The sequence below is a fragment of the Pinus tabuliformis genome, chromosome 1_2 (genome assembly GCF_031772625.1).
Source record: "Pinus tabuliformis cultivar Carrire ecotype Pingquan chromosome 1_2, CPIR1, whole genome shotgun sequence".
Classification (NCBI taxonomy): domain Eukaryota; kingdom Viridiplantae; phylum Streptophyta; class Pinopsida; order Pinales; family Pinaceae; genus Pinus; species Pinus tabuliformis.
In genome coordinates, this window is record NC_142298.1 from 1,187,180,327 (window position 1) to 1,187,302,222 (window position 121,896).

At 39.3% G+C, this 121,896-nt stretch overlaps 1 protein-coding gene and 1 pseudogene across 1 annotated transcript; one reads left to right on the forward strand and one right to left on the reverse strand.

Annotated features, from left to right (window-relative positions):
* The first annotated feature begins 35,711 nt into the window (after nucleotides 1-35,711).
* On the forward strand, nucleotides 35,712-109,354 carry LOC149210472 (uncharacterized; annotated as a pseudogene).
* A 2,062-nt stretch (nucleotides 109,355-111,416) lies between these two features.
* Nucleotides 111,417-115,966, reverse strand: LOC149210473 (uncharacterized). Its single transcript, XM_089396727.1, has 6 exons — nucleotides 114,948-115,966; nucleotides 114,593-114,865; nucleotides 113,567-114,433; nucleotides 112,796-113,416; nucleotides 112,170-112,679; nucleotides 111,417-112,057 (listed from the first exon to the last, which is right to left on the reverse strand). Exons 1-6 carry the CDS (start codon nucleotides 115,878-115,880, stop codon nucleotides 111,446-111,448), a joined length of 3,816 nt encoding a protein of 1,271 aa, XP_089252853.1. The 5' UTR covers nucleotides 115,881-115,966; the 3' UTR covers nucleotides 111,417-111,445.
* Nucleotides 115,967-121,896: the final 5,930 nt, after the last annotated feature.

Below are 121,896 nucleotides of genomic sequence, written 5' to 3' on the forward strand. Positions count from 1 at the left end.
CCATGTACAACCTATCATAAACCAAGAAAAGGATAAAACCCATAATAAAAAACTACCCCCTCTCCCCCAAAAGAGAGTACATAAAAAAAAAAAAAGGAGAGAAATTAGGAGGTGAAGGAAGGAGGATTCAACTAGGCCCCCCAAGCAAAACTTCCTTCACTCCATGCATTAGTTGTAATTGAAGAAACCTTGGTGATGCCAAGGTATTTGTGAAAATATTTGCTACTTTCTCTTCAATAGGTACATTTTCTATGCTAAGAATGTTATCTTGGATAAGTTGGTGAATTAAGTGCATATGGATCTAAATATATTTGATTCTTTGATGCTCCACAATATTTATAGAAATATGTATTACACTCTTATTATCACACCACATAATAGTAGGTTTATCTTGTCAAATTCCAATCTCAATCAATAATTGTCACAACCAAAGAACTCCTTGACTAGTGAGAATTGTAGCTTGATACTCAACTTCCACCATAGATAATGCAATCACTGATTTTTTTGTAATACCAAGCAATGGAAGTAGAACCAAGACATAAAAAAAACTAAAGGTGGAATTCCAATCATTAACTGATCTAGCCCAGTTAGAATTTATGAAACCTGCAAGCTCAAGAGTATCAACAATATATTGAAAGCCAAAATTCGAAGTTCCCTAAATATATCTGAAAAATAAACTTTGTTGTTTTCTAGTGACCTTGATGAGGTTCCTGGGAGAATCGAGGAACCAACCCTACTACATAAGTAATGTCATATAGGGTGTGAGTCAAATCGAGCAAACTGCCAACCAGTTTTTGATACAATGTAGGATCCACCTATGGTGAGGTGCGACTAGTGGTAAGAGTAATATGTCACTGAAAGGGAGAAAACACAGGCTTCAAACTAGCCATGCTAAAGTGTTGAAGTAAATCAAGGGCATATTTTTTCTAGAAGATGGTGATCCCTTGTGAATGAACCTGTAGTTCAAAAATGTAATGTAGCAGACCAAGGTCTGTCATAGATTATTGTCCCATCAATGCTTCCTTAATATTCTGAATCATAGATGATGAAATCCTTGTGATGATCAAATCATCCACATGGAGAACTAAAATCATATCTCTGAGTGTAAACTATAGGATCATAATGATAAGAATTAAACCCTAAAGTAATTTAAAAACTATCCATCTTCTCATACCAATCTCTGGGAGCTTGTTTGATACCATACAAGGAATGTTGAAGCCTATAAAGATGTGAAGGATCCTGCAAAAAACCAAGAGGTTTCTCTATGTAAATATCTTCAAGTACATTTCCATGAAAAAGAGAACTTTTGATGTCCATCTAATAAACTTACAAGCCTTAGGAGGCAGCTAGAGAAAGCAAAAAATGTATAGAATCCATCTTGGCAACAAGGGAAAAATCCTTGGAATAATTAATTCCTTTAACCTATGAAAATCAATTGGCCACAAGGAGTGCCTTATGTTCGTAAACAAATCCATCTAAAACATATTTCATTCTAGAGACCCACTTACAATAGACTAACATGTTGAAAATGGCAACAAGAAATGCTAAAAATAGCATTTCTATAAATAGCATTTCAAGATATACTCCAACTCTGTTGGAAATAGCAAAAAATAGAAATGCTAAAACTAGCATTTCATGATAGATTCCAATTTTAGTTATTCCTTGAATTAAAATTGAGAATTAAAATTCGAATTTGGTCTCACTAGCTATTTGAAAAATAATTAATTAATTCACCTTGAGTTAAGTAGTTGGAGAAAATCAAACATGAAGTCTATGTGAAGACATGCAACAATTATCCCTTTGATTGAGGAAGTTATCCCTTAATTAAGGAGATAAGTATGAGTTGTATTTGAGTTGTAATTAGTTAGCTTAGTTAACTTAGTTAAGTCCACTTAAATTAGTTCCAAACAATTGGAGGAACTAATTGTGAGTTCAGTCAGTTAATGCATGCATGCATGCAACTAGTGTTCTCCAGATAACTGAATATTCTCTCATAAATAACTCATGCATGTTAGTTCAGAGAAAGACCCAGTTGAGATTAAAGATAGGGACATTGTACTATCAGTTGGAGGAATTTTCCTATATAGGAAACTCATCCATGCAGAAGGAATTATCTCCTTCAGGATTACACAGTTATTTCAGAGGTCAGAGCTGTGTGTGAGGTGAGAATCACACAGGTTGCAGCTGGAGGACCCAGGAGAAACTACGCAAGGAAATAGGAGGCTTGGTGGACTGAAGGAAAGCATATGTGTTGTCTATTTTGTCTATGAGCAGTAGTGAGGGATTACACTGAGAGCTAGATAGCTTGTGAGCTAAAGCTTTGTGTAATCCTGAGATATTTCCACTTGTATGATAATACATATATCAGGGTTTTTAGCTAAGGCTTTCCCCAGAGTATTCTTCTGTGTTTCATGTGTATGATTTCTTCTTCTTTGTTATATGTGTTCCGATTGATCTTGCTCAAATTGATTAAGCTTCCGCAAAGTTTGATAGTAGAAGTAGATCAAGTATTTTGCTTTAGTATATTGCATTATCAGGTGATCTACGGTGAAATTTTTACATAACATACCTTTAGAAGAGGAGAAATATCCCAAGTATGTTTCTTCATCAAAGAAGAATACTTTTCTATCCTGGTAGCTTCCCACTTAGGTATTCCAATAGCATCAAAAAATTGTTGTGGATCTTCTGAAATGGAATGAATCAAAAGAGAGATTCCTCTTGATTGTGATTGATTTGAGGAAAGATAATTCAAATCAATTGCCTCACAGCCATATCTATCATGTTACTTTCTATTATGAAGGCTCCTCCTCAAAGTTTGGTCTTGAACACATTGTTCCTGATTTGAAACTTAAATTTTGGATAGTAATAGTGGTTATTTTCTTCTCGCCGAGGACGTTTAGCAAACATTTCTTCATCTTGTAGATCTACGAAACCATGACAATGCTTAGAACCATTATCAACAATAGAAGTTGAGGAATAAGGATTAAACGATCCTAGATTACTGGTCTTATCAAAATGAAATCTCTTCAAAACAACACTCTTCCTTAGAGGAAGGGTCAAAGAGCCTATAGGTCTTCATGTCCTCATAATTTCTAACAAATATCAATTGTTGACTTTTCTTTTCCATGAATTTGCGCGTTTCATCTGGAATTAATGCCCAAGTGGGACTACAATTACGTAATATTCATATATATGCATCCAAAAAAAGTATTACATAATTTTTAGGGTTATAATAATGATTGGTAAAAAAATTATTTACTAACTTAAACATGATAAATTCTTGTAGTAATGTGTTTCTAGAAGAGAAAATTCTTGTATTCACTTCATACATATATATATATATATATATATATATATATATATATATATATATATATATATATATATATATATATATATATATATATATATATATATATATATATATATATATATATATATATATATATAGAGATATATGATTTATCAGTATGTAAATGTACATGCAAGGGTTAGCAAATAATGGAGTTTTTGCACTTTGGATAAATATTTTATCCACAACTAAAACTATAGAGCTCTGATGTAGAATATTGTTTTCATGGGATTTAGATAATTTTTTCCATGGAATTTAATTCCTCTCAATTTTGTTGAAATTTTTTCCTAGATTTATTTGTAGAATTTTAATAAGTTTTTCAAATTTATCACTAATGACCAATGAATTAGGGAAATTTTTTAGGTTTTATAGTAAAAACAAATTGGATTTCGCCAATGACTAATGAAATCAACACTTTCAAATATAGCATGGGGGTTTTGTTCCCACATAAGTTTAATTGTCACATGGTTTATAATATAATAATAAATTGATGTATATATGTATTTATAATATATGGAAGATTACTATAAATATATAAATATAATTTTTTTAAAGGTTAAATTTAAGAACCCAATATTATAATTAAGTGTGAAATAATTTAATTAAGGCCAACATATGACATGGTAGGTCCAAGTGGCCATGGTTCCAACCTAACACCAATCCTAGGATAACACATGGACCTCGGGTGTTTGCCACATGTTAGCTATAGAGTAAATATGACATGACACCAAGTATGAAATCTTCAAATGGCCATAACTTGGTGATCCAAGCTCGATTTTTGATAAAATTTATATTAGTAAATATATCTTGATGAGTTGAAGGTGATGGTGTAATAAAAAATGAGGTTTGTGATAAGTAAGAAAAATGAAAAATTTATAACCCCACCTCATGGAAACCCTTGAGGTCAGGTGTGGTGTGGGTGTTACAGTGTGGTATCAGAGTTAGTAATGGTATTGATGAAGGAAATTTTTAGTACCATAAACCCTCAATAAGGTACAAAATGGAATAGGCTTTTTACAATAAGAGGAAGGGGGAGGTCCATAATGATTAACATAAGGATTGGTACCATATAAAGTTGGAGGGGCACTAGCTATATTAAGCTGGTTTTAGAGATATGTTCAAGCCATTGACTATATGAGAGGTCCCTAGTTTTTTTTACTCAAAATATTGAGGATGAGTAGCAAGAAGTACAACTATGGATACATATAATAAATGGGAATACATTAGATCGAATTATTGTGCCTTAGAGATTGTTTCCTTTTCTGTCTGAAGCATAGTGGTAGCCACATCTTTGGGAATCAAAGAAAATAAATATTTTATAAAATAGTTTAGGAGTAGTTTATTGTGGACTTGGATTTTACACATACTGTGTTATCCTCACCAATAGTACGGATGTGGATTTTCAAAAATTTGAAAGGATCTCAAGTCCCAAGACATGACACACTAGGAGTTGGAAATACCTGAGGTAAGATTTGCAAGTCATGCGAATGTGGAATGGGTATTTGATGTCTCATCAAAGTACTATTTTATTGCTAATCTGGTCAAGATTAACTGAAAAAGTCTTAATCAAATAAAATATTTCATAATATTTTTTTATGAATAGCGTAAATGGAAAGACATGACATGGTTTCCAAGATATTCATCAAGTTTAAATTCAAATTTTGGAATATTTGAACTTAAGCCATGCTAAGAAACATTGTGTAACATGGGATCATTGGTCAAAATTTTCAAATTGGGTAGATTAAGGGATGCTAAAAACGACATATTGGCATTCTAGATGAAATTTAGCTATCGGTTGGGATTTGGCTGAGGGTTAGGAATTAGGATATTCCCAGTAATTGCATTTGATTGGGAACTCTATTGAGTAATCGTAATAGGACTAACTAATAAGCATTATCCATGTACAATTAATCCTAAAACATAAGCACTAAGAGGTGAGTGTGGGTAGATATGGAAAGTGACCTAGCAAGACCAGAAACAACTCCCAATAATGGTGGGAAACCTTGTAAGCATTGAGAATGGAAAGGTCCTAGTGGATCCCTGATCATGTTTGACTTGAGGTATATTTGTTAAGAGTCATGGGGACTACAAAATATGTTCATAAATATATACTACTCAAAGGAAATAATTACCTCAAACAAAGAAACATAATAGTGTATTATTTATAATTTGTCACTAATACCAAGGATTTGAAAACATGAGCATGATGGAAAAATACCTAGTGTCCTTACTCTAAAATTGTAAATGGAACTTCCAAAAGTTTCAATAGTGGGGAATCAATCCAATAATACAAATTAGTGAAGCTTGAAAGGAGGATTATAATGAGGGATATTGGGGCACATTTTAGAGTGGCTAATTACATTTCCCAACAACCATTAAAAATCACTTATAGGTGCAATCAAATCCCATGATCATCACCTTAGGTAGATTCCCTAAGATTTGGTCACTAGTCTGATTTTGTTAATGTGGGTAGAGAGATTATAAGTTGTCAACAATGTAATCCTATGCTAAGGACCTCAAAAGAGTTGGGTGACTCAAGCATATCGTGTAGGAACAACCAAATCTTAACCATTGATGTTTCACAATCATCCCTTTACTGTTAAACACATACATGGAGGAGGTAGAATATGAATGATAAACATTGAGTTGCATATATTATTGACAGGATATACATTTATAGTATATTGGAGTGGTTGTTGGATTCCATATTCCAAGGTCTCTTGGACTCCGGTGGCTGTTCACATTCCACAAAAACCCATAGAGGATTAGTTGTCCAACATTCCCCCCCTTAATCCGAAGGGGTATGTATGAGTCCAAGAAGAGAGTTGTAATACAAAATGTGCAAAAATGCATGCAAACACTAGACTGAATATGGTCTCTGAAATGTTGGTATAAAGGGGGTGGTTTAAGGATAACCACCAACACTGGAATGCTTAGTGTAGTTCCCAGAACTCTTCCAAATCTGGCATGAAGCTGAGGTCTTCTACTAGAGTAAGTACTCCTCGTGTTTTGAAGAGGGAAACTGTCAACCTTGAAAGGGAGGTCTCACCCTGCATAAAAAGGGAGAACCTCAACCAAAAAAGGGAGGTCTCAACCTGTGATGGTTTAAGGATGACCAACAACTCTGGAATGCTTAATGCAATTCCTGGAACTCTTCCAAAACTAGAAAGAAGATGAAGTCTTCTGCTAGAGGAAGTGTCCCCAATTCTTTGAAGGGAAGTCTTAACCCCACATAGATGGTTTAAGGCTAACCACCAACCAATGGCATGCTCAAGGGAATTTATGCCTGTAGCTAGAACTTTGAATCTGGTATGGCAGGTTGTGGCTCAGGCTCACTAAATGTGGCTTTGAAGCTTGTATATGACCATCATTTCCCCCCCGTGAGATACAAGGTGAGAAGATGGAAAAAACTCAACTATAAGATTTTTCAATACTCGAGAACAAATCTTGTTGTATGAGCGAAATATCTTCTTGGTTGTTGAAGCCCATTGCTAAGAAGCGATCCATCCAAGATGAATTTTTGTTCTTGTAGGAAGCTTGTTTCTGAAGCATATGTGTGAAGAATGAGTACGCTGATCACAATGCTTTCACAAATGAAGATAAAAATAATGATCTTTCATATCGCCAACTCAATCATAGTGTTGGCATTTAACAACTTTTGGTTGCAAATGTGGAGGAGCATAATCTGGAACAGGTGAAGGTGAACAATCATGAAGGATTCCAACACTCTGAAACTGGATGGGCTTTGAGTGATATGGAATGTGAAAGGAAACCTCCTTATCATATCCAAGACCTTTTATGTGGTTGTTATGGACAAGCTCTTCCCAAGGTCTGATGATTGGTTTCGAAAGCGTATGTTGAATTTCTACTTCTACATTCAACTCTGCTCTTGAGATGGGTACTGCATCTGAATCAATATTAATCTCATTGATATGATTAATTTTTGGCAACTGATGGGATTCTGTCTTAATTTTCTGACTAGAAACAAATTCAGAATGATGACTCCATTGTTGTAATTATGCTTGTTGTAGCTAAGATTCAAGCTACAAAAATTCAATGTTTCCTTTTGCATTTTGTAAAGAAGTTTGAATATAGGAGAGAGTGTCCCTAGTGATTTGGACCACTCATCAATACTAGAATAAATTAGAGTATTTAGCAACTCTAATGCATCATCAAGGTTAGCCATTTTCTCCAACCTTATAAATAATATCTTAAGCTAGAAATTGCACAAAACCCTCTCTTTTTTTTAAAGTAGCTGCAACTTACAACCTTTTTTTTGAAAGGCTTCTCTACACACTCTTCAATGAATCTTGATATGCTATGAAATTCAACTCATTATCTAGTGCAATCGAATAATATATATACCAATACAGTCTTCAAAGCATATGACAACACTAGCATATGACAATGAATGATTGTTCAACTATATGAATGAAACACCAACGCATAGGAATATGTGTCAATGCATAGGTCACAAACATTCGAACCTGCTTGCCATACTTTGGATGGATGTTTGAATATTTTTTTGTAAATGTTGTAGACAACACCCTACAAGCTTTGTCTCGACTATTCTCTTCCTATAGATATTACCAAAAGATCCCCCATAGTTCTTCCTTTCGCACGCTTTGTACAATATTTAATATAACATTTGGAACAATATAAAAGCACTTCGTAAACCAATGGGGCTCTAAAATCACTCCGTAAACCACTAAGGCTCTAAAATCGCTCTGTACACCATCGAGGCGGTTCATTCACAATCAACCCAAAGCTTAAGCTTCGTTAAATGTACAACCCTTCAAAGAACTTTCGAATATACCTATGATGGTGATCAAAGATTTTATACTTGGGCTGAGGCAGAAGTATCCTGTGCATGAATATGTTTTTTTTGTGCTTCTCGTAGTCAATTTAATCATTTTCATGCTCACAGATGCTCAAACGTCCCCAAATTTCAATGTTTTGGGAGTGATAATGGTCTCTGGAGCTCTAATAACTTGGAAATTTACAGGAGGCAATATTCAAAATGAATCCAACCACTTCACAGATAGAAATGTTGTTCTATTCAACGGCATTTGGGCTACCCCTTGATCTGAAATTGATCTAAGACAAACAATTAAGGTATTACAGACTCATGTTCATGGATGTGCCTATGTTATTTTATGCAACGGATCGATAAGATTGTGAAATACACAGGCAATGAAGTAGTTAAAGGAAACATAATAGGCAAACATATAAACACAACAAGTTTAATAAGGACTTTGCCCAATACTTCTGGGCTATGTCTCCTGGTCCAACCTTTAATGGTGGCCTCTCTATTATGTTTTCAAGCAGAGTTTTTACAATAGTGAGCTCAATTTGAGTCTCACAAAACAGATATAAATCAGCAAGACTGTACTTGGATCCCCCAAGTCTCTGGAGTACACAGACTCTCGTTACTAACCCTCGACCTCTACTGGTCACAGTAGTATGAGCCCAAACTGAGACTCATACATGACAAGCATCACAGAGGAGTGCGCTTGAACCTCTCAAGCCTTCTCTGGAGCACACAGACTCTCTAACTCCCTCTGTCTCTATCTTGACTCTGGCTCGATGCTACCTTTTCTTCTGCGGGTCAGCTCAAGTTCTCGTCTCTGCTTTCCACTCTTAGCTTCTCTACTTCTAACTTACTACTTGTTTCTCTCTCTGTCATTTTGTGGCTTTAAAGCCAATCTGCTTCCTCACTATTCGTTTCCGCTTCCCGGCTTTCTGGTTCCCCTGCCTCTGTCCATTTGAATCCCGCTATCCTACGTAATTCAGCCACTGTATAACATCTCACCGGGAGGTGGCCACTTTCATAACAGATGAGTGTTAGTTCTCTTGGACATATTCGAAATGACTGTTTATTCCGTTAACTCCAAGAATGCCCACGAAACACGACCTTCTGCCAACGCATCATCCACATCAGACTTCAAATCCTATACAACTCTGCCTATTAACCTCGTCAAATCTGGTCATCCATCGGAACACGTCTTCACCGTTGATCTGGAGCCTCCAAATCCTACGGTCATCGTCCATATCGGGCAGATAAGTAACATGATGTTTATCCATCCGATGTGAGCGGTTTTCTCTCTCTTCCACTGGACGCGTGGCAACCATTGTATGGCATCGGGCGGGACTCGGTTGAAACCGCTTACCGCTCGAAGCCCTTCTGATATCCTGCCGGTTTTTGTGGGACCCCACTTCTAACAGAATCGGAACGATATCCGTTGCATTTTATGATTTTTCGGGTCTGGGTGCTTGCGACCTTTCCTTCTTTGAGGTCTTTTCCCTACGATATGTGATATGCGATTAGCGACTTGCATATCAGAAACTACCCTCGTTTCTCGAAATGGCCTCTGGATTTGCTAATTTTGCGATAGCGCACATTACCATGGGCCGACAGTCTACGCGCTTAACTGACGGTCCTCATTGCTCCACGCTGATCACAAATTGCAACTGTTACGAGGATATCTCTGATAAGCTTGATCTTTATAAGATTTTGAAACTTTGGCATGATTTTTTAAAGAGTTCATGAAAACTTAGAGAGTGTTCTAGGATCCAATTTGGATCACAGCCTTCCCACTGAAAAAGCTTTTGGACCACCAAAAGTTGGTTTTTAAGCATCAATCAAGTGAGGATATAGATTCCTCGCTTGCCCAATTTCTATCCATCTTGCACTACTTGGTTTTGATCCTTTGAGTCCAACCCTGAGGTACTCAACATCCCCTTTGCACGTAGTTCTCACCTTCTTGTCCAGAATTGCATCTTCCTACAATTCATTGAGATATTCAGGCAACAGATCATCAATAGAAGGCAATTGACTCTGCTCTTCAGGATCTTCAATCAATGAAGGTTCAAACAGTCTCAAGATTTCTGCATTAACTACTGAATAGATGTGCATGTAAGCTGGCAAATCAAGGTGAAAAGCATTCTCACCGATTTTCTCAAGTATCTTGAAAGGTCCATACCTTATCGGCTTCAGCTTCTTACCTTCACCTTACATTCTGTCTTTGCTGATATATAGCCATACTTGATCACCAACTTGGAAACTATGCTCAATCTAATGCTTATCATGCCTTGCCTTGTACTTGGCTTGGCTCTTTTCCAGTTGTTCCTGTATTGCCTGGTAAATTTCTTGGATTTGTTCAATGAACTTGGTTGCCTTGTCCACATCACTGTGTCCATCAACTGCTATGTCTTTACCAAAGACGAAATCCAAGGGAGACCTTGGTGTAAAACCAAAACAGGTCTCAAAAGGAGATCTGTGTGTAGAAGAATGTTTAGCTCGGTTGTAAGCATGTTGCACATAACACAAATGTTCATCCCAAAGCTTGGGATGCTTGCTGCAATAACCTCTGAGAAACTGGATCACTATCCTGTTCACCACCTCTGTTTGGCGATCTGTTCTCAGATGAAAAGTTGTGCTCTTCTTCAGTCTAGTGTCCATCAACTCCCACAAACTTGACCAAAATTTCCAAACAAATTGGGAATCTCGATCAGATACAATGGAAGTGGGTAATCCAAAATGAACCCATACATGCTGAAAGAACAACTTTGTTGTTTGTTCAACTGTAATCTGTTTGTTTCAGGGTATTAAAATACACATTTTGTTGAACCTGTCCACAATAACATATAAATAGTCATGACCTTTTCTAGATTTACGCAGTCCCCCAACGAAATCCATGGAAACACTTTTCCAAGGATGAGAAGGAACTGGTAGTGGAGTGTACAAGCCTAGTTTTCTATTGTTGGGCTTGCTGGTAGCACACATGGTACACCCTCTTACATATCTAGAAACTATTTCATTCATTTTTGGCCAATAACAAAATCTTTGCAGTTGTGCAACTGTTTTACATACACCAAAGTGACCTGATATTAGAGAAGTGTGTGCTTCTCGAATTATCTTTACTCTTTCGGTTTGAGGAATGCATAACTTTCCAAAATAATACAAGAGTTGGTCTTTAACATGATAATCCAATTCTTCTACTTGTTTTCCATGACTTAAAGTTGCATATACATCTTTAAAATCTATATCTTGAGCATATTGTTCAATGTAGCTTTCATGCAATACTGAATTATGCTTAAGTATAGTAGATGCATTTATGATTGGTCTGGAAAGCATATCTGCAACTTTATTGTGTATGCCCTTTTTATATCTGATGACAAGATGAAACGGTTGTAGAAAACCCATCCACCTATAGTGTCTTGATTACTGCAACTTAGTTTGTGAGTGTAAATATTGAAGTGGTTGATGATCAATATGTATAACTGTCTCTTTGCCCATTAGATAATGTTTCCACTTTTTCACACTCTACACTAATGCATACAATTCTTTATCATATGTGGGATAATTAACTAATGCAGAATTAAATGTCTCAGAATGATAACATATGGGTTTACCGTGCTGCATCAACATTGCTCCCATGGCATAGTCACTGGCATCTGTTTCAATCTCAAAGGGTATTTGAAGATTGGGCAGTGCTAGTACTGGTGCTATACTAATCTTTTCTTTTAAGGTGTCGAAGGCTTTCTATTGTTTGCCTCGCCACTAAAACACCTTGTTCAATCCTGTTAAATCATGTAAGGGAGCTGCAATCAGGGAAAAGTTAGAAATAATTTTCCAATATTGTGCCACTCCTAGGAAGCTTCTGACTTCTTTAGCAGATTTGGGTTTAGGCCAGTTTACAATGACTACAACCTTAGAGGGATCTATCTTCAATTCACCACCCCCTACAATATGACCCAAATAATTCAAAGATGTTTTGCCAAATTCACATTTTGATAGCTTAACATAAAGATTTTCTCTTTTCAAAACATCTAGAGTCTGCTTTACATGCTTCAAATGTTCTTCCCATGTTTTACTAAATATAAGAATGTCATCTAGATATAAAATGACAAAATCATCAATAAAAGGCTATTGGCATTATGAGACAAGTGTTGTCCTTGATGGCAAATCACTCTGATGACAAGGATAGCAGCAAGGAATTGATGATCAGTCTACAAGTATGAAGAAAAATCTATACACGCAGGTTCGCTATATACCAAGTCGCGTGTACACGCTGGTTGGCTTCAGTAAAAGCGCGTGTATGTGGAAATCTTATTTTTGGTCCATGGCGGTTATTCCTTGGAAGTTGTGCCTATGACTTTTGGACCTTGGTGTCTCGGCGGACGTGTTGATCCCTAGTTTTGACGTTGATGGTATTGGATTTCTATGGTTTTGGCTCTTGGTATTGAACAAGGCCTAAGGCTATATAAGGAGAAGGAAATCATTAGGAAAAGTATCTGAAAAATTCTTGAATATCTGATGAAGTATTAGATCCGGTATGCAGGTTGTTGGTTGATGATATATTGCTTTATCTGAGCTAAGGAGATATCTCACCGGTTGATGGAGAGCAAGATCTAAGGAGAGATCGGGATCAAATGGTGAACTATCTTTATATGGTTGATTATGCATAATTATGGATCTGCATACTGACGCAATGTTATCTTCTGGGTATAAATGATGTCTGGTACAGCTGCAAGTTATGAAAAATTATTTTTAGATCTATATGCAGGTTGTCTTCGGTAAAACCGCGTGTATACGCAGGTTGCCTTCATTGAAGTAGCGTATATCTTTTGAAGCCTGATTTTTGGGTTGCAGCTGGATCTGACTGTTACTGCAGAGTTCTGTAGTCTGCTCTGTGTTCTGGTGACTGGGTGTTGACAGGGTTTCAGTGGTTCAAAGTTGATGATGCTAGTATTGGTTGTTTTGTGCTTCAATAATCTGTTATGAAAGTTGAATGAATTGTGGTCTTCAGATTGTAATGTTGTGCTTCAGGAATATCCAGTCTGAAAATGTATGAAAGGTGGTACCTGAAAGAAAGAAGATTGTAGGCCAGCACCTACGTACTAGTATCTTAGCTAGTACAAGAGCAAAGGGGGTTGGAGCTCCCTTCCAAGGAAGTTTGGAGAACGAGAGAAGGTTGTAGCCTTCTGTAGGTTGTAGCCTGCATACTGGTATAAGGTTGCACCAGTACAAAAGATTGTAAACTGAAGTTTCACATTAAAGAAAGATAGAGACGACTTGCAGCAGGTGGTTTTCACCCACATTGGGTTTCCACCTTATATCATGGTGTTCATGTGTGTGCTTTCTATGTGATGATCTGTTCTATTCTACTGCACCTGTTTTACTATCATGGTTAATAATGTTCTGATGCAATTACTAAAGATAAGCTACTAAATCATAAGTTTTACTGTTATACGCTGGTTGCTTTAGACAAAGTTGCGTGTACACGTTGTTTCACTTAACTGAAGTAGCATATATGTTTCTGAGCATAAAATGAAAAAGTTTTTCTGATAATACTGATTCACCCCCCCTCTCAGTATTATTCCAACAATTCGTATCAGAGCCAGGTTCTTCAGAGAAGCTTGATCGCTTGAAGGTAGATCATTCATCATGAGCAACTACGAGAGAGAAGCATCAATCAGGCCACCGGTTTTTGATGGGACAAACTTCAATTATTGGAAGGTAAGAGTTACTGCCTATCTTCAATCTCTTGGTACAGAAGTTTGGGACATCGTAGCAACAGGATACGCTTTTCCTTCAGCTACTCCTACAGATGCAGCAGAGAAAAAGAAGTATGAAACAAATGCGAAAGCAGTCAGTACCCTATTAGGATGTATATCCCAAACAGAATTCATCAAGGTAATGCACTACAAATCAGCAAAAGAGATATGGGACAAAATTGTCACGAGCTATGAAGGAGATGAACAGGTAAAACGTGCTAAACTTCAAACTCTCAGGATTCAGTATGAGACTCTCAAGATGTACAATGATGAAAGTGTGGCTAACTATTTTCTTTGGGTAGATGAGATTGTTAATTGTATGAAAAACTTGGGTGAAGAAATAAAAGAGGCTGTAGTGGTTGAAAAGGTTCTAAGATCATTGTCCCCTAAGTTTGAATCTAAAGTATCTGCAATAGAAGAAAAGGAAAATCTACGAATTCTTACTATGTCTCAGCTACATGGAATTCTAACTGCTTATGAAATGAGAAAGGGAGGTCCATCAGACAGAAGAGAAGCTGCTTTCAAGGCATGAGGCAAAGAAGATTATTATGAAGCAAGCCATGTCCCAGAAGAAGAGGAAGAAGAATCAAATTTTGTCAGAAATCTTCAAAGGGGTTCTGGAAGGTTCAGAGGTAAGTTACCTTTTAAGTGCTTTGCTTGTGGAAGAGTAGGTCATTATGCTGCAAAATGTCCTTATAAGGATAAAGGAAAGGAACCTGCTAGATGGAACAAGAAACAGAGTGCAAATAAGAAAAGCTACTACACTCATGAAGATAGTGATGGTCTATCGAACAGTGATGAAGATGAACGAGGTAAATATAAGTTGTTAATGGCATTTGAAGATGATGATTATATGGATGCTATAGATGTGGATAACCTTTATGATGAAATTACTAGACTCAAGAGATGTGTAGAAGAAAAGAATATGATCATTGATACTCTACAATTTCAAATTGATGAAAAGGAAAGACATCTTGAAAAATTAGAAGGTGAAATTGTTGGTCTTAGAAAAGAGATTGAGAAAACAAAAGCTATTAATCTCAAATTTGTTAAAGGATCTGAAACCTTGGATAAGATTATCAATGTGCAGCGATCTCCTCTGATCAAGACAGGTCTGGGATATAATAGAGAAACATCTCAAGCTTCTACCTCTAAAAGTTATCTTGATGCAGCAAGAAGAAATGAGCAAGAGCACAATGAAGACCATCAGGTAAAGCAGGGACGAATTGCAAACAGAAACTACCAGGGGCAATCCATTTTAAGGACAAACAGAAGCTACAATCAGCCACAGGTAAAACCTTCCCAATTTACTCCAACAATGAATGTGAATAGAAGCTACAATCGGGTGGATGATAGATCTAATTATCGCAGAAGTTTCTTTAATGGTCAATGCTTTTCTTGCCATAACTTCGGTCACAAAGCAGCTCAGTGTGTTGCCTACAAGACAATCATGACTAGAGAAGCTCAAAAGCAAGGGAGAATGACTGAAACCATGAAAAGGACTTATAACAACTTTTCGGTTCTTGAAAATGAAGTTGAATGCTCTATTTGTAATAAATTTGGTCATGAAGACTCTGAATGCAGGAGCAGGTTCCGGAAGACAACTCAGAAGGAACAAACCTCAAATGTCAGAACATGGAGAATAAAGGAACCGCAACCAGAAAGATGTGGGATAGCCTTTTATGCAGAAGGTCAAGAAAGTCTATGGTACATTGACAGCGGATGTTCGAAGCATATGACAGGGGACAAAGAAAAGCTTGAGTCATATACTGCATTAGAAAAGGGGAAGAAAGTCTCTTTTGGAAACGATATCTCTGCAGCCATAAAAGGAAAAGGTGTGGCTCCATTGAAAGAGAAGGTCAAGGAAGGAAATGTTTTATATGTTGATGGATTGAAGCATAACCTTCTGAGTGTTAGTCAGATGTGCGATCAAGGAACAGAGGTAATATTTAGATCAAATGGATGTTGTGTTCGTGATCTTGATACAGGTAAAACAGTGCTCAAGGGAAGAAGGACTCCAAATAATCTATATATCTTTGAGGAAAGACAACAATGCTACTTGAGCAAGGATGAGGAACATTGGCTATGGCATCGGAGGTTGGGACATCTAAGCTTCTCACAAATAAGGAAAGCATGCAAATATCAGGAAGTTCGTGGTCTTCCAGATATCAAAATTCCAGACAACACCATATGCAAATCTTGTCAATTTGGAAAGCAAACCAGAACTAACTTTCCAGAGAAGGAAGGATCAGCTAGCATGCCCCTTGAGCTAGTCCATACAAATGTATGTGGTCCATTCAGGAAGAGGACACCCCGAGGAGAAGAATATCTGATATTATTCATTGATGATTTCTCCATATTTGTTTGGTTAGGGCTTATGAAGCACAAAGATGAAGCATTCGAAAAATTCAAATCCTTCAAAGCCTTGGTTGAAAATGAATCAGGACACAAATTTAAGTACCTCAGATCTGACAGAGGTGGGGAGTTCACCTCAAATGAATTTTTTGATTTCTGTGATGAACATGGGATAAGAAGAGAATTCTCTACAGCTAGAACTCCTCAGCAAAATGGGGTTGTGGAAAGAATGAACAGAACTATCCAACAAATGGCTCGTGCTATGCTCGATGAATCAGGTACTCCCGCAACCTTCTGGGGTGAAGCTGCACATGATGTTGTTATTATTCTTAACAAAACAAATGTCCGAGTAAACAACACTCAAACACCTCATGAGCTCTGGAGTGGTAAGACTCCTTCGGTGAAGCACTTCAAAATCTTTGGGAGAAAATGTTATATTAAGAATACTGATGAGTAACTTGGAAAACTTGAACCAAGAGCAGATGAAGGTATTCTTCTTGGTTATTCTCCATATAGCAAAGCATACAAATGCTACAATAAAAGACTTGGGAGAATTGTGGGCAGCATTGATGTAGTGGTGGATGAGAAGGGATACATTCCTAGGCAAATTCATCGTGAAGACATTGAAGAAGATGAAGACTATCCTCAAAGGCAGAATGATGAAGAAGAAGAACCTCAAGAAGAGGAAGAACCTCAAGAAGAACCAGAGGAGCAGACAAGAATAGAAGAGAAGACTCCATCCAAATATGTTCAAAAGAATCATCCAGAATCTCAGATTGTGGGGCAGAAAGAAGCAGGAATACAAACAAGAAGAACACTTGCAGAAGCTTCAAGCTATTTAGCATTACTATCTTCCACTGAACCACAAAATGTGAAAGAAGCATGCAAAGATGAATTTTGGGTCAAAGCAATGGATGAAGAACTTGAGCAGATAGAAAAGAACAACACCTGGGAACTGGTCCCTAGACCAAAAGATAAGAATGTCATAGGGACAAAATGGGTCTTCAAAAATAAATTAAATGAAAATGGAGAAGTAATTAGAAACAAGGCTAGGCTTGTTTGTAAAGGGTATGCGCAGCAAGAAGGAATAGATTTTGAAGAGACCTTTGCTCCTGTAGCAAGACTTGAGGCCATCCGAATGTTCCTTGCTCTCTCAAGCTTTCAAAATTTCAAGGTATTTCAATGGACGTAAAATCATCCTTTCTGAATGGAGACTTGGAAGAAGAAGTATATATTGAGCAGCCAGATGGTTTCATTCTTGGGAATGATCCAAACCTTGTATGCAGATTGAAGAAGGCTCTCTATGGTCTCAAACAAGCTCCAAGGGCTTGGTACTATCGGTTGGACAAATATCTTCACCAACAAGGCTTTTCAAAAGGATCAGCAGATAGCAATCTCTATATAAAAGTTGAAAATAACAAATTGCTAATACTTGTTGTTTATGTAGATGATATTATCTTTGGTAGCAATGAAGAGACTATGAGTCAAGACTTTGCCTTGGTTATGCAGAAAGAGTTCGAAATGTCACTACTTGGAGAATTGACATACTTTCTTGGATTGCAAATCCAACAAAATGAAGGAGGCATCTTCTTGTCTCAAACCAAGTACCTCAAGCAGATCTTGAAGAAGTATGGCATGGAAGATTCAAAGCCTGTATGTACACCCATGGTTACAGGATGCAGCCTTAGTGCAAATGATGAATCAGCAGCAGTTCATCAACCAACTTACAGATCCATGATTGGGAGTTTGCTCTATTTGACAGGTACCCGACCAGACATCATGCATGCAGTCGGAATGGTTGGAAGATTTCAAGCAAATCCAAAGGAGACTCATCTTCAGGCAGTAAAGAGAATTTTTAAATATCTTCAAGGGACACAAAATTATGGCTTATGGTATCCTAGAGATACAGATCTCACACTTCATGCCTATACAGATGCAGATTGGGCCGGAAGCGTGGATGACAGGAAAAGCACAAGTGGTGGTGCATTCTTTATGGGCTTCAGATTAGTATCTTGGTTCAGCAAGAAACAGAGTTCGATTGCCTTATCTACAGCGGAAGCAGAATATGTGGCTGCGGCATCTTGTTGCACACAACTTCTTTGGATGATGCAGACCTTGCAGGATTTTCAAATCACTTGCACTTCACCAGTCTCTATCTTATGTGATAATACAAGTGCAATCAACATTTCAAAAAATCCAGTCATGCACTCAAAGACCAAGCACATACCAATCAAGTATCATTTTCTTCGGGAACAAGTGCTTGAGCAGAAGGTCAAGTTGGAGTATGTTCCTTCTAAGGAACAAGTTGCTGATATTCTCACAAAGCCACTGCCCAGGGAAACTTTTGAATATCTCAGACAAAAGCTGGGAGTAGTTGATGCTTCATCCTGCTGTTGAAGCTTGTCTGTTCTACAGAAAAATTGGTATACGCAAGTTACGTAAGGGATATCCGCGTATATACGCAGATCTATGCTGGGAAAGTCACGTGTATGGCGTACGCGTGTTGCAGAAAGAATATCCGCGTGCATACGCTGTTTTATGCAGGAGAAGTCGCGTATATGGAGTTCTGAACAACAAGGGTAGACTCTGGTTGCAGAAGGTCTGAGATGGGTATGCCAGAGGGCTTCAGGCACAGTTTCAGGTGGTGCAGCAGGCACAGGTTCAGGGGGAGCAACTTAAAGTTTCATAAAGCATTGTTGGCATTTAGATGCTTTTGGTTCTAGTACACAACTGTTGCTGGTTTCAGGAGAAGGAGCTCAGAATGATATCTTGGTTGCTGATCTAAAAGATGATTATCAGATGCTGCTTGTGACTTTCATAAGTCTTGGTCTAGATTTGTTGTCTCTATGTCATGTATTTTTGTGATATTTTTTTATGGTGTTAAGGTCATGTAACGGCCTATGTTGGTTTCCCCACTATGCGTGGGATGATTGATGTAAAATAATTGGTTGCTTCTGATGTATCCCCTCTTGGTTGGGAGTATGGATGTATGTATTGAGTCTTTTGGTGATAGGAAGGTCCCTTATGGTGTATAAGTCTTGGTTCTTTTGAAGAACATCTTTTGCAGATCTTGCCTACAGTCAGTGGGAGCATGTTTCAGCACTGCCAAGCAAAGATATCATCATGTACTCAGGGGGAGCACAGCCCTTTGCCCTTGATGACAAAGGGGGAGAGTGATTTGGTGTTATTGCCATCAAGTCCAAAGGGGGAGATTGTTGGCATTATGAGACAAGTGTTGTCCTTGATGGCAAATCACTCTGATGACAAGGATAACAGCAAGGAATTGATGATTAGTCTACAAGTATGAAGAAAAATCTATACACGCAGGTTCGCTATATACCAAGTCGCGTGTACACGCTGGTTGGCTTCAGTAAAAGCGCGTGTATGTGGAAATCTTATTTTTGGTCCATGGCGGTTATTCCTTGGAAGTTGTGCCTATGACTTTTGGACCTTGGTGTCTCGGAGGACGTGTTGATCCCTAGTTTTGACGTTGATGGTATTGGATTTCTATGGTTTTGGCTCTTGGTATTGAACAAGGCCTAAGGCTATATAAGGAGAAGGAAATCATTAGGCAAAGTATCTGAAAAAGTCTTGAATATCTGATGAAGTATTAGATCCGGTATGCAGGTTGTTGGTTGATGATATATTGCTTTATCTGAGCTAAGGAGAGATCTCACCGGTTGATGGAGAGCAAGATCTAAGGAGAGATCGGGATCAAATGGTGAACTATCTGTATATGGTTGATTATGCATAATTCTAGATCTGCATACTGACGCAATGTTATCTTCTGGGTATAAATGATGTCTGGTACAGCTGCAAGTTATGAAAAATTACTTTTAGATCTGTACGCAAGTTGTCTTCGGTAAAACCGCGTGTATACGCAGGTTGCCTTCATTGAAGTAGCGTATATCTTTTGAAGCCTGATTTTTGGGTTGCAGCTGGATCTAACTGTTACTGCAGAGTTCTGTAGTCTGCTCTGTGTTTTGGTGACTGGGTGTTGACAGGGTTTCAGTGGTTCAAAGTTGATGATGCTATTATTGGTTGTTTTGTGCTTCAATAATCTGTTATGAAGGTTGAATGAATTGTGGTCTTCAAATTGTAATGTTGTGCTTCAGGAATATCCAGTCTGAAAATGTATGAAAGGTGGTACCTGAAAGAAAGAAGATTGTAGGCCAGCACCTACGTACTAGTATCTTAGCTAGTACAAGAGCAAAGGGGGTTGGAGCTCCCTTCCAAGGAAGTTTGGAGAACGAGAGAAGGTTGTAGCCTTCTGCAGGTTGTAGCCTGCGTACTGGTATAAGGCTGCACCAGTACAAAAGATTGTAAACTGAAGTTTCACATTAAAGAAAGATAGAGACGACTTGCAGCAGGTGGTTTTCACCCACAATGGGTTTCCACCTTATATCATGGTGTTCATGTGTGTGCTTTCTGTGTGATGATCTGTTCTGTTCTACTGCACCTGTTTTACTATCATGGTTAATAATGTTCTGATGCAATTACTGAAGATAAGCTACTAAATCATAAGTTTTACTGTTATACGCTTGTTGCTTTAGACAAAGTTGCGTGTACACACTGTTTCACTTAACTGAAGTAGCGTATATGTTTCTGAGCATAAAATGAAAAAAAAATTCTGATAATACTGATTCACCCCCCCTCTCAGTATTATTCCAACAAAGGCCTGAGTACATCATTCATTACTCTCATGAAAGTAGCAAGAGCATTAGTTAAGCCAAAAGGCATGATTAACCACTCGTACAATCCCTGCTTTGTTTTGAAAGCAGTCTTCCATGCATCTTGCTCTGCAACTCTGACCTGATGGTAGCCACTATGCAAGTCCAACTTGGAAAAATAAACAGCTTCTTTTAATTGATCTAATAGATCATCTATGCAAGGAAGGGGATAACGATTTTTTATCTTTATCTTATTCAGTGCTTGGTAATCAATGCACATTCTCCATGAGCCATCTTTCTTTCTCACCAAGACAATTGGAGACCCACGTGGTGATGTGCTAGGTCTTATGAACCCTTTCTCGAGCAGCTCCTGTACCTGCTTCTTGATTTTTTCATTCTCTAAAGCGGACAACCTGTACATTCCAATGTTAAGCAATGGAGCATCTTGTTGCAAATCAATATCATGTACTATTTCCTTTTTTGGTGGTAGACCTTTAGGTTCTTGAAATAGTATATCATATTTTGAAACAACTTTTTCTAAATCACCTTGCTGTTTAGCATTACAGCCTTCAAATACATTGGTTTTATCAGGTTTCTTTTCCTTTACAACCATCAGTAAAATTGTTTGCATGAATTTACAATTATTTTCATCTACCCTGAGTTGATGAGAGTATAATTATTCTTGAGTTTATGAGCTCTTCCAATATATTTGATTCCATCTTTAACGAGTTGATACTTGTTTTCAACTCTATAGAAAATGGATTTCCTATCATACAAGTAAGGACTTCCTAAAACATTTCCACATATATCCAAGGGAAAAATATCTAACTCAACCTCATCTACAAATGCTGACCCAAAAGAAAACCTAAGTTTACATTGTCTAGTCACTTGTAGCTTTGCTTTATCACATAACCAACCCAATGGATATGGCTTCTTGTGAGGTGTGGTTAGTAATCCCAAATTCTTTACAATTGCTTCAGAAATTAAGTTTACTTGTGATCCACTATCAAACAAAGTATCAATATTTTGATGCTTGGAAATAACTCTAATATGAAAAAGCTCATGTCTTTTCCTCTCATTTTCTTCATTATCAGTAGATTGTGCAGAATTACTAGTAGATGCTTCAGAATTTTTACCTTTTATAATTATGGCTGTGATTGTTGTTTCATCTCCTGAGTCTGACCCCAAATCCTTCTGAATAGCTGTAGCAGTCTTCTTCTTTTTTCCATCGTACTTCTTGGTCCTTAGCTCCGGATGCAGAATCCAGCAGTGTTCATCATCATGCCCATCCTATGAGTGCATGAAGGCTTGTTCTTTTGTACAACATTTGTCTTCCTCTCTTTCCATTTCTGCTTTCTCTTTTCCTTGTTCTTGCTTGCAGTGGGTTTTGATGATCCCCCAACTTCTGGGTTCACATTCTTTCCTCTAGCCTCTAGATGTGTAGCCTAAATAGATACCTCATCTATGTTAGTAGGGTTAAACATGAGAATGGTGTGCTTTAAATAGCTGTGTAGACAACCTATATACTTCAGCAGAGTTTCAGGTGAGTCTAAAGAAATTCCTAGAATCAAAGATCTTTTTCTAAATTCTTGGGTGTAACTTTGTACACTTTTCCCTTTCAATTGGCAAAGAGTTTGCCAACTCATCATAGCTTGCTGCATGTAAGCTAGTGGATAGAATTGTTTTTTAATTGCATAAACAAATTCACTCGAGACAGAAAGAATTTTATCATGCTTCTTCATGTCAGCTTGTGTTCTGCCTTCCCACCATACCAAGGCAGTTCCTCCAAGGCGTAGGCTAGCCAATTGAATCTTACTTCTATCTAAATCAATGCTCTGCACCCTCCAATATACATCAATCTGTCTAATCCAATTATCCAGCTTCTCTGCATTCAACTCTCCATCATATATTGGCAAATCAAATTTAACATCTAATTTAATTAAAGATGCCTTCTTCCTTTTATTTTCAGGACTATCAGGAGGTGTGGGAAGTTTTTCTTCTTTCCCTTTGCCTTTAGAATGGTCATTTAGGAGAGATTCTTCTACTCCTTTGTCATGCTGGGAAGTTGAAGAATCTTCACTTCGACCTTTGTTAAATTCTCTATACATTTCCTCTACCATGGCTCTCATGGTCATGAAACTGTCCATGAACTAGGAGTCTGATTCCAAGGGACTTTCTTCTGCCATTTTCCTCTTAGGATAGACTCTTCCAATTTTTGGGTTAGCTTCAACCAACTCTCCTTCTCCTAATTTGAGCTTTGTCCTAGTTAGCATTCAACAAAAAGATCCAGCACAAGCTTGTCTAACCTTAGTAACCTAGATGCTCTGATACCACTTGATCTGAAATTGATCTAAGACAAACAATTAAGGTATTACAGACTCATGTGCATGGATGTGCCTATGTTATTTAATGCAACGGATCGATAATATTGCGAAATACACAGGCAATGAAGCAATTAAAGAAAACATAACAGGGAAACATATAAACACAACAAGTTTAATAAGGAGTTCACCCAATACTCCTGGGCTACGTCTCCTGGTCCAGCCTTCAGTGGTGGCCTCTCTATTATTGTTTCAAGCAGTGTTTTTACAATATTGAGCTCAATTTGAGTCTCACAAAAAAGATATAAATCAGCAAGACTATACTTGGATCCCCCAAGTCTCTGGAGTACACAGACTCTCCTTACTGACCCTCAACCTCTACTGGTCACAGTAGTATGAGCCCAAACTGAGACTCATACATGACAGGCATCACAGAGGAGTGCGCTTGAACCTCTCAAGCCTTCTCTGGAGCACATAGACTCTCTGACTCCCTCTGTCTCTGTCTTAACTCTGGCTCAATGCTGCCTTTGCTTCTGCAGGTCAGCTCAGCTTCTCGTCTCGGCTTTCCACTCTTAGCTTCTCTACTTCTAACTTACTTCTTGTTGCTCTCTCTGTCAGTTTGTGGCTTTAACGCCAATTTTCTTCCTGATTGTTCATTTCCACTTCCCGGCTTTCCGGTTCCCTTGCCTCTATCTGTCTGAATCCCTTTGTCCTACGTAATTCAGCCACTGTATAACGCCTCATAGGGAGGTGGCCACCTATTTCATAATGGATGAGTGTTAGTTCTCTTGGACATATTCGAAACGACCGTTTATTCCGTTAACTCCAAGAATGCCTGCGAAACATGACCTTCTGCCAACGCATCGTCCACATCGGACTTCAAATCCTATACAACTTTGCCTGTTAACCTCATCAAATCTGGCCATCCATCGGAATGCGTCTTCGTCGTTGATCTGGAGCCTCCAAATCCTATGGTCATCGTCCATATTGGGCGGATAAGTAACATGATGTTTATCCGTCCAATGTGAGTGATTTTCTCTCTCTTCCGCTGAACACATGGCAACCATTGTATGGCATCGAGCGGGACTTGGTTGAAACCGCTTACCGCTTAAAGCCCTTCCGATATCCTGCCGGCTTTTGTGGGACCCCACTTCTGACGGAATCAGGACGATATCCATTGCATTTTATGAATTTTTGAGTCCGTGTGCTTGCAGCCTATCCTTCTTTGAGGGGTTTCCCCTGCAATATGCGCTATGCGATTAGCGACTTGTCGCTAATTGCATATCAGAAACTACCCCCGTTTCTCGAAATGGCCTCTGGATTTGCTAATTTTGTGATAGCGCGCGTTACCATGGGTCGACGGTCTGCGCGCTTGACCGATGCTCCTTGTTGCTCCGCGCTGATCACAAACTGCAACTGTTACGAGGATATCTCCGATAAGCTTGATCTTTATAAGATTTTGAAACTTTGGCATGATTTTTTAAAGAGTTCATGAAAACTTAGAGAGTGTTCTAGGATCCAATTTGGATCACCCCTTTTGATCATACCCATGGGGCTAACAGGTGAGTTGTTCAGAGCATGGACCTCTTGCTCCCAACATCTCTACATTTATCTAGTGCTCATCTTTGAAGCGATGGCGAATTTCGTTGGTCAGCTATCACTGCTCCGTCTAATCGCAATTTTCGGTGCCACAACAACTTCCATGGTGACCAACAGCAAGACACGTTCTTAATTAATGAATCGATCAGAAGGACTTGGCTCAACACACAGGGATTCAACATATTTCACCAATGCACCAACAGACAACGATGTGGGTATGCAAACTAGAACGTTATGTGTATAAGTGATGCACAAACATCAGGGCCTTCGAGTGGACAGAGCATCAGAAAGCATATTGTTAGAATAGACAGAGCATCAAAAAGGAGTTATTAAGGAAGAGAATGCAGCTAAAACATATCTGATAGGATATTCATCAAATGCGAGTTACTAAGACAGAGAATGCAGCAAAAATATAGCTGATAGGATATTCATCAAATGCAAGACTCATAGTCGAACTTTCATGTAAATAGAAATCACAAAATCAGTGACTCAAAATGAAGCAGGGCAAGTGAACGCCCAGTCTGATACCATGTTAAACACATACATGGCAGAGGCAGAATATGAATGATAAACATTGAGTTGCATATATTATTGACATAATATACATTTATAGTACATTGGAGTGACCGTTGGATTCCATATTCCAAGGTCCCTTGGACTCCAGTGGTTGTTCACATTCCACACCAACCCATAAAGGATTAGGTGTCCAACATTTACCTTGGCCTTTTGGCACACTAATGATGGAATATTTAAGTCCCCTACAAGGGCAACTTCTATATTCCAAATGTAAAATGATAAAGGGGGTTTATTTGGATGTTTACCTTAAAAGCATAATAAAGCTCCTATGACTGGAATGGTGGTCCAATTTTGTTTGTCTTAGGGCGTGAGCGTGTGGTTAATGTGAGTGATCCCATAAGTTTGGATTGAAATTTTCAAACACCCTATGATCATTACAATCTCCCTAATTAAGCTATGTGAGAGAGAAACCAAGCACCAAAATGAAACTACAAGAAAGAAAAATAAGCCTAAACAACATGAATATGATGAACCCTTACTTCCTTAATAAAATTGCCTGATGATTGAATTACAACTTGAACTAAAACAATTGAATATTTAAGCTAACTTTACAACAACAACAAAAAATCACGATTTCCACGTTGTAAAGAAGTTCAATACTTGGGGTTTAAAAACTACCCCTTAAAGAACATTAGCCATGGTACATGTCAAGACTTAAGAGTCATTGTTATTGAAATAAATCCACTAGCTACTTCAATCCAAACTAAAAATCCATTTTGAAATGAAAAAAGAAACAAACATCCAATTAATGGAAAGAAAATGGACTTGGGAAAACTTATGAGAAAGGAGTGTAGGAATTTACAGGGTAAGTTCCTCAGACAGAACACCAAAGGACACTGCTCACAACCAGATCGCAGATCAATACACCAATATTTTTGACGTGGTTAAAACCCTCAAAGAGGGAAACAGTCCACGGCCTGAGCCAACGCGGCCACTTTAGGCAATTTGATGAGCCTCAATTTTGGTACAATCTGGGCTCATTTAGCCTACTTATTTTGCTCAAACCATTCATTTTTTATTGCTTGTGCATTCATTTCTTAGTTTATTCATGTTGTTTGTAGGAAGAAGGGTAGGCACTCTATCTACGTGACTAATGCATTATGATCTCAGGTTTTGGCATTAAAAGGGAGCAAAAGACCACGTAAAAGGGAGACAAGGAGACAGCATCGTAGCACTGCTGGTTTCTAGGAGGGGGTGTCCACCATCTTTGGGACCTTCCTCGTAATCTTCACCAAAGCTCCGAGCTCCAAACAATCTGCCCACCGATCCTAGAGGCAGCCAAACTGCTCTACAGGAACTGCAGTTATAACTGTCCTACGGGAACAGCAGTTACAGCTGTCCTACAGGACTAGCAGTTGAACTTCAGTTGGGCAGCCGAGTTCCTAAAATCAAGGACACTTGTTGGATCATCGTTTTTGTATAAGTATAGAAGCCTTAGCCTTGGATAGGTTGTTGAAACTCTCGTATTGCTATTGCAGTTTTGAGCACAGCTCAGTGTAGTTCTTTTTGTAAGCCAAGTGTGGCATGACATCAGATGTTTTGTTATGAATAAAGACAGTCAGACTTTGATCTCATTCTGAGTTTTCTAAGGGAGCTATAGCTCTCAGGTTAGGTCCCAACCTGAGAGAAATAGATCTCCTTGGTGTTGTAATGTTATTTACATTTCGTTCCAGCACTTTGAGTTTGTTTTACTTCCACATGCAATTCGAATTTACAGTTTGTTAATTTAGTCTTTTTTCATGAGTTTAGATAGGATTCGTTTATGGTGAATTTGGTTCCATTTTCTTAGAGTAGAGGAGGATAGATATAATCCATTGGAGCTCCAGCAAAAAGGTTATTAAGGCTCACTGCCATCTCTCCTAGGGATTGGGGTGAAGTCCATAATCAGCCACCAAAAAGAAACGCAGTCCTTTACTTCTTTGAACGCTGCAACACAGTCACGGTTATGGTAGATCTTTCCATGCACTTCATGCTTGAGTCATACGCTTTCACTTCACTTCCATGCACGAATTTCCTTCCATTTTACATTACTGTTCATTGGGTTGATTTCACAGGTACCTTAGGTTAATTCACTTTCGGTTGGTAACAGTCATAAGTCATTTGTTTTGTTTACACTGCTCCATATCACTCCATTACCTTCCTCTGCTTGTCAACCACATCTCAAGTCACTTTCTTGACCTCTGTTCCGCTCATTCAACTTCTAGCTCCTCCATTACTCACATAGCTCCATCTACTTAGCCTTTCGTTGATACCACTCTTCCATTCAACAAACCACTCCATGCACACGTTCTCCATCCAACTTTGCTGCTCCTGAGCCATCACCAGGTCCATCTCCATCTCACTCATCCTCCCATACCACTCCATCACTTCACCATCTCTCCAAACCTTCACGGTAGGTCATCCTGTAGAATTTCACTGCCTTCCTGTAGAAAACTCTGAGTTTCCTGTAGGATCCCCTGCAGACTTCCTGTAGGAGTTTACAAACTCGGTTGCTGAGCCTCCGAACGTGGTAGACTTCTAAGGACTGATGCTAGAGACCCTCTGGGACCTCCCCTAGCCATTCTAACCTTGTCCACGCTTTTCTTCCATTCGAATCGCTCCTGCACAGCCAAACCCTAATCAAGAGCACCATCACAATAAACCCAACCACTTAATGACAAAATACAAAAACATGTCTTTTCAATTGCAGATAGCTTAGATACATGTATTTCACTTCACTGCAAGTAATAGCATCATTGGTAGAGGTTTCATTCACATTTTTGCATTGTAAGGGTCAAGCTAGTTAAATTAGGGTTTACTAGGGTTTTCATGCTTTATTAGCTTTCAGTTTCTTTTCTGCAAGTAGATTAGCCTTCTTTGAGTTAGCTTTCGTCCATCACTCATAGAGCTTCTTCTGAGAACAAATAGAAGTTGGCTTGAGCCCTAGCGGACTTGTGCCAGCTGACCAAGTGACAGCTGCGACAAGAGCTAGTACTTGTGCATATAGCACCGTCGCTTCCAAGTTTGTACAAACTACCGGGTTGATAAAATGGGAGACAGGAAGCCCCAGGAGTTGTAGCATTATTGCTACAATACTGGAGCTCACCATCTTTTTGGCGCCGTTGCCGGGGAAGCGGCAGAGTATTGGTGATTGTTGCTATTCTTCTATTTTCTACTACAACCTTCTGCTAAGTAGTTTATTTCATTTCCATTATGCAATTTCATTTATGCAAAAGTAGATTAGCATTTCTTGCTTTCATAGATTAGCATTTCAATTCCACAATTTCATTTCTGCAAGCGTAGATTAGCATTTCAATTCCGCAATTTCATTTCTGCAAGCATAGATTAGCATTTCAATTTCGCAAGCGTAGCCTAGCATTTCATTCCTGCAATTTCATTTGAGCAAAATAGATTAGTCATTTCCTGCTTTCATTTCAATTCCGCATTTTCATTTTAGCAAGATAGTTAGTTGCAGTTCAATTTATTTCAATTTTGCAAGTAGAAGTAGAAAAAAAAGCAAAAATCAACCAAAAAGATTTCATTTCATGCTTTGTAGGAGTAGAGATAAGTTAGAAAAATGATTGCACAACACCCCCACTGCTTCACACAGCCAACGTTCTTCTTCGATGGCTGTGATGAAAGAACCCCTGGGTGGACATAAAGACATATCTGAAGAACCTCTAGGGGAGAAGAAGAAGAAACATTCCTCTGAAGCAAATGGCTACAAGCAGAAATGTTGGGAGCAGTCCCTTGTCCAAAGATGAATTTGCAAATCAGATCGAATATTTCAAGAGTGATATGAGGCAGTTTCTTGCCATGCAACTGGATACCTTGCGGATCCAAAAGAAGCAAGAAGAAGCCAAGAGGGCTTTGGCCATTTTTTGTCCTAGGTGCACTAGAAAGCATCCTAGGAACGAATGTCCAATGCACCCTCTAGAAGTGTGTTTTGTATGTGAAGAATACCATCCTACAGATCAGTGCCCTTCCTTGCCCAGAATCAAAGCTGCATATCAAAGAGCCAAGGGAGCCACTGAATCACTCTATTATATGAACCAAAGGAGGCCACATGGACCTAGATCTTACCAGCAGGAACTGCAAGGGATACCCGAGACCTATTATGACCCCTATCAAGCCACTTTCATGCCTTCTTGGGGTCCCCCTGCTCATCCTTCCTGGTCTACACCTCCTCCTTGGTCATATTATCCTTGTTCCTTCACAGATCCATATTATGCCCAACCAGTTTCTCATTCGTTTCACTCTTATGCTCAGCCACAGCCCCAGTGGAATGCACCTCAGTCGGGGTGGAGGCCCCAGTACAACACTCCTCCCGCCATTCTGCCTCCACCTCCAGTTCAACCACAACCGTTACCTCCTGTTCCTCCAAGGCAACCTCAAATACCTGCTCAACCAAACCCGAACCCCAACAACAGACAGGCTCAGCAGGTTTATACTGGGGAGACCTCATGCCCTACCTATGCTATGGAGATCCAGGAGATCAATCTTAGATCTGGAAAGACTCTCCCAGATCGCCAACCTCCTCCCCCGGAGGATGAGGAAGACCATCAGGAAAGTGAACCAAAGCCTATTCCACCCTTTCCTGAGAGATTAGCAACCACCACACAAGCCAACCCAGAAGAAGATGAGCTTTTGGGAGAGCTCAAGAAGTTGTGTGTGAAGATACCCCTTCTCCAAGCCATCAAGGATGTGCCAATCTATAACAAGCTGGTTAAGGAGAAGTGTTTCAAACACCCAGGCAGACGGAAGAAAGATGCTTCAACTATCAATGTCATAGGACAACTGTCTGACCTTATGCTAGGACAAGTCATCTGCCCAAAATACTTAGATCCTGGAAGTCCTGTAGTAGATGTCCACATCAATGGCACCATCATACCCCACACCTTGATTGATCTGGGGGCTGCCATTAATGTAATGACCAGGGATACCATGCTCAAGCTCAATCTTCAAGGTTCCTTGAGGAAGACCTCGACAGTGCTACAACTAGCAGATCGCTCCACCGTGACTCCCGAAGGGATTGTGGAGGATGTCTTGGTCTCTATTGACTCTTGGGAGTATCCTGCAGACTTCCTGGTTTTGCAACCAAAGGCAAAGCTTACTGGATATCCCCTCATTTTGGGAAGGCCTTGGTTAGCCACTGCAGATGCCTATATCAGTTGCCGTGCAGGAAATATGACCATCAAAAATGGTCCTATGTCCAAGAAACTAGTCCTATACCCTCCTGCCCAACCCTCTTTAGAGCATGACTTACCACTCTGGTTGGAGGAAGGAGAAGAAGACGAGGTGTACTCATCACCTATGTGTACCATAGATACCACTGGAAGAAACCCCCCTACCGAGGATGACTTGATCGAGAACTTGATCCAAAACCCACCTACCAGTGCTCTACCCTTAGAAAAATTGGTGGAGGATGCCCAAGCTAGCACCTTAGTGGATCTTTGTACAACCAACCCTGTCATTCCCAGAGTTAAGAATATGGAGTTCGGCCCTGAGAAAGCATTAAAAATCAGCTCCTCCCTATCTCCTTCTCAGGAAAAGGAGCTGTGCAACCTATTGGACAACCACTTAGATGCTTTTGCTTGGAGCTATAAGGAGATGAAAGGAGTCCATCCTTCGGTCTGTACTCATCACATCTATATCAAAGAGGACTGTAAACCGGTTAGGCAACCACAGAGGAGAATGAATCCTGCCCTCAAGGACATTGTCAAGGAAGAATTGCAAAAACTGTTGGATGCCGGATTCATCTACCCCATCTCAGATAGTGAATGGGTGTCCCCTCTAGTGTTGGTTCCCAAGAAGAATGGGAAGTGGAGAATTTGTGTAGATTACCGTGAGCTAAACAAAGCTACCAAGAAAGACCATTTCCCTCTACCTTTCATAGATCAAGTGTTGGATGGACTGGCCGGAAAGAAGTTCTTCTCTTTCCTGGATGGGTTTAGTGGGTACAATCAAATCCAAATCAGCCCGGAAGACCAAGATAAAACCACCTTCACTTGTCCTTGGGGTACCTTTGCCTACTGAGTTCTTCCCTTTGGGCTATGCAATGCTCCTGCTACTTTCCAGAGAGCTGTCTTAAGCATCTTCTCGAAGCTGGTCCATGATGCAGTGGAAATCTATATGGATGAATTTACTCCTTATGGGGCCAACTTCCAGGAAGCATTGTCCAATCTGGGAAAAGTCCTAACCAAATGCATTGAGATGAACCTGTCCCTCAGTCCTGAAAAATGTGAATTCCTGATGACTGAAGGGACCGTGCTAGGCCATACCATCTCTCGCCAAGGGTTACAGGTGGATCCTAACAAAATTGCTCTAATCAAGAAGGTCCCACCTCCACAAAAGGTAAGGGATGTCAGGAGTTTTTGGGATTAGCGGGGTACTACAGGAGATTCATTAAGGACTTCAGCAAGCTCGCCTCGCCATTGTTTGGCCTGTTGGAAAAAGATGTGGAGTTTAAGTGGACTGACGACTGTCAGAAGAGTTTGAATGAGTTAAAGGACAAGTTGGTGTCAGCACCAATCTTGAGAGGTCCAAACTGGGCCCTACCTTTCCACATCCACACTGATGCCTCGAACAAAGCCATAGGTGCAGCTTTAGGACAAGTTGAGCAAAAACTTCCATATGCCATTTACTTTGTTAGCAAGAACTTGACCAAAGCTGAACTAAACTACATTGTAACCGAGAAAGAGTTCTTAGTTGTAGTCCATGCACTAAACAAGTTCCGTCATTACATCACCGGATATCAAACATTTGTACATACTGACCATGCTGTAATTAGATATTTAATGAATAAACTAGATGTGAATGCTCATATTATTAGATGGTTACTTTTGTTGCAGCAGTTTGATTTAACCATTGTTGATAAACCAGGAAGAGAAAATGTTGTTTCTGATTTTTTATCTAGATTGGATTTGTCTGCAGATGAAGATGGGACGGTGGATGACCAGATGCCTAATGAGCATCTGTTTGCTATTTCAGTACTCTCTCCATGGTTTGCTGATATAGCAAACTATCTTGTTTCAGCTCAGTTCCCTCCGCATCTCTCTTCAAAAGAGAAGAGTAGAATCGTCAGAAAAAGTGCCTCATTCACTTGGATCAGGGGCAACCTGTTCAAGCTTGGCCCCGATCAGATCTTAAGGTGTTGTGTAAGGGAGGAGGAAGTCTTTGACATCCTCCTCACCTGTCATGATGGGCCTTGTGGGGGACACTTTGCAGCAAAGAGAACGGCCTTCAAGATCCTGCAGGCAGGTTACTATTGGCCTACACTTCATCAAGATGTCAGAAGATATATCAGCCAATGTGACCAATGCCAAAGAATGGGGAAACCGACTCAAAGGGATGAGATGCCTCTCCAACCTCAAGTGACTCTCGAGCCATTTGAGAAGTGGGGCATGGACTTTGTGGGTCCAATCAATCCCTCTTCTAGGCAAAGATCCTACATCATTGTGTGTACTGACTACTTGACAAAGTGGGCAGAGACTAAAGCAATCAAAGCAGCAACAGAAGAGAAGGTGGTCGAGTTCTTAAGAGAGAACATCTTCTACAAGTTTGGCTACCCAAGAGAGCTGGTGATTGATCAAGGGAGCCAGTTCACATCCAACTTGGTTGAAGACTTACTGGCTCATCATAAGATCAAGCATAGAACTTCCACCCCCTATCATCCTCAAGCAAATGGGCAGGTGGAAGTCACCAATAGAGCATTAGAGGGGATCTTGACCAAAGTGGTGAGCAGTAGCAGAAAGGACTGGGCAGATCGCCTGGTTGAGGCCACATGGGCTTACAACACCACTTGGAAGACCACCACCGGCTTCACACCTTATGAGCTGGTCTATGGGAAGAAAGCTTTGCTGTCCATTGAGTTTGAGTATAACACTTTGAGGATGGTAGCTCAGCTGGACCTAGATCTCAGCCATGCACAGCAAGAAAGGTTATTGCAGCTGAATGGACTATATGAGCACCGCATGTAGGCCCTCCTTCACTCAGAAGTGGTTCAACTTCAGAGGAAGGTGTGGCATGATCAAGATCTCCATGACAAGCAATTCCAGCCGGGAGATTGGGCGTTGTTGTATGACTCCAGATTCAAAGATTTCAAGGGAAAGTTGAGAACCAGATGGCTAGGACCATATGTGGTGGAACAGTGCCATGACAATGGATCTGTCCTCATTCGAACCATTGATGAGGAAGCCATTCCCATGCTTGTCAATGGGCACCGATTGAAGATCTACAGGAGACCTCTCTCAAGACAAGAGTTTATCAGCACTATGGAGAAATCTGTATTGGTCATAGAGAAGGGTTCTGCCTCTACTTTGGGCATACCCTGAAGAATCTAAAAAAAAAAAAAAAAAAAAAAGAAAAAGAAAAAGGAAATGAAAGAAAAAAAAGAAAAAAATAAAGATCCTTGGGTGAAAACCTCTCTGAGGCGCCCAAGGCAGGCAGTAGGGGTGAAAACCTCATTGAGGCGCTCCTATTGTCTTTCAAAAAAAAAAAAGGGGGAAAGTTTGAAAAAGATCCCTGAGTGAAAACCTCTCTGAGGCGCTCAGGGCAGGTAGCAAGGGTGAAAACCTCTTTGGGGCGCCCCTGCTATCTTTCCAAAAAAAAAAGGAAAAGGAAGGAAAAAACAACAAGCACAATAAAAAATTGCATGCAGATGTTCTATGGAGGAGAAGAAGCCTCTCCACTCCAAGCCAGGGGCCTTCATCATGCTATCAAAGGACCTCACCAACACCTCCTCCAAGAATACTAATGTTTTTTCAAGGTATGTGCAATTTTATTATGGTTTGAATCTTCTACAGGAAGATGCAGTTTTTCTACAGGAAGAGACAGTCTTTCTACAGGAAGACGCGGATCTTCTACAGGAAAGTGCAAAATTTCTACAGGAAGCTCTGTGTTCTACAGGAAACTTCCTGTAGAAGGTTGCGACGGCCAAAAATTTGTTTCAAATGGTGATCTAGCGGCTGAGGAATGGATTGGATGCATGCATGCCACTGTTGGCACCTCTGAACGTTGCTGATACCTTGCTCCACCATCCTCGTCGCCATGCAACCAAGATCCCTGCACCAGCAAACCAGATCCATGAGTTCTCGTGGAAAAGCCAGTTGTCAAAGAAAAATGAACACCGAGAGCTCATACCACCTCCATGTCGAGCATCAGAAGCTTTGGGAGCGTGATCAGCAGGTCATATCCATTGTCATGTAGCATGCACCCAAGGAGGTGAGACTGTTACAAGGCACCCCGCGGGAATCCTGTAGCAGTCAAACCTGCATGAGCGGATACCATTCATCGCCCAGCCATCTGCAAACAACACACGGGCGCATGCAACCAGAGGATCGACTCCATCACCAGCATCCTGTAACCACGAGCCTCCGGGACTGTGTAAGCCACATGCAGCAGGAAGATCCGTCGTCCAAAAACTGAAAATCGTGTGCAGCCGCGCGCAGGTAAGTGTTCTAATCCTTCCTTCCATCAAATCGCATGAGTATTACTTCGATTTGTTTGCATGGCGTAGAAATGAATGGTTGAGTGGCCGTAGGGCCAGTTGACTGGCCACGTCGGCTAGTGAAGGGATAGTCAGATGATGGGGTGGCAGCCACGACAAAGGAAACACGCAGCACGCACGTGAAGATTAGTCCCGTCAACCGAGAAACGAGTTTAACCGAAAAGGGCGGCGGCAGATCTGTGGGAATGAATGCGGCAGCAAGCGAATGTGCAGGCGGATGATGGGTGACGTCACCCAACGGTCCGGCGGGGACAGCTCACCCCCCGCGCCACGAGCTGCGCCGATTCAAAATCTAATCGGCTAGATTATGCGCGTATATCCATCAACCTCCACTTCAAAACTTGAGTAGCTCTTCTGATTACCTCTGCACATTGATACACCAAGCTTTCGACTACCTGAACGCCGGAGAAGCACCGCTCGACCGCTGGCCAACTACAGTTCTCCCCGAAGTCTGCGCACTGCTCCTACAGGAACAGTTTCTACAGGAACGCAGTCCTACAGGAAGCAGTCTCTACAGGAACGCGTTCTACAGGAAGGTGAAGTCTTCACGTAAGAAAAGGTGGTAGAAAAGAGGTAACCCTGAAACTCCTTCCGCAATTGGCTTTCAAAGGTGGCAAGGTCATTATTCACAGTCTGGTCATAAAAAAATTTTGGATTGCCGTGCCTATACTATCGCTTCTACAGGATAACAGTATAATTAGACTGTGGTTTGTGAATTCATTGCATGCTTTGTCTATAAGACCGAATTTCCTTTGTATCTACCACCTTTGGTCAAAACCACTGTGTTCATCATGCCTGGTGGGTTTATTCGACGGGAACCCACAGATTCCTCCAAGCTAAGAGAAAACCAAGATGTGGTAGAACTCTTCACAAGGGTTCAATGGATGCCGTTTTTTGATAAGTTGCAGGGTTACGATGATGAGGTAGCTGAGGAATTTCTGCAGGCTTTAAGGCCGAAATCTAAGACGCTGGATACCGTAACCTTCAGGGGTCTCAGCCTCAAAATTACCCCACAATACATCAGTCAGATCACTGCCGTCCCTATGGGTTTGTCGTGTGACAAGGAAGAATGAAAACAGAGCCAGCAAGCAAAGAATGAATTCTTTCCACCTGAGGAAGAATTCTCCGAGGATAAGAATGGAGTACGAAGGAACAGTCTGTTACCACCTTGGAACGAGGTCAGCCTCCAGATAATGAAATATATAACATGTGAGGGTCGCTATAGCATCGTCTACGGGTATCATTTTCGACTGCTTACCGAATTAAGGCACCGAAGTGAGCTTCCTGTAGAAAAGAAATTAAGCATTCCTTATTTCCTGTTGCAATCTTTGATGGAGTGTGCTACGAAGCTGAAGGATGGCGTCCCAGATCAGGTGGCACACCATGGGCTGATCAAATTGCTTGTAGAGGATGCACTGCACTCCTATAAAGTTCCCCTCTCCTGGGAATCATTTAGAAATCTAACACGAGATGGGGACATCAAAATGCTGGTCGAAGATAGTGGCTCCTCCAGCAGTGAAGACAAAGAGGCAGTGGCCAAAGAAAAGAGGAAACCAGGTCAAAAGACCCCTGCCACGGTGCAGAGGAAGGAACAAAAGAGGAAGCAAGAAGAAAAGGAGGACGAAGAAAAGGGTGGCACACCTGTTTTGTCAGCAAGAGAAAAAAGGATGAAGAGCAGAATGGACAAAGCTGAGGTAGTCCACGTCAGCCCAACTACCTCCATAGTACCTGCAACGAAGGCAAAGAGAAAAATTCAGGTAGGTAAGCAACCAAAAACGGAGACACCTGTACCTACAGGAAGACAGAAGCAGGCTTCTACAGGAAGCCCGAAAATCACTAAGGAGCAGACTTCTACAGGAAGTCTGGAAACAAAGACGCAGGCTTCTACAGGAAGCCCAAAAACTCAAGACAAGGCTTCTACAGGAAGCCCAAGAACTCAGGAGAAGGCTCCTACAGGAAGCCCAAAGCTGCTAAAGGAAAAGGCTCCTGCAGGAAGCTCAAAAATGTTGAAGGAAAAGGCTTCTACAGGAAGCCCGAAAAAGGTAAAACCCAAAGAAAAGAAGGCGGATATCCTGGCACGGGAGGCAGCAGCTGTGTTAGCTGGCCTCAGCACGCCACCTAAGCCAAAAGGCAAGAGGAAGAGGGAGACTCCTCTGTACTTTAAATCTCGAAAAAGTGTTAGGATAAAGACAGGCAGGCCACAGCCTCAATCCAGCAGCCCAATTGTCATTGAAGATGCACCTGCTTCTCCCAAGGAAAAATCACCTTCCAAGATCACAGTCACCTATGAGAAGGGCAGTCCAAAGAAGAACACATGGCAAGAAAAGTTAGAACAGACTCAGCTACAGGAAGCCGAGAATGTTCTACAGGATACTCTGGCCCGGCTACAGGAAACGGAAAAGAAGGAAAAAGAAGGGCCCTCATCACCAAAGGAGGATGAGGCAGAACCACCTGAAGAGATAGCAAGAGAACACATACCAGAACCTAGCCCTTCGCCCAATCTGAATTCCTATTACACCTTTTTGGAGGCAGGCAAACTCATACCGCAGAAATTTACTGTACCTCTATTTTTTGCATTAGAGGAGGAGAGAGTTCGTTCTCACACATGGATGCAGATTGCCAAATCAAAGGGAGTGGCAGACATAGGACCTTTACAGGAGCAACTTAAGGAGGTCAGGAACGAATTCACCATGGCCAAACATGTGGCTAGTTGCCAACATGCGCTTCTACAGGAAGAAAATCAGAGGTTGAGGTTGCAGCTGCAAGAACTAAGGGCAGGAGCATTGACATCCTCCAAGGATATCATGAAAGAATAACCAAGCAAAAAGGAGCTGACCACCAGTTTTGAAGAGCCAATACCACCTCTACAGGAAGAAGAACAACAGACAAAAATTGAAGTGCAAGCTCTAAAAGAACAACTGCAACAAAAGGAAACACAATTGGCCTGCATGGCCAGTTGGGCCATGGAAGCAATTCAGTGCAGATCGCCTGCAAAATCCTATGGGTTGTCCTTAAAAGAGCAGTGGCTACAGTTCCAGATAAACACCTTGGCACAGAGAGGTATTTCAATCCAAAACCCACATCAATTTTCTGAATTATGTAGTACTAGTTCAGCAGAAGACAAAGCCAAATTAGCAGAATTTTACCTCCACAACTTGGCTTTGCCTAATGAAGTCTCATGGGATCCCAATATCGCCTTGGGTGATATGCAATTGATGGCATTGGCCTCATGGCTAAACCATGAAGACCAAAGAGCAAATGAAGAAAAATCGGTCATGAACCGAGAAGTGAGTGAGCCATTGTTCATTAGGACAGAACTAGAGGACCCGGTGGCACTCATCTCAACCCATCAACAGTTGGCTACAGATCCCACAGCTTCCTTGAGATTGATGGACCAACAGGCCCAAGCCATAGCCCACTTTGAAGACATGGAAAGGTTGTTGGGGGAAAGTGCTGCCCATGCTTGTGCACGTAGATGGAATACCCTGGCCCACAGCTTGCAAATCCAAGAATACCATACACCCATCCGATTAAGGGAAGCTTTGGCCAGAGTTGACCTTTACAAAAGATCCATTCAAAGCCTCCAAGCCAACTGGATTGGCCTTAAACTCAGCCCACCACTACTGCTGGGATTGACTGAAGGCAATACCAAGGAAGATGATAGTCAACAATGGGAAGAAGTGAACAGGAAAGCAAGGTTTCACATCTACAGAGAGGATACTACCATAGAGCCTTGGGATGCAAGGGAAGCAGTGAAAGCAATGAAAGATGAGGACTTGGACTGAGTTGCTCAAGGATGAGCAAATGATTCAGCTGGGGGGTGATGATGAGCCCCAATTTTGGTACAATTTGGGCTCATTTAGCCTACTTATTTTGCTCAAACCATTCATTTTTTATTGCTTGTGCATTCATTTCTTAGTTTATTCATGTTGTTTGTAGGAAGAAGGGTAGGCACTCTATCTACGTGACTAATGCATTATGATCTCAGGTTTTGGCATTAAAAGGGAGCAAAAGACCACGTAAAAGGGAGACAAGGAGACAACAACGTAGCACTGCTGGTTTCTAGGAGAGGATGTCCACCATCTTTGGGACCTTCCTCGTAATTTTCACCAAAGCTCCGAGCTCCAAACAATCTCCCCACCGAGCCTAGAGGCAGCCAAACTGTTCTACAGGAACCGCAGTTATAACTGTCCTACAGGAACAGCAGTTACAGCTGTCCTACAGGATCAGCAGTTGAACTTCAGTTGGGCAGCCGAGTTCCTAAAATCAAGGACACTTGTTGGATCATCGTTTTTGTATAAGTATAGAGGCCTTAGCCTTGGATAGGTTGTTGAAACTCTCGTATTACTATTGTAATTTTGAGCACAGCTCGGTGTAGTTCTTTTTGTAAGCCAAGTTTGGCATGACATCAGATGTTTTGTTATGAATAAAGACAGTCAGACTTTGATCTCATTCTGAGTTTTCTAAGGGAGCTATAGCTCTCAGGTTAGGGCCCAACCTGAGAGCAATAGATCTCCTCGGTGTTGTAATGTTATTTACATTTCGTTCCAGCACTTTGAGTTTGTTTTACTTCCACATGCAATTCGAATTTACAGTTTGTTAATTTAGTCTTTTTCATGAGTTTAGATAGGATTCGTTTATGGTGAATTTGTTTCCAGTTGCTTAGAGTAGAGGAGGATAGATATAATCCATTGGAGCTCCAGCAAAAAGGTTATTAAGGCTCACTGCCATCTCTCCTAGGGATTGGGGTGAAGTCCATAATCAGCCACCAAAAAGAAACGCAGTCCTTTACTTCTTTGAACGCTGCAACACAGTCACGGTTATGGTAGATCTTTCCATGCACTTCATGCTTGAGTCATACGCTTTCACTTCACTTCCATGCACGAATTTCCTTCCATTTTACATTGCTGTTCATTGGGTTGATTTCACAAGTAGCTTAGGTTAATTCACTTTCGGTTGGTAACAGTCATAAGTCATTTGTTTCGTTTACACTGCTCCATATCACTCCATTACCTTCCTCTGCGTGTCAACCACATCTCAAGTTACTTTCTTGACCTCTGTTCCGCTCATTCAACTTCTAGCTCATCCATTACTCACATAGCTCCATTTATCTAGCCTTTCGTTGATACCACTCTTCCATTCAACAAACCACTCCATGCACACGTTCTCCATCCAACTTTGCTGCTCCTGAGCCATCACCAGGTCCATCTCCATCTCACTCATCCTCCCATACCACTCCATCACTTCACCATCACTCCAAACCTTCACGGTAGGTCATCCTGTAGAATTTCACAGCCTTCCTGTAGAATACTCTGAGTTTCCTGTAGGATCCCCTGCAGACTTCCTGTAGGAGTTTACAAACTCGGTTGCTGAGCCTCCGAACGTGGTAGACTTCTCAGGACTAATGCTAGGGACCCTCTGGGACCTCCCCTAGCCATTCAAACCCTGTCCACGCTTTTCTCCCATCCCAATCGCTCCTTCACAGCCAAACCCTAATCAAGAGCACCTTCACAATAAATCCAACCACATAATGACAAAATACAAAAACATGTCTTTTCAATTGCAGATAGCTTAGACACATGTATTTCACTTCACTGCAAGTAATAACATCATTGGTAGAGGTTTCATTCACATCTTTGCATTGTAAGGGAGAAATTAGGGTTTACTAGGTTTTCATGCTTCATTAGCTTTTAGTTTCTTTTCTGCAAGTAGATTAGACTTCTATGAGTTAGCTTTCGTCCATCAATCATAGAGCTTCTTCTAAGAACAAATAGAAGTTGGCTTGAGCCCTAGCGGACTTGTGCCAGCTGACCAAGTGACAGCTGCGACAAGAGCTAGTACTTGTGCATATAGCACCGTCGCTTCCAAGTTTGTACGAACTACCGGGTTGATAAAATGAGAGACAGGAAGCCCCAGGAGTTGTAGCATTATTGCTACAATACTGGAGCTCACCACAATTTATTAATAAAAGAATGAAAATTTACATAAGCTTCTCTCATAGACGGATTACCCTACAAATGACCCTCCATGCGCTTTAAATAGAAATCATGGACCAATCGGGTGTCAAGCCACGGATCAAGTGTTGGTAATACCGAGGAGAGAATGAACCGTCGGATCACTACATATCGTGACCGTCGGATTGTAAGTTACAAAATGTACAAGGTAAAGAAACACACTTTACCTAACTCTATACCTAACTCTATACTAGACCAAGTTGTACTTAACTATTTCCTATGTGTCGGAATATCCTAACATCCCCCCTTAAGAACAACTTGGGATAGGATTGAAGGATTTAAAAATATGACACAATAGGAGAAGGAAGGAGGCACTAGAGCCTATCCCCCCTTAGTGACAACTTCCTGAACTCCAACCATAAATTGAAGTTTAGTGAACTTCGCCTCTGTGAGAGCCTTTATAAAGATGTCTGCAACTTGATCATCTGCTGAAAAATATTGCACTTCAAGAACATGGTCATGGATGAGCTTTCTGATGAAGTGCATGTGCAGTTCAATGTGTTTTCTGCGCTGATGTTGGACTGGATCTTTGCATAGTTGAATGGTACTTTGATTATCACACCAAAGTGTAGTCGGATGCTGCTGCTAAAATCCAAACTCTGACAGGATCTGACGAAGCCACAAGGCTTCCTTACTAGCTTCTACGACACCACGATACTCTGCTTCTGCAGAAGAAAGAGAAATGGCACCTTGTTTCTTGCAGGCCCATGTAATAGGTCCTGAACCAAGAGTGAACACATAACCTGCAGTAGACTTCCGATCATCAGGGTCACCAGCCCAATCAGAATCAGTGAAACCAACCAATAGAGAAGATCCTTCGGCACTGTAATGAATCCCAAACTGAATTGTACCTCGAACATAACGAAGTATTCTTTTAGCTGCTTTCCAATGAATTTCACGTGGGTTTTGCATAAACCGAGCAACAAGGCCGACATAGACTGCAAAAACACCTAAATTCCAATTCAAATCCATGATTAAGAATGATAAAATATTGTTTTTGAATATTTCCGGCAAGAACTGTGTAGTGTGTTCGATTCATCCAACGTTTCAAATGGTTACTCCATCCATCATAGCTCTTTGGTCCCTGATGATGGATGTAGTAACCATATGAAACATTGAATGGATCGAAAACACTATACAGTTCTTGTCGGAAATATTCAACAACAATATGAATAACTATGGAAGCCTCAGATTGTTTAATGATATAATAATTATGTTGAGTGTGTTTCCTTTCGAGAATTATTAAAATGGATCATAAGCACGAAAGTTCAACTTATCCAATTTTTTTGTGGTTCTCAACTAGTCATAAGGTGGATGGGGAATTAATATAGGATACTCAACATAAATCTTCTTCATTTGGTTATTCATTTGAAGGAATTTTCAAGATTACTTAATCATATCTCATTTTAGTGTGTTTACAAGAAGTTGAATTACAAAGTTGAGTCACTATCTAAAGAGGAACTTCAAATGATACATAAAACTATATTATTTATGGATTTCGATGACCAACATCTATTTGATGTCAGTCCCTATAGGATATAGGTCTTTCATGTATATACTAGTTTTTAAGATGTATGTATAAAAAAATTTAAGCTATATCTTAATTTGGGACTATTACAATGAATCATTTTTTATTAGAAAATTATTGGAAATCTAGATGATAAAAAAGAGGAGAAGAAAAGTTACTGGATGTGTTTTGATCATGATCTTAAGAAGTTAGAGATTTTCTAATAATTAATTTTTGACATCAAAGTATCTTTATGAAAACTTATTATAACATGCCATGAGCAAATGAAGAAAACATTTTTCACTTTAAAATAGAACATTTAAGGCATAGGGATGAAGATGATGAAATGTCTTGGGCTTGCAACAAAATTAGACGTTGTTGATAACTTTTGGAAAACTGTGTATTCGATTCGTTGATGTTACCGACATTTTGGGTGAACACTTCACCCATATTCAGGGACAAGAATTTTGATAGAAGATGTGAAGAGAGTTGGACCTAGTTTCTTAGAGAAGACATGAATATTACCATTAAAGAAGGTTAGATTAAGATTTGCATGATCATAATTGTTAGGGAATGAATATAAGTGTTAGGAAAAGTGAGAATGATGAACCCAAACGATTAATATTAACTCAAAATGAATAATTTATTAAATTCTAAAAATTTTAAAATTGAATTTAAATGAAATTATGATAAATTATTGAATTAAAATTAAAATATTTACTCATAAAAAAAATTCAAATTGAATTCACATTTTAAAATAATAAATTATTGAATTAAAATTAAAATATTAATTATTAAAAAAATTAAAGTTTAAAGTTGAATTCAAATTAAATTATGATAAATTAATCCGTTGAAATTAAAATATTAATTAATATGAATAAGTCAAAAACTTTTAAAATGCAAATTAATAAATTTAAATTTAAATAAATTAGAGTTAAAACCTTTAGAGAATGAAAAGAAAGTCTAGATGGGGAAATTTAAAAAGCTCAAAGATCAAAACTATTAAGTTAGATAAGAAATCGATTTAAAAGAATAAGTCAAATTTATATTTTATAGAGATTAATATTAAAATTAAAAATTAAAAATAATATTTTTTGTTTTTAAAATATCTTTATTGTTATTCGAATCACAATTTATTTGATTATAGGATTAGATTATAAATAAGGAATAGTAATTTTTTAATAATTTTTAGTAGAATATAATAATATAACGATAATGAGAATGATATGGGTTAAGAATTTGATAATGAGCATGATATGGGTAAGAGAATTTGATTAAGAGGGAATATTGAATATAAACGGGAAATAATAAGAATGAGAAAGGTGAAGGATTAAATAAGGATTAAAGTTGATTAAATAATCATATTAAGATTGAAGGGAAGAAATAGGAAAATAGAGAAAGACGAAGAAAAGGGAGGGGAACGAGATTTAATAAGGGAAACTTTATGTTAGAGGAGCAAGGTTTAGAAGATAAGAAATGGATGTTGGACTTCCAAGAATATCTTAACTCGTATCGATCAAATTATGCACTATGAAAACACCCATGCCAAAATTAGATGTTTCTATATTGTCAAACATGGATATACAACCTTATAAACACTTGAGGTTTGAAAGATCTATTAGTAGTGGAAGAAATTAAGGAAGGTTAAAGAACCTCCAAAGTGCACTCTAATCCTTTGGATTTTTCTCATCCAAAAGGTTTTAAATTCTGATATACTTTAACAGAGAAATAAAGCAAGTCCAAGCATTTTCATCTGCTTTATAAGTAATGAAAAAACTTCCTTGCATTTATTTAAAGAATACCGTTAGGGTCTATGCATAAAGTTGTGTTACATTGTTTGGCAAGAGAGGGCATGTTTTGGGTGAAAAACAACAACTTGTTCGATCCATTTTAAGTGCTCGATCGAGCAATCTTTGAGCCTGTTGATGCCTCGAAAATCGCTGCAACAACATTGGGGATAACCACCCAGTCCGGACCTTAGTACAGCTCCTTTTCCGTTTGGAATAGTGGCTCCGACTGGGGATAATGGGACAAGTTTCCCAAAAGTAGATAAACGGGATGAATGGATGATTTATAAAACTAAGCTAGCGGTGGGCGAATAACTAAATCTATTGGCAAAAATAAAAGAACTGTGACCTATCCCGGGAATCTATTTAGCTTTGAAGTGTAGCATTTGATGGTCTGTGTCTAAAGACAGGCATATAGATGACCTCATCTAACAGAAACGGATGTTAATTCATTCAAGATTGCTGTGCATAAATAGTTAAGCAAAGCGATTAAAGTGATATTACTACACTCATCATTATATCATCGACACATGCATGATTGAAAGGGAAGCATATTATAAAACATCCAATAGTGGAAAGAATATAGAACTGTTGTTAAAACATATGCATGCAATCAATAATAGCAAGGATAATCAAATAACAATTCACATAACAGGAATGAATTCAGACATAGATAAAAATACCATATGAGCTACTTTGATACTCCCGATATCAATCGCTACTTGTAGTTCTTCCTTCAACACAGAAACATTTCCATACGAAGACAATAGTGCACAATCGCATAAAAAGCTTCTTTATTAAATTAAGAACAACTGGTCCAGTTTCATAAAAGAATATGACTGAAGCACAATAGTGCAACTTCAGCCTTTAAGTCAGGTACAAAACTTTACGACCCTTTCCAAAACAATGAAAGGGTCTATAAATACTTTAACTAATCTACCTATCTATAAAACAGAAATCCTACTTAATTGGTATCAATAAATTTTGATCCTATTTTCCTCATCGCTCTGGCAGTCGGCGACATGATTCATCAGGTAGGCTGCTTGCCTTTGAATCTGAGCTGACTTATCGCAAGCATTGGCTCTACTTCAGGCGGTTTGTTGAGGCACGAGCTGAGTTGGGCGGCATAGGTGCCATCCTGAATATCGGGAATAATATACCCGATTGCATCTGTTAGGCACTTAAGGGCGGCTCTCTGTGTGTGCGGCTTTACTAGGAAGAACCAATACGTGTCCCAGGTTAAACTGTTAATCCCAGCGATTAACCTCCCCTTTTCTTCCAAATTTGCATAACATGATAGCTCCAATGATTTCATTGTTGTCAACTTTCCTGGTGTGCATTGGGAAATCATGTTAAACAGATAGAGGGTGTTATTGACCAACTCGACTAAATTGTTAGAAGTTGATTTACATCTTGAAATCACCCTCTCTGCTTTCATCAATTGGGACTGCCATTCAATGAAGAGTATATCTTTGTGTGATTCTAAGATCCTAGGGAAATTGGTCGCTTGTCCTTGGTCAAAATCTTGCCATTCGATGAATGCAGTTAACATTTCTTCAGCTTGATCCAATTCTATCCTGGCCTTGTCTACTTGCTGACCTATAGATTCTGTTAATTCACACAGTGGCTCTGCCTCGGCTAATTGTTGACACAGAAGCTTAATTTGGGATATTAATGCATTATTTATTTGTAATGCTTCTGCTCTAAATTCGTCCACTTGTGGAATGCCCTTCGCTTTTTCGAGATGTGATGATAATTGAGCAATTCGCTCATCTTTTGCTTTCATCATTTGCTCGTTTGCTGCCTTTAATTGTGCCAATGCCTCTGATAATTCTTTCTGCATTTGGATTGCACTTTGGTCAATCCTTTGTTTTTCTGTCTGCAATTGTTGAGTCAGTTGACTGTTCGTTTGCTGTTGTGCCAACAATTGCTGCTCTGCCTGCTCTGCTTTCTGCTTTGCCTCACTTAACTGCGCCTGTAATGAGAAAATCTCCTGATCCTTTGTCTTCAGTAAAAGGCTTACCTCCGATGCTTTATCTATCGTTGCCGCCGAATAAGCACCTGCATAGTGTGACAATTTTGTTAGGTCATCGGAGGGGTCATGTTCCTCCCAAACTACGTTGCCGGTGATAGTTTGCTCTGGGAAAAGGGAAGGTTGATCAGTCCTTCTTCTTTTCCTTTGTCGCTTAACCACCGCTTTATGTCTTGGGCTGTAGAAGACATCCAGGGGAGGAATATCTTCTATCTGCAAAATAATTTGGTCGGAGGGGTCCTTTGGTATTACCTCTACCTCTTTAGAAATGGGTGGGCTGCTGGTTCCGCTCAGAACCTGTGGTGAAGTGATTTCCTGTGTATCAGCTCCCTTAGAAGTGTCTGTGTCCTTTGAGCATTCCAAACCACTGATAATGGAATCGAATTGCTCCCATTCCTTAATCAATTTAGGGTCAATATGAGTATCTATATTGACATCGATGGTGGTTTGCTTTTCCTTTTCATCTTGGAGCTCCTTTCGGACTTTTTCCTGTTCTCTCTTCCGCTGATCTTCTTGTTATTTCTTTAGCTTTTCCTCTTTTTCTCTTCTCTGCTTCTCCTCCTGTTCTTTCTTCTTATTTTCCTCCTGTGGTCTCTGTTGTTCTTTTGTTATAATTGGAGGTTCCTTAGACTGTTGTCGATCAGGCTCGCTTGATGATGTCGTCGGGGTTGTCGCTAGTAAATCTAGAGGCAGAGTTTGCAACCTCTGTTCTCTAAGTTTATTAAACTCAGTTAACCCCTCGTCATTATATTTCATTCTAGCGAATTCTTTAGCCTGACCTATTGATTCGGCTGCAACGAACAGGTCGTCAAACATGTTAGTGTCGGTCTTGAGCCCTCCATCAGTGATCAATAGCTGTTTGCATGTGCATTTGTAGTTGTCTCATCAGTGTCAGTCTTGCATCCCGCTAGGCATGCCATAACACTGAATGGAGGAGCCGGTCTTTGTTCCCTTCTTGGCTTTGCTGGATTAGGTCATACAACAATGTAATTGAGTCATGCTTGTTCTTATTTTTTGTCTTGAGATCCCATGGTCTTAGGTCTAGGGTTTTGAGTCAAAATCATTTCAAGGTAATGAGTCATGGTCAGCAAGTTCCCAGCAAGCCGGAAGGAGTTTTGTACATATGTTTCATTATCATTTTCTTCAGCTACAGTTCATTTTATGCCTTGGATTTAAAAACCCTGTTTTTAAGTCCAAGGCCATGTGGAATTGGAAAAAATAAATAAATTCTCAAAAATTTGTAAAAGTGCCAGCAATAACCCTGGTTCCTTCACTACAGTCCCTTAGGCGGTCAACCTGCAAAAAGAACAGAGTCAAACGCATCAAGAGATCTCATTTCAGGACAAAAAGACTCTAAACAGTGTTAAAAAGCAAAGCAAGTTGAAAACATTAGAAAGTGGGTTCTAAAGTTAAATTTTTTTTAAAGTGACCCTATAAAAGCTAATTTCCCTCTCAATTCACTCTTATTGTGCATTTGAAAGTCAAAAAATTTGTGTTAGAGGCAAAAGGAGGCAATTCGAGCAAGTTTCTGCAAGTTCCAAGGTTAGAAGTGGTGCGCGACCATTCTGGACAGGTGCACGACCACCTGGGTGCGCGTGACCAAACGGAGGCCAAAGCGCAGTGTTAAATAACACGGGCGCGACCAAACGAAGGGGCGCGACCATTCTGAGGGCGTGCGCGACCAAAAAGTCTGCCCGCCTTGAAACTCTCCCAAACGCTCAAATTCACTCAAATTTTTAAAGGTATGCCTATTCCACGTGTTGTGTGATGGTGTTGAGGTTACAAAAGAAGATTATGATGATGATTTTATGCCAAGAATCCATAGAAAATAGGTTAAATGACTTGATGTTTTTGCATGCTAATGTTAAGTAGTATGTTTGTTTTTCAAGGCAACTTTTTCCTAGTCCCTCCATTCATTTTCCCAAAGTTAAATTACATATGTTAACATGTCATTTTCATTAATCTCATTTGCAAGAAAAGCTCAAACCCTACCCGCAATCCTATGAAACCCTAACCCCTTCTAAACCATTTCAAAACCCTAGTTTCCCCCCATGTGTCATGTTCAAACCCTACACTAGTATATACAACAAATTTACATATGTAAATACACAGCAGAATGAAAAGAAACAATATAAAAAGAAAAAGAAAAAATGATAGCAAGGCATGCTTATGAATATCACACAAAAAACAGTGAAAAATGTAACTTGCATAGCCTTATAAAAACAAAAGAAAAATGACCTCTTGCTGTGTAAATGTCAAAGATTAGTAGCTGTATGGTGCTCATGACAAAAATTCATTAAATATACAGCTGCATAGTTATCAAAAGAGCAGTTTTGCTGTGCTAGGGTTTGCAAAGTGACATGGTATTTATCTCCCTATCCCTAAACTATGTTTTCCCTTACCTTTCCCCTCATAAAAACCTTGATTCAATTGCTCATTAATCCCCTAAAATCCCTATGCAATTGATACCCTTCCCTTTTGACAAAGTATGTAATTGAAGACCCTAATTCACATATGACAAAAGTATGAAAGCTGCCAGCATTGTAAAGGACTGCTGTTATGAAATATGGTTGGCAGCATTGTTGATGGGTTCCTACTCCCTAACCCTAATTCCCATATCCCTCCATCTCCCTAATTCCCTTGATACAGTCCCTTTCCCATTTCCTTTTCAAATTGTCATAAAAACCCTTCTCTTCCCCTTGTAATCAAAATAACAAAATCTTGTTTCCCATTTAGTATCAATGACCATTTCAAAAGCTATGAAAAAACAGAGTATGCTCTTAAAAGACATTCAAAGTCAAAATTTAAGGAGAACGGCCTGTTAATGGTTTATAAATGATGCTGCCCTATTCCCCTATGCCCATGACATCATTCCCTCCATGATGAAGATTTTCATTGTCCTTTCCCTTGGTGCTTAAAAAACACAAATTTTCCCTAATAAAGTATTAATTTGCAAATGACGAAAGATGGAATGACATGTTTAGCATTGTGTGATGATTTCCTTCAGAATTCCCTGCTTATATATATATATTTCCCTTTCCAATATGTAAATTCCCTCCCCTAACATGTCCCTCATGATGTTTCCCCTTGAAAACAGCATACTTCACAGCATTTTGCAGGCAGGGCAGCGGTCATCTTGACTTGTTTATTCCACCTTGCTCAATAACACCATGTCAACCACTGAGACTAATGAGCAAGGTGATGACCGGTCTTCTTCTACAGAGGTTGAGACACAGCAGAGGCCTCGTAAGGGTGGCAAAGGTGGTCATCATAGTGGTTACATGTTTGCAAGGCTAAAATGAAAATTCTCCAAAGGAAGCTGTCTGAGGCCCGGAAGAGGAAGAAAAGGACAAACCCACTCCGCATCTTGGCTGAGGCATCTCTCACTCATCATGGTACTGATCAGCCTTGATCTAGCATCAAAATGTGAAAATTTTGAGAATTTTGGAGCATTTTGGAAATTTTTGGTAAAATTACAGGTTTTGCCCGTGGAATGGTCTCACCCCGGGTGAGACCATTCTGGAGGATTGCTCGGAATTTTGAAAACTTGGCATTTTTGGAAAGGGCATGCAAAGAGAAAAATTACCAATACTTGGGAGAAGCCTGGTTTTGAGTTTTGAGCCTCCAAAAGCTCAAAATACATCAAAAAAATGACTTTCTGCCCACTTTTTGAGTTGCAGAAAGTGACCTTGGGAGAATTGATTTTTGAGGGGTCAAATCAACTCCAAATCCAGAAATTCCACTTGGGATGGAAAGTAGACAGATCAAGCTTTCCAATGAGCCATCTTGCACCTGATTTGGACCAGTGGAACCCACTCAAAAACAGCTGTGAAGGTGCGCGACCAAAACTTCAGGGGGCGCGACCAAAAGTTCCAGCTTTGCCAGAATTGACCTTTTTGGTCAAAAAACGTTGTTTTGACTATGGTTGACTATTTTTACTTGTAGATGAAGGATAAAAATAATATTTTCATGGCACTTTGGTAGATTTTATCTCTCTTTACCCTTCTAGAAGCTTCTTTGATGTAAAAAGTGAAAAATTAATGCATGGATAAGTTAGCTAAGTAATAGAGGCAAGTTGTTTGGCTGCCTATTTTCTAGTTCTTAGTTTAGAATTAGTTCAAACTGCTCCTAGGAAGCTGAGCTCGACCCCTAGAGGCGGGGAAAGGAGTTAGATGGTCTATATTATGCCTTCTCTTACTCATTTTTCAAGGTTGGAGGTTGGACTCTTGTGTAAGGAAGCTTCATTGTATATTGTGCATCTATTTCTGCAATTGAAGGCAAGGAAAGCCAGGGTTTTACAGACATCTTTGAGGATTCTTGTGGATTGATGTGTTGATGGTGTGCTCTCTACATGTTCTTGTAAGTTTGTTTATGTGTTTCACATCTCTCTTATGCTTCTAAATTGGACAGATGAAGTGGTAAAGTTTGAACTCATGTTTTGACATGCTCAGCTTTTCAGTTTGTTCAATATTAATGTTTTCTACTGTCTAGAGAGGATTCGAATTGTGTGTTTGCCCTCTTTAGCTCCTCCTCTATCATCTCTGATCATCCATCTCAGATTAAGGCATCAGCACTCATTCCTACCTCGCCCCTTAGATCCCCCTGTGAAAACTGTGCTCAATCCCCGCACCTTGAATTGCACTTCCACCAATTGCCACCAGAACCCCCACAAATCATCAAATCAAACCCCCTATCAATTTACTAGCCTAAAATCTTTATTCTTAATTGGTCAGCCTAATCCTATTGAAAGATCTATCAAATCTGACCTGAGAGAGCCTTCTCATACCTCGTAGGGCTAGCTACGAGGTGAAATGGTTTGATGTAGCCTTGAGAGTTTGTCTATTTCAGCCTAGGTGAATTCCAAGCGCTAACAAAACATATCTTCTTTATGCTCAAATTTTGTCAATTTGGCCTGTCCTAGTGTTCTATAGGCAACTTTCTTTGGATCAAATGGCCTATTTGGGAGAGTCGCCAGAGTTAATGATTTCATCTTCGTGGCTTCTTTTTCAGCATGTTTGAGATCATGTAGAGTATAAACACCACATCTTAAGGGAAATGAGGGCTAGCCCTGCTTCTTATTCTTCTTGAGAGTTTGTGTAACACTCTCAGCTGTAATCTGGTAAGCAATTTCTCTAGCCAACAGTTTATCTTGTATATACAAAGGGAGAACATGTGGTTCGGCTTGGCTACCGAAAACTCTAACATAAGTGAATCTTTTCTCTCCAAACCAACTCGCTACCGCTGTTAAATCAAACGAAGCCTGGTAGGAAATATTAGGAATAGGTTTATCAAAAATAGAATAATAAATAGGCACCATAAAGCCATTGCAGATTTGGTACAGATGTTGTTTGTAAGAAGACTTCCATAATTTCTGATGGTATATGTGGATCGCCGTGGGGTCTTGTGGCGTCCACCTCCAGCCGAGCACGGGAAATTCAGAATTGAAACACAAAGTATCTAAAATATATGCACTGTAATAGAATGGGGGAATTATCCTTTCAGTGATGACAGTCTGATTTCTAAAATCAAGAACAGCTTTGGCTAATTTATCTGAGAGAATAGTGGCCCAATCCATTATTTGATTGTTCACTGCAGCTTCCATTAAGGGAACCATTTCTATGGTGAAATTAGAGGAGTCATGCAATCCCCACAATCTACACATCATATTTCCAGCATAGCAATAAGGAGAAGCCAGGGAATCAACTAAGTACTTACCGGAAGACTCATGTTTGTGCTTCGCTGGATTTTGTCTCCAATACCGGATGGGTTCATATTCAACTTCGTTCTCGTTCGCAAATTTCTCTAGGAATGCCTTATTATATATCTTCTCTGGCTTAGGCAAATGGTACATTTGCCTCAAGTTCTCAGGTTTGAACGACCCGAAAATTCTCCCATCTCTGGTGCTGAAGGTTCTGTCCATAATTGGGATTTCTTCAATTGCCCAATGCACTACATCTGTGTATGGGAGGATTTGCTCCCTGGCAGCTATCCGGTGAAGGAAGGAGTCAGCCAAATCCTTGAGAGTACATTCAGATTTCCGAGTAGAATCAGCAGTAGCTTCCACTACTGTCACTGTAGGTTCTTCGATCTCAATCAAGTTATAGGTGCCCTGCCAAGTAGTCATGCCGAGACCTGCACATGTTGTATCCGAAATTAATCCTTTCTTCTTGTCAGTGAGAACTTGTCCTGCAGCTGGCGTAGAAGAAGCGCCTATGGTTTTCTTGGATTTCTTTCCCATTTTGCTTGAACTTTCTCCTTTGGACGAATTCTACACAGAGGCGAAAATATACGTAACACAGAGAAACAGCAATGAAAACTTGCAAGTGATGAGAAATATGACTGATGCGTAATAAGGAATTTAGCTTTTTAAAAATGGGCGTAGACACAATCCATGGGAGGATTTTAGGACTTACGATCACATTAAATGGCCGCTTAAAACCTGCCAATCTTAAATGCCTCATTATACCGTTAATCGGCCGAATGATTCATTTGAGCGTGTTGTGAGTGTTTTTGTCGGTGACTCGGTTGCGCGCAGACGAATCATTGTTTGGACGGATCAAGCCTTTAATATGAAATGGATCGTGATATCCCTTTATTAACGGCTTTTTTGAAATCTGTGCTTTATCGCATTCGGCGATTGGGGCAAACTAAAACTTTTTTCATTGGCATCATTTCAAACCTCCGATCGCCGATAGTGATATCGCATCGCGTTGGGGTATTGGGATTATATATAACATGGACAGTTTGCCGCCGATTTTCCGATTGCGATATCGCATCGCATCGGGGGTATTGCCATCATAAATGGGATATGAGTTATATCGCCGATTGCGCGTCGCATCGGGGCTAATGATATGGGGGTGCTTTAGAATTTTCATTGAGTATTGCCGATAGCCGATTGCGATATCGCATCGGCGGAAACCAATATGCCACTTATTTATGCTCCCTTGTGTCATTGTGATATGCGATCTTGCGATCGCTTTATCACAATGAAAAAAGGATTGTTTTATTTGATCAAATGGGTTTTTCAAAAGGTTTTTCATATAATGTATTCCATTGTTTTTCGGACCTTTTTTGAAAGATACAATGTTGATACCAATTAAACATTAAGGGACCCATTTCATATGAAAATTTTGTAAATAAAATGTTATGAAATGGGGGGATGTTGTGGAGCACAACAATTGGCGATTCGCTGGAAGAACCAGTTATCTCTGAGAAGTATAGAAATACTTAAACTTTTTCAAAAATAGAGTTCTAATCAAAGGGGAAAATTCTAATATAACTAGGTGTATATGCATTCTGAATAAAATGAAACTATTTTGTTAATTTCCTCTCTTTTCTTAAGACAATAGATACATTCTAAGTTTTAAAATAGGCCTTTATTGGTTTATAATTATAAAACAGAAAACTTTTCCAAATCAGCTTTTATAGTGAACTCGTCTATCATAGGTAGAGCCTCTGCTGCCAGCAAACGTTCATAGTTTTGACAGGGATACCTTTTAACCATGTTATTGTCCATTGTCCCATCCAATTAAGAGTGTGATTAACAGAATGAATTCATAACATGTTTTCATATTTTGTATTTCTTTCCTTTTTCTGTTATTGATAAGATAAAAAGCCATTGTCCTGGTTTGGTAGCCAGCTATTGACAATGCCATTCACTAGTAGTAATCTAACCGAACAAGCTGGCTCGTGATGAGACCCCTTGTCTTATAATTGCTAAGCCATTACCCTGTTATGGTATGCAGTATTGGTAATGTCGGTTAAATTTTTTCCTTATGATCCTGGTAAGCAGGCTTGTAATAAGACCTCTTATCTTTTATATCAAAATATTTTAGAATTACACTCTGAATAATCATAAGCTTGAGTGAATGGGATGGACAATTTTCTCCTTAAGAGTAAATGGATGACAGGGTAAGAGTTGAAGATGCTGAAGTTGGATTAGCTTCTATCTTGATATTGATAACCCTTTGTGAGACCAATTTGAAAACAGAGAATGATTTACAATACTTCTAAATTTTGAGAGGAGTTCGCAAAACTTTAAAGATGGTTTCAGAATACAATAATACCTAACTTCCTAGAAATTATCCCTTTTGGTTAAGAGTTCTATTATTTTAAAAGAAAATATCACACTACTTCTGTAGATCAAATTGTTTAAACACAACAAAGGTCAATGGAAGATACTTTACAACATTATTTTCCAAAGAAAATCCTACAAACTACAAAACTCTATCAAACTTAAAAGGAAAGGAGAAGAGGTTACCTTCTCAATTAAAGAATTTCTACAAGATAAGGCCATTAACAGGGAGAGAATCTCTCGAACCTGATAAATCTTGCAATATAAAGGTCGAATGGCCTATCTTTTCACAGATCTGGAATGGTCCAAGCCACATCTTCTGGAACTTGGTGTGTTTACCCTTGTCCTCATGGGCTTTGTCCCATTTCAGAACTAAATCGCCGACTTGGAATTGTTTTGAACCGGATGAGACTGAATCAAAAGTTGCTTTGATGATTTGCTGATGTTTGGCATGAGTAACCCTGGCTTTTTCTCTTTCCTCTTCTAATTTTAGAATTTGATCATGTCTAAGCTGAATGGAAGAGGATGGACTTTCTTCAATGAATTGTACTAGGGCTAGGGAAGGAAGAACAAGATTTGTGGGTAGTACTGCTTCTTTTCCATACACAAGGATAAATGGGGAAGATCCTATAGAAGCTTTCTGGGTTATCCTATCAGCCCATAATGCAAACATTAAAGATTTGTGCCAGTTTTTATGATTCTGTTCGATAGTTCGCTTAATGATTTCGATCAGATTTTTATTAGTTGATTCCACTAGTCCATTACCCTGGGGATAGTAATTAGCAGAATATTTCAATTTAAATCCTCTCTTAATAGCGAAATCAAACATAGCATTGCCTGAGAAATATGATGCATTGTCAAAAACAAGAGCATTTGGGACACCAAACCTGGTAATGATGAATTGATCTATGAATTCAATGATTGCTTCAGAATTTGTTGTCTTCAAAGGGACTGCCTCAACCCACTTAGTAAAATAATCGGTATCAGTAAGGATATACTTATTCTGTTTGGAAGACGGTGGAGTAATTTCCCCAATGATATCCAATCCCCATTGCTCAAATGGTTGTTCAATGTTGACTGGTTGCAGAGGGAAAGCTGGTTTACGTTGTCTTCCACTAGAAGTTTGACAATTGATGCATTTCCTTACATACTCATGGGCATCTCTAAACAGAGTTGGCCAATAGTATCCAACATGAATAATTTTGTGAGCTGTTGTGTCAGCTCCAAAATGCCCTCCTACTGGTCCATCATGTAACTCTTGCAAAACCTTTTGTGCTTCAGTTTTCTCAAGGCATCTTAATAAGATGGAATCATAATTCTGCTTAAAAAGCACATCATCAATAATTGTAAAATTCTTTGCTTTTAACCTAATGGCCCTTTTGTTTTTGTAAGACAGGTTAGGAGGTGCATAACCATTTTTCAAATAAAAGATTAAATCTGTATATTGAGACTCAGAATCAGTAACACTTATCTGATTGACTTCTTCAGTTTGATCTGTATCACTTGATTCTGGAATATTGGATGCCCCTTCCAGTAACCTGCAAAAACCTTGGCCCCTAACAATATTTGCTGGCCTAATTTCTAAGTCATATTCTTGCAGCGCTGTGACCCAATTTGCCCTTTTTTCACCCAGTTCTTTTTGGATTAATAAGTGCCTAACTGCAGGGAAAGGAACTATAACTTTAGTGTGGGTTTTTAAAAGGAAAGGTCTATAATGTTTGACTTCTTTAAATACAGCAAAGGCTTGTTTTTCTACTTCGGAGTAATTCAATTCGGCACCCTGAAGATTTGAACTAAAGAATGAAATGGGTGTTTCCAAATTGTGATCGTTGAGCTGCGTGAGTACTGCTATGTAGGACGAGGTGGAGGCAATAGTATACAATGTAAAAGGATTAGAAAAATTGGGAGTATTTAAGGCTGGGGCATCGATTATTGATTTTTTGATTAAATCAAACGCTTCTCTTTCCGCTGACCCCCACTTAAAGACTGAATTTTTCTTGATCATAGTTTGAAGTGGTAAAATGATTTGAGAAAAATCTGGAACGAATCTTTTAACAAAATTGATCTGGCCTAAGAATGACTGCATGGATTTTTTATTGTGTGGGAAGGGGATTTCAGAGATTTCTTTGATCCGATCAGGATCGATATAAATGCCATCCTTAGACACAATAAAGCCTAAGAGTTTTCCTTGGTCAAGAGTGAAGAAAGATTTTTTAGGGTTAAGAGAAATACCATATCTTTTGCATCGTTGAAAGATTTGACTTAAGTCGTGAAAATGATTAGCTCTTTCTTTAGAGAGTACAGTAATATCATCTAATAAGTCCAAAGGGCATTTTCTCATATGCATATGTTCCCCATTTGGTTCTGAATGTAGTTTTAAGCTGGTCATCAAGATGGACCAAAACTTGGTTATATCGTGAGAAACCGTCTAGGAAAGACATTAATTCAGACCTGCTACTGATTGGAGTATTTGCTCCATAGTAGGTAATGGGAAATTGTGTTTTAAGCTCGCTTTGTTCAAATTTCTGAAATCAATACAAATCCGAATGTCGCCATTCTTCTTTCTGACTGGCACCATATTGGAGACCCAGTTTGAGTGTCAGACTGGAAAAATAATCTTGGCTTTCAAGAGTTTGTTAAGTTCTGTCTTTATTTGACTCTCTAAACTTGGATGTATTTTTCTTAACTTCAATTGAATTGGTTTCTGATTGGGAAGCAATGGGATGGTATGCTGGATAATGGATGTATCATATGTCTTCAAATCATCATATTTCCAAGCAAAAACCCGTTTATTTTTCCTTAACAGTTTTATGAATGCCTCTTTTTCTTCTAAGGAAAGTCCCAGTCCTAAATTAATATTTTGAGGAGCTTGCTCAGTATCTAGATTTACCAATTCAAACCGTAGGGGAGAGCTTTGGAGCTTTGCATTAGTTACAGGTTTAAACCTGTCTTTTATATCATAAAGATCTTCTAGCTTTACCACAGGCTTAGGAATTGCATTTTCCTGAGGTGTTTCTCTCATTTGAGAGTCATGCTCATTTTCCTCAATAATTTGATTATCATATGACTTTTCTGAAGTTAAGAATTGTAAAATATCCTCATCATGGTTAAATACTCTCCAATAGTGACATTGTCAGGAATTGAAGGCCTAAAAAGCAATTCTATTGAAAATCTATCTGGGTTGTAGTCTTCAGAGGGTAGGAGTTTGGAAGCTACATTGGCTAGCAGGTCGGCCGCTGAATTTTGAGATCTAGGAATAGAGGAGATATTGAATGCCAAAAATTTTGAAGTAAGATCTTGTACGAGCGATTGATAATGTTTAAGATGATTTGAAATACAATGAATTGTATTTCTCACCTGTTTGATGAAAATTTCAGAATCGTTGAATACTTTTAAGTATTGCACTTTAAGGCCGATCGCTTTATACAGCCCTTGGATTAAGGCTTCATATTCCGTTGTATTGTTAGTTCATTCAAATTCCAGTCTACAAGACAACATTGTTTTTTCTCCTAATGGGCTAACCAAAATACATCCTGCTCTCGAGCCCTCACTAGATTTGGACCCATCGAAATATAATGACCAAAATAAAGAAGTATTAACTAATGTATTTACAGTTTTCTCAGCATCATTGAAACATCTAGACCTATCAGTTTGTGAAAAATTCTCAATCTGAGATGAAAAATGATTGACTGAGAAAGGGGATGACTGGGCAGTAAAGTTACCAAAGAATGACTCGGATGAATAATTCCCCAAAATGTTGTTGTTAAATGCTACAAGCTGGTTTTCTTGCTCAAATTCAGTAACTGTATGGGTCATATGTTTTTCGCGATCAATCCTTATTTGATTTGGCTTACCCTTATAGGGAAGCCACATATGTGACCAATCAGTAGAAATATACCCATGCAATTTTTCAGACCAATCCCTACTCAAAATTAAACCGTAAAACTCAGGTATATCGGCTATCAATATATCAATCCTTTGTACAACTCTGGGATCAGCAGATAACCTGATAGTTACGGAATTAATTTCTCCCACAACCTGTACTTTGGTCCTGTCCAACTGTACGATATGAATAGCAGACTTCTGGGGTTCAATGTTCAGTTTGGAACAAACTGAAGCTGGCATTATGTTAGAAGATGCCCCAGAGTCAATCAAACAGCTGTGCAGGTTTCTATTATAGATCTCATAGGTTAGAAGGAAAGGTAGAGTGTGAGAATTTGATCTATCTCCAATCAGAACTGAATCGGTAGCTTCAACCATACCTGGGGGAGGTTGACCTGAATCATTAGCAGCTTTAGCACTGGGAAGAGGTGTAGAAGGAACAACATTCAATTCTTTAAGAAGTAATTTTTGCTGATGCTTTAATTTACTAAGCTCAAACATAGTAATGTTTGCTTTAGTTTTCTTCATGTCATCAACAATGTTATACTCCATCGAATCGGATACCACTAATGTTTTAGATGTTGAAGGAGTGTTAGAAGTTGAAGGCTGTTTTTGGGGTGCTGCTACAGGTGATTTCTTTGGAGGTATTTTTTCTTTGGTTGTAGCGGCACCTGCACTTCTTTTCTTTGAAATTACCTGAACAGGTTCAGAAGTGCTTTTGCTCCTATTAGTAACCGGGAACGCTTCCTCTTCATTATCGGTATCGGAATTGGGGAGTATAAAATCCCACATTCCATGACATTCTACTACTTCTTCATCATCAGTCGGTGTGATTGTTTCTTCTTCCTCTTCTTCTTCTTGCTCTGAGTCTGCATTAGATATGACATTTGGGGGCTTTGATTCATTTCTCTTATAGGTCCTAAATGGTTTTTTGATTGAGGTTTCGGCCACCTGTTTATTTATCTCAACCATTTCATTTGATAAAGTTTTTAGGACCTTTTGCAAACCTTCCATGTCATAAGGGTCTTTTGGGGTTTTCTTTTTTGATTCATCTTTAAAAGAGACTTTTTTGGCTTTTCTGTCTTCCAGAGTAGCCTTCTTCTCTAAAGCATTGATACGTTTCTCCACAGCAAGTGCTTCTTTCATGTTTTCAACTAAGGTAGGTTTGTCAGCCCTATCTACAAAAATGGCTATATTGGCAGGTAGGGCGGTTATGTACCATTCGCTTCGAATTTGTTCACTTGGCTTGGAGGCCGTCGGGATTTTGTTCAGGAGTTTGTTGAATCGAGCATTAAATTCCTTAATTGGTTCCCGATGCTCTATCCTAAGGTTGGAGAGATCATTTATTAAGGTAGCCAAAGACCTATCATCTCCATATTTGGTAGAAACTGCTCTTGGCAAGTATTCCAGCTGGTAATAGAACTAGAGGGTAAAGGGAAATACCAGGATCCTACTGATCCTTGCAAGGTGTAAGGGAAGAGTCTAACTACAACATCTTGTTCTGTTACTCCTTTCAAGTTTACTGCCAACATGAAATTATTAATGTGTTCCTCAGCCTCGGTCCCATCATCTGGATTAAATTTGGGTAGCCATTTTTCAGGAGCATCTGGTAATGGATGCAATGGTGCAGGCATGTTGACTGCACCGGGTCTGGTCCATGGATCTGCCATTGTAACAGCGGTAGTAGATGACACTACTGTTGTAATTCCAGATGTTTGGGAAGGAAACAATATTGAGGAGTGAGCAGGTTGGGATGTTATAGTACCTAATCCCTGATGAACAACAATATGTAATGGGGAAGTGGATGGTTGACTTTGCAGTGGGGAAGATGCAATGGAGGATGTGGATGAAAGCTCTTCACTGTCAGATCCTTCAGTTGTCGTCTTCGCCTTTTTCTTCTAAGGTAAAGGGAACTCGGTGGGCTCAATACCAAGCTTTTCGCTCTCAAGTCTGGTGAGAGGGTGAGGTAAATTGAACTGCGAAGTCGCACTGCTTTGTGATACCTCAGATTTCTGTGGTGAAATCAAGAAGCTCTGAAGTTTGTGGATAAGAGACTGGACTTTAGGTGATTCAAGACTTAATTGTTCTGGAGTATGATGGGTTTGAGCAGTGGTAGTGGATTCCTCTTCTTCTTATTTGGGTACTGGAGAACCAGTATGCAAATAGGAAGGTTGAGGGGATTTGGAGGGAGAATTACTCTTAGAATGGCTTATAGGTTTTGGTTTATGTGCCATTCACAGTTGGGGCCCTCCTTCTAGCGCCAAAAAATGTTGATGCCTCGAAAATCGTTGCAACAGCATTGGGGATAACCACCCGGTCCGGACCTTAGTACAGCTCCTTTTTCGTTTGGAATAGTGGCTCTGATTGGGGATAATGGGACCAGTTTCCCAAAAGTAGATAAACGGGATGAATGGATGATTTATAAAACTAAGCTAGCGATGGGCGAATAACTAAATCTATTGGCAAAAATAAAAGAACTATGACCTATCCCGGGAATCTATTTAGCTTTGACGTGTAGCGTTTGATGGTCTGTGTCTAAAGACAGGCATATAGATGACCTCATCTAACAGACACGGATGTTAATTCATTCAAGATTGTTGTGCATAAATAGTTAAGCAAAGTGATTAAAGCGATATTACTACACTCATCATTATATCATCGACACGTGCATGATTGAAAGGGAAGCATATTATAAAACATCCAATAGTGGAAAGAATATAGAACTGTTGTTAAAACATATGCATGCAATCAATAATAGCAAGGATAATCAAATAACAATTCACATAACAGGAATGAATTCACACATAGATAAAAATACCATATGAGCTACTTTGACACTCCCGATATCAATCGCTACTTCTAGTTCTTCCTTCAACGCAGAAACATTTCCATACAAAGACAATAGTGCACAATCGCATAAAAAGCTTCTTTATTAAATTAAGAACAACTGGTCCAGTTTCATAAAAGAATATGATTGAAGCACAATAGTGCAACTTCAGCCTTTAAGTCAGGTACAAAACTTTACGACCCTTTCCAAAACAATGAAAGGGTCTATAAATACTTTAACTAATCTACCTATCTATAAAACAGAAATCCTACTTAATTGGTATCAATAAATTTTGATCCTATTTTCCTCATCGCTCTGGCAGTCGGCGACATGATTCATCAGGTAGGCTGCTTGCCTTTGAATCTGAGCTGACTTATCGCAAGCATTGGCTCTACTTCAGGCGGTTTGTTGAGGCACGAGCTGAGCTGGGCGGCATAGGTGGCATCCTGAATATCGGGAATAATATACCCGATTGCATCTGTTAGGCACTTAAGGGCGGCTCTCTGTGTGTGCGGCTTTACTAGGAAGAACCAATACGTGTCCCGGGTTAAACTGTTAATCTCAGCGATTAACCTCCCCTTTTCTTCCAAATCTGGATAACATGATAGCTCCAATGATTTCATTGTTGTCAACTTTCCTGGTGTGCATTGGGAAATCATGTTAGACAGATAGAGGGTGTTATTGACCAACTTGACTAAATTGTTAGAAGTTGATTTACATCTTGAAATCTCCCTCTCTGCTTTCATCAATTGGGACTGCCATTCAGTGAAGAGTATATCTTTGTGTGATTCTAAGATCCTGGGTAAATTGGCCGCTTGTCCTTGGTCAGAATCTTGCCATTCGATGAATGCAGTTAACGTTTCTTCAGCTTGATCCAATTCTGTCCTGGCTTTGTCTACTTGCTGACCAATAGATTCTGTTAATTCACACAGTGGCTCTGCCTCGGCTAATTGTTGACACAGAAGCTTAATTTGGGATATTAATGCATTATTTATTTGTAATGCTTCTGCTCTAAATTCGTCCACTTGTGGAATGCCCTTCGCTTTTTCGAGCTGTGATGATAATTGAGCAATTCGCTCATCTTTTGCTTTCATCATTTGCTCGTTCGCTGCCTTTAATTGTGCCAATGCCTCTGATAATTCTTTCTGCCTTTGGATTGCGCTTTGGTCAATCCTTTGTTTTTCTGCCTGCAATTGTTGAGTCAGTTGACTGTTTGCTTGCTGTTGTGTCAACAGTTGCTGCTCTGCCTGCTCTGCTTTCTGCTTTGCCTCACTTAACTGCGCCTATAATGAGAAAATCTTCTGATCCTTTGTCTTCAGTAAAAGGCTTACCTCCGATGCTTTATCTATCGTCGCCGCCGAATAAGCACCTGCATATTGTGACAATTTTGTTAGGTCATCGGAGGGGTCATGTTCCTCCCAAACTACGTTGCCGGTGACAGTTTTCTCTGGGAAAAGGGAAGGTTGGTCAGTCCTTCTTCTTTTCCTTTGTCGCTTAACCACTGCTTTATGTCTTGGGCTGTAGAAGACATCCAGGGGAGGAATATCTTCTATCTTCAAAATAATTTGGTCGGAGGGGTCCTTTGGTATTACCTCTACCTCTTTAGAAATGGGTGGGCCGCTGGTTCCGCTCAGAACCTGTGGTGAAGTGATTTCCTGTGTATCAGCTCCCTTAGAAGTGTCTGTGTCCTTTGAGCATTCCAAACCACTGATAATGGAATCGAATTTCTCCCATTCCTTAATCAATTTAGGGTCAATATGAGTATCAATATTGACATCGATGGTGGTTTGCTTTTCCTTTTCAGCTTGGGGCTCCTTTCGGACTTTTTCCTGTTCTTTCTTCCGCTGACTCTCTTGCTCTTTCTTTAGCTTTTCCTCTTTTTCTCTTCTCTGCTTCTCCTCCTGTTCTTTCTTCTGATTTTCCTCCTGTGGCCTCTGTTGTTCTTTTGTTATAATTGGAGGTTCCTTAGACTGTTGCCGATCAGGCTCGCTTGATGATGTCGTCGGGGTTGTCGCTAGGAAATCTAGAGGCAGAGTTTGCAACCTCTGTTCTCTAAGTTTATTAAACTCAGTTAACCCCTCGTCATTATATTTCATTCTAGCGAATTCTTTAGCCTGACCTATTGATTCGGCTGCAACGAACAGGTCGTCAAACATATCTTCTTTATTCTCAAATTTTTTCAATTTGGCCTGTTATAGTGTTCTATAGGCAACTTTCTTTGGCTCAAACGACCTATTTGGGAGAGTCGCCAGAGTTAATGATTTCATCTTCGTGGCTTCTTTTTCAGCATGTTTGAGATCATGTAGAGTATAAACACCACATCTTAAGGGAAATGAGGGCTAGCCCTGCTTCTTATTCTTCTTGAGAGTTTGTGTAACACTCTCAGCTGTAATCTGGTAAGCAATTTCTCTAGCCAACAGTTTATCTGGTATATACAAAGGGAGCAAGGATAATTTTAGGGGCGAATGTTCGCCCTTTGGCGAAATTAAGGGGTTTTAAATTTTTAGTGGGCGAATATTTTGTATCATAGTACATTTTTACAAATCACCTCAAATAGCCCACCTTATTTTAAGGGAGAGGGTAAAAAAGGTAAATTTAGCCCTTGAAATTAGGAGTTACAACCTTCCATTCGCCCATTTTCAAGAATAGGTTTTATTTAAGTGAATCCATTCGCCCATTTTCAAGAATAGGTTTTATTTAAGTGAATCCTATGGGCCAAATACCATATTTATAAAAGAGGTATGGTAAATTAATAAAAATATAAATAAATGAGAGGTATGGTAAATAAATAAAACATTTTTTATATTTACTCCATAAGTCACCTTATATACATGTAAGGGTGTAAATAAATAAAAATATAAGTAAAGTGGAGGTATGGTAAATAAATAAAACGTCTTTTTATACTTACTCAAAAAGTATGGTAAATAAATAAAAATATAAATAAACTAGACGTATAGTAAATAAATAAAACCTCTTTTTATATTTAGTCCATAACCCTCGTTCTATTTATGAAGGCTCAAGAAAGAGGTTTTATTTAAGTGAATCCTATGGGCCAAATACCATATTTGTAAAAGAGGTATGGTAAATTAATAAAAATATAAATAAACGAGAGGTATGGTAAACAAGTAAAACATTTTTTATATTTACTCCATAAGTCACCTTATATTTATGAACACTCAAAAAATAGGTTATATTTAGGTGAAACCTATGGCCAAAATACTATGGGACAAATACCATGGACTAGATTGTTATTAATACCATGCAAAAAACCATTATTAACCCTAATATTAGAATTAATAAAAATAAAAATGGCACATGGTATTGACAATGGTATTCACCAAAATGGCACATGGTATTGACCCATGGTATTCACCTGGAATGTAGCCTATTTAAATGGGGGAATTAAACCAGCATGTAGCCTATGCTAAGATTCACTAGGACTTTACAAAGTTTTATAATTATAATTGAGTAAAATATTCGCCATGCCTGGTGAGAGATTCGCCAAAAAATTATATATACATATTATATTATTGATAAAATCGCCTTCCATTTTTCCTATATACCATGGAGATTCGCCCATTTATTATATTTATAAATTTAGGGGGGGTCCTTAAAATTTTCCCTGAAAGGGAGAACATGTGGTTCGGCTTGGCTACCGAAAACTCTAACATAAGTGAATCTTTCCTCTCCAAACCAACTCGCTACCGTTGTTAAATCAAACGAAGCCTAGTAGGAAATCTTAGGAATAGGTTTATCAAAAATAGAATAATAAATAGGCACCATAAAGCCATTGCAGATTTGGTACAGATGTTGTTTGTAAGAAGACTTCCATAATTTCTGATGGTATATGTGGATCGCCGTGGGGTCTTGTGGCGTCCACCTCCAGCCGAGCACGGGAAATTCAGAATTGAAACACAAAGTATCTAAAATATATGCACTGTAATAGAATGGGGGAATTATCCTTTCAGTGATGACAGTCTGATTTCTAAAATCAAGAACAGCTTTGGCTAATTTATCTGAGAGAATAGTGGCCCAATCCATTATTTGATTGTTCACTGCAGCTTCCATTAAGGGAACCATTTCTATGGTGAAATTAGAGGAGTCATGCAATCCCCACAATCTACACATCATAATTCCGGCATAGCAATAAGGAGAAGCCAGGGAATCAACTGAGTACTTACCGGAAGACTCATGTTTGTGCTTCGCTGGATTTTGTCTCCAATACCGGATGGGTTCATATTCAACTTCGTTCTCGTTCGCGAATTTCTCCAGGATCACCTTATTATATATCTTCTCTGGCTTAGGCAAATGGTACATTTGCCTCAAGTTCTCAGGTTTGAACGACCCGAAAATTCTCCCATCTCTGGTGCTGAAGGTTCTGTCCATAATCGGGATTTCTTCAATTGCCCAACGCACTACATCTGTGTATGGGAGAATTTGCTCCCTGGCTGCTATCCGGTGAAGGAAGGAGTCAGCCAAATCCTTGAGAGTGCATTCAGATTTCCTTGTAGAATCAGCAGTAGCTTCTACTACTGTCACTGTAGGTTCTTCGCTCTCAATCAGGTTATAGGTGCCCTGCCAAGTAGTTCTGTTGAGACCTGAACATGTTGTATCCGAGATTAATCCCTTCTTCTTGTCCGTAAGAACTTGTCCTGCAGCTGGCGTAGAGGAAGCGCCTGCGGTTTTCTTCGATTTCTTTCCCATTTTGCTTGAGCTTTCTCCTTTGGATGAATTCTACACAGAGGCGAAAATATACGTAACACGGAGAAACAACAATGAAAACTTGCAAGTGATGAGAAATATGACTGATGCGTAATAAGGAATTTAGCTTTTAAAAATGGGCGTAGACACAATCCATGGGAGGATTTTAGGACTTACGATCACATTAAATGGCCGCTTAAAACCTGCCAATCTTAAATGCCTCATTATACCGTTAATCGGCCGAATGATTCATTTGAGCGTGCTGTGAGTGTTTTGGCGGTTGCGCGCAGACGAATCATTTATTAGACGGATCAAGCCTTTAATATGAAATGGATCGTGATATCCCTTTATTAACGGCTTTTTTGAAATCTGTGCTTTATCGCATTCGGCGATCGGGGCAAACTAAAACTTTTTTCATTGACATCATTCCAAACCTCCGATCGCAGATAGTGATATCGCATCGCGTCGGGGTATTGGGATTATATATAACATGGACAGTTTGCCGCCGATTTGCCGATTGCGATATCGCATCGCATCGGGGGTATTGCCATCATAAATGGGATATGATTTATATCGTCGATCGCCGATTGCGCGTCGCATCGGGGCTAATGATATGGGGGTGCTTTAGAATTTGCATTGAGTATTGTCGATAGCCGATTGCGATATCGCATCAGCGGAAACCAATATGCCACTTATTTATGCTCCCTTGTGTCATTGCGATATGGGATCTTGTGATCGCTTTATCGCAATGAAAAAAGGATTGTTTTATTCGATCAAATGGGTTTTTCAAAAGGTTTTTCATATAAAGTATTCCATTGTTTTTCGGACCTTTTTTGAAAGATACAATGTTGATACCAATTAAACACTAAGGGACCCATTTCATATGAAAATTTTGTAAATAAAATGTTATGAAATGGGGGGATGTTGTGGAGCATAACAATTGGCGATTCGCTGGAAGGACCAGTTATCTCTGAGAATTATAGAAATACTTAAACTTTTTCAAAAATAGAATTCTAATCAAAGGGGAAAATTCTAATATAACTAGGTGTATATGCATTCTGAATAAAATGAAACTATTTTGTTAATTTCCTCTCTTTTCTTAAGACAATAGATACATTCTAAGTTTTAAAATAGGCCTTTATTGGTTTATAATTATAAAACAGAAAACTTTCCCAAATCAGCTTTTATAGTGAACTCGTCTGTCATAGGTAGAGCCTCTGCTGCCAGCAAACGTTCATAGTTTCGACAGGGATACCTTTTAACCATGTTATTGTCCATTGTCCCATCCAATTAAGAGTGTGATTAACAGAATGAATTCAAAACATGTTTTCATATTTTGTATTTCTTTCCTATTTCTGTTATTGATAAGATAAAAAGCCATTGTCCTGGTTTGGTAGCCAGCTATTGACAATGCCATTCACTGGTAGTAATCTAACCGAACAAGCTGGCTCGTGATGAGACCCCTTGTCTTATAATTGCTAAGCCATTACCCTGTTATGGTATGCAGTATTGGTAATGTTGGTTAAATTGTTTCCCTATGATCCTGGTAAGCAGGCTTGTAATAAGACCTCTTGTCTTTTATATCAAAATATTTTAGAATTACACTCTGAATAATCATAAGCTTGAGTGAATGGGATGGACAATTTTCTCCTTAAGAGTAAATGGATGACAGGGTAAGAGTTGAAGATGCTGAAGTTGGATTAGCTTCTATCTTGATATTGATAACCTTTTGTGAGACCAATTTGAAAACAGAGAATGATTTACAATACTTCTAAATTTTGAGAGGAGTTCGCAAAACTTTAAAGATGGTTTCAGAATACAATAATACCTAATTTCCTAGAAATTATCCCTTTTGGTTAAGAGTTCTATTATTTTAAAATCAAATATCACACTACTTCTGTAGATCAAATTGTTTAAACACAGCAAAGGTCAATGGAAGATACTTTACAACATTATTTTCCAAAGAAAATCCTACAAACTACAAAACTCTATCAAACTTAAAAGGAAAGGAGAAGGGGTTACCTTCTCAATTAAAGAATTTCTTCAAGATAAGGCCATTAACAGGGAGAGAATCTCTCGAACCTGATAAATCTTGCAATACAAAGGTCGAATGGCCTATCTTTTCACAGATCTGGAATGGTCCAAGCCACATCTTCTGGAACTTGGTGTGTTTACCCTTGTCCTCATGGGCTTTGTCCCATTTCAGAACTAAATCGCCGACTTGGAATTGTTTTGAACCGGATGAGACTGAATCAAAAGCTGCTTTGATGATTTGCTGATGTTTGGCATGAGTAACCCTGGCTTTTTCTCTTTCCTCTTCTAATTTTAGAATTTGATCATGTCTAAGCTGAATGGAAGAGGATGGACTTTCTTCAATGAATTGTACTAGGGCTAGGGAAGGAAGAACAAGATTTGTGGGTAGTACTGCTTCTTTTCCATACACAAGGTTAAATGGGGAAGATCCTATAGAAGCTTTCTGGGTTATCCTATCAGCCCATAATGCAAACATTAAAGATTTGTGCCAGTTTTTATGATTCTGTTCGATAGTTCGCTTAATGATTTTGATCAGATTTTTATTAGTTGATTCCGCTAGTCCATTACCCTGGGGATAGTAATTAGCAGAATATTTCAATTTAAATCCTCTCTTAATAGCGAAATCAAACATAGCATTGCCTGAGAAATATGATGCACTGTCAAAAACAAGAGCATTTGGGACAGCAAACCTGGTAATGATGAATTGATCTATGAATTCAATGATTGCTTCAGAATTTGCTGTCTTCAAAGGGACTGCCTCAACCCACTTAGTAAAATAATCGGTAGCAGTAAGGATATACTTATGCTGTTTGGAAGACGGTGGAGTAATTTCCCCAATGATATCCAATCCCCATTGCTCAAATGGTTGTTCAATGTTGACTGGTTGCAGAGGGAAAGCTGGTTTACGTTGTCTTCCACTAGAAGTTTGACAATTGATGCATTTCCTTACATACTCGTGGGCATCTCTAAACAGAGTTGGCCAATAGTATCCAGCATGAATAATTTTGTGAGCTGTTGTGTCAGCTCCAAAATGCCCTCCTGCTGGTCCATCATGTAACTCCTGCAAAACCTTTTGTGCTTCAGTTTTCTCAAGGCATCTTAATAAGATGGAATCATAATTCTGCTTAAAAAGCACATCATCAATAATTGTAAAATTCTTTGCTTTTAACCTAATGGCCCTTTTGTTTTTGTAAGACAGGTTAGGAGGTGCATAACCATTTTTCAAATAAAAGATTAAATCTGTATATTGAGACTCAGAATCAGTAACACTTATCTGATTGACTTCTTCAGTTTGATCTGTATCACTTGATTCTAGAATATTGGATGCTCCTGCCAGTAACCTGCAAAAACCTTGGCCCCTAACAATCTTTGCTGGCCTAATTTCTAAGTCATATTCTTGCAGCGCTGTGACCCAATTTGCCCTTTTTTCACCCAGTTCTTTTTGGATTAATAGTTACCTAACTGCAGGGAAAGGAACTATAACTTTAGTGTGGGTTTTCCAAAGGAAAGGTCTATAATGTTTGACTGATTTAAATACAGCAAAGGCTTGTTTTTCTACTTCGGAGTAATTCAATTCGGCACCCTGAAGATTTGAACTAAAGAATGAAATGTGTGTTTCCAAATTGTGATCGTTGAGCTGCGTGAGTACTGCTGCGTAGGACGAGGTGGAGGCAATAGTATACAATGTAAAAGGATTAGAAAAATTGGGAGTATTTAAGGCTGGGGCATCGATTATTGATTTTTTGATTAAATCAAACGCTTCTCTTTCCGCTGACCCCCACTTAAAGACTGAATTTTTCTTGATCATAGTTTGAAGTGGTAAAATGATTTGAGAAAAATCTGGAACGAATCTTTTAACAAAATTGCTCTGGCCTAAGAATGACTGCATGGATTTTTTATTGTGTGGGAAGGGTATTTCAGAGATTTCTTTGATCCGATCAGGATCGATATAAATGCCATCCTTAGACACAATAAAGCCTAAGAGTTTTCCTTGGTCAAGAGTGAAGAAAGATTTTTTAGGGTTAAGAGAAATACCATATCTTTTTCAAAGTTGAAAGATTTGACTTAAGTCGTGCAAATGATTAGCTCTTTCTTTAGAGAATACAGTAATATCATCTAAATAGACGACCATTGTTCTATTAATCATCCCTATGAAAGCTGTATCCATCGCTCTTTGGAATGTTGCTCCTGCATTAATAAGTGCAAAGGGCATTTTCTGATATGCATATGTTCCCCATTTGGTTCTGAATGTGGTTTTAAGCTGGTCATCAGGATGGACCAAAACTTGGTTATATCCTGAGAAACCGTCTAGGAAAGACATTAATTCAGAGCCTGCTACTGATTGGAGTATTTGCTCCATAGTAGGTAATGGGAAATTGTCTTTTAAGCTCGCTTTGTTCAAATTTCTGAAATCAATACAAATCTGAATGTCGCCATTCTTCTTTCTGACTGGCACCATATTGGAGACCCAGTTTGAGTGTCGGACTGGAAAAATAATCTTGGCTTTCAAGAGTTTGTTAAGTTCAGTCTTTATTTGACTCTCTAAACTTGGATGTATTTTTCTTAACTTCTGTTGAATTGGTTTCTGATTGGGAAGCAATGGGATGGTATGATGGATAATGGATGTATCATATGTCTTCAAATCATCATATTTCCAAGCAAAAACCCATTTATTTTTCCTTAACAGTTTTATGAATGCCTCTTTTTTTTCTAAGGAAAGTCCCAGTCCTAAATTAATATTTTGAGGAGCTTGCTCAGTACCTAGATTTACCAATTCAAACCGTAGGGTAGAGCTTTGGAGCTTTGCATTAGTTACAGGTTTAAACCTGTCTTTTATGTCATAAAGATCCTCCAGCTTTACCACAGGTTTAGGAATTGCATTTTCCTGAGGTGTTTCTCTCATTTGAGAGTCATGCTCATTTTCCTCAATAATTTGATTATCATAGGACTTTTCTGAAGTTAAGAATTGTAAAATATCCTCATCATGATTAAATACTCTCCAATTAGTGACATTGTCAGGGATTGAAGGCCTAAAAAGCAATTCTACTGAAAATCTATCTGGGCTGTAGTCTTCAGAGGGTAGGAGTTTGGAAGCTACATTGGCTAGCAGGTCGGCCACTGAATTTTGAGATCTAGGAATAGAGGAGATATTGAATGCCAAAAAGTGTGAAGTAAGATCTTGTACGAGCGATTGGTAATGTTTAAGATGATTTGAAATACAATGAATTGTATTTCTCACCTGTTTGATGACAATTTCATAATCGCCGAATACTTTTAAGTATTGCACTTTAAGGTCGATTGCTTTATAGAGCCCTTGGATTAAGGCTTCATATTCCATTGTATTGTTAGTTCATTCAAATTCCAGTCTACAAGACAGCATTGTTTTTTCTCCTAATGGGCTAACCAAAATACATCCTGCTCCTGAGCCCTCACTAGATTTGGACCCATCGAAATTTAATGACCAAAATAAAGAAGTATTAACTAATGTATTTACAGTTTTCTCAGCATCATTGAAACATCTAGACCTATCAGTTTGTGAAAAATTCTCAATCTGAGATGAAAAATGATTGACTGAGAAAGGGGATGACTGGGCAGTAAAGTTACCAAAGAATGACTCGGATGAATAATTCCCGAAAATGTTGTTGTTAAATGCTACAGGCTGGTTTTCTTGCTCAAATTCAGTAACTGTATGGGTCATATGTTTTTCACGATCAATCCTTATTTGATTTGGCTTACCCTTATAGGGAAGCCACATATGTGACCAATCAGTAGAAATATACCCATGCAATTTTTCAAACCAATCCCTACTCAAGATTAAACCGTAAAACTCAGGTATATCGGCTATCAATATATCGATCCTTTGTACAACTCTGGGATCAGCAGATAACCTTATAGTCACGGAATTAATTTCTCCCACAACCTGTACTTTGGTCCTGTCCAACTGTACGATATGAATAGCAGACTTCTGGGGTTCAATGTTCAATTTGGAACAAACTGAAGCTGGCATTATGTTAGAAGATGCCCCAAAGTCAATCAAACAGTTGTGCAGGTTTCTATTATAGATCTCATAGGTTAGAAGGAAAGGTAGAGTGTGAGAATTTGATCTATCTCCAATCAGAACTGAATCGGTAGCTTCAACCATACTTGGGGGAGGTTGACCTGAATCATTAGCAGCTTTAGCACTGGGAAGAGGTGTAGAAGGAACAACGTTCAATTCTTTAAGAAGTAATTTTTGTTGATGCTTTAATTTACTAAGCTCAAACATAGTAATGTTTGCTTTAGTTTTCTTCATGTCATCAACAATGTTATACTCCATTGAATCGGATACCACTAATGTTTTAGATGTTGAAGGAGTGTTAGAAGTTGAAGGCTGGTTTTGGGGTGCTACTACAGGTGATTTCTTTGGAGGTATTTTCTCTTTGGTTGTAGCGGCACCTGCACTTCTTTTCTTTGATGTTACCTGAACAGGTTCAGAAGTGGTTTTGCTCCTAGTAGTAACCGGGAACGCTTCCTCTTCATTTTCGGTATCGGAATTAGGGAGTATAAAATCCCACATTCCATGGCATTCTACTACTTCTTCTTCATCGTCAGTGGGAGTGATTGTTTCTTCTTCCTCTTCATCTTCTTGCTCTGAGTCTGCATTAGATATGACATTTGGGGGTTTTGATTCATTTCTCTTATAAGTCCTAAAGGGTTTTTTGGTTGAGGTTTCGGCCACCTGTTTCTTTATCTCAACCATTTCATTTGATAAGGTTTTTAGGACCTTTTGCAAACCTTCCATGTCATAAGGGTCTTTTGGGGTTTTCTTTTTCGAGTCATCTTTAAAAGAGACTTTTTTGGCTTTTCTATCTTCCAGAGCAGCCTTTTTCTCTAAAGCATTGATACGTTTCTCCACAGCAAGTGCTTCTTTCATGTTTTCAGCTAAGGTAGGTTTGCCAGCCCTATCTACAAAAATGGCTATATTGGCAGGTAGGGCGGTTATGTACCATTCGCTTCGAATTTGTTCACTTGGCTTGGAGGCCGTCGGGATTTTGTTCAGGAGTTTGTTGAATCGAGCATTAAATTCCTTAATTAGTTCCCGATGCTGTATCCTAAGGTTGGAGAGATCATTTATTAAGGTAGCCAAAGACCTATCATCTCCATATTTGGTAAGAAACTGCTCTTGGCAAGTATTCCAGCTGGTAATAGAACCAGAGGGTAAAGAGAAATACCAGGATCCTGCTGATCCTTGCAAGGTGTAAGGGAAGAGTCTAACTACATCATCTTGTTCTGTTACTCCTTTCAAGTTTACTGCCAACATGAAATTATTAATGTGTTCCTCAGCATGGGTCCCATCATCTGGATTAAATTTGGGTAGCCATTTTTCAGGAGCATCTGGTAATGGATGCAATGGTGCAGGCATGTTGACTGCACCGGGTCTAGTCCATGGATCTGCCATTGTAACAACGGTAGTAGATGACACTACTATTGTAATTCCAGATGTTTGGTAAGGAAACAATATTGAGGAGTGAGCAGGTTGGGATGTTATAGTACCTAATCCCTGATGAACAACAATATGTAATGGGGAAGTGGATGGTTGACTTTGCAGTGGGGAAGATGCAATGGAGGATGTGGATGAAAGCTCTTCACTGTCAGATCCTTCAGTAGTCTTCTTCGCCTTTTTCTTCTTAGGTAAAGAGAACTCGGTGGGCTCAATACCAAGCTTTTTTCTCTGAAGTCTGGTGAGAGGGTGCGGTAAATTGAACTGCGAAGTCGCACTGCTTTGTTATACCTCAGATTTTTGTGGTGAAATCGAGAAGCTCTGAAGTTTGTGGATAAGAGACTGGACTTCAGGTGATTCAAGACTTAATTGTTCTGGAGTATGATGGGTTTGAGCAGTGGTAGTGGATTCCTCTTCTTCTTGTTTGGATACTGGAGAACCAGTATGCAAATAGGAAGGTTGAGGGGATTTGGAGGGAGAATTACTCTTAGAATGGCTTATAGGTTTTGGTTTATGTGCCATTCACAGTTGGGGCCCTCCTTCTAGCGCCAAAAAATGTTGATGCCTCAAAAATCGCTGCAACAACATTGGGGATAACCACCCGGTCCGGACCTTAGTACAGCTCTTTTTCCATTTGGAATAGTGGCTCCGACTGGGGATAATGGGACCAGTTTCCCAAAAGTAGATAAACGGGATGAATGGATGATTTATAAAACTAAGCTAGCGATGGGCGAATAACTAAATCTATTGGCAAAAATAAAAGAACTATGACCTATCCCGGGAATCTATTTAGCTTTGAAGTGTAGCGTTTGATGGTCTGTGTCTAAAGACAGGCATATAGATGACCTCATCTAACAGACACGGATGTTAATTCATTCAAGATTTCTGTGCATAAATAGTTAAGCAAAGCGATTAAAGCGATATTACTACACTCATTATTATATCATCGACACATGCATGATTAAAAGGGAAGCATATTATAAAACATCCAATCGTGGAAAGAATATAGAATTGTTGTTAAAACATATGCATGCAATCAATAATAGCAAGGATAATCAAATAACAATTCACATAACAGGAATGAATTCAGACATAGATAAAAATACCATATGAGCTACTTTGACACTCCCGATATCAATCGCTACTTGTAGTTCTTCCTTCAACGCAGAAACATTTCCATACGAAGACAATAGTGCACAATCGCATAAAAAGCTTCTTTATTAAATTAAGAACAACTGGTCCAGTTTCATAAAAGAATATGACTGAAGAAAAATAGTGCAACTTCAGACTTTAAGTCAGGTACAAAACTTTACGACCCTTTCCAAAACAATGAAAGGGTCTATAAATACTTTAACTAATCTACCTATCTATAAAACAGAAATCCTACTTAATTGGTATCAATAAATTTTGATCCTATTTTCCTCATTGCTCTGGAAGTCGGCGACATGATTCATCAGGTAGGCTGCTTGCCTTTGAATCTGAGCTGACTTATCACAAGCATTGGCTCTACTTCAGGCGGTATGTTGAGGCACGATCTGAGCTGGGCGGCATAGGTGGCATCCTGAATATCGGGAATAATATACCCGATTGCATCTGTTAGGCACTTAAGGGCGGCTCTCTGTGTGTGCGGCTTTACTAGGAAGAACCAATACGTGTCCCAGGCTAAACTGTTAACCCCAGCGATTAACCTCCCCTTTTCTTCCAAATCTGGATAACATGATAGCTCCAATGATTTCATTGTTGTCAACTTTCATGGTGTGCATTGGGAAATCATGTTAGACAGATAGAGGGTGTTATTGACCAACTCGACTAAATTGTTAGAAGTTGATTTACATCTTGAAATCGCCCTCTCTGTTTTTATCAATTGGGACTGCCATTAAGTGAAGAGTATATATTTGTGTGATTCTAAGATCCTGGGTAAATTGGTCGCTTGTCCTTGGTCAGAATCTTGCCATTCGATGAATGCAGTTAACATTTCTTCAACTTGATCCAATTCTGTCCTGGCCTTGTCTACTTGCTGACCTATAGATTCTGTTAATTCACACAGTGGCTGTGCCTCGGCTAATTGTTGACACAGAAGCATAATTTGGGATATTAATGTATTATTTATTTGTAATGCTTCTGCTCTAAATTCATCCACTTGTGGAATGCCCTTCGCTTTTTCCAGCTGTGATGATAATTGAGCAATTCGCTCATCTTTTGCTTTCATCATTTTCTCGTTTGTTGCCTTTAATTGTGCCAATGCCTCTGATAATTCTTTCTACCTTTGGATTGCGCTTTGGTCAATCCTTTGTTTTTATGCCTGCAATTGTTGAGTCAGTTGATTGTTCGCTTGCTGTTGTGTCAATAATTGCTGCTCTGCCTGCTCTGCTTTCTACTTTGCCTCACTTAACTGCGCCTGTAATGAGAAAATCTCCTGATCCTTTGTCTTCAGTAAAAGGCTTACCTCCGATGCTTTATCTATCGTCGTTGCCAAATAAGCACCTGCATACTGTGACAATTTTGTTAGGTCATCGGAGGGGTCATGTTCCTCCTTCCAAACTACGTTGCCGGTGACAGTTTGCTCTGGGAAAAGGGAAGGTTGATCAGTCCTTCTTCTTTTCCTTTGTCGCTTAACCACTGCTTTATGTCTTGGGCTGTAGAAGACATCTAGGGGAGGAATATCTTCTATCTGCAAAATAATTTGGTCGGAGGGGTCCCTTGGTATTACCTCTACCTCTTTAGAAATGGGTGGGCCGCTGGTTCCACTCAGAACCTGTGGTGAAGTGATTTCCTGTGTAACAGCTCCCTTGGAAGTGTCTGTGTCCTTTGAGCATTCCAAACCACTGATAATGGAATCGAATTGCTCCCATTCCTTAATCAATTTAGGGTCAATATGAGTGTCAATATTGACATCGATGGTGGTCTGCTTTTCCTTTTCAGTTTGGGGCTCCTTTCGGACCTTTTCCTGTTCTTTCTTCCGCTGATCTTCTTGTTCTTTCTTCAGCTTTTCCTCTTTTTCTCTTCTCTGCTTCTCCTCCTGTTCTTTCTTCTGATTTTCCTCCTGTGGTCTCTGTTGTTCTTTTGTTATAATTGGAGGTTCCTTAGACTGTTGCCGATCAGGCTCGCTTGATGATGTCGTCGGGGTTGTCGCTAGTAAATCTAGAGGCAGAGTTTGCAACCTCTGTTCTCTAAGTTTATTAAACTCAGTTAACCCCTCGTCATTATATTTCATTCTAGCAAATTCTTTAGCCTGACCTATTGATTCGGCTGCAACGAACAGGTCGTCAAACATATCTTCTTTATGCTCAAATTTTGTCAATTTGGCCTGTTCTAGTGTTCTATAGGCAACTTTCTTTGGATCAAACGGCCTATTTGGGAGAGTCGCCAGAGTTAATGATTTCATCTTCGTGGCTTCTTTTTCAGCATGTTTGAGATCATGTAGAGTATAAAAACCACATCTTAAGGGAAATGAGGGCCAGCCCTGCTTCTTATTCTTCTTGAGAGTTTGTGTAACACTCTCAGTTGTAATCTGGTAAGCAATTTCTCTAGCCAACGGTTTATCTGGTATATACAAAGGGAGAACATGTGGTTCGGATTGGCTACCGAAAACTCTAACATAAGTGAATCTTTCCTCTCCAGACCAACTCGCTACCACTGTTAAATCAAACGAAGCCTGGTAGGAAATCTTAGGAATAGGTTTATCAAAAATAGAATAATAAATAGGCACCATAAAGCCATTGCAGATTTGGTACAGATGTTGTTTGTAAGAAGACTTCCATAATTTCTGATGGTATATGTGGATCGCCGTGGGGTCTTGTGGCGTCCACCTCCAGCCGAGCACGGGAAATTCAGAATTGAAACACAAAGTATCTAAAATATATGCACTGTAATAGAATGGGGGAATTATCCTTTCAGTGATGACAGTCTGATTTCTAAAATCAAGAACAGCTTTGGCTAATTTATCTGAGAGAATAGTGGCCCAATCCATTATTTGACTGTTCACTACAGCTTCCATTAAGGGAACCATTTCTATGGTGAAATTAGAGGAGTCATGCAATCCCCACAATCTACACATCATAATTCCGGCATAGCAATAAGGAGAAGCCAGGGAATCAACTGAGTACTTACCGGAAGACTCATGTTTGTGCTTTGCTGGATTTTGTCTCCAATCCCGGATGGGTTCGGATTCAACTTCGTTCTCGTTCGCGAATTTCTCCAGGAACGCCTTATTATATATCTTCTCTGGCTTAGGCAAATGGTACATTTGCCTCAAGTTCTCAGGTTTGAACGACCCGAAAATTCTCCCATCTCTGGTGCTGAAGCTTCTGTCCATAATTGGGATTTCTTCAATCACCCAACGCACTACATCTGTGTATGGGAGGATTTTCTCCCTGGCTGCTATCTGGTGAAGGAAGGAGTCAGCCAAATCCTTGAGAGTACATTCAGATTTCCGAGTAGAATCAGCAGTAGCTTCCACTACTGTCACTGTAAGTTCTTCGATCTCAATCAAGTTATAGGTGCCCTGCCAAGTAGTCCTGGCGAGACCTGCACATGTTGTATCCGAAATTAATCCTTTCTTCTTGTCAGTGAGAACTTGTCCTGCAACTGGCGTAGAAGAAGCGCCTGTGGTTTTCTTGGATTTCTTTCCCATTTTGCTTGAACTTTCTCCTTTGGACGAATTCTGCACAGAGGCAAAAATATACGTAACACAGAGAAACAGCAATGAAAACTTGCAAGTGATGAGAAATATGACTGATGCGTAATAAGGAATTTAGCTTTTAAAAATGGGCGTAGACACAATCCATGGGAGGATTTTAGGACTTACAATCACATTAAAGGGCCGCTTAAAACCTGCCAATCTTAAATGCCTCATTATACCATTAATCGACCGAATGATTCATTTGATCGTGCTGTGAGTGTTTTGGTGGTTGCGCGTAGACGAATCATTGTTTGGACGGATCAAGCCTTTAATATGAAATGGATCGTGATATCCCTTTATTAACGGCTTTTTTGAAATCTGTGCTTTATCACATTCGGCGATCGGGGCAAACTAAAACTTTTTTCATTGACATCATTCCAAACCTCCGATCGCCGATAGCGATATCGCATCGCGTCGGGGTATTGGGATTATATATAACATGGACAGTTTGCCGCCGATTTGCCGATTGCGATATCGCATCGCATCGGGGGTATTGCCATCATAAATGGGATATGAGTTATATCGCCGATCGCTGATTGCGCATCGCATCGGGGCTAATGATATGGGGGTGCTTTAGAATTTGCATTGAGTATTGCCGATAGCCGATTGCGATATCGCATCGGCGGAAACCAATATGCCACTTATTTATGCTCCCTTGTGTCATTGCGATATGCGATCTTGCGATCACTTTATTGCAATTAAGAAAGGATTGTTTTATTCGATCAAATGGGTTTTTCAAAAGGTTTTTCATATAATGTATTCCATTGTTTTTCGGACCTTTTTTGAAAGATACAATGTTGATACCAATTAAACACTAAGGGACCCATTTCATATGAAAATTTTGTAAATAAAATGTTATGAAATGGGGGGATGTTGTGGAGCACAACAGAGCCCTCGATCGAGTTGTTTGAGGGCTTAAAGATATAGCTCAATTGAGCATTAAAACAAACCCTCGACTATGCTCGTGTGTAACCCAAGGTTATCTAGGGGCTCGATCGAGCTAGTGGCCTGATAAAGCATATGCTTGATCGAGCCATGTTTTTGAAATTTCCTACCAATACAACCTAGGCGTGGAATTAAAGAAAGTTGCTTGATCAAGCCTTAAAGCTAGATCAAGATTTTATTTAACCACATTAAGTGCTCGATTGTGGGTTTCTTAAACCCTCAATTGAGTTATTTAAAATTTTATCTCAAGTGCTCAATCGAGCTATTGAGGGCCTGAAAAACATATTTTTAGCTCCACTTCTGTAGATTTCTCTACAACACCATTTTATACCTTGGTTGATTTAGGGCATAATTTGTCATTAAGTGGCACAGTTGATCATATTGGATTCGTGAAAGAATCCTGTCTCCAATGGCATATGAGTTTGACACTTTCAAATTCATATGATATTTTTCATCTAATTTCTTCTAAACATAATGCTTGAATTTTTTTTGGACAGTTTCAAAGGGGATGAATAAAAAATCAATAACATAAAATATACACAACAAAAAAATTCAAAAAATACCACTATCTTCGTTTATGGGCCCTCTTAAAAAGGTACTCTTGGTTTTTCAATTTATTTAAACAATTGAAAAAAATCTTACATGAACACATATGTCTGCAAAATGTAATTGAAATATTACTTCGCCAACTTTAAAAAATTATAAATAATATAATTTTTCATTAAAAAAAAAATAAAATGAAAAACTTAATTCTCTCTGTGTAGATCATGTTCATATAGATGTGTTTTAAAATTTACACATTTTGGACTAAGTTATGCTACACAAACACATGCATACCTCTTAAGATGTGGGAAAATTTGTAAGAACAAGCATTTCATTTAATGGAAAATTGATAGGTTATATGACACTAGTTTTTTTTGCAAAAAATATCATTAGAACAACAACATAATTCTCCACAAATTGTCTTTTTACTCCATACGATTGAAAATAGGTATTAGTTACAGGTATTAGTTAGTTAAAATTCATAAGTGTTAGTTAGTTACAATTCATAACTTTACGCCTCTGGGCGCTTTGCTTGATCCAACTAATCAGAGATGACTATTTTCATTTTCTCTTTCTAATGGAAACCTAACATTTATACCACTGTTGATAACAGTACATCACAACCGAGGAGAGATCTCCTCCGTTAATGGATGCCTTCATGCGGGTTTTGACTCAGGCTTAGTTTGATGGTTGATCTTTGCTTTGGTGTTGAATTGCAAGGCGAAGACCATAGAAACATAGAACGGGACTGAATATATTTGATTCAGACCTCACTAGGCATTTCTGTCTTTTTTAAACACTCACATTTGGTATGTTCTTACCTTATAATTGGAAATTTCGTTTTCTTATTTTAAAGGCAACTAGAAATGAGGCAGTGTCGATTCTCTGGTGCAGGCGTATCTGTTGCTTTTCTAAAGAATAATGTCATTGTACATTCAATAGTTTCCCCTACATTGTTTGTTCATGCAAGGAGATTATTCTCGAATCGGAACACGTTGCAATCATTGGCTCCCATCGGCCCTTTCTTGGAGAAGCTAGACGAATTGATGCAGTTTCCATCTGTAGCCAACACAGATTTTGACTCAAGCTTACCCATCATCCTAGTGGCCTTTCTCTTCTGCATCCTATGCACGTTGAGGGTAGTCGTTGTTCTACACTGTAGTAGACAATGGCAAGTGGTGTCCGAGCCACCACTTGAAGCCAATGTCGAAAGAGGTAAATATGGTATTAAGAAAATGCATCTAAAAGAACTTCTTACATTCGTTTACAGTACAAGATCCCCAATCGGAACCCTGGATTTCCCTATTTGCTTGGAAGAATTCAGGGAAGGAGAAAGGGTGCGAGTATTACCAAAATGCCACCACACTTTCCACGCGGTTTATTTAAATGCATGGCAAACCCTCGTGTCCTTCATGCAGACAATATTTTCTTTATGTGGGGCTGAAGAAACCATCATAGGTGGCTTCATCTACTGCTGAGGCAAGAGAAAGCGCCAGAATGGATGTTACAAAAAGAAACGAGTTTGCTACAATAAATTCGATTTTTGAGATGTTCCACAACTCCACTGAGGATGCAATAATGGTAGTTTCTTCATCGTAGGAATGCATCAACTTGGAAACAAGTAATGACCTGGAAATTTGGGTGAAGGAGCGCAACGTCACAAAGCAATCCCTTGGAATGTGTAGTGTGCAAAGTAGGAATGGCATGTAGCACAATTTAAGATTAAGGGATGTGAAAATGGTACATAATTGAACGTAATGAATTATTTCCTATCTTACCATGTAATAATTTTAGAAACGTTTGCCTAATAAGCTTACAATATCTCAAATTTTCACTGAAGGATTCCTTTATTTTTCTTTTGAATCAGCCACTTCCGCCTAATCAATTCACAATATGCCACAATTCCCATTGAACAATTCTTCTTTTTTCTTTTCAATCAAGCGTTGTTCATTTACAGTGTATAAAGACTCCTTTCTCTTTTTTTCATCAAATGTGCAAAATATTTAAATCCCAGAAAGAATGTGAAAACAATAAAGCATATCAATTTCACTAACAAAATATCATAAATATTATAAAACATTTCACGTGCAATGCTAGAACTTATGAAACAAATTTGTTTTTTTAGCTTGAACCATAAATGGTATAGCATTTTGTATAATTTAATTCAAAATAATTTTTAATTATAATTTTTTAATATTTTTTGTGATTTTGGATTAAAATTTAAAAATATATTTAAATATCAAGATTTGTTTTTCTTTGATGTATCCAAAGCAGAGTAATTAATTTTTCTTTATTAAAATTCAGTAGACCAATACCATACTTTATAAAAGGGAACATGATATCATTCTCATCCTAAGAAAACACATAATTTTAAAGATGATATAGTTATCAAAACCATTTTTCCTCATGTCATATAATATATCAAAGCATTAAATACAAAAGATTAAAATTGTAAACTTAACTAAAATTTGATGATGAATATAAAAATTTGAGGTATTGATTTTTTTTTTGTAGAGCTTGGTAGGTTCATCCATTTTCTATTATATATATAAGGCAAATTTACACCACACAGTATTACCGAGTGGCCTCAACTCACCCCGAGGGGAAACTGAGTCTGTTAACCACCGGTTAGCATTATACGCCATCCAAAAACAAAATTGCTTCAGTATTTCTAGCAAAGATAGGTAAGTCTCAGTCTCGTGTCCAAATACTATAGAACTATAACAACTGACATATGCAGCAGAAAATTTAAAAGCTACCTGCGTAAACAAAAATTAAGCATAATGAAACTAGTCATTTTTGACATTCTGCTCATCAGAGTTAGAGGCTATAGGAGCAAGATCTTCAGCAGTTGCCTCTAGCATTCCATACAAATCCATGATGCAAGGGATGTGACAGTCAATATGATCCATCCTGATGTCCTGTTTGTGCAACTGAAATAGGATTTTCCCCATGTCTTTTTTATAACTAGGCAGGCCCTGCATTGTGACTGCCATCCCCACAGAAATTTGTTCCATCGCTTTGCCAAGCAGGCTTTTCATCAAGAAGTACAAGTACAAGGTGTGTTTGAATTGCGTAATTCTACCTCGTGTCTTCCCTGGGTCAGGAACCATCATCCTCCAGTCTTCTATCTCCTCGTCTGGTTCCCTTTGTTGTTTTATCTCAGCTTCCTAGTCATCAATCAGCTTACGAATACCTTCATCTGTTTCATCTCGGTAAGTCGTGGTTGCCTCTGCTATGAGGTGCTCAATAGGCTTACGACCCCTGTGGCCTTCCATCGTGTATGATCTCTTGGCTTCTCGAGGGGTTAGGCCCCCACTGCCACGACCATGCCCTCTCTTTGTTGGAGCCATACCTTGTTCCGTGATGCCTTGTGGACAGTCAAACAACGTTAGATTCATCAGACCATTTTGCAACATCCCGATACAACTTCTCATGCCTTGCCTCTCTTCCCTGCTTCTCTTGCTATGGGTTAAGGTATCCCAGTGCCCACAAGTGGCCAGGGGAATTGGGTTTTGAGTGCAGCTCCCCAAGCTCTTCACAGTGCCCCTTCCTGTTGTGGGGAAAAATGCATATGCAGGACGATCCTATCCACCTAAGGTGTGACAATGCCTTAGCAACAAACAGAGACAGCTATTCTAGTATTCTTCCTTTATGAAATAAGAATGAAGAGAGATGGATGGACTAACCGGTGTCTTCCGTTTGTCCCTCGATCCAGTTTCTCTTCTCTTTGGGAGTTCCCAGCTACTTGTCTTCTCGCTCACCCAGCTTCAACAGGTCTCTGCAAGATCACAAGAGAAGAACTCTACACAAGACATAGATTCATATTCATAACTAGTTCAGGATTAGAAGTAAACTAAACATACTAATGCAATCATACATCAAAGATACATCAGTATATAGGAGAAACCAAGATAGCTTTATTGATGAATAACAAGGTTCAGGAAGAGATACAACCCAGAGGGCTCCAATCCAGCATCTCCTTCCCAGCAAAATGGAATTACTATCTTCACCTCCCTTCAAAGCATTAAGCACCCAATGATTCCAGTCTCAAACCAACAACAATTCTTTGCAATAACAAAATTCCCGCCCCTAGATCTCATGGAGGAGAGATCCATATATAGATGTTTGGAGAGAGGATGAGTCAGCTTGAGATCTGACTGGTGTCCTCTCCCTCTGTCAGTTCTTGATTCCACTTGGAGGTTCTTGCTTCCACTTGGAGATTTGGAACCTCTTACTCATCATAGTCGAATTCCCTGAGGCAAGTGTCATTGAGGAAGATTTTGGAAGCTTCCTGGGTTTTGACACCTTGTGGAATGAACTTGCCACTTGTCAACTCTCGTTCAGCACACCTGGGTAGTGCTTCTACCTACATTGCAGTGCAGGTAGCCAGTGTTGACTTTGACATTCAGCGCAGACAGCTAGTGGAGCCACTGAATTGATCCTGAATTGACTTGTTTTTGAGCAGTTTCTGGTGGAGAACTTCTGTGAATTGCTGTGGTTTGTTAGCCTTGTTCCTCTAGGGGTAGGAACAACATGTTTAGGGACTTTGGATCCCTTAGATTATGGACATTTCATGCTCAATGTTTTAAGGCACAAAAATTTCTATAACAGTTGCCCCCTAAAGTATGAGGCCATTTATCGGGTGAAATGCTTTATCCAGGAGGGTCCAAAGTTCATCCAATGCTGGGAGGAGACCTGTAATAAGATACAATACAATACATTATTTTTCATACTGCTTTCATGATCTAGCTGAGGCGGGCATTCCCATGCTCAGCTTTATAAATTCATTTTTTGTACATATAACAGACAATCGTCTGATGGTAGACTGATAATTTTGATGAAATTATCATCCTTTGGGTAGGATGACTATCTGCTGCAATGATGTACATGTCAATGTCTTTATTTTTCCTAAATATATATCGCAACCCGGATGGATGAAACTAGATCCAGGGTCTTCAAAATCGTTCGATCTTCACTCTAAGTACAATTCAATCCATGTGAGAAATGTTCTGAAGTCAAACATGGAAAGACATCGCTTGATTACCGGTCAATGAGGTAAACAGTTAACAAGCGCGAGAGGACTCACCGATAACGATAATGACCCTCAAGGTACTGCAGTACAATTCACGTGGTGTGAATAAAGGACTTGGCGTCGAACACCACGCAAAATCTTTCGGTCGAAGGTCATTGATGTATACCTGTCGCCGGAAGTGAGAAACTTGCCATTGAGGCATGCAAGCTTCAAAGTACTGAAGGGGTTGTTCCTAGATCAACTTCTTGGATAATGAGCTGATGTCGACAAGAAGCGATCCGTCAAAGGAGGGCCTTAATGAATCCCACATCAATGACACGAAACGGAGCTAATGATTTTGATGGAGGTGAAAACGATCTGTGACATATGATTCAGGGTGGCGGTCATGAAAGGATGAAGGATAATGTACGACAGTGGATGGGACACGGTTGACTTTTCTGAACGACTTCTCTTGAACATATGGCGACACTGATGCGATGGATCGGTAGCATTACCCAAAATATGGATGCTATGGCGAGACCATGGTGATGTGACCGGTGAATGAAACAACCCAACCCGAATGTGGTACGGAGGAAAAGTGTCATGTTCAAGAGCGACTTGCTACCATCAAAGTTTTCTTGAGTTTCTCCCAATTTTTCCCCAGTCATTGCTCACCAGTACCTCTTTATTTTTGTCAAGCTTGAGGAGGATAACATATGCTTGTTCTATAACTTGCCCTTCGGGCAAGCCCATCGCTATGTTTTAACGAGCCTAGCGATAGTGAAACTCGTTCTCGTCTAAAGACAAGTTTGTCGTTATTTAATGATTTTAACGAGTCTAACGACAAGGATAACTCGGTCCTTTTCATTTTTAGAGAGTCTGAAAAGGTACATAAAGTTAACTCCAAAAAGTCCTTTTTCGTCATCTAATCCCTTAAGTCCGAAAAAGTATAAAACAATACAGAAGGGATGAGTTTTCGATAGTTTTAACGAGCCGAACAAACAAGTGCTCGATGTTTTTGTGCAATAATCCCTCAGGTCCAAAAAGATTAAAATCTAGAGGAGGGATAGCACTTCCTGTCCCTTTAACGAGCTGGAAGGCCAAGGACTCGGCAATCTTTTCATATTTTACGAGTCAGATGAAAAGAGCTTAAAGAAGACTCGTCTTTTGAGGAACGAGTGATAAAATGGGTTAGCAGCTGATTCCAGGTACAGGTTGGAATTTTCCAATCACGGTAGTGTCACAAGGATGGCTAGTGAAATCACTCTTCGCAGTTGTTCCTCAAAATGGGTAAACAATCATATGGAGGTGAACGGTCAGCCAAATGAAAAGTGGAGGTGACGGTGCAAACAGGACCAAGGCTTTAATGGCTGATAATGTTACATTCACAGATGGCTATTTACCAGAAATTGGTTCATTTTTTATTTTAAAATGAGCTTAAACGCTGGTGGAAACACTTGCTCATTGCTTATGTTTATTTTTTAACGAGCATGAAGTCTGCGTTAAAACTGCTCAGATCTTGCGTTTATTTTTTAACGAGCATGAACTGTGTGCTAAAACTGCTCGATTAACCCAGTCATATGATAAGAGTGTCTCATTGAGATTCTATTTTTTATGGAGCTTCATCTCACAAAACTTTGCCCCGGATCCTTTCGTTATGCAAGTTCGGAAACGACTAATCCTACGAGTTTAAAGGGTTAGAGGTCCTAAAAATTAAAAAAATAAATAGCCGCCCCTTGCTTGCACTCCAAATGGTTTGCATGCCCTCAGGCATAAAGTACGATTTCAAGGTTACCTCTACTTCATTTCCGTCAAAACATTTGTTTTAACGAGAGAGGCTTACCTCTTTCAGGTTACCCAAAGATTGTCTCGTTAATCTTTCAAACAAAACACCTCCTCGGCAATGTCTACCGAAATAGACAAAGGTGAGCGACGAAGCCCGCCAACTCACATAACTTTGCCAAAAGAATCTTATTCTAGAATAACCCCTCTTCCTAGACGGACGGGGTACAGACTAGTCATATTCTCCCGCGGAAACCTACTCTATACCCAAAGTTTCCCTGCCGAAGCAGACCAGGACGCATGCCCCCTGGGTTCCAGTCATATCCTCCCGGATTACTTGCGCTCATCAGGAGGACGGACCGTGGGTTGAGACACTTCTTGCGTGAAGAGACCATTTAGGGATGGTACATGACTATTTGCGATGCATGATCCGAGAAATGAAAGTTGGTCCACGAGCTTGACCACTCTTCCTTCATGCGGAAAACACATTACTCTAAAGAGTGAGGAGACGACGGCTCCCATGCAATATATATAGTCTCGTCCAAGGAGTAGGTTATAATCCAAGGGTCCTTGAATGACCATCACGTTCATTTGAACGGTCTTCCCTTTCAATGTTATGGGCACATTGGGGAGGATCCCTAAAGGTCGACTGGTTCCTTTATCAAAGCCTGATAGATTTCTCATTTCAGGCAAAAGCGCTGGCGAACCAAGCGCTTTCCAAGCAATAGAGGAAAGGATACTCACAGATGCCCCCTCATCAATGATAGTGCCAGCCATTACCATTCTGTATATTTGAACGATAATTCTGAATGGTATATTAGCTGGCAATTGGTTCCAGTCGAAGGACACAACCAGGTTGCTTGGTGGTGGGACTGAATAGACGGCCGGGTATGACTCTGACGAAGTTCCTTCCTGCGATAAAGGAATGGGCAAATTGCCCCCTTGTTCGTCGGAGTCTGTGTTGATGAAGAGAATTTGGACGGTGTCGTCTTTATTCTCCTCTGTGATGGTATCATTCGAAGATAGAGCCTCTGAAGGCAAAACCAGGTCAACTGCCACCTCAACCTTTTGACTTTCGTCAGGTATGGATTCAGACGGTTCATCTCCAATGATAGGTGCTTCGGCTGACCACCTGAGCGGGCTAGTCGGGTTCTCAACTAGTGAAGGACTTGGCAGGAGTTTTTGATATCCAGGAGGAAGTTGCGCCCGTAAAATCGGGCGATCTTCCAAAACTCTTTTAGCCTCGTCTAAGAAGGGACAACGGTGGATGGCATGGTTGCCTTCACACAGTTTGCAGGGAAATCTAGCTTTCCCTCTCTGTCCTGGGGCTTCACTTTCACTAGTTGACGGTGTGCAGTCAACATGGTTATCAGAGGTTGACACCACCGAATTGTGCAAACGGGGAGACCAGTCCCTTAGTATCCGAGGGATGCAGGGACAATCTCTATGGAAGTGGTCTCCCTTGCATATGACACATGGCGATTTAGGCCTAGTCAGTGTTGTGTGTGGATTTTTGTCAGATGACTCTTGTTTGCCCCCAGTCGCTTTTGGCTCCTTCTTCTTCTCTTTCTTCTTCTTTTCCTTCTTCTCCTTAGGAACTCGGTTTTTTGTTTTACCAGTTCCGTCAAGTGAAGAGGAAGGAGGAGAGGAAGAATTATATGAAGTAGAAGGTTGGTGGGTAACTCTGGTCTGGTCTAACTGTTGACTCGACTGTTCAGGAATAGTGGTGTTCTGAACGACATTGGTTGAAAAGAGCCAGACTGGCAGGCCAATTGTCAGTCCTGGAAGCGACAATGTGGCCATATGGGGCACACCAACATCTCCCCAAGAGGAGAAGGGACTAGGATTTCCACCAAGGGGAATTCCTTGGTTGGTGGGCTCCATTTTTTCAACCTAAAGATCAACGCAGGAATAAAGGGTGATTGCTCCGTTTAAAATAAATTTTTAACGACGCTTTAGACACAACTTGCTTTTTCACTTTTAAAGAGTCGAGAAAAAGCTAAAGATGACTCTAGTCTCCTTCGATGTTTTAACGAGCCCAAAGTGACAAATGCTTGGATGGAATTTTTCTGTTATAGAGTCTGAAAAAGGCCAAAAGGAACTGCTCTAGAGTTCTAGGCAGAGGGTGTGCCAAACTTTTCGCAAAACCGCAGAATACTTTTTAGGGTACGGGCGGTCGATCTTCCTGAATGCTGTGTTCAGTGCATTGCGATCAGTAGGGCGGCCGACACGGCTTCCTAAGGATGAAGGTTATATTCCTATAGGGGTCTCCCAATATATACGCGACGGTACGTGGGAGCACAATCCATACTGGCGCTATCATCCCTCAGGAGGAATCACCCACCTTCAACGAGATCGACAATCACCAGGCTTTACGACGCCGGAACACGTCTCTAGCCTAGACCTCTATGTTGTGCGTTATGTTGCAAAGCGTTGTTAAGTTCATTCAGTTTATTTTAAGTTGATCTTTTTAGAAGTTTGCCTTTCTGGATCACCACGAGATGTATGATACAATTCCTAAATGCAGTCTAAAGATGATAAGCAAGCTTTATATCTTTTCAACTTTGAAAATCCTAGCTACTAAGGGAAAAGAAAGACACCATCTTTTCTCAAAGAGAAATCAGCACACTCTAATGCACTTTTCCTAAATCAAACATGCAAACTATCAAGATGAAAATGCACAATGCAGGTGTTTGTTTTCTGCTTTCTTAGTATTGATGCCTACAAAGAAAGCTTTTTGTACAACTTTGAATTTGCTTTTAAATGACAAATACAAACAAGTTTACTTTTTTCGAAATCAGAAAGGGTAGAAGAGAATACAACACTTTACGACTTTCGAAATGAACACTTGTTTCGACACTTAAAAGAGACAAACTCAAACCAATAAGCAAAAGCAAACATATAATCAACTGTAAACAGCCAATGAACTCTCTCCTAAGATCACAATCAACAGATCTAAATCAAGGGCTACAGGATGATTATTTCACTCATGCAAAGGAAAACTGTAAATGATGCCACAAACACATAAAAAACACTCACAGTATTTTTGTACAAAAGGAGGCGGAATTTACGCAGAGAAAAGGAGTTATCAGACTGGTACCTATGCTGGTTACAGGCAGCAAAAAACAGAGATCAAAACAAGGCAAAACAGAGCAGAGAACCCCAGCTGCACAAGGCCAAACTGGATCAGCGCAACCTCAACACAGGGGTTTTGACATTCAGTGCAGGTAGCCTTCACCGGACCTACATTGAAATGCAGAATCCCTTCACAGGGGTCGCGCTGAAGGAGAAACGAGAGTTTCTCATTGGGTTCTGGGTCACAGTTTGCTGATTAATCAACGGTTTCAGGCCAAATCAAAGCAACAAGCAAGGTACAATCAAAGGGATGCTTTGAGGGGGTACTAAGATCTATCACAAAGGATCATCAAATCATTTGTGAGTCCATTGTTCAGATCATAGACAAATCCAGTGATTGGATCAAAGCAGCAACTATCTACTTTGCAACTGAGAAGAGCAGATCCAGTTCGATTGTTGCTGTTGAGTCTATGAAACAAACAATGATAGAGACACAAATCAAATGACTAAACAGATCTCCCCAGCGGAGTCGCCAATTTGTTGTGGGGAAAAATGCCTATGCAGGACGATCCTATCCACCTAAGGTGTGACAGTGCCTTAGCAACAAATAGAGACAGCTATTCTAGTATTCTTCCTTTATGAAATAAGAATGAAGAGAGATGCATGGACTAACAGGTGTCTTCCGTTTGTCCCTCGATCCAGTTTCTCTTCTCTTTGGGAGTTCCCAGCTACTTGTCTTCTCGCTCACCCAGCTTCAACAGGTCTCTGCAAGATCACAAGAGAAGAACTCTACACAAGACATAGATTCATATTCATAACTAGTTCAGGATTAGAAGTAAACTAAACATACTAATGCAATCATACATCAAAGATACATCAGTATATAGGAGAAACCAAGATAGCTTTATTGATGAATAACAAGGTTCAGGAAGAGATACAACCCAGAGGGCTCCAATCCAACATCTCCTTCCCAGCAAAATGGAATTCCTATCTTCACCTCCCTTCAAAGCATTAAGCACCCAATGATTCCAGTCTCAAACCAACAACAATTCTTTGCAATAACAAAATTCCCGTCCCTAGATCTCATGGAGGAGAGATCCATATATAGATGTTTGGAGAGAGGATGAGTCAGCTTGAGATCTGACTAGTGTCCTCTTCCTCTGTCAGTTCTTGATTCCACTTGGAGGTTCTTGCTTCCACTTGGAGATTTGGAACCTCTTACTCATCATAGTCGAATTCCCTGAGGCAAGTGTCATTGAGGAAGATTTTGGAATCTTCCTGGGTTTTGACACCTTGTGGAATGAAATTGCCACTTGTCAACTCTCATTCAGCGCACCTGGGTAGTGCTTCTACCTATGTTGCAGTGTAGGTAGTCAGTGTTGACTTTGACATTCAGCGCAGACAGCTGGTTGAAGGGAAAGTACCCCTAGGGTCCTTTGGGTTAAGACTCTACCAGACTGAAAATTGCTTATTCAAAGAAACACACACACAGCCATTATCTTTACTTTAAGCAAATTCTAATGTTAAGGGTACGTACCTAAGGTCCTATGTTCGAGAAGGCCTTTAGGGTCCAAACCCTTCTTGGAGTTCCCTTCTTCTTCCTTTCACCTGTAAAACAAACAAATCAAAGAACACAACAGTACATGGACCAATACTTATATATAAACCATCTTCATGCTATAAAGTTAGTTATGGAAATTTCTAAGTAACTACTTACATAAGAATTCAAGACAAGAATCTCATAAGCATAAATAAAGATTGTTTCGGGAACCAAGACGTGTTTCTTTTATATAAAGGCAAATAAAGTACATATAACGGAAAGATATCACCTGAAACACCTTCAGCAGGCTCCAAGCAAAGCTTCCTCCCGGATTCGTTCCAGCCTCAAGCCTCCAACAAGAGCTCCTTCCAAGTCTTACTCAATGATGACATAAAGGATGAATAATCACCAATACACATGGAAACAAGGGTTTCCTATGCAAAATGGGGGAAGTGCAGAAAGCACCAAAGACTTCAGACCTGGTCTAAGGGGAAAAATCTCAGCATAATAATCTTGCTCTCTTTTCTCTCTCCCTTAGGCCTTCCCTTTGATGTCTTTTTATACCATATCCAAAGTAGTTTTTTAGTTAGGAGTTGGTTGGGAGCAGTTGGGCCACGGGCACTAATAGGTGATCAGCAGGTAAAACCTGTGATCTCCGCCCGAAAATAAGGAATTATATATATATATATATATATATATATATCTATATATATATATATATATATATATATATATATATATATATATATATATATATATATATATATATATATTTAAGTGTTTTAATACATACACGCGGGTTGGGTATACACAGACCCGCGTGTACACGTGTTTAACTCAGGGCAATGTCGCGTACAGGGAATAAAACACTGTTTTTTAAATTTTTGGACCAGGTCTAGAAGGAGGGGTTGCCCTAGGCCATGAGTGCAGCATCAAAAACCATAAGAGTGAGATTTGGAAATATAACAGATGCCCCCTAATGTATGAGGTCATAAGGGGAACATGATGGCCGAAATATATTATGTAAGTACATGGAAAGGAACTCTGCCGAAAAACCGAGGACTTCACCAGAATTCAGCCTGCCAAGCCACCAAAAGGAGATCAGAAAGAAACACTGTCTGAGGCGGGCATACCCATGCTCAGAAAAAGTAAAGCATGTCCGCATATCAAGTACAAGCGGATCCACTAAGTATACAAGTATAAATGACTGGAAGATACATAATGGATCATCTGATCATAATGAGTAAGTACATGTCTGAATATCACATATAAAACTGTCAATGATGCTGAAAGATGCAACGGATCACTGAAATCAAAGACTGATCCCAAAAGGTACCAACTGAACATGATGGAATAGGATGGTACTACACTGCAAACTCAGGTGCCAGCATATAGAATGTCGCCATGACTGACTGCAACATATAAGGTGGAGTGGTATCAACTAGCAGTAATAGGAGCAACTGTCAAGTGAACCAACGAATGCTGATACAACCTGAGGTCTTCACCGACCGCCGTGGTACATTTCTACACCATGGGAATAAATGATCTGAAGTCGACCATGTGAGAAATCGTTTGATTACCGGTCATTGATATATACCGTTAACAAACGCGAGACTACTCACCGATAATGATAATGAGCATCAAGGTACCCATTACAATCTAACAAGTGTGAATAGATGAGCTGAAGTCGAACACCTGTAAGAATCTATCGATCAGGAGACAATGATGGTTTCCCACTGTCGATAGTGAAGGATCTGCCACTAATGACTGCAAACCCCAAGGTACTGCCAAATGGACTCTAGATCTTTGCCCCAGAGCAATGAGTCGGAGTCGATAGGGAAAGATCCGCTAGAAGGAAGGCATTAAGGCATCCTCCATTAATCTAGCGCGAGTGTAACCCGTAGGCCAATAATGTTGAAGGAATCGGACGAAAAAGATGTAGTAACCCAACCGAAGTACGTTTCCGGCGTACACAAGATGTGGATAGCACACGGCAGAAACCCTCTGAACCAACCAATAATGAAAGCTGATACAGAGGCGAGGTATCCACCAATAGGGTCAAATGGAAACCAAGGTACTGCACGAATCCCAATGTGTGATAATGTATGCTGATGTCGAACACAAGGGAAACCACTCAGTCAAAGACCCATGATACTGATCGATGCTAAGCACAAGGTGACCTATCAATAATGAAAATAGGGCCAGGGTGCGGCTCTAGGCCTGTCCTCAGAGCAAGGTGTCGTCGTCGATAAGGACAAGACCCGCCATCAAGAAGTCAATGGGGACCTTCTCAAACCGGCACGAGTAAACGACCAATAAAACTGATGTGATGATAGACATGACACTGACAACCAGGGATGGCCGACTGAAAAATGAGTCAAGAGACACCGCAGAAAGGCCGACTCAGGCTAACTTCCCTTGAACAAAAGCATGACTCAATGTGACTATGTGGCAGCATATGATGAATCTGTATAAGTTCGTCATGCAGGGGGCACGAACGAACCCTCCATATGATTGGAAGAGATAACCAATCGGGGGAGAACTGACTCAATAACAAGGTTATGGCGTACCTAAGTCAAACTAAATCCCACCCATGCGGAGGAGACTTTGTTTTGAGTGCTTTGTTCTAGGGTGACACAACTGACTCTAGCTGCCAACAATAAATGGAAATAATGTCCCTGTTCCCGCTCTTTTTTGGAATATTTAATTTTTTTGTCTTTTTCTGATAAGCCGGAAAAAGAATAAAAGAATGCTATGGTACAGTGGAAAGAACGAGTGTCGGTGAAACAGATGATCTAGTTCCTGGGAAAGGAACGTTCCTATGCTCAATGCAGGGAGGTGAAGACTAGTCAGTGACACTCAGAGGTATGTTCCATCCACGGATCTGGGTATGTCAAGCTGCAGAAGTCAAAGGTATGCAAGGTTGATTTTGCAGACGTCATGGTCAAAAGTTGGCTTAAACACGAGTCCAAGTGAAGCCGGCTCTAGGCCAAAAGGTGCAAATGGTCAACATGCAATGCAGAAGTACAACTCGACACACATAGGAGCCTCTAGGGTATAAGGCCAGAACGAAGCGAAGAAGCAAAGAGGAATGAGTCTTCAACGCATGAGTCATGGCGGGACTACAGAGGACTCCCGAGCCTACTCAAAACGAAGCAGTATGGGCAACAAATGTCAGTGAGGTGCTAACTAGGATGCCCATGTAAAGGATGGCTCTACCATCGTGTCATGATTTAAAGAATCGGCGAGTGAAAATGGCTAACGAACCATAACATGATGGGATCGACCCTATAGCAGATGTGTTGGTCAAATGGAGGCTAGTATGCATAATGCAACGGAAAAATGGTGTCCCTAACCTATATGCCAGTGAGAACACGATACCTGCCATGACGGGTCAGCAGTCATGGAACCATCTCGAATCATCGAAAAATGTCCAAAATGTCCTGAAAAACAACCCTATCTCGACATTCCAAGCTCCCAAGTTAAAAGTGACATGAAACCAAACAAAATAAAATTTTGAAAAAATTTTGCATTTTCAAAACTTATAAAAAGAAATTTTGGACTTACCATTTTCACCGTTTGACTTGGAGAGCAAAAATTGTGGAGCAAAAGGAGCAAACTTCCCTGTGATTTATTCAACCGTTCAAACTTGCCGAAAACTTCCAGGTAAGCACTAAACTTGTCTTGCAATCAATTGTGATAGTTTTTAGGAAGTTTAATTGATGTTTCACCGTTAGATTTTTGCAAAAAATTGTTTTGCGGCGTACACGCGGGTTGGCTTTACAGAAAACGCGTATACGACGGCCCTACACGCGACTGTGTATAGGTGAACCCGCGTGTGCGCAGCAAACTAATTTTATACACAAAACTAATGGATGGAAATGATTTTTTCTTCCAGGATGACTCTCACATGGCGTGAAAGAGAGCACTCAGCTGTGGATAGTGAAGTTATGAACAATGATGAGGCATTAGATGCCCTACGAGGATGCGGGTTGCTAAAATTCTTCAAATTGCCAAATATGAAAGCCAACACGCGTTTGCTCGAGAGACTCATTGATTATTGGGATGTCGATGAGGAAGCATTCATCATTGATCAGATGCCACTCAGGGTAGAAGTGGAAGATATATATTTTATCACGGGCTTTTCCCAAAGGGGAGAGGTAGTGCACTCCCGAGGTAGGACACGGAATAGCCTCAGTGTGGATGACTATGTACAGATTTACTGCCCGGGTCATCGGAAGGTCGGGAGCCAGATCTCTATCCCACATGTGGCGATTTTATCACTCAGGATAATTTTGTTCACCATAGGTCGAGTGAACGGATCATCCTCACTACATCAGGCGTCACGGGTAAACATGAGCATGGCAGTGGACTGTCTCACCACAGTGTTTGACTGGTGTACTCCTCTCCTTGCCAACATGAAGGAACAACTCACTTCTATCAGGAGGGGATAGACCAAGAACTTTGGGTTCGGAACCATCTTGTGCACTTTCTTCTTCGAGAAGGTTCCCGCACTCCGCCCCAGGGTAGCAGTTTCCATCAGTAGTCCACGTGATCCACGCATGGGCCGGTGGGCTGACTTGATGAAACGTCTGGGGAGTGGGGAAGTCCCTAGGAATGCATTCGACGATGATTTCTTTACCTGGTGGGAGCAACAGATCATCGTCATATATGACTACCCCTATGCTGGGCTAGATTTCCGAGGAGATCCTGATCTAGTGTTACCACCGGACGCAGCATGGGGCGAGATTGGTAAGAATTTTTATGATTTTATGATTTTTTTTTTTTTGGATTTTTCAAATATAATGATGAACTTTGAAAAATATTTTTTGATGAGATTCAAATGACTAATATGATGATCATGTTCCAGACATTGGGCCCGTACGGCCAGATGGATTCCCGCGGCATGGACGGCGTGGCCGAGGAGCCGAAGAGGCGGCTGCGGATGTGGAACGGACCTTAAACAACGTCCAGCGACACTTGGCGAGACTAAGCTGCCAACTACCGATGGCTGAGATAGAGGACCTTCCTCCAGATATGCAGCGTCATGTGGTTGGGATGCCACGTGACTGGGTTCGCATCTTTCAGCGCGTGGCCAATGCTATAGTTACTTATTTAGCTGCTCATCCAGAGCCGAGGCATTAGATATGCCTGACATGATTATGGGCATTTGAGTCCCAATTTTGTATATTTTTGGACACACATATGTACACTCGAGACGCTTTGCGATATATATATATATATATATATATATATATATATATATATATATACAGTTTGACTTTTTGATGCATGATTTTATGATGATGAATGATTGATATGCCAGTCTAATGGTTGATTAGCGATAGAATCAGCTAACCAATTTTGGGATCTTGGAATGTGCAAATAATTAATGTAAATAAATGATGTTTGCAACAACCTCACCCTTAAATATTGGCGATATAATAATGGATCTCTAACCCGATAAATGTTGTTTAACTGAGACACTATCAATTGAGAATCAAGATATACTACCAACGAGTCGATCCCATAAGAGATTGCCTCGGATAATAGATTGATAACAGCTGTATACTCGGCCATATTGTTTGAAGCAGGACCGATACACACGCCTCTCGATATCATCAACTGACCAGTTGGGTAATAAAGTACCCAAGCTGCGGAAGCAAGATTCCGAGTGTGCCGACTAGCACCATCGGCGAACCCAAAATAGACAAAATCATCCATCAGCACCTGCCACAGCAGACCAAAAAGCATTGATATCAGAAAACGCTCGACAATATATGTATAAATATATACATAAAATACAAAGAAGTCATCGCCCAGCCTGAACTAAGCAAAGTACTTCTTTAGGTAGAGCCCATTTCGGGGCTCCGCCAGCTTGTTTCCTTCGAAATCAATTAACTCATACGATCCTTTTTCTAAAACTCGTTTGATAATGAAAGGACCGTACCACATAGGCTTAAATTTGCCTGCCCCCAAGGCGTCCTTATCTTGGTCATAGACCAAGACAAGGTCACCTTCAGAAAAGACACGAGGACGGATAGACTTATCATACTGTGTTTTGACTCTTTTCTTATGGGCCTCATTCATCGTGGCGGCATCTCAACGCTGCTCATCGAGATGTTCCAAGTGAACTAGGCGCTCCTCGAGACTTGAAGTCTCAGGAAGAAGCTCAACAGCCAACTTTAGAGATGGAATTTCACATTCAACTGGAAAGATAGATTCCATCCCATAAACCAACTGAAAAGGAGTAAAACCAGTAGCCGTTTTGATGGAGGTTCGGTATGCCCAAAGAGCCGAATACAACATAATGTGCCAATTGGACCGATTTTTATCGATTGTCTGTTGGAGTATCGTCTTAAGAGTTTTATTGACCGCCTCGACCTGTCCATTGGCCTGAGGATAATAAGGGGACGAATGCTCCTGACGGAATCCTAATTTAAGGGCCAATTCGGACATTAGCTGATTTTGGAAATGACTACCATGGTCAGTGACAATCTCCCTTGGGATACCAAATCTTGAGATAACCTGATTGAAAAGAAACAAAGCTGTCGTGTCACTGTCGTTCTTATAAGTAGGCATAGCTTCAGCCCACTTCGTGAAGTAGTCTACAGCCACTATAATATACTTGTGATTCGCCGCTGAAGGCGGATTACAAGTCGTAAAATCAATACCCCACTTAGTGAAGGGCCCGACGGTGACAACGGGAAAAAGGGGAGCTGGATGCGCGCGCATCTTGCGAGTAAAAATTTGACACGGGTGACAGCGTTTGACCGCTTCCACACAGTCCTTAAAGAGTGAAGGCCAAAAGTAGCCGGCACGTAAGATGCGCTGGGCTGTAGCAAGCCCTGATAGATGACCACCACAAGCTCCACTGTGGCAGTCATTAAGAACAGACTCTGCTTCCTCTAAGGTTAAACATCGTCGAAGAATTGAATCAACCCCTCGACGGTATAATGTGTCACCAATGATAACATAGTTTTTAGCCAGGTGACGTAACTTGCGGCGTTCATCCTTGGAGAAAGTAGAGGGAAACTTTGAAGTCTGGAGATAAACAATGATATCTCCATACCAAGGGTCTTGTGAAGAGATGAGGAATATATGTTCGTCGGGTAAAATTTCCTCATAAATAATATCCTCTCCACAAGGAAGCTCAGAAATTAGCTCCGCGAAGACCATAGATTTCTTAGACTTGGCGGACAAGAATTCGAGATCGAATTCTTGTAAAATGACTATCCATCTATTATATTTGCCCCCAATCACTCGCCTACTGAGGACAAATTGAAATGGATTGACCGCCGCTAAGACAAAAGTTTTGCGTAGCAAAATATAATGACGGAGCCTCTGGACAGCATGGACAGCTGCCAAGGCCAATTTCTCAACCGGAGAATAGTGGAGTTCAGGACCTATTAAGCCTTGGCTCAAATAATAAATTACGTGCTCGACAAGAGCATCGTCCTCCTGAACTAGAACCATACCAATGGTAGAGTCTGCTGCAGCGAGATATAAAAGGAAGTCTCTACCATAATCCGGTGGACTCAAAAGCGGGGCAGAGACTAATGCCTTTTTCAACGCATCAAACGACCGCTGCGCAAAGTCGTCCCACACAAATGGAACTCCTTTTCGTAGCAAACGCATGAACCCTTTAGTGATCTCGGCATAGTTTGCTATAAACCGTCTTAAGAAATTAGCCTTCCCTTGAAGACTTTGAAGTTGACGAATTGAGGACAGGGGAGGCAACTGAACGATTGCCTCAACCTTGAAGGGATCAACCCGAATCCCTTCATTGGAAACAATAAACCCTAACAGCCGACCGGATGTAACCGCGAAAACGCATTTATTGGGATTCAACCGGATTTTATAGAAACGACATCGCTCAAAGACTAATCGAAGATGACTAGGATGATCAGTTCTCTTTCGAGAGCGAGCAGCGAGATCATCTAAGTATGCCTCGATGACATGTTTGATGTCATGGAAAGCGTATGACATGGCCCACTGAAAAGTGGCTCCAGCATTTTTAAGACCAAAAGGCATCTTTCGATATGCAAAGGTACCCCAGGGACATATGAAGGCTATCTTATGTTGGTCTTCAGGACAGATAGAGATTTGATTATAACCCGAAAAACCATCCATGAAGGAAAAAATTTCATTACCCACACACTCGTCGATAATCTGATCAATGAATGGCGTGGGGTAATTGTCTTTCGGACAAGCCTTGTTTAGATCCCTAAAATCGATGCATACTCGGATTGTTCCTTGCTTTTTGTCCACAAGGACTGGGTTAGAAACCCAATCCGTAAGAGGAACAGGGTATATAAAACCCGCCCTTAGCAGCTTCTCAACCTCAGCTTTGATAGCCGCTGCTTTCCTAGGGTTAACCGGCCGAAGTCTTTGACGAATCGGTTTTGCGTTTTCGTACGTCTTGATCTCATGTTGGACTATAGAAGGATCAATGCTGGGCATTTCCTCATAAGACCAAGCAAACACATCACGATATTCCTTGAATAACTCGGTGTAAATTTGAATTTCTTCAGGGGAACACTCAATTCCGATGAAGATATTCTTTATGATGTTAGGGTCCCTAGAGATGTTGATAGGTATCGTTTTTTAAATTACCGACATATTACCTTCGACGCGAATGTGTGCTGGAGCCAAAGGGTTCGATACCATATCAACATCACTAGTACAGAGCTCGGAAAACCTAGATTCCACTTCCTGCAAAGGAGGAAGAAAGTACGAACGATGATGTAAGTCTTCCCAAGGTTGATCTATGCCCATCATTGCTTCAAGGATTGCTTCTTCAGAAGGTAAAATTGAATCCAAGCAATCCAAGGTAGAGGTAGAATCTAAGCTCCAAGCTGGGGCCACATGACCATCCAACTCTTCTTCAGAGAAAGGAGTGGAATGGTTATCTGTAGAGTCTACGATAGACTGATATCTAAGCTCAGCTGCAGATATAGGAAATGCCATTCCATTGACTTGTCCTTCAACTAATGTGGTCGTAGGTGAAGGCAAGGTCCAAGGGTCGGAAAAATAATGAGTTCGGAAGAACTCTTCTCGAGGAGACTCCTTGGATGATGAAATAGCATTGATTCTTGCAAAAGGAGAGGGAAGATCAAACGTACCCATCAATGAGGAATACATCCCTACTCCTAAATTCTCAGTCGGCGGGCGAGGGTTATCCACCAAGGGAATAGTAGAGTCGGAGCTTGCTTGAGGATCGATTGGAGAATAGTCCAATTGATCAACCTTAACGATTTTCCCCTCATGAGGAAAGCAAATGACACGAAATAGAGTCGACACAACGGCTTCCATTTCGTATACCCAGTTCCTTCCTAATAGGAGATTATAGTCTAGGTTAGCATCTACGACTTCAACTTACATATTAACGACCTACCCTCCAACACATATAGGAAAGGCCGGGATAATCCCATGCGGCTTGTGAGAATGGCCATCAAATGCAGTTAAGACGGTTGGTGAAGGAACAGCCGAAGGTGAACCAATAGCCTTCCAGCATGACATCTACATGACACATGTGGAAGCTCCTTCATCTATAACGGTGCGAAAAATATTGATTTTCCGGTATGTAGACTTTATCTGAAAAGCCATATGATGAGGGATTCTCTTTTTGACATTTGACATGTCAAAAGAGAGCACTAAAGAGTTCGTTGGATTGACTGCTCCAATTGCGGAGAGTAAAGCACTTCTCTGAGACAGACACGACTGGAGAACCTCTAAAGCGGACATAGCACATGGGCTTTGAGCCAGATCCTCCACAATGGAGTAATTCTGAGCGGCCCTAGCATTAGGGTTAATCGTCACGCATTTGGCGGAACCTTTCGGTATCCGAGGTATAGTCTCAACAGGGGGTCGCTCGATATGAAGGTCATTACCTCCGGGAACAGTTTTATCCTTGGATGTTTCGGCTTCACCGTAATCACGTGACCGAGTAGTCACATGGACATTTGAACCCATCATAAAAACATTTGATGCTTTTTCCCCTTCCTGGTTGCCCCCTGAGGAGGTCCCAGGATTCGAATTCGCGCCAGCAAGAAGTTGCTGCCCTTGGGGAAACGGGTTAGTTAACACAGCTTGCGAACTAGAAGTTCCTTGCTGTCCTAACAAGCGCTGAGCGTCTTCAATTCTAGGGCAGAGATGAGTTAGATGGTCCCCACTACATAACTTGCAAGGAAACTTAACTTTCTTTCTCGACTCACCTTTACCACCACCAGCGTTGTTGCCAGATTTGTTTGCATCTGGCTTCCCATCTGAGTTCTTCTTCTTACCACGTCCTTTCTTTTTCCCATTGGAATTTTGATTCCCTTTGGGGTTATCGGATTGGACGGCGTTAATTGAAGAAGTTTGGGAAGCGGGAGGATTAGACAATGTGACTTGGTTGTTAGAAGCAGTTTGCAAAGACAACTGTTGCAATTGATTCAACAAGTTCACTGTAGATGTGTCTACAGACCCAATGATACCGTCCACATGCGGACCTGGCTTCGGCTTAGCTAAATCAACCTTAGATCCAGGAGCATCTGGCAAGTACTTTTGGAGGATCCCAGACTGAGAGTAAATCAGTTCTAACTGCTGGGCCCTAAAAATGGCTTGCTCCTCAGAATAGACCCCAGACATGGAGACATCCTTGGAGATCTCGGGTTGCAAAGACTTCAAAAACCACTCTAGACGGTATTCCGGAGGGATTTCGGCTTTAATGAGCCTCTTTCTCCGTCTCCATTCCTGAATGTGATCAGAAATATGGGTTGCCTTATCCTGACGAAAGGTGGCCAGAAGTTCAGTTCCGGCATCGTAGCGGACAGGCAACTGGAAGTGATTTAAGAAGATATTGGCTAAGTCAGCGAACGATGTAAAGCTGCCCCCTGGCAACTCTATGTACCATTTAGTCGCATTACCAGTCAAGGTGCGCTGAAAGAGTCTCAACCTAATCGAATCCTCGATGAGGGAGTTGGATGAGCACCACAAATGGAATGTGGTTACATGATTGCCTGGATCTTCACCACTCTTCCCTTCGAATTTTGGAATGTCCGAAGGGAGTTTGGTTGGGACCGGAGGCCAGGCCGGATTATACCTGATTGGGTCGTTTGTTAACTTTGTGAGATCTGGCAAGTTTAACGTTGCCAGAAATGGAAGCCTAGGAGGGCCTAGGGGATTCCACCCAGACTGGGCAGAACTCCCTGAGCTCTGAAAAGATTGTCTTGGAATTTGGGAGGCACCAGGCTGCCCGAAGTGACCAGTAGAACCAGCTAAACCAAAAGGCAAGCCTTGTGGTCCAGCAAAATTCGGAGTTTGACCAACTCCTGCCGTATAACCTCCATAACCTGCAAATTTTCCTCCTAAAGAATTATAAGGAGTTGATAACCCCTGATATGGATTCCAAGCCGAAGCAAGGGGAGGAATACTTTGAAACATGCTAACCATGGAGTACGGCCTATTCCCTTGTTGGCTGCTAAACGAATTCCCAGCTCCTGCGCTACTAACCCCAGGGTTATTCCAACCTTGGAAAGGATTGTTGCTTTGTCCTATTGAATTAAAAGGCATGGATCCTACCATTGGGTTGGAATGTGGTATATGACCACTTCCGAAAGGAAAACCTTGGAATGAAGCCAATCTGCCCATCATGGACGTAGCGGCACTAAACAGAACCGAAGGAATACCCTGTGATTGGGTGCCAAAAGGGAAGAGTCCAGTACCAAAAGCATTGGTTTGGGAATTTCCACTTGTGGACGGAATGGAGGTAGATCCCACTAATGATGTGCTAGCAAAAGATCCGAACAAGGAAGCGGAGGGGATGGAAATGGTTCCTCCCCCTTGCACCGATGTAGGGGTTTGCATAATCGTAGCACTCGTAGAAGCCATGCTTCCAGTAGTGGTCATGAATGGTAAGCGCGCAGCGTAACCTGGACTTGATGGTCTATGTGACGGAGTCCCAATGTATTGCAATACGTTTGGATGACTGGATGGTAGTGGAGAATTTGGAGCCACTAATGACTCTGAAAGTTCTTCTACCTCTACGTTATCCTCCGCTTGAAAGCGAACTCGAGAAAGGACTGGAGTGTCCCTCTCTTGCTCTGAAATGCCAGGCCTTGCTTGGCCGCTAATGTCCCCGAAAGGAGGATCAATCCCCGATGCGTCAACCGGCGTGGGACGAGCCCCACCGGTAGTATTGCCTCTGCGCCTTCTAGGAGAAGGCTCTAAACTTGGTGGCGAGAGACCACGAAGTCTTCGAGACCATCTTGGAGATCGGTCAACCACTTTGAATTTTTTGTTATGATCTAACTAAAGACTCAAAAAATTAAAAGCTAGGCCAACTAGGAGCACAAAGCACACATTATAAAGTCCCTAAAGATACAGCCAGTCAAACAACTTCCAAGTATTTCCGCTCCGGGTGATTAGGACTGGACACCAAAATACAAGAAAGTGAATCAAAGGGCCTTCCGAAGATAGTCTGGGATGATGAGGGCCCAGTCCTATCAGCGAAGGTATCAGAGGAAGTTACGCTGACCTCCTAACAACAGCCTGCGCCGGTGCAAGCCCCCAAGCTTCGCAAGGGTGCCCTCCAGTAGTACTGTTAAGAGTGATACAACGTCGACCTCAGGTGCCACGGGATTCCCCTCCGCAACCACCTGTGTAGATCCCTAGGAGAGGCAACTATGGGTACCAACTCGTCGCAGAAGCCAGGCAGAACAGTCGTGAGGTAAGTTCGGACAAGTAGGAGAGGGGGTATCTCTCTTCCCTGTCTTCATAGACCCTCGTGCTTAACTCCCAGATCCGGAGCTTTCCTGGTCTTCCTAACGCTATTGGATTTACTCTCGTTAATCAGACTCTTATGTTTGACGTTTTATGTGGCCTTGGAGAGTTAACTCTCCACTCGCCTAATCCAAGGCCCTAAAATCCTAAACTTGTTGGTGTAATTGACTAAAACAAAAAGTTCTAGTGGATTTTAATTTAGCGCTTGATTTTATTAGGCTGTTCTTTAAGTCACAAGGTAATGGAGATGAAACTTGTGGTGTTTTTACAGACGCAAAAGAAATTAATAAAACTTAGCTACATGCACATGCACTTTTTGTTTTCGATGAAGAGCAATTTCTATGAGGTTCAGAAGGTACTTCTAATATAAACAAATCTTACTTTTCTTTTCAGACTCCACACTCACAAAAACTAACAAAACTATATATGCCTAAAAAGAGATGCAAATCGATCCTAATGCAAGAACTATATGTGGATGCAAGATTTAAAGGCTACTCTAAAAACAAAGAAGGAAAGTTGCTGCTTTACCAAATTTTGTCTTGCCACTAAAATGCTTAGATAGAAGATGATGTGTTACCAATCATTTCGTCCAAACAATAAAAACAAGTTCTAAGATAAAAACAAAGCACTTTCACTTCGCAAAAAAGGAAATCAAATGAAAAGCAAGTTTAAGAAAGCGAAACTCAAAACTTTCAAAAGATTTTCTTTCAATCAAACCAAAAAGTCTTTTTCAAAGGAAAGCTCTCAAAAATACTGACACCAATGATTGACAAATAGGCAACCAAACACTTTTGTGAATTGAAACCTTTCAAATGATGAAAACTCAACAAAAATAAATGCATTTGAAATCGCTTTTGACAATCAAAAAGTAGCAATGAAAGTCCAAAAGATCAAAAGACAAGTTTCAATAAAATGGTTACAAACAACTTTCCCGAAACGAAGGAGCAAATGGTCACAAAAATGGTTTCGTTAAGCAAACAAAAAGGTCATTCAAACAAAAATGAACACAAAGCTTGAAATCCAATCTTCCTACTCTGCCAAAACAGAGCAGTCAAGATTCTTAACCAGAAATCTTGTGTGTCAAAAATCAATGACGCTTGCGATCAACGAAAACAAGACTAATACTCCTTATAACTAGAGAGAGTTCAGAACAAGATGCCCCCTGTTAAACAGAGGACTGTTACTGGAAAATGACTGCTTGAAACTGACCCAAACCACCAGACAAACATTCAGCAAAAAGAATATTTATAAATCTTGAAAATTATATAGTATACGCGCCTGCAGTGATGTGCAGAGTGCGTGTACACGCGACTGTAACTGAGGAAACCTGCGTATACGCGGGTTCACTTAGTACAACTTGCGTATATACGCTTCTGTAATCCAGCAAAACAGCGTATATGAAGACTTTCAAGAAAAATAAAAAACACAGACTGAAAAAACTGGAAAAGCTTAGAGTTCAAGAACAGATCAGACAGTCAGAGCCAACAAACAGAGGGGCTGAGCCTTGATTGGCTTGAAGACTACCCAAACTAGGAACAACAAGAGTGTTGTCCCCAGCGGAGTCGCCAATTCTGGTTGAAGGGAAAGTACCCCTAGGGTCCTTTGGGTTAAGACTCTACCAGACTGAAAATTGCTTATTCAAAGAAACACACACACAACCATTATCTTTACTTTAAGCAAATTCTAATGTTAAGGGTACGTACCTAAGTTCCTACGTTCGAGAATGCCTTTAGGGTCCAAACCCTTCTTGGAGTTCCCTTCTTCTTCCTTTCACCTGTAAAACAAACAAATCAAAGAACACAACAGTACATGGACCAATACTTATATATAAACCATCTTCATGCTATAAAGTTAGTTATGAAAATCTTTAAGTAACTACTTACATAAGAATTCAAGACAAGAATCTCATAAGCATAAAGAAATATTGTTTTGGGAACCAAGACGTGTTTCTTTTATATAAAGGCAAATAAAGTACATATAACAGAAAGATATCACCTGAAACACCTTCAGCAGGCTCCAAGCAAAGCTTCCTCCCGGATTCGTTCTAGCCTCAAGCCTCCAACAAGAGCTCCTTCCAAGTCTTACTCAATGATGACATAAAGGATGAATAATCACCAATACACATGGAAACAAGGGTTTCCTATGTAAAATGGGGGAAGTGCAGAAAGCACCAAGGACTTCAGACCTGGGCTAAGGGGAAAAATCTCAGCATAATAATCTTGCTCTATTTTCTCTCTCCCTTAGGCCTTCCCTTTGATGTCTTTTTATACCATCTCCAAAGTAGTTTTTTAGTTAGGAGTTGGTTGGGAACAGTTGGGCCACGGGCACTAACAGGTGATCAGCAGGTAAAACCCGTGATCTCCGCCCGAAAATAAGGAATTATATATATATATATATATATATATATATATATATATATATATATATATATATATATATATATATATATATATATATATATATATATATATATATTAAGTGTTTTAATACATACACGCGGGTTGGGTATACACAGACCCGCGTATACACGCGTTTAACTCAGGGCAATGTCGCGTACAGGGAATAAAACACTGTTTTTTAAATTTTTGGACCAGGTCTGGAAGGAGGGGTTGCCCTAGGCCATGAGTGCAGCATCACAAACCATAAGAGTGAGATTTGGAGCTATAACAACAGCTAGTGGAGCCACTGAATTGATCCTGAATTGACTTGTTTTTGAGCAGTTTCTGGTGGAGAACTTCTGTGAATCGCTGTGGTTTGTTAGCCTTGTTCCTCTAGGGGTAGGAACAACATGTTTAGGGACTTTGGATCCCTTAGATTATGTACATTTCATGCTCAATGTTGTAAGGCACAAAAATGTCTATAACACTTCCCCTTGCCATGGTGCAACTGCTTGTCATTCCACTGCAGTTGGAGCCAAGACTTCAAGCCCGTCTGGAGCCCAGCTCTGTGATTGTTATCATACCCGCATGCAACTCCCTCAGCTAGTAGTTTTTTGCCAAGGTTATACTTTCCCCTCTATCCCTTATACCGCCTAGGGTCCCTAGTTGTGCCCTTGCTACCATGCATATGCAAATGCCAAGGTTTTCTCAACGAATTACTGGCATAGCTAATGTCCCGACCCCCTGCCCGTGACTCTTCCTACCTCTTCCAGCACCACTCAACCCCCGAGACATGACATGCCCATTATCCCTATACCCCTGGTCTGAGCAACTAGGTAGGGGCCTGTATCTCTGCTCGATCCAACATTATCCATGCCATTGCCGAGACTCTGGCTTAAAAGAAATATAAACAAAACGTAATTTCGGGCCATGGCCCTCCCTTTCCTCCCCTTTTTTCTCCCTGATAGTGCTAAGCCCCATTGGGATGACCTCTTGCCTCTCCCTTTCCCCCAGCGAAACCCCCACCAGCGCATGTAATTGTTGTAGGAATCCAACCAGAGCATAGAAATGATACAGGAATGAGACCGAACTATATACCAAAGAGTCGTTGATAACCCACAGATAAGGTGCCTCTGCCTCTCTTCCGCTCTAAGCTGCCTTCTTTCTCCACTACAAATTTCTCCTACCCGGCACGTCGAATGCCATTCCCATCTCGGCCACCCTGCCTTATTCCTCCATGTGCCACCTTGCTAGCCCACTAACCATGCATTCATGGCTAAAGACACCGCACCCCCTGCCTTGAGCATGTGGGGCACGATGGTAATTATCATCTTGGTACTAACCATGTCACCTCGAAGCCTGTCGCCTCTGACACCCTCTCTCATCCTGATCGGGAGTGAAGTATTGAATTTTGAAAATCATACACAAACAGAATATTTAATAGAAATTCTAGATTGCAATATCCACGTAGCCTAGAAAATGTTGTGACCACACATGGGCAATATTTAATTGAAATTTTAGATTGCAATATACACAACGATTTTAAAAAACGAGGTAACAAGCCCACACACTTATATGTACATATGTATTAATTATTAATAAATGTATAACATATGTATAGCATAATTAAATATTTATAGGATTGAGAATACTATAAAATATGATAGGATTATAATTAAAAAATAGTATATGATTAGGATTAAATTAAATTATTCATATAAATAGATTTTAACATATGAAGTGTATTAATTTATTCATATAAATAAATTTCAACCTATGAAGTGTATTAATTGAAACATTTAATGTGGAATTTTGTTCATATTAATTAAAAACATATTTAAATATATAATTTTCATATCAATTAAAAAGATGATCAATTCCATATTTATTTTAAATTGCAGATTTATAAATATTAAATATTAAATATCAGTTAAATTAAATTATTCATATAAATAGATTTCAACATATGAAGTTTATTAATTGAAACATTTGATGTGGAATTTTGTTCAATGAAAGAAGGGATAACCGCAAGGCATGACTATTTTCAATATAAATAATTTGTTCAACGTGGTTATATTAATAAAAAAATCCTTTTTCACTGGTTGAATGTATTTGTATCTTGATAGGAACCAACTACACAGTTTTAATGTTTTTTTCAACTTATTTATAATAATATTTTTCTTCAATGGTTTAACGTAATTATAATTAGTATAGCTATATAAATTAGATTATATATATGGTAATTGCATATAGATATACATGGTAGGTATTAAAACACTTATTTTATGGTACATCTCGTTCAATATTTTCTATATAAAATTATTTGTTAAATATAAATTATAATAAGAATACTTCCTTTCGCGTGTTGAATGTAACTATAACTAATATACTCATATAATTTAAATACATGTTAAATATGGATAGACATCAATTCATAGTAGGTATAAAGACACTTATCTCATATTGCATCATTGCCAATATTTTATTTAAATTGAAAAGAAAAAAGGCATAAATACCTTTAAGATAAAAACTCAACCTTTTATTCTAATTAATAGCGAAAATATCTATATTCCATGTAGGTTAAATCACTACTATCTACCTAATAATTATTCATAATTCAACTAAAATTCAAGAAACATGTTCTAAAATAAACATATCTATCACTATAATTATGTCGTAATTCATTTCCCTATGGAAAAAACTCCCCTAGCTGTCACGGTGTACTCATCTATAGCGTAGGATATTATGTTAGATGATCAAAGAGTCCTTCGCCATTAGATTGGAAAAAATGATTGAAACAGTTATAACGAGCTTCCTCGGTTGGAGAAAATGATAAGCGACACATTTGAATCACACAACACCGAAATCTTGCAACAGAGAGGATCGATTTGAGGTCCTCGACCTCAAATTCATGTAGCTCGTCACAGACCTCATGGAATTGAAGTTACCGTCAATTTTCGTCGTGTACGGGCATGCTTCTGCAGGGGGATTCATTTTCGTGTTAGCCCATGACTACAGATTCATGAGAAGGACAGAGGGTTTCTCTATATGAGCGAGGTAGACCTGGGTTTCATCATTCCTCCCGACGACATGTCCATCATCAAGAGAAAGGTTGATTCTTGTTACTTGACAAAAATTGTGATGGGTGGATGCAAGTACTTTGATCCCATGGCCTTTAAAGCGAGTTTGGTGGACTATGTTCACGATAATTTTTCTGAAACCCTAGAGGCCGCCATTGATGCAATTGTTAAGATGGATCAGAAAAAGGGAATAAGGAGGTTTACCTGCAACTCAGGCTCTCTCTTTTCTTCGAACCTATGGAGAAACTCCGACTGGTTTCCAAAGAGGGTTCTCCACTACTTTCCCGCCCCTGATTTTTGTATCTTTAAACATTTTTTTAACTTTGTGAACCCCATGCATCAATTGTTTGAGTACTCAAGTATATGAATATTATGCATAATATTTGCATACACAGAAGCTAGTGCATTCTACATAGTTCTTTTGGCAGTTGACAGACTTCCCAAATGTGAAAAGTGGCTTACTGATAATGATGATAGGAAAGAAGAAAAGGCTACATGGTGGCTGAATCGTTTGATGGGGCGTGCAAAGAAGTCGTCATCAATTGATTGGCCATATCCATTTGTGGAGGGAAAATTATTTGTTCTTACATTAAGTGCAGGTTTGGAAGGTTATCATGTGAATGTGGACGGGAGGCATGTGACCTCTTTTCCTTATCGAACAATGAATTGAAGAACCCTTTAGAGTACAATATTTTCTTTTATATCATCTCCACATTCTTGTCCATGTTAAGCAAGTGTTGCACAATCATTTTTTTCAAGTTCAAGAAATTTTATGGCATTAGTATAAATGAATGTATGCACTAAATTTATATGTGGTTGGACCAAGGATTTGTGCTTGAATATGTCATTAGCTTTTCTATAATGTTGACATTGATGTGCATATAGTTGTTTCTACTTCCTTGCCTATCTCACATCCAAGCTTTTCACCTCAAAGACTTCTCGACATGTCAAGGATTATGATGCCAATATCATCATGGTCAAATAACAATTAGAATGGGGAATTTCATAAGTGGCGAGAAAGATTCAAGATTTAGATGACATCATCACATGGTAAGAGAAATACAATTTATTCCAACCAATGTACACTCATTTCTACAAAGTGAAATATCCAACATTTATTAAACCAAATTTATGAAATGCATTTGAAGACATTGAGTCACTATGGAAAGAGAATGACGAACCTAGTTGAGGCTATGGAAGTGATTGAGTTAGATAAAATACAATGGTCCAAAGAGACGAAATAATACCATTCTTCTATATTTTGGACATTTTACACAAGTGAAATAAGGATAAGAAACAACAAGTAACTAAATTAACAACATCATATAACAAATGATGAGGCAGTTTATTAATGTTCCCCTTACTACTAAAGTCTTTCTATTAAGCTTTCCTCATAAAATTAGGCCAATTTCTAATGAACAAAATCTATTATCCATTGCATTGTGAATTAAGGTGATATGAGATTACTTTGTTATGAAATGTTTGATTTAAATCATTTACTTATAACGGTTCCAGAATGTTAATGAAGAGCATTTTCATAAATCCTTTAGAGCGAAGTGTTGTGCATTACCTTCCTGGTTGGAATCTCCAAACATAACATATGATAAAAAGGAAACACCAGTAAAGAAACAAAATTCCATAAAATTTTGACTTCTTTCTTCTATGCTATTGTTTCTTATGCCATTGTCTTAGGGTGTTTCCTTTGCAACATGTGCAAATACTAGTTATAAAAAGAATGAATATGAGTTAAACATATATACATTTAAAAAAACGTGTAACAAGATTCTTAACCTTGGAGATTCACCCTTATTTTTTTTATGGAGGTTCTTAATTTGTAAATAATTTTTGCTACAATACCATAGTTTATCAATGCCACATGCCCAAACAACCATAACTCATTTCACAATCAAAATATCTTATTTATATTTTATTTCACTTTAATTTTATAATATTTTTTAATTAAATTGGAAATAAAAAATGACATAACTAACTTTGAGTACCATAGTTTATCAATGCCACATGCCCAAACAACCATAACTCATTTCACAATCAAAATATCTTATTTATATTTTATTTCACTTTAATTTTATAATATTTTTTAATTAAATTGGAAATAAAAAATGACATAACTAACTTTGAGATAAATTTCAAGTCTTTATTAGTGACAACTATAAATATTCCATATAGATTAAATCCCTACCATCCACCTATTAATTATTGATAGTTAAATTAAAATAAAATCCTATTCCAAAGTAAACATATTTACAAACTATTTTTATAAGGAAAAACACATTCAATTCATTTATATAATATTTTCAATACATAAATGATGTAACCTCAAAATTAGAAAAGAAGAAGATATAGTAAGGAAATAAAACTTAGGTCTTAGTCATCATCATCGTCATCATAGTCAGAGTCAGCATAACGCTCATATCTTGGCCATAGCATTTCTTCTAATTCAAGCAGCGTCTTCTTCCAACCTGTTGGAGCACCTTTGAGCAATTGTTGCATCAATTCTTTTACTCTGTCATCTGAATATTTTTCAGATAACAATTTTACAATTTCTTTCCCCTTTGTTGTTATCAAATTTCCATCTTCATCCATTATAAACATCCATGAAGAAGGATTATAAAGACTATCAACAGGAATCCTCAGCATTTCCAGTAACTGAATTGGATCTTTGGCTTTAATTCCCTCTTTCAAAGAGCGAATACGCGCCCAAAATCTCATAGCTTCATACTCAGATAAACTTAACGAAAAGATTCCTCCCATCTCTTCTGATGACATTTTGGAAGGTGCTAAAGGAAACGATTCACCGATTTTAAGAGTGAAATACCCGGATTTTCTTACTCCTTCTGCTCCCTGAAATTCTGGAATATAAATAATGTAAATGATATCACTCAATTCTGTCAACACATCCTTCATGGAATTTGTAAACTCCTTTTCGTGACAGCAGCATAAGCATATCATTTTTTGCTGACCCGTTGCCTCCCTCAACTTTTCATCATCAACGACAAGGAGAGGAGAAAAAACAATTAGAAATGAAAATCGTTTTCTTTTTCCTTTTCAAAATATACAAAAAGCAAACAAATAACAGGTAGTTACTGACCTGCTCTGCCACACGTTCCAAATGCTGGAAAAGAAACATTGCATGAGACATAGCCTTCATTTGTGTCTCTTCTTTTTGTATTAATTCCGCCTCTTTTTCCGCCGTAAAAGGATAAGCTGCTGCCCCCCATGTGTTCACCATACGCAGTACACCAGGATTCCTATACGGTGCGATTGTCCCGTCGCTTTCTATTATCCTCATTGTATTCGGGTACCATCTGTCCCATCCTTCAAGCCATCGTGGACACCCTTCAACGAGAAAATACTTGGTTGCATTTGTCAGCTGCCACGGATTTTCGAGGACCAACCATGGAACCTCACTTGAAAACTTCACAGATACATCCAATTTTGAATCGTGCTGCATTATTGGAACTGTTATAATTTCAAAACCAAATTTCTCTTTCTCCATAACATACATCTCCACTAAAGCCTGAAGAGGAATAGCATAACAGATGTTGGCAGGCCTGATATCTAACAAAATCGTTTTCCCTTTCAATTCGTCGACTCCGACCTACAATTTTCATATAAACACAAACAAAATAATCAATACTCAATAAAGGCAATTTGAAAATTTTATTGTAAAATATTTGAAGAAAGAGTTATCCACAAAATATAGAACTTTAATACCTTCGTGGATTCACCATCCTTGTTCTGAAGAAAGGAAAGAGAAATTTCCTCTTCTCCCCATGGGAAGAGCTCTGTTAACAAAGTTATAGGACTCCCTCCAGGTCTTTCTGCCAGTTGCTTCAGTTTAACGTATCTTCCGCACTTCGTCACCACAAAGTCCTCCACGCCATCCTTTCCGGAAAATTTCCAACTAGAAAGGTATTTTTTACCTTTTTTGCCACTCACAATCTCAGCGGTCATTTGGAAACTGCCGTTAACGCGCCCATCAAAGTCCGTCTCGAAAGGAAAAACTAATGAGAGCAGTTTTTGAAACAATGCTTTAGCGTCCCTGTTAGCCGGAGCATGCCCCACTATTCTATCCGCCACTTTCTTAGGCAACTGATCCCAATGGTTGCCAAAATAAACCATTTCGAAATGTGTTTGAATATCATCTACACTCTCCTCAAGTAAAGGCAAAGGAAAAGAACGAGGACGGAATTCCTGTCGGCCATCAAACATAACAAGCAGCAGCGTGTGCAGAGGAAGACCAGATATATTCAGTGGCTCTCTTTCTCCATTAGTGAGCATCCTGTCGAATTTTAATTGTAACTGCTTTAAAAGATTCTCCTCATTTGATAAACCCTGAAGAGAGAGCTAAAGTGAGTGGAAAGGAAAAATAATGTATGCTTTGAAATTTTTTCCCCTGTGATATGTTTTAGGATCTAAACTTTAAAAGAGTTAATTATAATGTGGGAACAGAAAACATGTTTGAAAATGTGGATCTATAATCACCTGCTCTGTATACACAGCACACGACCATGATTGATTGCATTGTTGTGCTTGAATTTTCTCCCATCTTTCCTCCAACAACTTGCTTCCTGCGATGCTCAAAATTTGTAGCTTTCCCATCTCTAGCATGCTATGTATCCGTTTCCCTTCCAACTTATGGCAATTTCTTACATCTAGAATTTCCAATGAGGTGAGGCATTGGAAATCCAAAGGGAGATTTTCAATGTTTGTACACCATGATAAGTCCAGTAATCTCAACAATGAAAGTCCCTCAAGATTGTTAGGAAGATCTTGTAGACTGTTGCAGCCGCGCAATCTGAGTTCTTGCAATGATGTGAGATTTCCAAGACTTCTAGGAAGCGCTTTAAGACTTATACACCTGGACAAATCGAGTTTTTGCAATGATGTAAGATTTTCAAGCTCGCTAGGAAGCGCTTCTAGACTTTGACAGCCGTACAAATCGAGTTCTTGCAGAGAAGTCAATGATCCCAAACCTTTGGCCAGCTGCGTCAAACCAGAACAGCGACCCATTGTCAACACTCTCAAAGATTTAACCGTTGAAATTGATACTTCCTCCAGATATTGGCAATTTGAAATTGAGAATTCCTCTAGATATTGGCAATTTGAAATTGATACTTCCTCCAGATATTGGCAATTTGAAATTGATAATTCCTCTAGATATTGGCAACCTGAAATTGATACTTTCTCCAAACCATTTCCCATATCTCCTAGCTCTTGAGGTAAGCTTTTGAACTGTGCATTACTCAGTCGTAATACTCGCAAATTTCTGAGTCGCTGAATACAATTGGAAGAAACCTGGAAGGCAGGGGAATTTAATTTGATATCGACGTGTCTAAGATTGGAGGGCATCTGCACATTATGCACTTAATTAGTGATATACGAAAATCACACTCCAAGTTCTAACCATAAAAACTAATAAAAGTGCGCATGATACAGGTGTTTTAGATATTCCAGGAAAAATACGGAGAGAAATAAGTGGGATCAACCAGATATTTTAGGTGAACTTACTTGACTTAGATTCTGTAAATCTGCCGGGTTATAACATAAATGTCTAAGCTTCTCGAACCCCTTTAGCTTTGAGACATAAAAAGGAAGGTGGGAAGTTATGGCACTGAAAAAAACCAGCTCTTTAAATTTCTTTTCACATTTTCCCTCCACATCTGTTAAGGGTCCGAGTTTAAGAACTCTTAAAGATCCAGACATCAAATCTAGCTTTGACGCGGGTATACGCAGTGGATCTTTGTTGTCACTTGCCCATATGCCCTTGATCTTTTGAAGGTCCTGTATATTTATTAAATATTAGAGTCGGTCATTTTGAAACAAAGCTGTATATGATAAATATTTTAGTTGAAAGATTGCGTACCTCAACATCTAAGAACTTTTCAATTTCAGTTGCAGTGGTCAATCTGAATCTGTTTCCTTCTGTCCTCTGGAGACCAACTTGCAAAATGACATCTGGTACCCTTGCAGTCATGCTTTTCACATCAAGGGTCACAAGCGCTCTCTGTTCTAGCCTTTTCAGTTTTGTGTCTCCCACAATATCTGAAAGTTCTTTCCAGTCCCAGCCTCGAAAAAATGAACAAACATCCAGAAATGGATCTTTCAATTCATCTTCAAGTTTGTCGTAAGCAAAGACGTATTGCTCTATACTCACCCCAATATCACCTTTCCATTCTTTAGCCTCTCTCATCAATGTTTCATAATTTTGCACTGCGCTTCCTTCTCCGCCATTTATGAATCCTGCTAACACCTTCAAAAGAGCCGGGACTCCTCCACATATCTTGACTATCCCGTCAATTTGGCTAGCATTTAGTTGAATTTCATTGCCATTCAGCTCCTTTTTTAAAAACGTCTCCGCCTCGGCTTTGGGCAGGCTTTGAATCTGGTAGATTTTTTTTTCAACCCCTTTGCTCATTGTCATCCAGCTCGCTGCATCTTTATCACGTGTAGTTATGAGCAACCTCAATTTTTTTGCATTTGCCATATTCTCAGGGAGAAGCTGTGTTAGTGCATCTGGGCCTTGTTCACGCTTATCCGGAAGCAAGACATTGTCGATATAAATAAAAGCTTCCTCTTTCTCTAACATGAGAGCAATTTGTTTTTGTCCTTCTTCATAACTTCGGATCTCCTCTGGCTCTTCTCCCTTCAATTTTCTCAAGATACTTTTTTGCAACTCTATAACATTTGGAGTTGATTTTATACCTTGAAACAACCTAACAAAGCAAAATTTACATTCTTCTGTTTTTTTCTCAAACAGCCGTGAAAATACAGCATCGGCAAGGGTAGTCTTTCCCATGCCACCAATGCCATGCAAGATAACTGCTACCGCGTTTTTGTCGCTTTGCCACTCTAGCAGCTCAATGACTTCCTGTAAAAGTTCTTTGATTCGAACCGGCTTTTCGATTCCTAGTGGTGCAACAAAATATTTTAATCAGAAAGATCAATACAAATATTTATTAGTGTGATATATAAATTAATGGCTATAAGCAAAAAAAACATTTTTACATAATTCATACCTCACACATTACCAAAGATATAAAAAAATCCTAAAATTTAATTAAATTATCACTTTATTTAAATTATTAAAATTCATCTGAACTATAGATTTAGTGAGATTTAATAAACGGTTAGTGAATCAAATTTCTTGAGGTGCAACACCTCAAGAGAATTGATCCTTTTAAAAACACACACATATAACTATAAATTTAGTGAGATTTAATAAATTGTTAGTGAATCAAATTTCTTGAGAAAAAAAATCAATACAAATATTTGCTAGTGCAGCCATATAAACTAGATCTCTCACTAACATCAGATCCTTTTAAACACACACATACACACACATATATAACTACAGATTTAGTGAGATTTAATAATCTGTGAATGAATCAAATCTCTTGAGAAAGAAAGATCAATACAAATATTTACTAGTGCAGCCATATAAACTAGATCTCTCACTAACATCAATAGGTATTATGATAAGTATCAAAACACTTATTTTATCATACATATCACATCGCTGGAATTTTTAAAAAATTGTAAGAATTAATTAAAATATAACTTGATTTGAAATATTAAGATCCATCTTAACCACAGATTTAATAAGAGCTCAATGTATCAAATCCCTTGAGATGTAGACCTCTTTTAAAATGCAAAACCTAAAAAAAAAAATTACAACTCAAGAAATTGGATCTCTCTCTCTCTCTCTCTCTCTCTCTCTCTCTATATATATATATATATATATATATATATATATTATTTAAATTGCATTTTGAATGCATAAATCAATTCAACCCCTTGAAGATTCCCCTAGTATAGACTACACAGTTGAACCTTATGAACAATTTTTTTCCTAGATTTTAGAAAAGTGTGACTAAGAAATATACACCCAAAAAAAACCCAAACATAAAATACTTTGAATATTTTAAATTAACCATACAATTTACTTTTTTTTCAATTGTTTTAATAATACCTACATAGATTTTTGGTTTAAGCATATATAAAATATACATAGTTGACAATAAATTTTTTTACTTAATATGAGCATTGAAATATTTTATTTATAAATCATATTGGATTTTTAAAATTATTCATATTTTTTAAATGGTACATATTACTTTTATATTAATAACTAAATGAATTACATAACTTTTTCTTATTACTCTTATTAGAAAGTATTGAGTTTGAACTTTCAATTTATACATTTGAATATTTTATTATGGTCTTCAACTCTATTTAAAGTTGATATAAAATTATATCATTTAACTTGGACATCTCAATATTTTTACCACATAGTAATTGTGAAAGTGAAATATTTTTACCAATAGATGGGATTATTGTTCTTTTACAAGCGTAGATACATCTTAACTCCAAATCTAACAAAAGTTGAGAGAGATAAAATCTCTCAAGATGCAAACCTCCTTTTAAGTGTAGATCTTGAGGAAAGGTTTGCACTTGAAGGGATTTTATTCCTCTAGGATCTTAGTAGATCTGTAGCTAAGATGGATCTATGTTAGTTTTGAGCAACATACTATAAAATGCTTTAACAAACTATATAAAAAAGCATTACTTGTTTTATATAATATATACATAGTTCACGCTGAAATATTTTATTTATGTTTCACATCTCCCACATTAAAATGTTAATACATTCCCCCTCATATTCGAAAATAGAAAACATATATCCATTATATGATAACGCCTGATTGATTTTCTATTTAAATAAAATAAAACCGAGGTCATGGGACACATATTCCGAGCTAAATGGTGGGAAAACATTAGAGTGGACATCACTTGTGGTTTGTTGATGGCTATGAAAATTGGCAAAGGCAAAGAGGCAAAATTAGCATTTAATTATGAGAAATGATGAAAATAGGAGAAAAGGGACATGAAGAGCCACAAATTTGCATGCAAAGAAATTTTTAGGAAAAATGAAGGAAAGTGAAAGAAAATGAGACCTCAATCATTAAAAGGCATCAGAGAAACAATTCATAGCTTTTGCCAGTTCAATTTTGGTTCTCCCCCTACACACTACTACAATCTCATACGCTCTTGCACACTTAGAGAATTCTTGGAGTATTCTAGCATTCACTTGGACTGGTTGAAACCAAGCAAAGGACAAGCAAGGAATTGGTGGGTAGTGGAAGGGAAGTTTGGATCAACAACTACAACGGGAATACCTTGTAGGTAATATGTTGCATGTGTTATTTCCTTGGTGGTTCTTGGATGCATGGTACATGCATGTGGTTCCTTGATTATTTCTTATCATTTGCATTGAGACTTTGCTTGATTGATAGTGGCTTCAATCTTGCCTTTTCATTTCCAAGATAGTTGTGGTGTAGTGGGTTACCCATTGGATTTTATGATTGATTCTCAAGTTCCCTATGGTTGTCGGTTGGGTTAGAATCTCTATAGCACTAGAATGGTGTGGGTCCTTAAAGGCTATGAGTTGAGATGGTAGTTCTCTGGAGCTCTGTAACAGCGTGGGTCTCTGGAGGCTGTGGGTTGAGATAGAATCCCTGGAGCCCTAGACAACTTAGATAGAGTGTTATGAATCTAGATCACAAAATAGAAGAAAAGATAGATCAATGACTTCAAAATTATCCACTTTGAGGGAGAAACCGCCTCTACATTACATAAATGAACAATTCTTGGATGATACAAATGACAAGATCTCCTTGGTATATATAGGAGTCTAAGGGGTCATAATATAATGACAACCTACATAACAATAATAATGTAAGGGCACAACAATAACAATAATGGGCTTCTATGGGGCACAAAAATAACAATAAAGGGGCTTCACCAACAATAATGATAAGGGGGGTACATTAAAAATAATAATAAGAGGGCTACACTAGTATTATAGGGACTGAACATGCCCCCCTCCCTCAAAAAAAGTGTTGTCCTCAATGCTTGAGTAGTTCTTGTTGCTTATGTATAAAATTTTCGTCCTCCCATGTGGAACCTTCAGCGAGTAAGTTCTTCCACTTAATCAGATACTATGAAAATGATCGATTCCATAGTTGTTTGGTTCTTATTTTCATGACTACTTTAGGCTCCAATATGATTTTTCCTTCTTCGTCAAGTACTAGCAATATTGTTTGAATTGGAATATTGTCAGTGAGAACCTTCTTTAAGCATGAAACATGGAAAACTAGATGTACTCAGGAAGATGCAAGTAGCTCCAATTTGTATGCCATAGTACCAATATTTTGCAACACCGTGTTAGGACCATAATACTTGGGTGATAATTTATTATCCTTCTTAGCTTGCTTGAGGGGCATTTGTTTATATGGATGTAGTCGTAAAAATACTCAGTAGCCTGCACCAAAACTTATTTTATTGTGATGTTGATTTTTTTGTTGTTTCATTCGATTATGCGCTAGAATGAGGTTATCCTTTAAGATTTTGAAAGCTTGTTGTTGATTCTTGATGTGATCTTCCACTGTTTTTTCTTAAAGGTGATGTAATGGATGGTGGAAGATATCCATAAAGTGCGATAAATGGGGTCATTTTTGCTGCAATATGGAAGGAAGTATTATACCACCATTCAACCAAAGGTAACCACTTGACCTATTATTTTTATTTATCAGATACAAAGAAACAAATGTATCCTTCCAAACATTTATTCACTATCTCAATTTTCTCGCCAGATTGAGGATGATAAGATGAGCTATGAGCTAATTGAGTACAAAGACAAGAAAATAAATTCATCCTAAAATTTCTAGTCAAAATGGGATCTTTGTCAGTTACAATAATATTTGGGTTTCCATGTAGCTTTTGAATTGTTTTCATAAATGAAGTATAAACTTTATTGTCTTTAAAAGGATGAGATAATGCAAAAGAGTGTGCATACTTGGTAAGTCTATCAACTACCACCATGATGACACTTTTTTCTTCAGACTTGGGTAAACATTTGATAAAATCCATTGAGACCTCCTCCTAATGTTGACTTGGAATGGATAAAGGTTGTAACAAACCTGAGGTCTTATTTGTCTCAAATTTTTTTGGCAATCCAAACATTCTACCACAAAGTTTTGAATATCAGATTTAGGGCCATCCCACAAAATTCCTTCTTGACCCTGTGGTAAGTTTTTAAAAATCCTAAGTGTCCTCCTAAGGGGGAGGTGTGTAATTCCAAAAGAATCTTTTGTTTAAGTTGGGAATTCTTACATAGATATAAGCAATCTGTGTACCATAACGAATCATTTTTTCGGATAATTGTACCATATGTACTGGTATCTTGCTGCACATTTTGAATGAGTTTCCACTCCTCTTAGTCATTCTTCCATTCATCCCATGCTTCAGTTATCCAATCAAGTTGGATAATAAAAATGACACACAACAATGCTTCCACATCCTCATCCTTTCTTGAGAGTGTATCTGCAACAATATTTTTCTTCCCTTTTTTGTACATGATTTCAAAGTCATAACCCAACATCTTTGTGACCACTTTTTGCTGCTCTTTTGAAGATAATATTTGTTCCAAAAGGTATTTAATACTATCATGATATATTTTTACCTTGAAATGTCTTCCCATTAGGTAAGGCCTTCATTTCTTTAGTGCATGTAGTATTGCCATCATTTCCTTGTAATAAATAGGTCCATGTAAATAATTTCCCTTGATTGGACAACTTTCAAAAGAAATGGGTCTTCCTTGTATTAAAATATCACCAATTCCATTTCCTGATGCATCACATTCTACAATAAAGGTTTTTTTCAAGTCTGGTGTAACTAAGACTAGTGCTTTACACATTTCCTCTTTAAGATGCTCAAAGGCCTTAGTTGCTTCTGGAGTCCAAGAAAATGCATCTTTCTTAAGTAATGTTGATAGAGACATTGCTATTCTCTCATAATTTTTAACAAACTTGTGATAATACCTTATCAACCCGAGAAATCCTTGAAGATGCTTTAGGGTTGTGGTGATTTTCCATTCCTTAACAGTTTGAATTTTGGTAGGGTCTACCTTAACACCATTATGAGATACAATATGACCCAAACATTGAGCCTCCTATACTCGAAAGAAACATTTGAAGGTTTTGGCATATAATTGTTTCTCCTCCAATAGTTTGAGCACCATGTCAACATGTTGAACATGATGTTTCCAAGACTTATTGTAGATAAGTATATCATGAAAAATACTACCCAAATTTTCTAAGGAGGTGTTTGAAAATGGAATTTATCAAACCTTGAAATGTGGAAGGTGCATTAGTAAGGCTAAAATGCATGACCAAAAATTCATAATGGCCTTCATGAGTTCTGGATGTTGTTTTCATAATTTCTTTTGTCTTTATTCTATTTTGAGGATATCCTAAATGAAGATTCAACTTGGTGAAGTAAATTACTCCATGGAATTCATCCAACAACTGATCAATCACAAAATTTGGGAAATTTAACTTTAATAGTGAGGTTTTGGAGCTCCCTATAATCCAAATGCATAAGCCATGATCTATCCTTATTATGCAACAATACTAATGGAGCAGAGAAAGAACTTTGGCTAGGTTGAATTATATCGACCTATAGCATTTCTGCAACCATATGTTCAATTTTTGTTAGGTCCCTATAATACTAGTGTATTCCCCTTATTGTTATTGTTAGTGTAGCCCCCTATTGTTATTATTGTGCCCATGTATCCTCGATGTTTTTATTGTTGTACCCTATAGAATCCCACTATTCTTATTCTTATTCCCTTACATTATTCTTGTTATGTAAGCTCTGATTATATTGTGACCCCTTACTCCTATATAAACCAAGGAGGTCTTATCATTTGTATCATCCAAGAAGTTTTCATTTATGTAATGTAAAAGAGGCTT

Bases quoted from the DNA above. Each gene is read 5' to 3' on its own strand.
- LOC149210473 (XM_089396727.1), bottom strand. From the start codon at position 115,880: ATGGGAAAGACTACCCTTGCCGATGCTGTATTTTCACGGCTGTTTGAG. The intron at 114,434-114,592 runs GTAAGTTCACCT...CATAATGTGCAG, and splicing joins ATTTACAGAATCTAAGTCAA to ATGCCCTCCAATCTTAGACA. The intron at 112,058-112,169 runs GTCAGTAACTAC...GATGATGAAAAG, and splicing joins TGGAACGTGTGGCAGAGCAG to TTGAGGGAGGCAACGGGTCA.